The sequence below is a fragment of the Rattus rattus genome, chromosome 11, assembly GCF_011064425.1.
Source record: "Rattus rattus isolate New Zealand chromosome 11, Rrattus_CSIRO_v1, whole genome shotgun sequence".
NCBI classification, from domain to species: domain Eukaryota; kingdom Metazoa; phylum Chordata; class Mammalia; order Rodentia; family Muridae; genus Rattus; species Rattus rattus.
Genome location: NC_046164.1, coordinates 70,753,982 through 70,869,567, shown reverse-complemented (window position 1 = coordinate 70,869,567; position 115,586 = coordinate 70,753,982). Strand labels below are relative to the sequence as shown.

General features: G+C 42.1%; 1 protein-coding gene across 1 annotated transcript; it reads right to left on the bottom strand.

Moving 5' to 3' along the window:
* Nucleotides 1-825: 825 nt before the first annotated feature.
* Poln (DNA polymerase nu) lies at nucleotides 826-114,864 on the bottom strand. Its single transcript, XM_032916412.1, has 22 exons — nucleotides 114,308-114,864; nucleotides 107,935-108,125; nucleotides 104,485-104,597; nucleotides 98,308-98,465; nucleotides 95,941-96,009; nucleotides 94,693-94,753; nucleotides 93,942-94,006; nucleotides 87,629-87,712; nucleotides 87,078-87,173; nucleotides 85,757-85,813; nucleotides 83,871-83,924; nucleotides 82,622-82,687; nucleotides 54,433-54,490; nucleotides 53,434-53,511; nucleotides 52,458-52,572; nucleotides 27,735-27,817; nucleotides 19,899-20,030; nucleotides 7,870-7,980; nucleotides 7,117-7,195; nucleotides 3,236-3,303; nucleotides 2,460-2,521; nucleotides 826-1,158 (listed from the first exon to the last, which is right to left on the bottom strand). Exons 1-22 carry the CDS (start codon nucleotides 114,821-114,823, stop codon nucleotides 1,078-1,080), a joined length of 2,397 nt encoding a protein of 798 aa, XP_032772303.1. The 5' UTR covers nucleotides 114,824-114,864; the 3' UTR covers nucleotides 826-1,077.
* Between the last annotated feature and the right edge of the window lie 722 nt (nucleotides 114,865-115,586).

Genomic DNA, 115,586 nt, shown 5'->3' with positions numbered 1-115,586 from the left:
ACCAGAAGGTTTTACCATATGCTGGTTTCCTATAGTTTTTGGGCAACTGAACTTCAGGTACAGCTGAGACACCTCTGGTCTCAGCCCTACTGTTCTGACCTGGGTCTGGTAGATATTCACCACTGGGCTTATGGGGGTTGGATCCATGAGGAGTTTCACTCTTCTGGACTCTGGTGGTGCTGGCAGCCTCCTGCTGTGTGGCTCCATATAACCCTTGCTGCTGTCTACTTGTCTACCAACATGCATCTTAGGAATGGATCCTCAGATGAGATTTGGATTGTCACAGGTATCAGTGTTGGCCAGGTTGAGGGGTAGACCTCTCAGTGAATGAAGACATGCATTCTTTACACCCGTCAGACCCTGTGCAGCTACCAGCCAGTCTTGTCAGTAGGGAGACCCTTGAAGGCTGGGGGAGGGTTTCCAAAACTCAGACACTAAGCTCAGCCCCTGGACATCTTTCTAGGACTTTCCTCTGGAACAATGTAACCATGGCAGTGGTCAGGAGCTGCCCTTCCCAGAGGTAGAGGGACTCGGTGATCTTTTCTTGGGCTTGGGTGACATAACAAAGCCCATCTTTGAAACCTAAGCAGAAGGCTACCTGTCATGAAGCTGGCCTTTTATCTTAAACCTTGTGGTGCCCTCCCAGTGCTAGACATCAGCTCCCTTACTGGACATGGTCCATACTGGATTATGTTGGCACAAAGAAGAACAGGGCCTGGGTGGACACTCATCAAGGGCCAAATGCTCAGCTTCTTGCCGAGCAGACTGTATGTTGTATACATGGGTGTGTACCCATAGGAAGAAACCACTCGCACATGGATACAGTCAGCTTCTCATTAGACATTTACTTCAGGTACCCTAGTTGTTCCACAAAGGGTTAATGTAGCCTGTATAGTTTAGCCCTCATAGAGTGCAAGCTTGTGACATGGGAAAAGGCTGTAGGATGGATTGGTGGAAACAAACTCTCTCATTCCACTGTTGCCCAGGGATACAGATACGCAGGATGAAAGAAAAAGCCCTTTATGGGGGTAGAAAGCAGGGACCTCACTGGTTGCTGGACTGTTGCTGGGAGATGGGTCAGGCTGAGCCCAGGGTCTCCTGCAGTGGGGTCAGGTGTCCCCATGAGCGGCCAATACTCAAGTTCACCTTTAGGGGCACCTGTGGGGTGACAACCAGAAATGAGCTCCAAGGAGAAACCCAGCCACCTCCCAGGCCCCATGCAGGTTGATGAGGAAGCAGTGCTCAGGGACACACATCCCAGCATACATATGGACACTCAGATGTAAAGTCCCATGTTCCCTGTTGTAAGCTCACATGCATGGACCATGGTGGACCTCCCTATCTACCAGGTCTCAGCCAGTGTGTAGGTCTACAGGGCACCCAGGCATGGTGCTTTAGGGCAGGAATGTCTTAGTACAACATGTGCTCACCCTGTCAGGGGCAGAAGACCCTGACTAAAGGTGGACTTTTTCACAAGGCATTAGACAAAGCCACCTTGTCAGAAGAAAGGGGCTGGCCCTCAGCTGTTTGCCAGTCTTCTGCCTCATGAGGGCCCCCTGATGGCAGCTAAATTTAGTTTCCTTGGCTTCAAGCTCCTCCCTCAGCACCTACTTCTTGGTTCACCACAGGCATTGTAGGTGTTGTAGACTACCTCGGTTAGGAGGAGTCCTGCCACCAACTAGGTAAATATGTCGCTCCTTGACTCTGCCACTTGGCCACCTAGAGGCATGTCATGTCTGGTGTGCTACAGGGTGTCTTTCAATAAAGGGAAAAGTGAGTAGGCAGAGCCTTTTCCAGGAAGATCTCAGAGCCTGTGAGCAGAAGCCAAGGCTGCTCTGAAAGGTGGTCAGCCATCTTCTGTGGCTCTGCTCAGTTCTGAGGGATCCACTGGGCTGGATTCTTTACTAAATGAAAAGATGTGTTTCTGGTACCATCTGGGTGGCTCTACAGGTTTCAAGGCTCCCACCTGTGCTCACTGCCTGGTTATCCATACTGCTCTGGGGAGCCTATGCTGAGATATCCAAAGGTCTTTTCTTGACAAGAACCCAGAACTACCTCTAAGCAGTGTCTAGGCAGGTGAGAGTGGGCTTGTGCTTAGACGTGTCCTGGGGTGCACTTGTGCTTAGACGTGTCCTGGGGTGCACTTGGAGTAGGTGGGCCTGGTGCTCACACCTTCAGTGATGCTGAGTCTCAGGGAAGAGGTTTAGCCAGAGGCTGGTAGGAGAAACAGCAGATACCCATGGTGGTGGCTTCTTACCAGGGAGCAGCCAAGTAGGAAAGGGTTCCTCAGCAGGGCAAGTGTGGGCTGGGAGGGCAGTAATCCTGGTCCATAAGACTGAAATTTGCCTTCCTCCTTGCCCTCCTGGCCTCTGGGGCTGGGATAGTGCCCTCTTGCCCACCCTGAGCTGACTCAGGTGTAAGGGATAGAGCAGCGATGCTGGGCAGATGTGTTTCCTTACCTGCAGCTGCAGTTCCAAGGTCTGTACCTGTTGCAAGGACTCCATGATCCTTCTGACAAGAGCTAGAACAGGAAAGCAGTTGCTTACAGGCTGTGTAGGTCAAGGTCTGGCCAGCCTTCTGGCTTCCAGGCCCCAAGAGTTGAGGACTGAGGAACCTACAGGCTTAATGCTGCTTGAACCAAGTTACCTGATTGCTTCTTGGATCTACAAGTCACTCAAACCCTTGATCCTCTCATGTAAAAGCTTGTTCAACTCCCAGTGTGTGCATCCATGGCTCAGAATGTAGCTTAAAGGACCCTCAGCCCACCGTTCTGGTCACTGTACTGAGTGAGCTGGCCCCACCCTTCTACCCCAGCACTTCACAGAAGTGGCAGGCCAACTGAGACAGGTAGGTGTTGTGGCCACACCAGCAGTTCTGGCTGTGATGGTAGAGTTAGGAGGAGGTACCAGGTTATTCTTCCTAGTCCAAATAGTCTGGGCATGGAAGGCCATTATCTTTGATGCTTTTGGCAAAGGCCTAATGTTCTTGTCATGCCTCTGAAGGTGTCATTGTGGCCCTGACTGTGCGATCTATCGTGGGAGTTTGAGCCGTAGATGTTTGTACACAGAAGCTTCATGGCTGTTCTGGAGCACTAGACATATATCGTCTCTTACTAGGGTCACCAAGTAAGCTGCCAGCTGGGAGAAGCCTTGAGAGACTGAGAGGAGAAGCTTCAAGGAGATAGGAAATTTCCTAACTGTTGGATACACCACCCACTGTGCTCCCCTAGACGCACCTGCAAACTCAGGGATCTGAGTATCTTCTACTTCAAACAGCAGCTCATCATGGATTTGGGCAACTAACCTGGAGAGGAAGGAAGTCACTTGGGAGTGTGGATACCTCCACACCGGACCTAAGGTTGTCCTTCAACGTTCCTTATAGGTTGTTTGGTATTTGGTTTATAAAGAGTGTGGCTCTGTGTGGAATAGGTTATAGTCATCCTGGCACTATGGTCTGGGATTGCTTACCACCAGACAGCTCCAAGATGTAGACAGGAGGGGCCAGGAGAGAAGTAGACACGACTTCTGGAGAGCTGTCCAGCCCCTGACCAGGCTGAGCATTTTATGCTCATGGAAGACTGGTAGAGCAGAAAAAGAACTCCCCAGGGAAAGCAAAACGCATGGGACCTATTCATGTTCCCTAGTTCCCTCCCTACTCTGAATACCTGTGGCTGTCCTGGAACTCACTCTGCAGACCACACTGGCCTTGAACTCAGAGATTCATCTGTCTCTGCCTCCCAAGGACTGGGATAAAAGGCATGAGCCACCACCACCAGCTGCCATGTTCCCCACTTTCCACTGACAGGGATTTGATGATGCACAAAGGGGCAGCAGTGCTGAGGAGGGTTAGGAGAGCTACTCCTGCTGGGAGCAGGGAGACTAAATCTAGAATGTGTTGGGAATGCACCCCCAGCTTAGAGGAAGCGATGGGCACTTTTTTAAAAATTTTTTTTAAAAGTCTTAAAATACTCAACAGAACTTGAAAAACTTTAAAATTTTAAGGTACAAAGCCACATCGGATATGGGTATTGTGGGTGGCCCATACAGTATTGAACATGTACTCTGGGGCACCAAACCACAGCTCTAGTTGAACTTGGCTTTGAGGGCTGCCCAGATTTCCCTTTCTCCACAGTCCTGTATGGCTTCCTTAGCTCCTTCTGGCATCAGTAGGAATCTAGAAAGCAGTGCTTTGTTGAGTAAGCATGTTGGAGGAGCAGGCACAGACTTGCCCAGGATGAGAAGTGAAATGCTGGGAATATCTGGGTACTCAACCCAGACCTAAGTTAGCACATGTACTAGCTTGTTCAAACCTAGGCTCCCTGAAGGCTGGGATCCTAGTGCCCAAGCTTCCCCGGGAGATGACATTTCAGAATCCTGTGAATGTATGCTCCCCCAGGCTTGGTGCTAGCATTTTCGTGGGTACATTCCGCACACTCAGGGCTGGAGTCTGTAGTACATGTGGTAGGGATGGTCACCAGGACCTATAGACCTCAAGGAAGGGTTGAGGGCATAGAAGGATCCCATGTGCTCTGTCCTCTATGGTTCTTGCTCTGTCTCATGGATGGGACTCTGAAGGCAACAATCACATGCCATATGTCTCCCACTGCTGTTTGCCCTGTTCTCCTGTGGCAGCTAGAAGCTGAGGCTTCACAGGGAAGTTGTAGCAATTCCCTTATGACAGCAGTGATATTGGGATCTGATGGTGCTCACTGGCAAGAAGGAAGAAGCAGCCTTTAAATGTCTGAGTAGAGTAGCCATGATGGTACTTGACAGCAGAGTTCTATGCTGAACTGTCCATCTGTCTTCTCTGTTACCCTTTTGCTGATGAATGGGAAAGAGAAAGGGCTACATTCTCAGCATGCATAGCATCTCTTCTATGGTGGGGTGACCCAGAGGTCATCTGTTTTCCCACTCCCAGGAAGACATGTAAAGGGTTGCTTTGACCATTACTACCTTTCTCTTGCCTAGAAGGTGCTATGATCATCAGAGCAGCCACGTCTATCATGACATCAAAGGGAAAGGGCCTGAGCTTCAAAAATAAAGCCAGCAACCTCTGTGCCTTGGACTTCTCAGGCAGGACAACAGTATACCTTTTTGAGCCCAGGCTACTGTAGCCAGGCCATTGTTACTAGAGGCCAACAAATGCACATCCTAAAGAGTGTGCAGGCATGGGCAGACTATGGAATAGTGAAGTATACATTCGCTATTCATCAGAGACATTCTCACAGGGGTATCTGTGTGTCTTATGTACTGCCTCTGGCTAGGGCACCAATACTTCCCCTCCAGAAGTCCGACTGTGGCAGGACAGGACAGGGACTAAACTGTAGTACTGATGTGTTTCGTTAAACTAACATCAAGGTGTTTGGCAGGCCTTGGCTCCCAAGTGGAATACTTTTCAAATGGGCAGAAACTCCAGAAGAGGCACTTGCAACTCTGTCCAGATTTAGCAGAAGTGCCTTCACACTTCCTGAAATCACATCGTGCAATCTGAGCTGCCAGTGTGGCAGGACCTAATAAGTGTGACTGTTAGTCACTCACACATCACCATCACAGACACAGAGACATCACACTTCTCATTGGAAGCTGGGGCACAGGGACGAACAGGAGAAACAGAAGAATGCAGGCTTAGACCGCCCAGGCTCCCAGAAGGAGGGCATGCCTCCATAGCTTATATCTGCTCTACAGAGGGCACAGAGCTACTGTATCTGCATCTGGTTGACCTGACACAGGCAGACAGATCCTGGTTCATTTGAGAGAACTTTCCAGAAGGGACTAATCTCATCCCTTTGACAAGAGCCTGCCAGGAAGCTCCCTCCTATAGCACACTCTAGCCATACTGAGTTCTTTGTGGTTCCCTCCTAGAAGTACATTTGTGTGGTAGTATAAGGGAGGAAACTCTGAGGCCTGGGAGGACACCCAGCCCTAGCTTGGCTCTGCCTGGATTTGGACAAGGTACATGCTGCTTATTGTCTCATTTCCTCTTCTCTGTATTCCTGAGTCAGATTCTCTGTGCTCACATTTTGGAAAGGTATTCCCACCAAGGAGACCCTAAGCCTTAATATGCCAACACCTTTCAACAATTCCAAAATAGCAACAGAAAGGCACCTTGCTAGCCTTGCATGTGGTAGATGCCATGCTATGTGCTGTCAGTACACACACCTCAGGCAAGAACTGAAAGAAGGATGCTTTCTGAATTTAGGAAATTTCGGAATACAACATGCACAGCCCAAGTGAAGCTAGAAGCTAGAGGCTACCTCCAGAACACTGGGAGTGGGTAGATGTACAGACCCTCAGGAATTGCAGGGAATGGGGAGGGAATCACTGAGACTACTAGGCAGAAGACAGGAAGGGTGACAAGAGAAACCAGGTGGGCTCAAACTTTGCATAGTCTGCTCCCAGCTAACTCTTGGCCATGCCTGGAGCAATGCTGTGCTGTAGTGTCTGCACCTTCCTCTGAGACGGTTCCCAGAGGAAGTTTGCAGCTTCCTAACCTCTTTCTTTTTAGTAAAAACATGTCTGGAATAGAGCTGCAAAAGGCAGTGGACAACAGGGCTTGAGGCAAGGCCTCCTGCCTTCAGCTATGTATGGCACCAACCCATAGTGCACACTCCTGTGCCAAGGTGTGAAAATCACCCAAGAACACAGGTACAAGGCCAAAAAGGACAGAGGAAATGTTTGAAGAAATAAAGTTTTGAAAGAAAGATGAGAGAATGCTGATAGGGAAAATTAATGCCTTGAGTATGAAGTATATTTCAGGCCAATAGAAAATGGTGAGCGTGGTGAGGAATGCCCATAGCAAGTAGGTTTCCATGTCCCCAAAGCCCTCTTGGGGCCACTACATAGGGAGGGATCCATGAGACCCTTTTCATATTTCCACCTAGGGAAGCTGTGTTCTTCCTACAGGAGCTTTCCCAGGAGCAAAGGTGCTGACCCACTTAGGCAGTGATATGGGCACCCTGGTGTGCAAAGGCCCATGGGAGGAGCTTGGGGTCCTTAGGGTAAGATGGAGGGTAGATAGTATGGTAGGCAGAAGGAATAATGCCCTTTTGGCGCCCGACAAATCTCTCTGGCAGAAGTTCAAGGCTGGGCCCTGAAAAAGAATGACTACTGCACTGACCTGGCTGTCAGGGTCGGGGACGTGGCCACTGCAGCAAAGATGCGAATCAAGGCTAGCTTACAGAGGTCTGCGGCTGAGCCTGCGGGCACAAAGGGTTCTGTTTTAGAGCCTGAGGTATGCGGCACACAGTGTGAGCTCTTACAGAGACATTTCCCACGGACACTGCTCACTCCCCTGGCTAATGATGAAGGAGTTTTTGCAAGTGGAAGCAAACCGCGTTTCTTCCAGGCAGCAGTTGCTTGCTTCTCAGTGCTGAGAAAACTTGACCCCAGCCAGATTCTCAGGTTCTAGAGGGGTCTCGACCCATGTCAAGTAACCCATTTCTAGGACTGGCTGTATTGCTCATGGAGCTCCTAAAGACTCAGATTTCTGCTTTTAGAGGGGGAACAGAATGGCCTCCATGGGGCACGGGAGGCCATCTCTTTATTTCATTTTTTTCCTATACAGGTCTAGCTATTTATTTAGTTCATGATGGCTTCAATGTTTCTGTTTTAGCTTGCAATCCTAGGGTTAGTGTTAGAGGTGTGCCTCACCAGATCCTTCCAAAACTGTCTTAGACACAAGCACAGCTCTGCCACCCGTCCACAGCTGTGATGACACTTCCTGCCAGGTAGGGCAGGTGAGGGTGGTGAGGCCCATGCAGGAGAGTTTCAGAGTATGAATACCACAGCAAACCTCCAAATACCCGAGGAGCAGGAAACACAGACCTGCAGGAAGGAGCCACACACAGTGGCAGGCTAGGGGCTCTGGTACCTTGTACCACAAAGTTTACTGCTTGTCGCTCTGCTTGTGCCCGAAGCTGCTGGTTCTGTGCACAGATCCTCGGGAGAGGCCTCCTTCTACCCAAGATGGATGCCACATAGCCTAGGGTAAAGGAAGGAAAAGACAAGAGACAGGAAAAGTGGCGTAGCACCAAGAGCACTGTGCCTCCTCCTCTCCCTCTACCACTACAAGGCTGTCCCAAGTATTCCCAGGGCAGATGGCTTCTGTAGGAGAGTAAGACCCACAGTGGGATGGCCTCTGCTGGCCAGTTGTCAGGCTTCTACTCTTTTCTCCTCTGCCACTAAGATCTCACACAAAACCAGAGGGCAGTTTTTGCTTGTTTGGTTGTTTGTTTTTTATTCTATGGAAGTCCAAAGCCATATATAGGGCTTAGGCACAGGAGCCATTCAAGAGTGAATGACAGCTGGAATATAGAGCAAGAAGCAGTGAGTATGACTTCACATGAATGTAGATTGAGGTCTTCTGGGCTAAGTTTACATGGCTTGGGGCTCTTAGGAAATGCAGAAAAGGTAGGGAAGAGCTGGCTTAGTAGTTAAGAGCACTTATTCTTCCAGAAGATCTGGGTTTACTTCCTGGCGTCCACATCACAGCTACCATGTGTAACTCTAGGCCCAGGGGATTTGACATCCTCTTCTGGCCTCTGAGGGTACTGCATGCTTGTGGTTCATAGGCATATATACAAGCACATATATACAGGCAAAACAATTATACACACAAAACAAGAAGGAAGAAATAAATAAATAAATAAATAAATAAATAAATAAATAAATAAATAAATGAGCACATAAAATCCCACTATGTTGGGGTATTAGTTGGGGTTCTCTAGCATAACAGAACTTACAGAATGAATCTCTATTTATAGAGGGGACTTGTTAGAATGACACATATGCTGCAGTCCAACTAATCCAACAATGGCTGACTTTGAACACAAAGTCCAGGAGTCAGTAGTTGCTCAGTCTATGAGACTAGATGTCTCAGTTGGTCTTCAGTAGATGCTGGAATCCCAAGGAGGTAGGTTCTAATGCCAGTAAAGGAATGGAATTACTGGCAAGGCCAGAGCAAGTATGCAAAGAGTAAAACTTTTCTTTTTCTATGTTTTTATGTGGGTTTCCAGAGAAGTTTGGCCCAGATTAGGGGTCCCAGCTCAAATGATCTGAATTAGAGGTGTGTGTGTCTTCATATCTCAAAGATTCAGATTAAACATGGATTGCACTACTTCAAACTAAGCAAAAATATATCTCATAGGTGTACCCTCCATTTTTGGGTTTTAGTTAATCTTAGATGTAGTCAAGGTGACAAAAAAAATGAATAGAATAGTCATTACAAATCTACTCCTTGTCAACCTGACACACAATCATATCTCTTTATATCACGCTTAATTCATTTCCAAATAAAAAATAATCAGGTCATAATAATGCCTAAACACAATATAACTACCCAACATATAATTACAAATGCATTCTATATTTAATGGGTCATAATTACACCTACCATGATATAACCATCCCTTGCACAATCATAAATACAGACTAAATTTAGAATAGGTGGCAATGTCCCTCAAGGGATATTCTTTTACTGTCTCAAACTTAAATATGGCAACCATGATATTCTCTTGATACTACATCATAAGATAAAGAAATTAAGGAAAGAAAACATAAATATCTGTACAAACGCATATTTAACAAAATTCAGCAGAAACACTCATGTCAATTATAATCCTTATTTCTGTAACTAGTCATGTGGACTTAGCTAGTCTTTATAACTACTTCCCTGTGCTACCCATTCTGTATTTCCTCTACCTTCAGGCAAGAACCTGAGCAGGCCTTCAGTTCAGGAAGGAGTTACTCAGACTCCCATTTCTGGCAGGCCTGTGGATTAGGTTATTGTAGTTTCCCACTGACTGTAATCACAGAACCTGGTAACTTCAAGAGACACCCTAAAGGATATCCTGCATTCCAGACGTAATCTTTCTTACCTCCATTGTGGAGAAACAATCCAACGTCCTTATGGTAATCTGGATCAACTATCCCTCTTAACACTGTTATTCTTTTCTTAGCCTGTTGGCTTAAGGGCATTAGAAACACAAACATGGCCAGCGTGAAGTCTGAGCTTCTATTTCAGTAGAATGTTTGTTGTGGGGCTGGAGCACTCCCTATTCAGGAACCATTACTTCTAAGACAACAGAACTTAAGGTTGAGGGAACAAGAAAAAAATTTCCTAGTGGGTCACTCCAGGTTATAGTGAGTAGAACTACTCTCTTTTCTATTCCTTGCTTTCTGGACCCATGAATCTTGGCTATGGGAGATGCTGATTCAAAGCATATACTGCCTTCTAAAGAACTCTGCCCAGCCTTCCACGCTGCTGCCACCTAACTGGTGTTGTAACTGTGTCTTCAAAAGGCCATTCCATCTTTCTTTCAGGTCAGGTGCTTTAGGGTGGTGGGGGGCATGGAAGACCAGTGGATTCCATGATTGCGGGTCACTGTTAACCTTCTCTGGCTGTGAAGTTCCTTGGTCAGAAACAATACAGTGTAGAATATTATGATGGTAAATGAGTCCATTATGAAAGTTTTTACAGTAGAAGCATTATATACAAGAAATGCAAATCAATAATAAGAATAAGTATCCAGTAAGAACAATTGTCCTTTCTACAAAGGAAGTGGTCCAATGTAGTCAGTCTGCCACCAGATTGCTGGCTGCTCATACTGGTGAATGATGCCGTATCTGGGGTTCAGTGTTGGTGTTTACTGTTGGCAGTAGCTGTATCCAAGTCAGCCTTGATGAGTGGAAGTCCATGTTGTTGAGGTCATGCATAACCTCATCTCTGCCACCATGGTCACTTTATTCATGGGCCCATGACAAGAATGGCTGGAGAAAGAGACTGACTATCCACATAACGAGTCATTTTATCTATCTGATTACTGAACTCCTTAGCTGCAGTCACCTTTTGGTGACATGGGACACAAGTATCTTCACATTCTTCACCCATTTGGAGGATCTATCCCATACTTCTTCCTCAGATGCCTTTCTCACCAATTTTCTAACCATGTTCTTTCCAAATCCATTACCATCCAGCCAGTCCACTGGCTATAGCCCATGAATCAAATGCATATATCTGGTCATTTCTACTTCCAAACAAAATATATGATCATGTGTACTGCTCAAAGTTCTGCCTACTATGAAGACTTCCCTTCTGTGGTGTTCTCAGGGTTGTCTTAGAAAGGGGCTGTGATGCTGCAGCTGTCCATGTCTGGATGGTGCCTGTATAGCATGCAGAACCACCAATAAACCAGGCGGCAGTTTTCTCTTCCAATGTCAACTAATCATAGGGAACACCCCATGAAGCTACAGCAGATGGCATTGTAATGGAGTAGAAACCATAGACTTTTGGGCAACTTATTCGAGTAACTTGCTTGTGCCTCCAGGACCTGATCATGAATAGACCTGATCACGAATATTCCACTTCCACTTGATAATAGACTGCTGCTGTGCCCATCCTACTTAATGACTTGGTAGGTCAGATAACACCCAGCTCATGAGGTTGTAGCTCAGGTCACATGGTAACTTGGTGGCGCCTTGTCAAACATTCAGTTTCCAATAAGACCCAATAGCAGGCCAACAGCTTTCCAAGGGAGAACAGTTGTCTACAGATGATAGTATAGCCTTGTTCCAAAATCCCGAAGCACTCTTCTGTGATTCACCTATACAGGCTTGTCAAAGGCTCCAAAGAGCAGCCCTATTTGCCACTGAAACCTCAAGTGTCTTTGGGTCATCTGGATCATATGGTCTAAGTGACAGTGACCCGCAGCCTGGACTTGTTAAAAAGCCTTCTCCTATTCCAGTCCCTGTATAAAGCTAGCAACTTTCTGAGTCACTTGGTATATAGGCCAGAGTAACATATCCAAGTAATGATTGTGAGATCTCTAGAATCCAACAGGCCACTAAACATTGTGGTGGGAGGGGCCAGGTCCAATAAGTGTTCTTCACCATGGAAGGAATAGCTCTACATGGCCCACATCACTGGCCTCCTAAGAATTTCACTGAGGTAGTGAATTTCTAGTTGGATTTACCATCTTCTGATATGCATTTGTAACCAATGAGTTCAAAGTGGTTGCTACCTAATGTTTACTTGATCTAATCAGAATAATGTTGTCAATATAGTGTATCAATGTGATATTTAGGGGAAAAGACAGATGATCAAGATCCCTTCTAACCAGGCTATGACACAGGGTTGGAGAGTTAGTATATTCTTGAGTAAAACTGCAAAGGTTTATTGTTGGACTTGCCAACTGAAAGCGAATTGCTTCTGGTGGTCCTTATGGACAGGTACTGAGAAAAAGGCATTTGCTAGATCAATAGCTACATACCAGGTACTAGATGTGATAATTTGTTCAAGTAAGTAAAGTGGAAACTTAAGGGTTCTTTGGAAAGTCAGTGTATTGGATGCTCTTTGCTGGGGCAAACACGTGAACGAGTGTTTTCCTGAAGTGGACACGGGAAAAGACCAAGGCAGACTTGTGAAGGAATGTTTTGCTGAAGCAGACACAGGAGAGAGGATGTTCTGTTAAAGCAAGCACATGAAAGGACACATGATGAAGGATTCTTCTACAACAGCGTGCATGTGCTGGTCTATCTTACACTGCATAGTTGAGCTGTATTTCTTGGACTCCATAGAGAGGAACACACCACAGACTTCTAGTGATCTGCTGCAGCTTCTTGCTGCTTTAGTGGACTGGAGCCAATTAGCAGAGTGGTGTCAGCTGAGGCAAGACACACGCTGAGGCAAGACACACGCTGAGGCAAGACGCACGCTGAGGCAAGCCTGTGGAGGACGCATGGTCTTTGGAAGATTTAAATAGCACTCGATGGTAGTGATGGAGGCTGAGCTAGGCTTGCTCATAGAGCTAGCTGTGCAATACTTGTGGGGTTCACATCTTATAGAGCTCGCTGTGCAACACTTGTGGGGCTCACATCTTAAATGATTTTGACTTCCCTGAGAGAAGCACAACCAAGAACTTCTCCTGGGATCCCTCTGGGTACCTGCTGTTGACTGGAGCTGGCTGTCTCTGCTAGGTAGCGCCACTGCTGCTGATTCATGTTTGCTGTCCCAACTCTACTGACCTGGACTGCTGGTGCATCCATGAAGTGTTTGCCAGTGGATTGCACTGCTGCTGCTGACCTGTGAACTGAACCGTTGACTTCCAGACAACACAGACGGGAGTTGTTCCAAAGAATTCTTCTAAACAGATCCACTCCCCCCTTTTACCCCCTGTATCCTTTCTTTACCACCACCTCTGGTGAGTGGTGGGCTACAAGGTTAAAGTGTTTAAGGGTCATCATTAAAAGTAGACATTAAACAAATTAAAGTTACAAGTAAGGACACCAACTTTAGAACTGTAGCTGCAATAGGAGTCATTCTGATTTAGTTTTCATAATCAACTGTCATACCCTATGACCTCTGTCTTCTGCACTGGCCAGATAGGTGAGTTAAAGAGAGGTGTGGTGGAAACCACCACCCCTGCATCTTTCAAGTCACTAATTTCTACAGTTCCTCCAAGGACATGATGTTTGTCTTGGTTCGCTATTTTCCTTTGGTGGAGGCAACTCTAAAGGCTTTTTCCATTTAGCCTTTCCAACTATAATAGCCTTTACACCTCAGATCAGGGAGCCAATGTGAGAACTGTGCCAACTTATATCTACCCCAATTATAATTCTTGGACTAGGGAAATTACCACAGGTTGAGTTTGGGGACCCCCTGGATTTACTGAGTGTAGGACTTCAGGCCAAATTCTATTAATCACCTGACTTTCATGAACTCCCACTTTAACTGGATGGCCACAGTGTTTCTTGGGATCTCCTGGAATCAGCATTAATTCAGAACCAATAGACCTGTAAAGTCTGATTGTTTCCCTTCTCCCAGTATACGGTTTCTCTTGTAAAAGGCTGTAGGTTGGGTTGGGGATTTAGCTCAGTGGTAGAGCGCTTGCCTAGCAAGCGCAAGGCCCTGGGTTCGGTCCCCAGCTCCGAAAAAAAGAAAAGAATAAAAAAATCCAAAAGGTTGTAGGTCACTCTAGGGGAAAGACTGGAGATACACAAACAGTAAACTCTTAGGTATTTTATCAGGGTCCTTCCTCAGGGGAACTTTGCCATCCCTTCATTCAAGGGGTTCTGGATCTACAATCTAACCTCAAGTCTGCAAATCAATTCATGGACAGAAATTGCCTTTTACCACAGTCCAATGAAGCCTGTTTCATTTGTTTCAGAATTTTTCCACTTACACAGATCAAATAAAAATCCAGTAGGTTTTTTATCTATTTCATGACTGGAAACATTATGATTGATTAACCATTACCAAAGATCCACATGAGTCATGACATCATATAATTTACTTTGCATGTGCTGACCATTATGGGTCAGGCCGTTATGGATATTACTTTGTCTATGCTGCCCATTACAGTAACCACGATCACCGTGCCTTTGGTGATTCGGTGTTGCCACCCGGCCTGTTACCTCGGGGACCAATTAAATCCATTTCATTGAACTCATGCAACTGACAGCAGCATCTCCGACCCTAAGATCTGGCACAAGAGAAAAGGCAAGAACAAAGCTCGTCGACTGTGCACCTCCACCATTTTGTCTCTGACAGGACTAGTGAAGGCGTGTCTTCTGTGCCTGTCCATTTGGGAGACTGGGTTTTACACACTGTGCCTGCCAACTCGAGCACTGCAGTTTTCCTGAGCCATAAAACCCCTTCGTCCACACTGAGTCAAAGACTGTCAAGCATCCCCAACCCCTTTCCAGTAGGCCATCTTTTGAAAAACGCTCTAATCAACATTCAAATAAACTTCTGACACCTCTTTTTAGAAACTATGCTAGTTTCCATATTAAACAGAATTTCCACGCAGGGGGGCCATATCAATAAACTCAGCCTGATCTAGTTTTATGGTCCTTCCACCATTATTTTGTACCTTTAAAATCCATTCCCACACATATTCCCTAAACTTCTGCTTGAGAGTCGTGTAGTACACCCCTCATGGACTACCCTTCTCCCTCCCCTCTAGGAGTGTCCTAACCAGATGCTTTCCGTCTGGTTATAGGTCTAGAGCAGTGGTTCTCAACCTGTCGGCTACGATCCCTTTGAGAGGAGTGTCCAGCAACCCTTACACAGGGGTTGCCTAGGACCATCAGAAAACACAGATATTTACATTATAATTTATAACAGTAGCAAAATTACATTATGAAGCAGCAACAACATAATTTTATGGTTGGGGTCACTATAACATGAGGAACTGTATTAAAGGGTTGCTTGCACTAGGAAGGTTGAGAACCACTGGTCTAGAAGCAACTATTGTTAGGTTCTGAGGGACATCAGCATTGTCATGCCTGGCATCTCCTTCAGAAAGGCTCTTCTGGTTTAGCAGCAAACAATGAAGGATTAATTTCAAAAGGTCAAAAGGCAATATTTCAATGACTGTGGCTAAGGGTAGAGAGACTACTTCAGGAGAGATAAGCCCTTCAGAATCTGAGGGTTCCAAGTTCTCAGCTTTAATAGCTTCCTTCCATACATCCTTATTCCACATTACAAGATCTCATTCTCTACCTCTGGTGCTAGCACTTGAATTTTCACCGTAAATCAGGCAACCGTATACTGAAGGCATCGATTTGATTTCCCACCACTTGAGCTGTGGCTGTGGAAAGAAGATTCTTTTCTTCCAGGACACACTTAGCAATCTTTCAGATTGTTGATGGGAATCTAGAACTGGTCAGTTTTATCCTAAGTTCACTGTTGTTTTTCACCATATTCTGAGATGCTAGGAGTTAGTTTTATCATGGAGCTCACTCCTATCCTTTGTCATTTCCCAGAGACGCCAGGAGTAACTGCCCATCCTTATGACTGTCCTTATTTTTCCTCCAAACTGTCAAAAGTTTTGTATATAAGGTCACTAAATCCATTGCCACTACAATTGGTGAAACAGGATAATCAATATATTTGTTTCTTTAGGTTTGTAATGTAGTTCACACCATGAGCTTTCAGTACTCTGTGATCTCCCAAGAGAGGCTTCATTAACTAGAGAGATTTGGTAACTGTAGGTTACCAAATTGAAAAGCCTATTCCAGATACTTAAAAGACTCATCTTTATACACAGATTGCTCTAGAATCAATTCTGGTACCAAACTCTGTATTAGTCAGAGTTCTGTAGAGTAACAGAACTTATAGAATGAATCTATCTATCTATCTATCTATCTATCTATCTATCTATCTATCTATCTATCTATCTATCTATAAAGTGGACTTCCCCAGTTAAAATGGTCTGGATTAAAGGTGAGTCTTCATACATCAACGATCTGGATTAAGGTCTTCCTCTCTTCATATATATAGAGAGAGGCAGGGGAGGATTTACTAATGACTTACAGGCTGCAATCCAGCTAATCCAACAATGGCTGGCTATGAACAGAAAGTTTATAATCCAGTAGTTGCTCAATCCATGAAACTGGATGTCTGAGGTGGTTTTCAGTAGACTCTGGAATCTGGAATGGACTTGCTAAAAAAGCAAAAGTAAGCAGGCAAAGAGCAAAAACTTCTTTTTTCCATGTCTTTATATAGGCTTCTAGCAGAGGGTGTGGCCCAGATTAGAGGTGGGAAGCTAAAATGATCTGGATTAAAGGTGAGTTTTCATACCTCAAAGATCTGGATTAGAAATGGATCTTCCTACTTCAATAATTCAAAAATCCTTCACAGCTGTGCCTCCATTTTTGGGTTTTAGTTAATTCCAGATGTAGTCAAATTGACAACCAAGAATAGCCATACAATTGGTTACATAAGTTCCTAAGCAGTGAAGACTTCTGTGGGTCAGAAGCAAATCTTTCACTGGTGGGTTCATAGGTCTAAGAACTGGTAGAACTCTCCACATAAAAGTATCTGTAATCTTTGGTGGTGGTGGTAGGGTGTTAAGTACTGAAATCCAGAGTCTTGCACACATTAGGTAAGCCCCGAGCTGCCCCAGTGTAATCGTCATGAGGTGATGAGGTTCCCTGGGAGATATGTGATACAAGGACAGGGTACTGTGTGTCTAGGTCAGCACATCTGCTTCCCATGCCGTCACACTTACATCGATTCTGATTGGATGTTGGGCATCACAGGTGTCATGTTGTTGGCATAAATATGACTGCTCTCTATCTGCCGCTATCTTGGCAGGTTTACGTCACTTGTGTATCTCCTTGTCTTTGAGACCTATCTTTATGCTGGGGGTAAGGACTTTAGAGCAGCCTTTTTGTAGATATAGTCAGATTGACAACCAAGGTGCAGCCCTTGTGAGGCCTCTACTGGGTGTTGTCCGGTAACCAGTGAGCTTATTCTGGCCTATGAACACTGGGACCATCCTGCTGGCTGTTTCCAGTGGTAACTCTGTGCAAGGCTCCTCCTGACCTGCACTGTGTGCCTCTAGACATAGGCACTTTTATTCAGTTTTTTTTCTCTTGGTAACTACAGCAATAGGCAGAGTGTCTGAAAACTCATGTCCTTTGGCCTGGTTTGTAATTGTCCACGGAGTGACTCCACTGTGGTCAAAAGTAGATATAATCTGACCAAATATGTTTCAAGCCTTGTTTTTACTCTACCCAACATTTCCAGCATTGCTGCTGAGTTCCTATTTATAGTGCAAAAGGACCTGGTGCCCTGCCACTCTATACTGGTACTCAGTGCTGAGGCAGCACTCTCAGTCATTCTCATGTCAGGATACCTGGCAGCCTCCACCATGTACTCAGGAGTAAATGTTAAGCCATGGGAATATTGGTACAGGAATCTACTCCCTCACCCACCCACCCCCAGGTAAATTTTAAAAATGGCTATGGTCACACTAAGGGCACCAGGCACGGGAAGGAGGTAGAGGAACAAAAGCAGCAGCAGTCTCGGTTGACTGCAGTTGAGATATCTTGGTTTGGACAATTTTGAGTCTTGTGTTAAGATACAGCTACATGAACAAGTTGTGGACCTGGCCTCCCTGGGGGACTTAGGAACAGCTGGTGTGGTCAGGATTCTTTTGAACTGGGGAAGATAGAGTGCATGGGCATCTAAAGCCTGAACCCACTTGCACTGTTTGGGTCCCAGCTTCCTGGACTCTCCTTGAGTGGCTCTCCCGTTTTTTCCCTCATTTCCCCTCTGCTCCTGATCTAATACCTTCACTGCTCATAGACTGTCTTCAGGTTATAGCTCTGATACCAGACTCTTCAAATCTCTTGCAACAGTGCTGCTGGACTAAGACGCCTGATGGCATCTGCAGGCAGGGCAAGAACAAGCCTGTGGGTACTGCCCAGAGCCCATGAGCATAAGCTCAGGCTCTAGGCTATAATCTCCTGAGCCCCAGAGAAAATTTGGGACTACAGGTGTTTGCTGCACCGTGGGGCACATTCCAGAGCTCACATTTAGGGGCAGGAAGTCCTGCAGTCCAGTCCGGTTTTCATTTTCATGTCGTTAGCACTGATTTATCAATGCTCTCCCTGCACCGAGTAGTAACCCTCCTGATTGTTGTTCACAGTGACCCCCCATTTGTTCCCTTTCTCTCCTTCTGTGATTTCCGCTGCTGCTCTTTCCTACAGTTTATTCTTTTTTTTTATTTTTTTTTTTTTTGCTGCATGTGTGTTGAATACAACTCATCCACAGTTACAAATCTCTTTCTTTTACAAATACTCTTGGGCTGGAGAGGTGCTCAGTGTTTAAGAGCACTGGCTGTTCTTGCAGAGAACCTGCACTTGGTTCCCAGCACCCACAGTACCTCACAAGCATCTGTAACTCCAGTTTCGGGGATGCACACCACCAGCCACTTATGCGATATATCACACATGTGAGCAAAACACTTATTCTCATAAAAATTAAAATAAATATTAAAAAGTAATGCTCTTTATCCTCTTATTTCCAATTAAAGCATATGTGTCTAAGTCTCACATTTTTGGTGAGACTTGTTTTATTGGGATAGCCTTTTAAAAAATGTACAGTCAATGGGATTGCAGTGCATTTCCAAACAAATATGTAGACAGAGCCATTCTTACAGAGTGCATGCAAAGCTATACCCACACTGTGTGTGTGGGGACATGCTTTACTTGTGGAGATACTATAAAAATATAAACATGTAAAGAATGCCAGAACGTAGGAGTATATGGTCTTCACTCTCAGGTGTAGGGCTTTGTTTGTTTGTTTGTTCTTTGAGACAAGTACTGGCTGTCCAGGAACTCACTCTGAGGACCAGGCTGGCCTTGAACTCACAGAGATCTGACTGCCTCTGCCTAAGTGCTGGGATCAAAGGCATACACCACCACTGCACGGCCTAGGTGTACTGTTTTATCTGTAGTGATAATTTTGGAGTTTTTATTTCTTTAAAAAACACAGAAGTATTATAAGAATATGTTTTCATTTTAACCCCAGGTGTGGGTTATGGGGCTGCTTCAGTGTGTCCACAGTAGCTATGATTTGCCTCATGCTCTAGCAGGGGCAAAGAAGAAACAAGAAAAAATTAGATATCCTGGCAGCCAAGATCAAACTTGCTCCAATTAATTCAACATTGCTAGTCAGCAGGAAGTAGTCTAATGATAATATTGCCCCCTTTCCGACCCCTGACTTATTCAGGGGTATCTTTCCTTTTTTTCTTATCTAGTGTTAGGGAATTGAAAGGGTGAAGAAGTGTGGAAGAAAGAAGAATCCACAAAGTAGCAAAAGATAGCTACAGTTATTTGTCTATTTTTATGCAAGTGTAGTTATCATGTTAATTCAAGCTTATTCTTCTTGTTGCTACAGGTAGAAACCAGTTCTAGCCCCTCCTTTCCACATGTAATCTTTTAGCTCTGTTGATCCAGTAGGGCTGATGGCTCTCTCAGACACCTCCACCCAACTTCACCAAGTCATACACAAACCATACAGACACTCATTTATCTGTCCATCTACTCAGCAACAAAGAGAGGATACCACTGTCTGTTTTAAGAGGAGGGGGCTGGCTGCAGCTGGCTTACCTGCGCTGTGACACTGGCCAATAACTGTCTGGGCAAAGTCCTTGATTTTCTTGTACTTCTGTAGAAATTGCTCCAAAAAGTGGGTGGCTTCCAAAACAGTGACTCCAAGGCAAGCAGCAAGCCGTTCTTTTCCTGTGAGTCAGGAAGACATAGCATCAGGTTTAGGCCTAAACCGTATCAGGTGAAAATATGATGTGTGGAAATGAGCTAACTGTAGGCCAAAGGGACAAAGGGCCCGGTTGTGGTGTGGGCCTTATGTGATTGGTTTGGATAATATTAGCTTTGGGCTTCACACACTGGATATTGGGTGGCCATTGACCTGAACAGGGCCATTTAAAACTTATTTCTCCCAGTAGTCTTGACTGTCTGCCAGGAGCTGCATGTGAAGTTGGGAACAGGCAGACTCATTACTCTCAGTTTAGTCAATAGGAGATCTGATTGTAGGGCTGGGAAAAGCTGTGGGCCCACAGGAACAGGAAGGCAGAGTAGATGGCAAATGGGGAAATATGGTATTTAGGGGCACCCATGCTTACTTAGCATTCTTATTTTAGAATACATGCTTTTGACTTAGATCAATATTTTGCTCCCAAAGAGGCAAAGTTTTTGTGAAGTGGCCACAGTGAAGTAGTAAAAGTCTCTGGTAGAGGTGGCACCAAGTTCTAGCATATGAGCCTCTTGTTTGCTGGGTCCAGATACTGGGATACAAACCTGGGTCTGACTTCATCTCTGCCATCCACAGGAGGTTCTAGTGGTCTTGGAGGAAGTTGCTTAGCTCCCAATAAATCTGTTTCTTCAATCGTGAATTGGGAACAACATTTCTTAGCCTAATCCTTAGCCCTGGTCAGAAATCCTAGGAAACAAACTCTAAGCCAGTGTGATTTCTACTTGAGGTTTAATGTGTAAATGTTCTCTTCTCCTTCAGGAATGGGTACCAGGCCCTTTCCTAACAGCAGTATTAAGGAGAAAGTTCTGTGTTCTTGGAATAACACTGAAGAGTTCTAAGAGCTGACTCTTGGTAGAGTCATACTAGGGCAAGAGGAGGCTCATTGAGCTTTGAACTGGCCAACTCCACTCGCAAAGGGTACCCAAGAAGCCTTCAGGCCTAGCATTTAAACTCCATGTCTGTGAAGATAGGAAGGCCTCCTTAAGAGAGGAGCTATCTGACCTCTCAGAATCACCTTTTGATTCCCCTTTTAGTGAGGCCACCCTGGCCTTCAGCAGCTGAAACGTTCAGGAGTTCTAATGGCACAACACTGAACACTTGGAGCAGTGACAAAGCAGGTTTGCTTGGAAGAGTGGAGAGCTCCGTTTTTTTCTCTTTTCTTTTTCTTTTCTTTTCTTTTCTTTTTCTTTTTTTTTTTTTTTTTTTTTCCGGAGCTGGGGGCCGAACCCAGGGCCTTGCGTTTGCTGGCAAGCGCTCTACCACTGAGCTAAATCCCCAACCCCCGTTTTTTTTCTCAATAGAGAGGGACAAATGCCTGGGTCCTCTGCACATGTCCAAGCCTTCCTGACACAAATTTTGCTGGGGGGTCCTCTTTAAACTCCCTTTAGGGCTTAATGAAGGTAGTGTGGTGTCTCCACAATACAGTTAAGTGCTTTGCTTCATTTTACTGAAAATTTTCATCAAAATCCCTTTCTTCCATCAAATTCTAATCATTACTTTCCACTACAGCACTGGAATAGACAAGTCCATTGGTTTTAAGAAAGGACTCAACAGAGGCTGAGGCCCTCATGCAGTCAGTCAGAGGGACGGGGAATTGTCTTCTTTTCTAATCTCCAATGTGCTGTTAACTAACCGGGACCTTCATTTCAGATGCTGCTAGCTGCGGTTCCATTGGCTCTTATTTGGCAGCTTTTGTTTCCCCGTTTGTTGTGAGCATGTTTGTCTTTATGCCCTGAGCAGCTCTGAAGTCCTTGTCTACAGTTCCGACATCTGGGTCATTCAGGCTAGGCCTGTGGTCAAGGTACCCCATTTCTTTACATGTTAGCATCCTGGACTACATCCCAAGTAAGCAGTTTCCCAGGGTGTTTTATTGCAGCAACGAAAGTGTGACTCAGACAGAAACTATTGCCGTTAGCTGAGTGTTCTATAGCAGACTTGACCACGTAGCTTTTGTGCTTGGACTGTTTTTTATGGACAGAATGTGAAAGCATTTGTTACTTTGGGCTTGAAAATGCCAATCAGTTATCTGGGAAGAACTTAATGAGCCATCTTTTAAAATAATTTTTTGTTTTATTTTAAGTGTGTGACTTTTGCCTTCATGTATGTTTGTGAACCATGTGCATGCTTGGTGCTTGTGGAGAGCAGAGGATCAAGTGAGGGTGGTGGATGTCCTAGATCCTGGACATTAACGGACCATTCTTGTAGGAGTTTCAAAGAGAAGACTGCTGAAAGTAATATAGACAGAAGAGGCCCAGATCATGTTCCAGAGGGAAACGGGGCCTTTGTTATTAACTGGACTCAGGCTATTTGCATAATGTTTTGGCTAAAAAACTGTGTATGCTGATTGTGGGCTGAAGAATCAGCAAATCTTGTGGTTGTCAACAAGATGAGCACCACGAGGGTGAACCTATGACGCACTGGGACAACAGAGGAGTAGGTGAACCTATGACGCACTGGGACAACAGAGGAGTGTTTTCTCAGTGTCAGCAGGTGAGGTCACACCTCAGCAAGACTTAGTAACGTAAGAGTTGTCCAACGTAAGAGTAGTAGTAGTAGTAACGTAAGAGTAGTACTGGTTCTGAAGGCTTTAAAGGGAGAATTTGAGAACAGCTGAGACTTGGCACCTTGTGACAAAGTTGGAGTCCCTGAAGAAGGACCTTGACTGGACATTGCTGACGGTGATGCCTCAGTTGCAATTAACCCTCTCCCCAATATATTGGAGAATCCAGACCTGTGGGCTGTATACCCCCCACAATAGCTGTGGGTACAAAAATGGAGCTGGTTAACAGGGAAACTATGTATGCCGTAGACAGCAGAGCTGGAGAAGTGGGGCTCCCCAGGGCCTTTGGGGCCCAGAAGACTATGAGTGAATCTCAGATGAGTGCTGAACTATAGGATTTGGGTCTATGCTAGATTTTAGTTTTGCTAAAATTTAAATTTTAGCTTTTGTTTATTCATTTATGTCCCAGTGTTTCCTTTTTGGAAGAAAAACATTTAAGGATGAAAATAGATTTTGTCTTTAGAAGAGCCTATAGTTAAGAGAATTTACAAGAGACTTTGGACTTCAGAAGTGCTGAAGTTTTGAAAACATTGAGGTTTTGGAATTGGATTGTATTTTACATTATAAAATTAATATGAGGGGCTGAGAGATGGCTCAGTGGTTGGGAGCACTGGCTGCTTTTCCAGAGAACCTGGCTTCATTTCCCAGCACCCACATGGCACCTCTTGACTGCCTGCGATTCCAGTTTCAAGGGATCTGCTATCCTCTCAGACATATTATGTATGCAAAACACTAATGAATATAAAATAAATATAAGTAAGTCACTTCTTGACTTTGAGGTTATGGAGTGGAAAGTTCCAGTGTTTGCATGTCAAGTAAATGAGCAGATTATTCTCCTTAGTTTTAACTGCTAACTTGACACAAACTGGAATCACCTGGGAAGAGAGTCTCAGTTGAGGAATTATCTAAGATCAGGTTAGTCTGTGAACATGTCTATAGAGAATTATTTTGACTGACAAAGGAAGACCCAGCTCATTGTGGGCAGTACTATTCCCTAGTCAGGGATCTTGGACAGTATAAAAGAAGAGCAAGCAAGGGTTCATGTGTTTCTTCTCTCTCTTCTCTTAACTGTGGATGTGATGCTTATGTCCCTGTCTGAACTTTCCTGCAATAATGGACTGTAGCCTCAAATTGTAAGTATAATAAACCCTTTCTTCCCTAAGTTGATTTCTGTAGGGTACTTTATAACAGCAACACAAGTGTTAACTAGGCCATTTCTGCTTCATGCACTGAGAAAGTGCCTAGCCACAGAGAGCTCCAAGAATGTTGTCTGGTCTACTTGAACAGGCCTCTCCACACAGTCCAGGTATTGCTGCTCTGGGCAGCTTCCCAGGTTCTGAGGCTCCATCATAAGTACAATCCCCAGGGCACTCAGTATGAGACCAGGTCCCTTAGGAGCAGATGAGAGCCCTTATCCTCCTGCTGCAGAGTAGGCCTGGCATTCTGCATGCATCTAGTGAGCTCCTGCTGATTGTACAACAGCTGAATAAGGAGTTCACTGAGGAATCATGGGGAGGACTCAGCATTGGGCCAACACTCAGAAAGCAGGAGCCCAACAAGCCTGGGGATTAGGATGACTTCCTGTAGGGACTAGAGTCCTGCTGAGCTCAGAGATAGTGTCTGAGTTAGGGTTTCTATTGCTATAATAAAGACTATGACCAGAAGCAACTTGGGAAGGAAAGGGCTCATTTAATCTTACACTTCTGGGTAACAGACCTTCACTGAGGGCAGGCACCTGGAGGCAGAAATGGGAGCAGAGGCCCTGGAAGAGTGTGTTTTACTGGCTTGCTTCCATTGTTCTGCTCTGCTTGCTTTCTTATACAATGTAGGACCACCTGCTCATGGGTGGTACCATTCACCGTGGGCTGGAGCCTCCCACATCAATTATTAATCAAGAAAATACCCATAGACTTGGCTTCTGTTTCTTGGAGGCACTTTCTCAGTTTAGATTCCCTTTTCCTGGATATGTCTTAATTTGTATCAAGTTTACAAAAATCCACTAGCACAGATGGCTCTAAGCAGGCCCAGCAAGATGGGGAAGTGCCCAGTGAGTTGGAAGATGCTGGATTTAGCTGGATATGGGAGAGGCAATGCGCTTGTGAGCCAGCTCTGGCTCAAGATCCTAGATAACACAGGGGATACGTACATCTTAGGTGATAGAAGGGGCTGCCATGCATGCTGCAGGGGACTGGGCATGCAGACCCACATCTCTTCCAAGTATCTTCTCTGCTTGTCTCATAGCCCATGGTCTTCCCTTCTGTTCTCATCACAGCTCTAACCATTTTCTAAAGGTGGTGTCAGAGCTATGTTTCTCCCTGGCTAGGCATTACTATCTAAAGCTTCTGGGTTACTCAGAAATGGCTTCTGTGGAAACACTCCTATATGCCATCATAAGCTGTCTGTCCAAGGTTCCTCCACTGGGTTTCCCAAGGCTCTGGAAGCACTAGAGCCTGGTGGTTTTATTATGCCCTAAGGCTGCTCATCAACCAAGTCTGGCTCAAATAAGGGAGGGATAGAGACATCATGAACTGAATAGAAGTACACAGTAATTCCAGCTGTTAGGTGGAGCAGGAACAATGGAGCAACCGAGATAGAAGCTCAGGGTGGGAGCCCCTGTCACCACCAGAGCTAAAAGCAGCAAATTACCCCCTTCACTAGCATCACAGCTACTGACTCACTACTTATTTACAGTCTTCTCCAGAAAACACCACGTGAACGCTCAGAAGGAGCCAGTGGGTGCTGTAAGCCATGTTTCTTTGGGAAACAACTATTGTGAGGCGAGTGCTGACTCTATTACTGGAGAGGCCAAGGCCAAGTAACACTTAGGACAATTACCCATTCACCCTGCGTTCCTCCCTCCTGGGCCAGCTCCAGCCTGGAGGGCCAGGAGACCTCTGGAAACTTAGCCACACAGCTCACACCTGAAATGGGAGCCGGATAAACAAGAAGCAGACGACAGAGATGCAAGTTAACTATAGCAGTTGTAGCTCCAGCAACCCCACGGGAGCCTTTAAAGGAAAAGGGGTGGGCAAAGAGGTACAAGGATTTTTGTGAGGCTACCAGGTCAAGAGGTGAACAGAACTGGGATTTGAGGCCTGGGGTGGGGGGCAACATTGGGGGTGCAGAATCCCAGGTATGGCAGATTTGCAGGAGGATCCAAGATATCAAGTTCTGCTCTGGCAGAATGTTGCTTCCCCCACCCCAGGGCAGAAGCCCCTGAAGCCTCGGGGATAGTAGGGAGGAGTCTGAGGAGGAAATGGGACAGGCAACACTGAGAAAAACCACCAGTATCATAACTGTACTCCTACCCTGAGTTTGATTACTGGCTTACACATTGCTTTCTAGATACTTTATAGGGTCTGATGCTCTCAAAGCACTGTTTCTCGCTCAGTGAGTGCTTTGTCTTCTCTGTGTTAGTTAGTATGCAGAACTGAACTGATGGGCACTCCTGGCCTCTTGGGATCATTCTCAGGATAGGCATTTTATCCTGAACCAGACAAACTGGCACACAGCTGGTACTTGGCAGCCAGCTGGCTTTGAATGTAAAGTGGTCACAGTGCAGGGTGTTCAAGCCAGAGACCCATGGAGCCAGTAGGAAGCATAAGCTTAGGAAAGAAGAATACCAGTGGAGCCTCAGGTGACACCACAGCTCCACTTAGCAGACTGTAGCAGAGTGTGGCCTGCAGGGCAGACACCACATGAACCATGAGATAACAGATGTGCTTTCTGTGGTAGCTACTGCCTTAGGTGGGAGTAACTATTCCAGTGGTGGATGGTGCTGAGAAGGGAGAGGTGGGTGAAGATGGGTGAGTTTTATGCATGTGGCGTCACTCCTGTGACAGGGGGGCAAGGGCAAAGCCCTGAGCACTGGGGAGGTGATGTCTGTGATCCAGAAGAAACATTTGAAGCACACGTCCAAAGCACTGCAGTTAGACTGTGAGGTAACTAGGAGGGCCAAGCATGCACCATGCTGAAGTTTACACTGAGGCTTATGTGGTTTTGTTGGCTTTCCTTGACTGAACATTGGATTTCAGTGGTCAGGAGACTAATCTTCTCAGGGTCTATGTACAAGCTCCAATGTGCTCAAAGCAGTATTGACCAAAGCAAGGTGATCCATGCAGGCCTGGATCTGTGACAGCAGATTGACTGCTCCTCAAAAGTAATGGAGGGCTCTTCTGAGGGGAACTAGTCCTGTGGGTTGCGGGAGAACACATTCAAGGAGTTGGAGAGATGGCTCAGTGGTGACAAACACTGGCTGCTCTTCCAGAGGACTAGAATTTAGTTCCTGAAACACACATGGCAGCTCACAACCTCTTTAATTCCAGCCCTGAAAGATCCTTTGCTCTCTTCTGGCCTCTGGGGGGCGGGGGTGGCAGTGACATACATGGTGCACAGAGTACATGCAGGCAAAACACTCATGCACATAAATAAAATATTTTTTTAAAAACCCACTACTGATGGACTAATCAGGAGAGTGCAAAAGAGAAGAAGAGAGGAGAGTGGATCAAAGTAGGACTACTTTTCCTGGTTCTGGGAAGAGGAGAAAGAGAAGGACAGTTCATTATTGAGTATGTGAGCCCATTTTGGGTGGTGTATGTTTAGGGATGAGAGTTTCTAAGCAGAGAAGATGCCTATCACTGGGGTGAGATGTGGGGTATGGTTTGGTCAGACTGAACCGCTATCGCTGCTCTTAAAGCATTGCTTCTCAGCCTGTGGGTTGTAACCTCTTGGCAGGGGTTGAATGACTCTTTTATAGGGTCACCTAAGACTATCAGAAAACAAATATACCTACATTATGATTCATAATGTTAGAAGAATTACTGTTATAAAGTAACAAGAAGAATAATTTCATGGTTGGGGTCACCACACATAAAAACTGTATTAAAGGGTCACAGCATTAGGAAGGTTGAGAACCACTGTCTTAGAGGGTTGATGGCATTATAAGTCAATGGCATGGAGTGGTTTGACTAATGTCTTATGGCATTACCACTGAGGTGTTTGTGCAAACAGCATACAATGACTCACAGAATGACTTCTCTGAAGCATGGCACACTTGAATACAGGCATTGGCTAATGGATGATACCAAGAACCCAGTCCTTCCCTATAGCTCACCGGCTCCATAGACCACGGAGTACACCACTTTCTTGGTCTGTTCTCTGTCCATGTGTGTCACACGCTCTATGGGAATGTCCTTCCTGTATAGAAAAATGGCATGTTATCTGGCATTGTTGGCACTGTTTGCGGAGGTACAGAATCCTGTCACCTTCCCTGGAGGTCCTCCATTAATTCAAGGCAGGGCTGTCCAGGAGGCAGCAGACACTTGTAATGTGGACAGTATTCAGTTCTCCCTAGGCTCCCAAAGAGACAGTGAGGTCTTGGCCCTCAAATTCTGGGGAAACCATAAATCAAAACTAAATATTGCTTTCACAAAAGGATGTCCATAAAGCTTTAGAGGAACCTGTTAAGTCCTGGGCCACAACTGTGGCCACTGTGGGGCGAGCTAGTTTTAGTCCTATGTAGTCCCTCACAGGACTGAATAAGCAGCTGTTGCTTTGATCTCCCGTAAAGAGCAGGGTGAATCCCGCTCTGCAGTTACAGCATTCAGAGTAAGGACCAGCTCGAGGACCACATGTGGACTGGTATTCCAGAGAAGAAAACTGAAATAGTGGAGAAGCAGAGCCCTAAGAGTTGCTCCTCCCTCATAGGGGAAACTGCCTGTGCCTAAGAAGAGCTCCCCCTGACTGTTGCTCTTGAAAACATTCACAGCATCTACACCCAGTCTGAAAGATAGAGTAAGCACAGAGTCATGCACCAAAGGACAGAAGTATCGTTCAGTCTTTGTGATTGTGGGTTTGTGTTGGGCTCTTGTGATCAAAGTATTCCCAATTCTGTCTTAGCCTTCACTTCCTGTTTACACTGAGCATCAAGGTGAGGGCTCAGGCGTATGTGTGTGTGTGTGTGTGTGTGTGTGTGTGTGTGTGTGTGTGTGTGTGTGTGTGTGGTGTGTTCCTAGTATGTCACCTGGGAGCTCCCAGAGACTAAGCCACCAAGCAAAGAGCATACATAGAGAAGATTTGTGTAATACCTGTAGCAACTTGATGACCCAGGGAGGGGGGGATCCTGGAAGGGGCACCCTCTCAGAGCAGAAGAGGGAGAGGGATGAGGAGAAGAACTCTGTGAGGGGGACCAGGAGGGAAGTAATATTTGGGATGTCAATAGATAAAATAATTAATAATAAAAATTAAGTGCTTTCATTTCAAAATACATTTTAAAAAAGGGCAAGAAAGCCAATCAAAATAATGTGATAGAAAGGTAATGATAAAGACAAGGTACTCCTTAATAAAATAAGGAGCAGAAAACAGAAGGTCAAATTGGAAAGCAGGGTCTTTGTTCTTATAGCAAATAAAAAAAGACAAATTAATTTCATCAAAAAAGGAATAAGCACAAATATACAAAATAAGAAACTACAAAGAAGAGTAATGAAAATCCAGTTATATGGACACTAGCTTAGGAAAATTAGTATATAAACTGGTTGTAGAGTCAGGGGAAGCAGCTTGCTGGCAGAAGCCTTGCCTAGCATTTCCAAGGCCTTGGGTTTCATCCTCAGCATTGAAATAAAAATTAAAATTGACCTTGCACTAAATGTAGTGACATATTCCTATAATCTCAGGATTTAGGAGCTGGAGGCAAGAAGTCTCTGAATTCTAGAACAGCCTAGGGAATATATCAAAACTATTAAAAAAAGAAAAACTGACCTCATTACAGATGAAAGTTAATGAGGTTGGCTCACTAGGAGAACACTTGCCAAGCATGAGGTCTTGGATTCAACATCTAGTTCTTTTAGGAACATGTTAAACAGACCAGTATCTATTGAAGAAATGGAGAAAATGTTTAAGGAACTGTGTCATCAAAACACCATGGGTGCCTAGGTTGGTGGTGGCACATGCCTTTAATCCCCAGGGCTCAGGAGGCACTGAATTACAGAGCAAGTTCCAGGACAACCAGGACTCCACAAAGATAGTCTGTCTCAAAACAAACAAATAAACAAAAAGATATTGTGACAAAAGCAAGCTGCATACATTGCTTGCTTTTCTTATTGTGATAAAATACCTGTGAATAACAACTTAAGGGAGGGTTTATTTAATGTGGTCCTGGTGGGAAGGCATGGCAGCAAGAACTTGAGGCATCGAACACAGTACACCTGCATTCAGGAAGCAGAGAGAAATGAATGCTGTGTCAGTTCACTTTCTCCTTCTTTTCAGTCCAGGACTCTAGTCGACAGAATAGTGTTGACCACATCTATAGTAGGTTTTCCTATGTCAATTAACCCAATCTAGAATGTCCCTCACAGATGTGTGTAGAGGTTTGTCTCTTAGGTGAGTCTAAATCCTGTCCAGTTGGTAATCTATATTAGCCATCACGCTGGGCATGGTGGTGTGCACTCATAATCTTAAGTTACTTGAAGTCTAAGGCTGGAGGATCATCACTTAAGCTCAGCCTGGGCAACACAGTGAGAACCTGCCTGCCCCCAGCATAAAAGGGCGGCATCAAAAAGCCAATAGATTATATGATATAAAATAAAATGTTTGGGTTATAAGTTTTCATTACCCAGCTACTTAGATTGCTCAAGTAGATGGATGGCAACTTCAAGGCCTGTCTAGGCTTTTGCTGTGAGTTTGAGGCCAACCTGGGACAACTTAATGAGACCATGGCAAAAAACAATTCTTTTTAAAGGGCTGGGGAGATAGAACGCTTCCTTAGTATGTGTAAGGCTATGGATTCAATCAAGAACCACTCCCACGGGGTTGGGGATTTAGCTCAGTGGTAGAGTACTTGCCTAGGAAGCACAAGGCCCTGGGTTCGGTCCCCAGCTCCGAAAAAAAAGAACAAAAAAAAAAACAAACAAACAAACAAAAAAAAAGAACCACTCCCACTCCTCAAAAGAGGTGAGTATGAATAAAGGCCAGTAAAAACTGGAGGGAATATTAGCATTGTGTCTGCCAAAGGTTAATGAATCGTAGAAGACACCACAAAAGTAAGAATGACAAAATGAGGGTTGGGGATTTAGCTCAGTGGTAGAGCGCTTGCCAGGAAGCTTAAGGCCCTGGGTTCGGGTCCCCAGCTCCAAGAAAAAAAAAAAAAAAGAACCAAAAAAAAAAAAAAAAAAGAAAAGAGGACAAAATGAGCAATTAACAAAAGAAAAGTAAATGGTCAATAATAAGTAAAAATAAGGCTTGAAACAATCAGGCAAATGCAAATATATGCACTGTCTCATCTACCAAGCTGACAAATACTAAATTAACTTGAAGCATAGAGCAAAAGATAGCATAGAGCAAAGATAGCAATGGTTGGGGCTTTTGATACACTTCTGATACAAAAGCCAAATTAGTAACCTTCTGAGAGAAATCCTTACAGTATATATGGACTCTTTACCTCACAATTCCTCTTCTGTGAATTTTAGTTTCTAGACATAGACTCAATTCATACTGCAGAAAGACATGGTCTTTCTACATTGCAGCCACTGCTTCCCTTTGTCCTTTTTAGCACCCAAACCTCTCAGGCAAGAGTGCTGACAACCCACCTAGCACATCAAGAAAAGCCTTTTTTTTTTTTTCAGAAAACTGCCCGCCATGTCAGCAAAGAGTTGACGACCCCTAAAGCAGTGGTTCACAAACCTTCCTATGTCTGCACCCTACAGTTCCCTCATGTTGTGGTGAACTCCGGCCATAAAATTATTGCATTGCTATTCCGTAACTGTAATTCTGGCTACTGTCATGATGTAAGTATCTGATATGCAACCCACAAGAGGTTGTAAGCCACTGGTTGAGACCCGCTGCCCTACAGCCTTGCCAGTACTCCCTGTACATTTATTTGTCTTGGTCTTATTTCTATTGCCCTTATGCCAAAAAGACCCCAAATCTCTAGTCAACACCTCTCAATCCCTATATAGCTACAGATGTTCACATATAAAAATTCTTATAGATATGTATATTCAGGGGACACACACACACTTACAGAGTTGCAATCAAAGGAACACAGAAACCAGCTGAACAAATCAAACAACAAAACAAAGTATTCCTGTATTATAACCTCAAATAGACTAGTCTTGAACCCAGGCTGACGAATAATTGACTGAATAAATTAATAAATAAACAAGAGCAGACAAATTCCTATGTAGAAAAGGTACACATTTTGTATACACTACGAACTTAAGAAGACAAGGCATCACTGCCTACCCGTTACAGACAGTGCTTCATAATTTTGTCCCGCAGGGTACGGGCACTATTGGAGTCCAGTGACAAAGGTAAACATCAACCTTGATAAAATTCTGTTGAAGAGTATCCTACAGGTGAGGTCGTGAGACTGGTCTTCCTCCATGTTTGGCACCAGAAGGTCACAAAACAAGTGTGAAAGCAGGGGCAGCCTAGATATATCTGGCCAGGACTCACTGCTGGCCAAAACCATCAGAATGAATGATACCTCTAAGGATATTCACACCCAAGTCTCTATGGGCATGCTGCCATTTCCCTCAGGTCACATCTGAGGAGCTTCCAGAATGTCTTGACAGCAATGGCCCACCTATCCACTGGTAGTGGATGAATGTGCTGATTCCATTTTGCAGGAAAGCAAACATGAAGACCCACTTTGAGTTCTCTCAATGCCCACCCCCATCAAATCTAGGTCTGGAGTCCCTAACAAATAATAAAGCTCCCAGAGGGAGCCACACAGGCGACTGTCTCTGTTTCTCTTGTGCAGCTGAGAACTTCACACGGTCACTCCTGCCCCTGAGATCACATGAGCAGAGACAGTTGTATCTGTGGCCATGGGAGGAAGTGACTGATGTGTAGATTATGGTCGTCACTGTCATATCATGTATTTCTCCCAGCTTTTCTCTCTGAGGTATTTCTCTGAGCTTGAGTCTTGTCACCATAACTATCTGTCATTTGAGGATGGAATGGGAATGCTGGTGGGACTCACCTCCCTCACCACTGCTCACTACTAATCCTGCATGACCCCTTCCCTACACTCACACGTCCAGTCTATTACTAGCTCTTGTTGGTTCCATCTTCTAATATCACTGGAGTCTGGACCTTCCCACCATCTCTTCTGATGGCTCCAAATGCTCACTGGATGAGGTCCAGAACTTCTCAGCCTTTCCCATATTATTATACTTCTTTGATAGCAACCACTGAGCAACACAGAGTGCCTCCCTGAAAGACATTTGGTGAACATTTGATTAAAGATGACACATCTTTTCCCTTCGATCACTGAAATAAAGCGAAGGGGAAAAAGTATATCTGAGCATAAGAAGAGAGGAATGTTTAGCAAACAAGAGAGTTCAACACACCTATGGAAATAGCTGTGTGTGCATGAGTACAAAACATGTGTGGGTTCATGTGTGCCTATGCACAAGTGAAGGCATGTGTGCATGCCTTCATGTGGTAGCTATGGGGAGATTTGAACCAGCAGGACTAGGTTCAATCCAAGGCAGAAGATGCAGCTAGAAACAGAGAACGCATGAATTAAACACGTGTATATAGAGTGACTAGCACATGTATATAGTCTTCTAACTACCTGTCACTCTACCTCCCAAATCTAAAACATGAATCTAGTGAGACTTCACCCCATCCCCACAGTGATAATGACAGTCATGAAATGAGCCCAAGTTCCTTCTGATAGTTCGACAAGCTCCCTAGCCAGCTTCGACATGCTAAAACACAACAGTCACCCCGCAGCCCTCTGCCTACACAAGATGTTCACAAGGAGGAAAGCTTTCGCATGCTGCTCACTCATGTGAACAGACACAGCAGGTTTCAGGCCTTCCTTCTTTCTCCTAGCAAGAGTGATCTCTGTGACTTTCCCTTTTGCTTTAATGCTAACTTACAAATTACAGTCTGTTTTCAAAACCAGTCTTAATAGTTTAAGAACATGGAATTTAGGAAAGAAATGAAGGGACTATTCCTCTGGCCTATAGCTGAGAAGGGAAGAGTCCACAGGTCCAGGTTGAGGGATGCTGAGTGAGGAACTGTCATGTGAGACCTTGGTGTGCTGTGCTAGAGTGGAGAGCATCGTACTTGCTGAGGTCTTCTTGTCCCTGTTACACATTTCCTCTTGGAAAAAGACTCCCAGATGTTAAATGTTTCTATGTCCCGTCAAAACTGTCCTGAAAGATTCCTGTAACTCCATTAAAAAAGTTCTTACTTTATCAAAACTTGAGACTTTTCAGTTCAACAAGAAGGCTGTACCTGGTAATTTATTCCTACACTCTAGATGGATCCATCTTGCTGGGTAGAAATCGTGGCTTGCTGGGTAGCACATGCTTGTAATCCCAGCACTTGGGAGGTTGAGGTAGGAGGATCTCCAATTCAAGGCCAGCCTGGGCTACATTATGAGACCCTTCTTGAGAACACAGCACAGCACAGCATGAGTTGCTGTAGCTCAGCAGTAAAGTGCTTGCCTAGCATGGAAAGGTCCTGGGTTAAACTTCCAGTGCAAAACAAACAGAAGAAACGCAGCTTGTTGCTGCCTATCTAACCAATCACTTGAGCTTTCATTAAGTCAGCATCTGCTTTACTGCATACTAAAGTTTAATGGGGATGTGGATCTAGATATAAGTGTTAGTTTTCTAGTGATCATGTTTTTAGCAACCATGCTTTTATATTTTAATATTTGTGGGGTCAGTCTTATTAAACCTTGTTTGTGACTTTCATCATAAGCTGGAGATTAGCTGTAGGTCACTAGAGATAACCGTATCTTTTGGCATGTTTAGTAGCGCATTTCTATGTCAATGTAAAAACAGAGGATGTGTTAATAAAATTCAGGCTTTTCTCTGGAAATTTTTGTGCTTTTCTGATTTTCATTTTTTCCCACAGGAATCTTGCACTTTCAAAATTCATCATACCATAGGCACTTTTACCTTCTTCACTGTATCTTTTCTCCCATTTCATTCTCTACAATGATGACTGTTTATACTTAGGAGCTGGACTCTGTGCACTAATTTATCCTGTTTAGCTTCTGGACCCAAGTGTTGTTAAGGGCTTCCCTTTATTGATTCTTTCAGCTTCCTAGGCAGAAATCACAGTGTTCACAAAATTATAGCTTGTTTCCTACTCTGTAGTGTTTGTTTATGTTATTTTGCTAGAGCAAGCAGGACTCTCACAGTGACAGTGGCTTGTCTGGTTCTGAACTTCATCGAATACCCTGGTATTTTATGCTCAAGTAGGATGCCTGATTTTTGGCTTGTGGCAAAGAAGTCATTTGAGAGCCAAGGGGACTGAGAGTTCAAGAACAGCTTGGGCTACAACTGCAAGGTTCTTTCTACACAAAATAAAACAGTCATACAAGAAGTAAATGTCATAGCTGATCTGGAGCCCAGAGAGAACCATATTTGGAGAGAGGGTCTTCTGGGAGCCACGGAGAAGGAAGAGGGACAGACCATGCACAACCTTGGGGTACCTCACTGTAGGGCAGAGTGATTAGTTTCTAGTTGCTACCCTCAGAGAACAGACTTGGGTGACTAGTTGGGTGAGGGCTGCTACCTGCTCAGTCCCAGCTTGATTCTTCTAGGGCTGCTTGCCTACAGAGGCATTGCTTTCTACTCTGTTCTTCCCCTAGTGTCAGTCCTGCAAGCAGGGCAACCTCTGCAGTAGGGGCTAGGTCCACCTTAAAGGTAACTAGGACAGGCCTATCAGAGTATATGCAAGCCACTCTCCCATGGGCTTCATGGGAGTGGGAGAACCTTCATGGTTCCTGTGTTAATTTCTTTTCTTATTGCTCTGACAAAAGCGACGTAAGGAAAGGTTCATCTTGGCTAATGATTTGAAGGGACGGCATACTGCACAAGTGTGAGGAAACTGATTATATCCTCTCCATGGTCAGGAAGCAGAGAAAGACAAACGCTGGTGTTCACATAGCTTTCTCCTTAGTGGGGACCCCAATCTACACATGCTTCCATTCACATTAGCAGATCCTACTTCTTCAATCAAATACCTCTTTAAGTGACCTCACAAATACACCAGTGATGTACCAGCCAGATTCCATCTTCAGGTAAAAAGCCATTTTGTTATAAGGTCAGAATAAGTTGTTTCTATTTGCTACAAAATTAAAGTTTGACTCACATGTACTCTACCCTAATATGATAGGGTGTTCTGTCAAGGAACCTTGAGATGTTCTGCCAAGATGACCTGTCGAATAATCTAATCTGCTATCCACTTCTGTAAAATTTGGTTGCAAAATCCTCATTACAAAACTCCAGTTTACACTTTCTCCCTATAAAAGGAGGCCTGAAAAGTTAACTCACACAAATGCTGTTTTAGAGAGTCAGTCCTATGCGTAGTACTAAAGCTTAATTGGTTTTCATTTGAATGGTGGGTTTCATTCTTGCCTGGTGAGATTATGTTTCCTGGGTGATTCCAAACCATGGAGATTAGCTTCAAGTCCACTCCTTGTCAACCTGACACCCAAATATATCACTTCTAAACCATACGTTCTATCCCTGGCCCAGTAGATTCATGGTCATCTCATAATGCAAATTTCCCTCTGACCAACTTCAAAAGTCTCTTAACAGTTTCCACATTATTCAAAAGTATACTCTTCTGAAATTCAAGGCAATCTCTTATCTATAAGCCAATAATAATAATAATAATAATAATAACAACAACAACAACAACAACAAACAAGTTATATACTTTCAATATACAAATATCACAGAGTTAACATTCCCATTCCCAGAGGGTAAAACAGGGGTCAGAAGACAAACAGAGAAGATCAGACAAAGGAATACCAGAATCCAGCAAGGCAAACATCGATTCTTATATCTCCATATTCTGTATCTGGACACTTGGTGGCATTATTTGGATTCAATGGGCTTGGGTAGCCCCACCCCTCAGTTTTACCACCTATAGCACTATCCTATCACTCTCCGGCTAGTTCCATTTATACAGCTTTTCTCAGTAGATGTCCTAAGACCTCCAGTATACTTGGGTCTTCACTACAATTTAGGCTTTACTTTTACAGGCTTCCACAGTGGCTTCAGAATCTTCTTGTAGGATCTGACCCTGCTTGATGGAAGCCTCCATGACCCCCTCATCCCAGCATTTTGCTGCTCAAGTTCTTTTGCCAGTTCCAGATGTAGTCTGACTCCCTTCTACCATAGCTGGAGTAGTCTCTGTGTGCCTTGGTGGTTGAATCAGGAAAAAGACTTCCTGGAACTGTTGTTTTCCAGTACAGAAGCCCTTCAGCTGTTCAGTTCACTCTCTCCTTCTGATGAATTTGCGTTTTCAGAGGACACTGATGTCTTTGATCAGTGGAGTCTTGCCCAGGAGCATCTTTCCCATTGTTCCAATGTAGAACCTCAGATTTCTCTTTATCAGCACTCTATCAGTTACAGCTGCTTTCTCCACGTTTGCCTTGTCTGCAACTTTATACTCACTCATTTCTTTGTTCCCCACATTTCCCATTTTCTCTACCTTTCTTCTTTACCCTCATTCGAAACCTCAGCAAGTGGAGAGAACATGGACCATGACTTAACTCAAATACTATGCTTCTCAAAAGTTCCTCCAAGAGACTTAGCCCATTATTTTTGAATTCAGCCTCACTCAAATTTTCAGGACACAGACAAACTGCAGCCAGATCCTTTGCCAGAAATGTAACACTAGTAGCCTCTACCCCAGTTTCCAACAGAGTGCTGTTCACCTCGGAAACCTTAGGAGCCAAGCCTCCACTGCCCATATTTTTTTCAGCTTTCTGGTCTCCTACACAAGCACTAAAATGGACTTGTAAGTTCTTCTTACAGCATTTTAGGGATTTTTCTAGTCTTCATGTCTATATTCTTCCTCATTAATCCTGCCAAACAAAGCTACACACACACACACACACACACACACACACACACACACACACACACACACACACACATATATATATACATACATACATACATGGTCAGGTTTGTCACTCTACCAGCTCCACCTCTTTGTACAAATTTTCTGTAGTATTTTGTTGTGACACTAATACATGACAAAAACAGGTTAAGGGAGGAGCTTAGTTTGGCTTAGGGTTGAGGAGATAGACTCTATCTATCATGGTGGGGACAGCATGGAGGTGAGAGTGTGAAATGTCTAGTCACATTGTGTCCACAGTCAGGATGCAGAAACATACAAATGTTGATTGTTTTAGTGAGAGGTTTCTATTTCTGCAGTGAAACACCATGATCAAAAAGCAAGTTGGGGAGGAAAGGATGTATTTGGCATACACTATTCATCATCAAAGGAAGTAACACAGGAACTCAAGCAGGGCAGGAACCTGGAGGCAGGAGCTGACTGGAGGCCGTGGAGGAGAGCTGCTTACTGGTTGCGCAACATGCTTGTTCAGCCTGCTTTCTTAAAGAGCCCGGGACCAGTCTAGGGATGGTACCAGTCACAATGGGCTTGGCCCTCCCCCATCCATCACTAGTTAAGAAAATGGCCTACAGGACTGTATACAGCCCAGTCTTATGGAAGCATTTCCTTAAATGAGGTTCCCCCCTCTCAGATGACTTCAGCTGTGTCAAGTAGACATAACACCACCCAGCAGACTGATCTTGGCCTGCCTTGTCCTTCCATTCAGTCTGTGATTCCAGCCCACAGGATGGTTTGGCACACTCTTAGAGTAGTCTCCTTTCTCAGTTGTCTAGAAATGCCCTCCTAGACACACTCAAAGGTATGTCTCCTCAGAGATTCTAAAATTCAGTTAGTTGACAATCAACAGTAATCACCAGTTTCTTTTTGAATTCTGTTCCTCTGACTCCTGACCACTTTCTGTTGTGCTATGCACTGCTGTGTCTCTGCACCACTGGATCCTTGCAGAGCACTGTTTCTACAGCACTGACTTCTGAAACTCAGCCAACAATGGAACATCGAAGGGCAGAAAGTGGTAAGCACAAGTCAAATTTCTTGTCCTCCTGTCTGGCTATAGGTTGTGACTAGGTTATGAAGTAAGCTATATATCCCTAGTGTGTGATTGTGGAATTCTTGTTCTACTAAGGTCTTACAGTATGTATGAGAAACAGAGATGAGAATAGACCAAGCAAGGGAAGAAAACCATCAGCCCATGAACAGAGCAACTCTCTAGCTCTGTTGGAAATGAACACTGAAAGAATGTCTCTTTCATCAAACCTGGCTGACACGGAGAATGGGGAATACAGATCCCACATCAGCTGCCACTCTCCTGACAGCTTTCTGGAAAGCAGGGAGGAGTGTACAGCCTATCTGGGGTCTGAGTGCCTCTGTCTATCCAGCAGAAAAGCAACACTGAGCCAACAATACAGTAACCACAAGGTGTTAGGGGAAGGTTTCTTTATCAAGAGAGAGAAATATGTTTTTAGTTGCTGGTGATTTTGAATGCCCCTCCATCCCTACATTTGGGCAGTAAGAAGCATAATATAGTTATGGTTACATAATACATATTTATTTGTGTCTTTTAACTGGAGTTTTTGTCTTATTTATATTTGTTTATTGTTAAACTATTTAATCTTTCCATCTTGATATTTATTTTTTATTTATCCTATCTGCATTTTGTTTTCTGTTTCTCCTTGTTTGAATTATTTTAGGTGAACCACAAGATTTTTTAGTGCCTCATTTTGCTTCTCCCATTAATATTCTAGCTGGCTTTCCTTTAGTACTCACTGTCTTACCTTAGAAATTACACATGCATCTTTAAGACCTGACAGTCTACACCTAAGTACCTCTATACGTCATGGCTGTTGTAAGGTCTTATACCAGCAGAATTCTACCCTTTTTACTTTGGGTGTCTTTATCTTTTACTTTCATCTGTGTTTGAAACTTTAAAAAAGGTATTGCAGAATTCAAGTATTACATGTAAACCACATTAATAGAAACATGAAATATGTAAAATAAAAGTGAGCATGTTCCATCTCTGCTCATTGTAGTATGCTAGTCTTATAGGCTCGGGGCTTGATCTTATTTCTCTTCAGCCTGAAGAACTTTCTTTAAGTCATCCTACTAGTGAAGAAGTACTTAGACAAATTCTTTCACATTTCTGCATATCTGAGGAATGTTTTTGTTTTGCTTTAATTTTTGTAATTTTCTAGATGACAAATCCCAGACAGTTTGGGCACTCTGGGATTATCTTCTACCTCTGTATTTGCTGCGATTATATTGTTCTTCCTTTGCCAATGTATCTTGTCTTGTCTTCTATTGCTGATTTCCATCTTTGGGTTTTACAGTAAAGATTTGGAATGAGTTAAAGCTTTTTGGATATATAGGTTATGTGAACATTTGAAAGTTTTCAGCCATATTTATTATAACTTACCTTCATTCTCTTCTTGCCTTGTGAAAGTTGACTTATTTTATTTTATCCCATGTATGGGTTTTAAGTGATCCATGTTCTTTTTTTCTGTGTCTCATTCTTGTCTCTGTATACTGGTGTAGATTAATGGATTTTTTTCTCAGGTGAATTTTCTCCTCCTCCTTTTTATTCTCGTCTTCCTCTGTCTCCTCCCCCTCTTCCCACTCCTCTTCTTTTTGAAATGGGGTTCTCACTATGTCATCTTGGCTAGTCTGGAATTTACTATGTACATCATACTGGCTTTGAACTCATTGAAATCCACCTGTTGCTGCTTCCCAAGTATTGGGATTAAAGGTATGTATCACCACACTTGGCCCATGCTACATTTTTTGGTTACTGTTCTGATATGGTATTTGTCACTTTAATGATGTTCTCCCTATCTACAGTGTTCATTAGCTCTTCAAGTTCTTCTTAAAGTTCTTAAAGTTAGCACTTAGAGCCCCCTTTTCATCTAAAATATTGTTGGTTTTTTTGGTTTGGTTTTGTCTTTTGAGTGTCACTATGCAGACCAGGCTAACCTTGAACTCACAGAGATCCACCTGCCTCTGCTCCTGAATTCTGTGATTAAAGGCATGAACTACCGTGCCTGATATTTTTTAGCATATGTCAGGCATAGCAGTGTATTATCTAATATATATATATATAAAATCTTATCAAAGTATATATAATTTTTTCCACAGCTGAGGACCAATCCAAGGACCTTGAGATAAATCCTCAATCCCTTTTAATATAATATTTTTATTAATTGAGAATTTCATATAATGTATTTTGATCACATTCATTTCCTATTCCTCCCAAGTTTATCCTCCTACTTTTGTGCCCTTAAAAAATACCACCAAGTCTAATTTGTGCTGCCCATCCCCACCAGAAACCATCAACTGTGAAGAACTACACACTTCAGCATCTTCATTATGGTTTTTAAGCACTCTCTTCCATAGCTTCATACCTGGACTGTTTCTTCGGCTGACTTCTGTTGAATGTTTACTCTCTTGTTTATAGAGCATATTTCTTGTTTCCACTTACCTGAATTACTATATTCTGCACATTTTACAGAAAATAACAGTGGATACTGAAGCAACATTTACTTCCTATAAAAGGCACACTATTCCTGCTGGATCACAAAGTTGGGAGCAAAGTCAATTTGATCTGTGGTGAGGTTGGGCCTTGACTTCCTTGCAATCAGTTTGTGAGTGGGCCCAGAAGCTCTCTTTCTATGGGGTCAGTAGTATGAGAACTATACAGATAAAGAACTTCTTGGAGCTTTCTAAACCAGTGTCAGCTTTTTATATCACAGAAAAGCTCTCTCCTTGTGACAAACCAAGTGCAAATTTTTGAGTTTCTAAAAAGCCACTTTGCCCTCTAGTCCTACCTTGTCTTTCTGCATCTTGAGTTAAATCCCATCAGAACACTTGAGATGGGTAGAGCTCTCTATGATCCAGAAGGTCTTCTGTTGATTTCCTATAGTTGTCAGACTGCTTTCAGCCTTGATTTCTATTCCCAGGAACTCAGACTCGTAGGAGACATAATGAAGAGTGTGCTCTGTGAGGGGGCTCTTTTGAGTTTTAGTATGCCTTGCTAGACTACAAGCTAATTAAAAATTTAGGTGGTGCCTCTTCCCTCCTCTAGGGATTAGAGTCACTCACAATGGGCTCTTTTTTTTTTTAAGGGTTCATCACTTTCTGGAATCCCATTTGGTTGGAGCACTTTTGTTCTTCCTTTTACTCTAAGGTGGTAGGTAGCTTCCTTTAGAACTATGGTTTTAAAAGGTGTTTCTTGTATGCAACAGACAGATGGATTTTGTTTCTGATCCATTCAGTCATTGTTTTATGATTGGAGAATCGAAGCCATTAAGATTTAAAATTACTATTGAGATGTTTATGGTTTACTTAGGATGCTGCTGTGTTCTCAGTGACATTTTGTGTTGAAATAAATATATTTATATTTCTTTCTATAGTCTCTCTCCTACATTCATAGCTCTCTTCAGTCTTAAATACTGCTTCCTGTGTTTTCCTTAGGATTTATTTGCTGGATCTAAGTTTCTTCATGGTGTTTCTGTCATGGGGAACTTTTCTTTCTCCTTCAATCATGGCAGATGGGTTTGATGGATGTATTAGAAATTGGAATACATTGCTCCAGGCTCTTCTGACTTTCAAAGTTCCCACTGAGAAATAGGCTATTATTTTGTTGGATTTTCCTGTATATGTGACTAATCTTTTTTTCTTTTGTAGCTTTCAGTAAGTTTTGTTTTGTCTTTATAGTTTTTTCATATTCCTTGACTATTTGATCTAGAGTCTCTTCTATCTTTGAGACCTTTGATATTCTGTCTTCTGCTTGATTCCTTTGAGTTTTCTAATTGGGCTTCTGGGTTTTTCAATTCCATCTTCAGCCTTCTTCAATGTGTCTATTTCCTGATTGAATTCTATTCTCAAGTCTCACATTGTCTTCACCATTAGCCTAATGCTTGTGTTTTCTTGGGCATCAATCAGGTGTTTATTCTCCTTCAGTTCTTTCTCCTTGATTCATTGAGCTGTTTCTTTGTGCTTCCTCAACACTTGATTTTTTTTGAGATTTGTGATTGTTCCTTTAACTTTTGTGTTTGGAGGCCTAGGTAATTCTCATTGGCAAGAGAAGATACTGGCTTGATCTTTCATATTACTGGTATTCCTTTGATGAGATCTGAGCATGTGGACTCCCTTTGTTAGTTCTGAGTTTGTTATGGCTATATCATGGTGGGAGAGAAAGAATGGGGGACATCTTGAGGTGTCTTGGGTTGTCTTAGGTAGAATACAGTCAGGTGGGCAAAGGGGACTGGGCTGGTTTGCAGGATGTGTTTCCTGTTCTAATTGGGGAGTGTGGGGCTAGATGGGTCTGAGTGGAAAAGCTGGATAGGCATGAGAGAGTTTTGTGTTATGGTGGACAAGTATGGATTATACTGCCCCAAGACAAGAGTTCTTCTGCAGTGGAGTTGAGAAGCCCAGAGTAGGCTTTTTCACTGGTTCCAAGACCCAAGCTAACTCTAGTAAATTAAAAAAAAAGGCATGGATGAGGAGATCAGGGGTACTCACCAGGCTGGACCCTGGAGGGGGAAATGAGAAGTCTGGGTATGAAATGGAGGTAGTGGTCTTGTGGGTGGATACAGATCCTGCCGGAAGCCTAGTGTAGAAGGAGGTGGTGGGACTGGGCAGGGGTATAGGATGTGGACTCAGGCTAGATCTTTCAGGTTGTAGAAAAGCAAGTACTGGGTATGGAGGAGGACTTTGGATGTATAAGTATAGCATGGAATGATGGAGTGCAGCTTGCTTCTTCTCTATAGACAACTAGAAGCCTAGGGATTATGGCTCAAATAATCACAGAATATTTTACTCAGCATTGATGTTTATATATGAAATGCATCTCTCAGAAATGTCATCAGTCCTTCCACTTAACTCCAGTTTGCTCTATCTACCTACAACATACTCACGACCCAAGAGATATGTCCCCTCTCTAGATATTGTGGGTACCACAAGTAGGCATCAAAGGCACACCCTTTACTTGAATATTAGTTCACAGGCCAGATAGAGTGGGTAGAGATGAGGATTATTGCTATATTTAAATTAGCAAGACTCACATTTCTGACTCCCACATTTCTCTTTCATGTCCTCCTGTATACTGGCCACTTGTTTCTTGAGTTGGCTTCTGTCTTAGTTAGGGTTTTGCTGCTGTGGACAGACAAGTCTTAAAAAGGACAACATTTAATTGGGGCTGGTTCACAGGCTCAGTGGTTCAGTCCATTATCAAGGCAGGAACACAGCAATGTCCAGAAAGGCTTGGCACAGAAGGAGCAGAGAGTTGCACATCTTCATCCAAAGGAAACCAAAGAGCAGACTGGCTTCCTGGCAGCAAGGAGGAAGGTCTCCTAAGCCCATCCCCACAATGACACACTTCCTCCAACAAGATCATACCTCCTAATAGTGCCACTCCCTGGGCCAAGCACATTCAAACTACCATAGCATCTTTCTCACAGTACTTTGTCAATAGCAGACAAAGTTATCAAAGCATTTTCTTGACTTCTATTGCCCTGTTTTGCCTGCGTGAAAGTCACAAGTTTATTAGTACAATTATCTTTGTTAGGTCTCATAGGTGATGGTTTTACCCAGTTCCACCTTTCATCTGCAATGGCCAGCTCCTCATTGATGGGCACCTGGCCTAAGCTAAACCCATGTTTTAGGATTTGCTACTATAGCATTTAAGGGACTGAGTCCTGGTATACCAGATAAACAGGATGTCCTACAGACTTCTTGCCTACAGCAAGAACAGTTTGTCTCAGCTTCTTTTTGTCTTTACTACATTCCATCACTGGCTGTGGCCTCACAGATGAGAAAAGGTGAGAACAGGAAGTCCTTCCCGGAACTATTACAAACTAATAAAACACAGAAAAGACGTAATATCCAACACAGACATGAACTTTTCACATCAGCTTTATGTGTGATAAACTTGACACAAGTCTGAAGAGGATAATTTTCTGCCTCACATTAAACCTTTGCCAAAAATCAGTTGAGCACATTTGTGAGGGCCATTATGACACCTCCATGATTTCTTCTAAACTCCATGTCCCAATGTTTGTGTGTAATTATTCAACCTCCAAAGTTTTCCTAGGAAATTGTTATTACTTTGAAAGATATTACTACATATTTTTGATTACTTGCTTTTTTTTTTTGCTTATTGCATTTGGAACAACAGAGCATTTTACAGGGTACAGGCGTTTTTTATGTGATTTTGATCTGCATTTTTACCATGTGCTATTCTGGTCCTCTGTTTAGAACATAAAAATCATTTCCACAGCAACTAATTATAGTATAAGTCACAAATGCCAGATTACTACTGCTGTGGAGGTTGGAAGCAACCATCATGCAAATACTAAAAGCTTCTTATTTTGGAAGTTCTTTCCTGAACTATTACAAGCTAATAAAAATGCAGAAAAGACATATAATATCCAACACAGACATGAACTTTTCACATCAGCTTTACGTGTGATAAACTTGACACAAATCTGAAGAGGATAATTTTCTGCCTCACATTAAACCTTTGCCAAAAGTCAGCTGGGCACATTTGTGAGGGGCTGCTATGGCCTCGTTCCTGCTCTGTTGATCTATGTCTCCAGCCCTCTACAAACTTACGCTCCCTTCATCACTGGATAACACTTCTTACGCAGGGACTGTTTTAGCTGGTCTAGTGTTTTCTCCCCATGATTTCCTTACTTTAGAATAAGCTCCTCCATGTGTATAAACAGACTACTTAGGCTTTAAAAGATTTGATTATGAACATATGGATCTATTTGGTGAGACTGACATGTGTACCCTGAGTTGTCCATACTACAACTACAATACTCTTGATTTATTCGATCTTTTTTTTTTTTTTTTTTTTTTTTTTGGTTCTTTTTCATGCCTTCCTAGGCAAGCACTCTACCACTGAGCTAAATCCCCAACCCGATTTATTCGATCTTTGAGTCTTTTCCTTTGATTAGCATTTCCTAAGTTTAGGCATAAGTGTTTGCTGACTAAATGATTAAGAACAGATATGCCCTGGTTATGAGTGGGTTTTATCCTGGAAAGTCCTTTTAAGACTGAAAAGTATTTGAAGTTGGAAATGAACTTTTTACAGCTAAACTGTTGTACACCCTAGCTTAGCAGCATAGCCCACAGCAGAATGGTGTTTGTCCCTGTGACCGAAGGCCTGTCTGAGGACGGACAACTTCTCACCACCACTGCCTACTGTGGGAGAGAGTAGCAAACTTCATATCACAAGGAAGGAAAGCTATCAAACTCCAAACTCTGATGTCTGCTGTGTCTGTGTGGTTTTCACACCAGAGTAAAGTGGGTGGGGATGCAATCTTTCTACAGAAGATATGGATATATTGTTTTACTTTTACTTTCTACATATTTGTTGTCAGTTTTAAAAAATGTGGTTTGATTTTTGAGTATTGATTTGGAGCCTTATGACTTTGCTGAACTCATATATTAGTTCTAGTAATAAAACAAAACAAACAAACCTGTTTAGAACCTGGTGATAGAGGCATGACTTTAATACCTGCACTTGGGAGGCAGAGGTAAGTAGATCTCTCTGAGTTTGAGGCAGCCTGGCCTACTGAGTGAGTTCCAGGACAGCTAGGGTTGCATAGAGAAACCCTGTTTCAAAAAATCCAAAAAACAAAACAAACAAAAAACCAAAACAAAACAAATCAAAACACCTATTTGTTATAGCCTTTGAATAACAATCATGTTTTCTATAAATCGGGGTGGGGGGTTGTTTCTTCCTTTCCAATCCATCTGCCATTTCTTTACCTTACCATGCAGTTTTCATAAGTGTTTCCCAGGAGAAAGAAAGTGTTCTACCAGACCTGCACTGTCCTGCCCAAGCTCTGCCTTCCTCCCAGAGGAAGCCTGCAGGACCTGGGAACATCCTGGTTAGACCTGCCCCTGCCCCAAATCCCCTGCCTGCCAGGCCCACCTGGGGCACAGCAGATGTGAGCTGCATGCTGTCCTCTGACCTCCACTGTCTAGCCCAAGGTGGCGCTACCTGCCTTCCTAAGAAGGTCTTCAGAGCCCCAGAACATTCAGGTCCACCTGGGGCACAGCCAGTAGCTGTGAGCACTGTACTATTCCCTGAGCTCCACTGTCAGGCCCACAGCTCTGCCTGCCTCCCCAAGGAGTCTTGCAAGTATCAGGAACATCCAGCCAACATCAGGGACAACTAGATGGCTAAAGGCACCACCAAAGCCCAGGTATCATGATACAGCAAGCCCTGGATATCCTACCACAGTGAAAGTACAAGAAGATGACCTAAATTCCAATCTCAGAAAGATAATACAGGCCCTAAAAGAGGAAATGAATAAATCCCTTAAAGAAATACAGTAAAACACAACCAAACAAGTGAAGGAAATGAATAAAACTGTTCAAGACCAGAGAGTATATCCTAGAGATGGAAAACTGAGGACAGAGAACAGGAACTATAAATGTGAGCATCCCCAGCAGAATATAGGAGATAAAAGAGAGAATCTCAGTGTAGAAGATGTGATGGAAGAAACTGATAATCAGTCAAAGAAAATGCTAAGTCTAAAAAGTTCCTGACACAAAACATTCAGGAAATCTGAAAAGAACAAACCTAAGGATAATAAGAATAGAAGAAGGAAAAGACTCCTGGCTCAAAGGCCCAGAAAATATTTAACAGAATCATAGAAGAAAACTTCCTCAACCTAAAGAGATACCTATAATCATACAAGAAGCTTGCACAACACCAAATAGATTATACCATAAAGAAAATCCTCTCACTACATAATAATCAAAGAAAGAACATTAAAAGCTGCAAGGGAAAAAGATCAAATAACATATAAAGGCAGATCTATCAGAATTTCATCCAACTTCTCACCAGAGACTCTAAAAGCCAGAAGGACCTATGCAGATGTCTTGCACAAGAGACCACAGATGTTAGCCCAGACTACTCTACCCAGCAAAACTCTCAATTGCCATTGGAAAAAAAAACAAGATATTCCATGACAAAACCAAATTTAAACAATATCTATCCACAAGTCCCATCCTACAGAAGCTACTAGAAGGAAAATTCCAACCCAAGGAGGTTAACTGCACCTAAGAAAACACAGGAAAAAAAATTACCACCAGCAAACTAAAGGAAGGGAAGTACATGTGTGTGGGTACATGTACACACACCACCACCACAACCACCATTAAAATGGAAGGAATAACAATCTTTGGTCATTAATATCTCTCAACATCAATAGACTCAATTCACCAATAAAAAGACACAGGCTAACAAAATAGATGAGACAACAGGATCCATCATTCTGCTGCAACAAGAAACATACCACAGCAACAAAAATAGATGTTATTTTAGAGTAAAGGGCTGGAAAAGGGTTATCCAATAAAATGGACACCAGCAGCAAGCTGAAATAGCCATTCTAACACCTAATAAAAATAGACTTTCAGCCAAAATTAAGAAAAGCCTGTACTCCACAAAATTGAAAAATCTAAATGAAATGGACAATTTTTGATAGATACCAATTAACAAAGTTAAATCAAGATCATGTAAATAATTTAAACAGTCCTATAACCCCTAAGGAAATAGAAGTAGTCATTAAATGTCTCCCAACCAAACACAGCCAAGGGCCAGATGGTTTTAGCACAGAATCTACCAGTCTTTCAAAGAAGAGCTAATACTAATATTCCTTGAACCATTTCATAAAATATGAACAGAAGGAACAGTGCCAAACTCATTCTATAAGGCCTCAGTCTATAAGGCCTGATACATAACTACACAAAGACTCACCAAAAAGGAGAATTTCAGACCAATTTCCCTTATGAATATTGATGCAAAAATACTCCATAAAATACTCACAAACCAAATACTAGAACACATCAAAAACATCATCCACCATGATCAAGCAGGCTTCATGCCAAGGCTGCAGGGACAGCTCACCAGATGAAAGCTCACCAATGTAAACTACCATATAAACAAAGAAAAAGAATCACATGATTATCTCTTTATATGCTGAAAATGCCTTTGACAAAATCTAGCACTACTTCATGTTAAAAGTCTTGGAGAGATCAGGGATACAATGTGTATACCTAAACACAATAAAGACAATATATGGCAAGCCAATAACCAACATCTAATTAAATGGAGCGAAGCTTAAAGCAATTCCACTAAAATTGTGGATAAGACAAGGCTGTCGATTCCCTCCCTATTTCTTCAAAACAGTACTTGAAATTCTAGGTAAAGCAATAAGACAACTAAAGGAGATCAAGGGAATGCAAATTGGAAATAAAAAAACAAAAGTATTGCTATTTGCAGATGATATGACAGTATAGATGTGACCCCAAAAATTCTACAAGAGAACTTCAACAGCTAATAAACACGTTCAGCAAAGTGACTGGATACAAAATTAACTCAAAAAGGTCAGTATCCCTCCTTTATACAAATGATAATCTGGCTGAAAAAGAAATTAAGGAAACAACACACTTTATAATAGCCACAAATAATATATCTTGGTATAACTCTAACCAAGCAAGTAAAAGACCCGAATGACAAGAACTTCAAGACTCTAAAGAGAGAAACTGAAGATATCAGAAGATGGAAAGAGCTCCCATGCTCATCAGTAGAATTAACATAGTAAAAATGGCCATCTTACCAAAAGCAATCTACAGATTCAATGCAATTCCATTCAAAATTCCAGCACAATTCTTTACAGACCCTGAAAGAGCAATTCTCAGGTTCATATGGGGGAAAAAAACCTAGGATAGCTAAAACAATTATGTGGATAAAAAGAATCCATTCAATGGAGCACTACTCAGATATTAAAAACAAGGCAGGAACTTTGTAAGCCAATGGATGGAACTAGAAAATATCAGTCTGAGTGACACACATGGTATGTACTCATAAGTGGATATTAGTCATAAAGTACTGGATACCCATGCTACGATCCACAGGCCCAAAGAAGCTAAGTAACAAGAAAGGCTAGGGGAGGATGCTTGAATCTCACTCAGAAGGGGAAATAAAATATAGACACTGGAGGTTGATGGAGGGAGGAAACTGGGTAGGAAAGGGGGTTTGGGGGGAGATGTGGGGATCAGATGTGGAGAGGCATAGGGGAGAGGACTCAGAGAGGTGGGGGGAAGTAGTGGGGGAGCATCTCTGAAACTAGATGGAGAAGACCTGGGATGGGGGAGGCTCCTGGGAATCTATGGGGGTGACCATAGCTGAGACTCCTAGCAGTGGATAGGGGATTTAAAGACCAAAGTGGCCACTTCCTATAGCCAGGTGAGGCTTCCAGTGGAGGGAGGGGGACATCAACCCACCCACAAAAGCTTTGACCCCACATTTTTCCTACCTACAAGATGTTCAGGGATAAAAAATGGAGCAGAGATGGAGGGAATGGCCAACCAATGACTGATCAACTTGCAACCCATCCTATGGGAGAGCAACTCCTTATACTATTAATAATACTCTGCTATGCTTGCAGACAGGAGCTAGCATAACGGTCTTCTGAAAGGCTTCATCCCAGTAGCAGACGAAAGCAGGTGAATAAGCCCACAGCCAGACATCAGGTGGAGGTGCTGGGCTGCTAAGCATGGGAGCAGGCCAGTGAGGACCAAATACACATCTGGTGGATTCAGGAAGGCAGTATCTGAGAGAGGGCCCTGGCCCAGTTAGAAGCCACTTGTATTAAAGTGGCAGCACTACAGAATATCAGGGCATAGCTAAGGAGGAGGGCAGAGAATGGGGTCAGAAAGAAAGATAGTCACTGGAAGATGGTAGGTGGCGAGACTCTGAGCTGATAAGCTAGACTTGGCTCCTGATCACATCCTCACTTCCAGCCAGAACCCCTCTTATTGTACTTAGTAAGGATTCTGTTTGTCCTAGTCACTGCTTTATTGCTGTGAAAAGATACTGTGACCACAGCAACCCTTATAAAAGAAAGCATTAGTTGGTGGCTTGTTTATAGTTTCAAATGTTTAGTCTATTATCACAGCAGGGAGCCTGGCCACAGGCATGGCAGGCATAGTACTGGAGAAGTAGTTAAGAGCTACAGCCTGGGGCTAGAGAGATGGCTCAGTGGTTAAGAGCATTGACTGCTCTTCCAGAGGTCCTGAGTTCAAATCCCAGCAACCACATGGTGGTTCACAGGCATCTAGAATGGGATCCAATGCCCTCAGTGTACTTATATATAATAAATAAATAAATTTTTTAAAAAAATCAGGAGCTACATCCTGATTCTCAGAGGGGGGAAGGGAAGGAGGGAGGGAGGTTGGTTGGTGGAGATTGAGAATAACCCTAGCAAGGGCTTTTGAAACCTCCAAGTCTACTCCCAGTGACGCATTTCCTCCTACAAGGCCACACTTCCAATTCCTTCTAAGTGATTAAACATTCAAATATATGAGACTATGGGGTCCATTCTTACTCAAATCCCCATACTGTTCATTCCTTGCATTTGCTTATTTTCCTGTTGCTCCTATCAAGCACAATTTCCATGGGTAGCAAACAGTAGTACTATATTCCCACCCCCAACTCTAGCTCTTTCATGTAGAATATTTCCTAACCTTTATTACTCAAATAAGAGCCTGAAGTGCTGGTGTTCTGGTGAATGCTCAGGGAAGCCTAGACTCTGCTCTCTGCACTTATTCAGCAGATGCTCTGCGAGCTCCAGAGCTTAGTGGGGTGCAGCAGGGAAGAGCGCTGGTGCTGCACTGGACAAGGAGCAACTAAGCTAAGAAAAGTCAAGCTGGTGTGTCAGTCACACAGGGCTCCTGCAGTTATGAGTACAGGGCACGCTGGGATGAGGTTGGGGACAGCCTTCCTGAGTACAAAGTAATGAGAGGCTTGAGTAAAGTGAACACCATTGTGGTGGAGACTAGCCAGAGGAGACCAGTAAGTGGGCCATAGAAGCTGAAGCCTCATCTGAAGTATGCAGTCCTGTCCCCATGATGGTCACACGCCCTGGGGAAGACTTAACAACAAAAGAAATAAGTGCTTGAGAGGCGAGGGCAGGGCCATGTATGGGGGCCAGGATCACACTTTCTGGAAGCTTCCTGACACAAGAAGTTTTCAGGAGGTGAGATAAAAGTGAGGGAGAAGGGTTGGGGATTTAGCTCAGTGGTAGAGCGCTTGCCTAGCAAGCGCAAGGCCCTGGGTTCGGTCCCCAGCTCTGAAAAAAAGAAAAAAAAAAAGTGAGGGAGAAGGAGGAAGTAACAGGGGACAGTCTGATGGAAGACTCCCAGTGAGAGGAAGTCAGCACCTGTGGTTGAAGGGGCAGTGACAGCTGAGGCAGGGACCTTCCACCAGCAGCAACCTGCGCCTTCTCTCCCTTACAGCAGAATCCTGACGCAGTGGCATATCTGGTTAGCTGAGCACCCCAGGTGCAGTGTCTAGTTTTTCCACAGCAGAGCAGAGCCTCCCTTTAAGTGGAGAGTAAGATATAGCAGATGACTGCAGTGGGTTACATGGAGCACTCTGTTACTCCAGAACAGAGAATCTAAGAGAGAATCCTGCTCATGAATGGTGATTCAGAAAAAAAAAAAAAGGTAGACTCCGATATCAGAGAGGCAAACTTCAACAAAACCTGAAGTCCCTGGCTGCTGGGATTCCCAGAGTGAACCATAGAGTTGGGGGCTGCCACCTGAGGCCCATTTGTCCCTGCCCTATGAAAGGCAGGGGTGGGTAGGAGGCCCACAGATCACACGTATAGCAGCAGAGCTCCTTCTCCGCCCGTGACTTCCTACTTTCTATTCCTCTTACCCTTGTTTATGGTGGGACGAGTCATAAGTTCTCTCATAATTAGGAAACTTTTGGCATCCTAGTCATCTACTCTTGTTTTTGAAATGATTAACAATACAGAAAATTTTAATTTTTTTCTAATGAAAATAGCTTTGGAATAACTTTTAAAATCATGTTAGCATTCCTGCCAATCTGATACTATTGTGCCTTGTTATGCTATCTTACCACTGTGAAGTCAGGGTCGAAAATACATCATCTCTTTCAGATTCCTGGAATAACTTCAAAAGCTCTGGATCCCCAGATAAATGTGCAAGAATGCGCAATTCAATCTGTGAAAAGTCTGTAAGACACAGTTCTCAGTTAGTTTATGCTACCCCCATCATTGACTCACTCCAGGCCACTCTCAGTCTGCCTCTCTGTGGGGCTCAAGGTCATCACACCTCTTCCTATCTGCCAGACTCCCTTAGCCTTAGGAATATAGGCTCTTTTCTATGCCAGCAATTCCAAAGACCTGTGCTTCCTCTGGCAAGGTCAACAAAGCCTCCAAAATGGATAGTGTTCACTCATTCTCTACATTTAACACAACTTTATGAAGGGCCTCCTGTGTTCCAGGATCCCCTTGGGATATGTTAGTGAACCCTTTCTCCATGGAATCTAATTAATATCTAGCAGACATTCTGAGTAAATCATTTTGTATGTCAGAAGGAGAGAAATGGAAAACTGGATCAAGGCATCGTTCTGGAGAGAGTGGTGTGGATGTGGAAAGCTGGTGTCATGATGGGGTTGTCAACTCCCTTGCTTCTAGACCTTAAGAAAATTACAATGAACACAGAAGAGGAAGAAAGGAAGGGCTGTAGGGACTTGAAGTACAGGAGAACAGTAGCTAGCAGGGCTGCTTGAGTGGGCAAGGGGAGGGACTAGGGGAAGACAAAGGAGGAGGAAGCAGATTGAATGAGTTACTCAGGAATTATCTGGGATCAAAATACAGCAAAATGAGGGGACCCTGAAAGATAAAGACGAGTTATTACTTAATGTGTATAAGGACTCTTTGTTTCAGATATGTGTTTGCATCAGGATTTATTTGAGTGAATGAGTTCTATATGTATCTTTGCACTATTTGTTGGTAAATATTTGAGCTGCATAAAAATGACAGATCAAGCTACATGGACAGTGGCATCCCTCTACCATCCTATGCATGTACCTGCTGCCAAGAAGGTGTGGCCTTCAGAGGACACAAACAGAGTTCTTGGAGAGATGGTGGCAGTCTCCTCTTCTTTACCTTGAATGGTCATTTTAAGAGCATGTGGTTAGTTTCAGTATCAGCTGACTTGCAGTAATTCTTTATACAGAGATATTTCAATATCATCCATAAATAAAATTTATGTCTAAAATTTTTAATTTTTTACTATTTCTAGTAATTCAGTTAAAAAATAAATACCACTGGAAGATAACAAAATTTTCTATTATCAAAATTCTACGCTCTGTCTACAATTATGATAAAGAAAGTAAAAAGTCAGACACTGACCCCCAAAACCACTCTAGCGAAGCACTGGAAACTAAGCCCCACTGACTGGAAGCTATGTGGTTCCCCCCGGAGAGACCATGAAAGGGCAGCTGCTCAAGGCGATGATGTGCATTTAGAAAGGAGTGCTCTTAGCTTTGGTGGTATTACTGTGACTCCTGGGTCAATGCCCACAGCACAGCAGCAGCACTGACCTGGCCACAGCTCATTGGGAGTGGACATCCTGCCACCCTTTACCAGGTGGGAATTTTCTTAAGGAATGTGACCATCAGCATTACAAGTGGGATAGCTCAAAAGAAAGAAGAGTTTTCATATGCTGTTATAAACATCTCCAGTTAAAAAAAAACCCCTCCGTCTCCATCTTATTAAAAGCCATGCTATTGTGTGTGCGTTTGTTTGTTCTTTATTGGGAAGTTGGTGGGGGAGGGACGGTGGGAAGGGATATATTTCCCTGGTATAATTATCATCTATTTTAATGCATAAACTGCTAAGAGGGAGGTACTATATCACTTCAGCTGCTTTTTAGTTTTTTCAATGTAGGTTTAAATACTGGTCGTGCAAACAAAGAGGAGAACTTCAGAAAAGAGTAACAGTTATATTGTAAGAAAGTGATTGTAAACACTTGTGGGTTTTAAGAAATGTTCTGAAGAGTCTAACAAGTAGGAAATAATGTGTTACCTTTAAAATTCCGAGGCCTAGAAATCTGGATTGGGTGCTTGGAGATACCCTGGATATTCTATAATAAAAATAATAGTTTTAGTTGAAATATGTATTCTTCTTAATCTGTACCATTCAAGGCATTTAAAATATATAGTATTTATTAAATATTTTACTAAATTTATGTCAATATGCCATGCAAAAATATGAAAGTCTTGATGGAGACACCGCCATGGCAATCAGCAGGTATGAGACCTCCCTGGACCTGGCCTGTGTGAGCCTGTGATACATACAGTGACCTGACAGTAACCCAAACTATTAACTTTCTTAACTGTAAAAATCACGACATGCTAAAGATAGATCCTAGGAAAACTGTCCCTTATTCTTTTCATTTAAAAGTACTCATTTTTCATCAATTTATTTATTCACTTTACTCCTGATCACAGCTTCCTTCCCTCTCCCCTGAGTCCAACCATCCCACCCCACTTGCCCCATCCTCTCCCTCCTCCCCCGGGTACCGACCCACACTGGCGTCAACTTGCATCAGGACTAGGTGCATCCTCTCCCCCTGAGGCCAAACAAGGCAGCCCAGTCAGGGAAAGGGATCCAAAGGCAGGCAGCAAAGACCAAGTCAGACACAGCCCCCACTCCACATGAAGACAAAGCCGCACATCTACTACAAACAAAACCCAGTAACACAGAAAAGGGGTTATATATCATAACCAAGACATAACTGTCTTAGGAATGCAAGATTGGTTTAAAAATCCAAAACAATTAATATATAGCATTCATGGAATAAAGGGCTTTAAAACACAGGTTGTACAGAGCAGAAAAAAAGCAATGACAAAATCCAACTTTCATTCGGACTGCATACAGTATATACACTGAAATATCCAACTATGAATGGGGGTTCTTTTTCCAACATAGTAAATAGTATGTAGAAAGCTTACTCATTCTGAGTAATTTCACTGCCTAAAGTTGTCTAAAATTGACCGTGCTCCCCACCTATCAGAATCAGGCTATCATCAAGCCAAACTGTAGTTAACACACACATCTGGCAGCTCTTGGAAAGCACTGTATGGTCAGGAGCAACTAGCAAATAGGGGCTCAGGTCCTAACATTATTTCCCACAGAACACAGCATAGTAGTTTTAATGACAGCTGTTTTACCAAAATAAAGGAAATATATGATTTTTGATAAGTTTATTGTGCTTAGATGAATTGTAAAGGAATATTTTTGATAACTAAGTTTTGTTTTTACAATATATCAAGTAACAGGATGAAAGAAAACTCACTAGATATTTAATTTACACAGCACACTTTAACCATTTCAAGAAAAGTTAAAACATACATCTTATCTTTGGTCATATGAAAGACTATCATCTTAAGAAGAACCTTTTTTTCTTCCTTGAAAGACAAGACTTTAGCTTTTTCCTCTTCCACTTTTGCTACCAGGTACTAAGATAAATTAAGTGGTGCCCTATATTTTGATACCTTGTGATGGATATTTTGTCCAATATGGACTTGCTGAGGCATGAATGGGAGTTTGAGGCCCACTTTCGCCAGTAATCAGTGCCTTTACAGCTGATGGGGCAGGAACAGCAACCACAGCACTGCCATATGGTACCCTCCAACTAATGCTAAAGGAATATAAAATCACTGAACAAGAAGAGGCATTTCAGCCAGAATTGCTTCTATAAAGAGTCCCCAATATGTCTACAGAGCAGAGCTATTAAAACCCAATAAATCAACTCCTAAAATAAAAACAAGTTGGTATTTTTGTTTTGGTTCGGTTTGGTTTCATAAAGAACACCAGGAACATCCATGGAATTGTCTGCTGTATGGAATGGCTTTTAAAGAAAAAATAACCTCTTTGTTTTAGAGCAAAGTTGTAAAGATAGAAGGCCTATCACATGACCCCATCCAGTTTCCCTTGTGAACATCTTAGAGTTGGCCACAGCTAAACCATCCACTAAGCTCTGTGCTTAGCACCTTCCTCTTGGGTAAAACAACCTCTGTTCTCATCGATTTTTTTTTTTAAGCCTAATCTCTTTTTTGTATGACATGTAGTCAACATGTTGGCTGTCAGTGTCTCACTATGCTTTACGATCTTGAGGAATGCTGGTTAGATAGGGAACTCCACCCCAACAAGTTGGGATTTGTCTTGGTGGCAGGGTCGGGTGGAGTTTGTAGAGTGATGTTCTTGGGAAGATCACCGAAGTGAGGTGAGCCTCACACTGCTCTGTCAGGACACAGGCTGTCTGCAGAGCCTTTTTGCTGCTGGCATCCATCTCCACACAGTATTCTAGGCCTCTTTTTACAAAGTTACTTGTTTTTAGGATACATTTTTTATTAATCATTTTGTTTACATTTTCAAATGATATCCCCCTTTCCAGTTACCCCTCCACAAACCTCCCATCCTATCCCTCCTCTTCTGGCTCCCCTTTGCCTCTATGAAGGTGCTCCCGCCTGCCTCACTGCTCTAGCATTCCGCTATGCTGAGGCATCAACCCTCCACAGGGCCAAGGGCCTCCCCTTCCACTGATGTCAGATAAGGCCGTCCTCTGTACATATGTATCTGGAGCCACGGACTCCTCCATGTGTACTCTTTTGTTGGTTGTTTAGTCTCTGGGAGCTCTGGGGATCCAGTTAGTTGATATTGTTCCTCCTATGGGGTTGCAATCCCCTTCAGCTCCTTCAGTCCTTCCCCTAGCCCTTCCACTGAGGTCTTCGGGCTCAGTCTGATGGTTGTCTGTGAGTATCTGCATCTGTATTCCTCAGGTGCTGGCAGAGCCTCTCAGGGAACAGCCATACCAGGCTCCTGTCAGCAAGCACTTCTTGGCATCAGCAATAACATGGAGGTTTGGTGTCTGCAGGTAGGACAGATTCCTAGGTATGGATGGACTTTCCTTCAGTCTCTGTTCCATTTTTTTGTCCCTGTCTTTCCTTTGGACAGGAACATTTCTGGGTTAAAAATTTTGAGATGCTATAAAGTTACTTTTAAAACTTCCTCCTTTTTATACTATACATTTGAAGAGTAGGTCACTAAGCAGAGCCCAAAGTAAAGGCAATCACACTGGGATAGTTACTTCTGTGGCACCGCAAGGCCTGATTTTTAAAAACGTATTTTGGAAAAGATTTATCTTGGCTTCTGATTTCAAAGGGTTCATTGCATCACAGCATCTTGGAAAGAGCGCAGTAGAAGTGAACAGTTTACAGCATGGTCAGGCAGGAAGCTGACAAACAGGATGTCAACACTTGATTAGTTTTTAGTCATTTCCCCTCTTTTACCCTACCTAGGCCTCCAGACTATGACATAGTGTTATCCACACTCAGGGTGGATCCCTACAGTTAATCTCGTGATTCTTCTGGGAAAAGGGCTTGTGAAGAAAGACCACATTGCATCATCTCTCTACCATCATCACTGCAGTAAGCTTAGGCATTTCCTATTCAGGCAGTGTCTCACTGTATAGCCAAGGCTGGCTTTGATTCATCAATTCTCAGGCACCTGTATCCTGATTCAGTCATTTCCCCTTTTAGTTTGTAAGTTCTCTTATTTTACTCTTTGTGTACGAGTGCTTTGCCTGTGAGTGTATACCAGGGGAGGTCAGAAGAGACTTTCAGATTCCCATTCACACATGTTATCTACAGTTGTGAGTCACCATGTGGCTGCTGGGAACTGAATCTGGGTCCTCTGCGAGAACAGTAAAGTCTCTTAACCATTGAGGAAATCTAGTACCTCCGTCCTGTCTTTTTTTGGCTTCATGGCCTACTCCTTTTTATCACTGAAAAGTATTTCTCTGTATGAATATAACATAGTTCACTAATCCATGAAGAAAACCTTGTTTGCGTTCATGTTTTAGCAACAATTAATAAAATTGCCATCATGTGTATTTAGTGCAAGATTTTACATATATAAATTTTCAGATAAATTGATAAGCTTTGGAGTGTGGTGACTGGATGAAATGGTAGTTTATACTAAACTGTTGGATGGGGCTTATACATTGGCTCAGCAAGTAAAGGTGTTTGCTACCAGGCCTCCCTGAAACCAGAGTTCCACCCCCTAGAACTTCATGATAAAAGAGAGAACCAATTCCTACGCTGTCCTCTGATCTGCAGAAGTATGTTGTGGTACATGCACACATATACTTATAAATAAATGTAATAAAAACTACATATTTCCTCCTTTAAATTGATAATTGCAGGTATTTTGACACTGTGATGAAAAACTAAGGTGAAGTGTGTGTTGTTTGAATTACTGGACCAATAGTGACACATAATTATTAAAGTCTACATTTTACTGCCAGCCTTCAGAAATCACTGTATTTTTCACTCTCACAATAAATGAGAATGTCTATTGTTCGATATCCTTACCAGTAAACATTTTTAAACAATTAAAGAACATTTCAGCTACTAGGTGGGCTAGCCAGGTGGCTCAGTGGCTAAAGCACTTGTCATATAAACCTGATGACCTGAATCTGATTCCTGGAGCCCATGTAAAAGTGGAAGGAGAGAACAGATTACACAAAGTTGTTTTCTGACCTCCACACACGTGCTGTGACACATACACATGCAAATATACACTACAACAATACACACAAATAGTAAATTTTAGAAATTTAAATTCAGGTACAAGTGCTGGGGAGTGGCTAGAAGGGGTTGCCATACAACCATGATGACTAGAATTTGAATTCCTAGAATTCCTATGATTAGAACCCACATAAATGTTGGGTGGGCATGGTGGCTCATCTGTAATTTCAGGCTCAGAAAGCTGAGACAAAAGATTCCCACAGCAAACCATATAGGGAGACTAACTAGCTTTACTGGTGAGCTCTCAGTTGAAGTGAAAGATCTTGCCTCAAAGAATAAGGTAGAAGAATGAGGAACTCACACACACACACACACACACACACACACACACACACACACACACACACACACAGTGGCAATGAGGAAGGAGAAGAATGTGCTGGGCCCCTTTCTTCCTGTAGACTGTCTGAAGGTGTTTCCTTCCTAAGACATCTGGCACAGGAAGGTTGAGGAATACCCTTAGCTGTGTAGATCAGCTTGAGTTCACTTTTGTGTTGCTTCAGATGAATGAAGACACAGATCTGCAGCACTTTAAACTCAAGTTAGGGTTTGGGGAACAGCAGACACTTAGTGTGGTTCACCCCACTTCATTATTCTCTCTCTACTTGTGCTCCTCCTTCCCAAAGTGGTATCAATGGTAAGGTGGTGTCAATGGTAAGGTGGTGTCAATGGTAAGGTGGTGTCAATGGTAAGGTGGTGTCAATGGTAAGGTGGTGTCAATGGTAAGGTGGTAATCCAAGACTCCATGACACTAGGAGGAAGCTTCCATGCCACCAGCTTGGGACTACTTCATCTTGCTAGCTTTAATGATTGCTGCCTGGGCCCCACGACCTGTCTACTTCTACAAGAGAAAAGTGTCCACAACAGGACTGCAGTCTGTGAGCTCACTGCAACAAGTACCTGATGTCCCTGTCTGCTATTGTGGTCCTGTACTTAACCCTGGTGATATCACTGTGTTCTGAAACTCAACCGTGCTTTCCGTTTAGAGCCAGCCTTGGACTGTCACAACTGCTTTCCAGGGTGCAGACAAAAGTGGCAAGATGTAGGAGTCTTTATTTTCTACACTAGAGGTATACATGACCCAGGAGCATATTGCTCTGGTGGACACGGTGCAGAAGAACAACTACAGATCTTACTTAAGAAACACGTACTATGTGTTAACTCCATGCTATAAACTGCTTCCTCTGAACTCAGATGCACCATTGTTGGGGCTGTATTCTCTCCTCTGACTCTTCCCCTCATTGGATTCTAACCACACAGGCAGGGTTATATGACCTTTTCAGAGCTCTCCTTCCCCTGCTACCCAGCTCAACTCTGATCTCCACTGTTTCTTCCCACTTGGAACCTCTCCCAAGTCCAAAGGAGCAGCTAACCCTTTCCCAACAAGTGGGAGCTGCAGATTACAATGTATCCTTACGTTAAATCAACAAATGCCAGGCTAAGTTTGGGCACTGCAGGAAAACTTCTGAAATTCAAGGTAGAAATATAGAGTAAAACACTATTAGGTCTTTAGAGCATGATGCTTCTTCTTTCTACTCTCCTCTCTCTCTCTCTCTCTCTCTCTCTCTCTCTCTCTCTCTCTCTCTCTCTCTCTCTCTCTCTCTCTCTCTCTCTCTCATTCTAGTTGAGAGCCAGAGCTGAGCAGAACTCCTTTAGTCTCAACTGTATCACCGCATTCTGTGGAGAGACCAAGGCTCAGGCCCAATGGCTGGCAGCCTCTCAAGAGCAAAAGAGGCAGGAATGAACACATATCAGATGGTATTTCAAAACCATCTTTGTGCTATGAAATATTTTGTTTAAAGCTGCTTCTGTTTCCAGGAAAGTGGCATAAACATATTTTCCTTCTTTCTGTCATTAAGTACAACTAAAACCCTGGACTCTAGGCATCCAGGAAATAGAAAAACCCTGGAAGCTGGATCAAAAGAAGAATGGTTAGGGACTACAAAGTCCATAGAATTACACAGACCTGAGGCCCACAATTCTTCTCAGTCTCAAGCTGGACACTGAAGAAGCCAATATCCACATACAAAACCCAAACAAATAAAGCAAACCAAGACATCTAACAGAAGACCACTGAGATCTGTAGCCTTACAAGACCAAAAACCTTTAGACAAACAGAATTTTTTTTCCTGTCAAACACAAAAGAAAAGATTTGTGACTGAGTTTAGCTTGGCCCCTCCTACCTAGACACCCAGCCAAATTCTTCTTTGTCATTTTTCATCCACTGACCCTCCCCTTGCCTATGTGCTCTAAGTCTCTTGCTGCCCCTGTTTGTATTCAGAGTTGAGTTCAGCCTCCCCATCTTATTGCAATAGTCTTAGATGTAGTCTTCCTGGATGGTCTAACTCTGATTGTTTCAGGTTTTTTCTTTGATAAAATACAATATAGCAAACTGTGTAGGATGTAGTAGCTATAGCAGCACTAAAAGGGAAGTTTGCAGCACACACAAAAAGTCTTCAGTAACAATCTAAGCTCAAGAAATTAGAAGGAAAGGAAAATAAACCCAATCAAGCAGAAGAGTGGAAATAACAGGGAACAGAACTAACCAACTGAAAATGGGGGGGGGTGTCAATAAAGAAAGTACTTGGTTATTTGAAAATATCACTAAAATCAAACAAAACTCCCATTAAACTGACAAAGAAAATGGAAAGAAGAAAACTCATCAATACTGATGGCTCGCTGCTGCACAGAAAGTGCAGAGGATGCTGTCAGCAACGTGTGTGTGAACGTCAGACTAGAGAAAAACACACTATGAAATGGGGAAATGAAAATCCCTGTTAACGGCCAGACCTGGTGTGCTCACCCTTAGTCCCAGCCCTCAGGAGACAGAGGTGGGTAGACCTGCATAAGTTCAAGGCCAGCCAGGCTTACATAGTGACTTCCAGAGCAGCCAGAACTGCGTAGTCAGATCTTACAAGAAAAAACAAAAATTCACTTGTTACAAGGATACTCTTCCTAAGCCAAGGCTATTTCATGAGGAATTTACCAAATGTTCAGACTTACAGTATCGCACATTATTGTCCAGAAATTATAAGAGAAAGAATATTTTCAAATTCATTTTATAACACTAGTATTACCCTGATACCAAAACCAGACACAGATTAATATTCTTCATCAATACACACAAAAATCCTTTAGAATATCAACATACAGACCTCAGGCATATATCTAAAACACGTGATTCAACAACTGCTGTCATAGGTGCTTACTTCAGAGAGATAAAGATGTAAGATAACACGAAAACTTGTGTACCAATGTTTATGGCAGATCTATTTATAATTGCTGAAAACTGGAAAGAATCCAGATGTCCCTCAGATGAAAACTGTCACGTTCAGATTTTCAAGTAGTGATTGAACTGCCCATAGGAACATAATATCTTTTGTCAAAACATCAAGTATTTTAACCATATTGTTTTGAATAAAATAATTATTTCCTTAAAATTATAATATGGTCTTCTCTAAAATGTACATTCACTGTCAAAAATATTCTTAGGACTTTTACCTAGAATTCATTCAATATGTTATCAGACTCCTGCCATATTGGAGCCACAGTGAAAAATGCTAGCTCTTCCTGCATTCAACCTCCAAATAACTAACACTGTTGTAGTACATATGCTGCTGTAAAAAGCTTCCTTCCTTAATAATGAGTATGGGCTATAAGAGCTAATATATTAAATATTCTTCCTTATCATGATTCATCAGCAATATCTAGCATCTTATATTTAAGACCCAAGTTCCCAATACTGTTTTTTCCTTTAGTGACATTTGCAACATCTGACAGACATCATGCCCACTTCTGGGGCTAAAATGCTGCGTGTGAAGGTGAAACTGGGGGAAGGATGAGAGTGTTGAGTCAGGGCTGCATGAAGGAGACACAGGGATAGTCTCTAATGAGACTGTACCAGGTTCAGCGTCAGGAGAGACCAATACACCAAGAGTACAGAACAGAGCCTTGAATCAGACCATTCATGTCGGCACTCTTGTATGAGAAGGGATTACAGTGTGAGTTGTCACGACAGGACTGTTATAACAAGCAGTTATCCAAACGGAAAATGCTCACAGCTCTACACCACACCTGTGATTAAGTGTGATTAAGACACATTGCAAAATATAGAATTTGAGCATCTCTGTAATTGCCATGCAGGTAAAGACTCCTTAAACGGCACAGCACATCATGTATTGTGGTGCTGTCCACTTGTAGTCCCAGCTGCATGGGAGGATGAGGAAGGAGGATCACTTGAGCATGCCTTTGTCTGCCCAAAATAGAAACAAAAAAACCAAGAATATGTAAGCTATAAAAACTTTAAACTTGATATTGAAAAAAAAAATCAAAGACTACACAACAGGAAACTAACTGTAGACTAAAGATATACCTATAAGCAAACAAAGAAAATACCTATAACATATGAAGAACTTTCATAAATTAACAAAAATGATGCAAACTTCCAAACTGAAATTAGATAAAAGACTACATGGGCAAATAACTGAAAAACAATACTGAAAGAAAACAGCACTCATTAAGAGGATAAGTACTATCCGTTACTATTCACATAAAATTTAAAGTAACAAATGCCTCACTATCATGTAGTTTTACATCATTATGAAAATACCTCTTACACTCAAAGAGATTGTAATGTTTATTGCACATCACAGCCAAAGTTAATAGTACAGCCTGGAGGTACTTAGGACTTAAAACTGACATGTTGCAATATACTCAGCCTGTTCATTTAACCCACCTTTAAGAGACTGATGTAACAATCTTACTTGCCTTGGATTTTCCATGTAATCAATTATTACCTAAACTAATGCATAGCTGACATCTTAAGTTATATTCTTTCATGGCACTGAACCATGAGTACACAAGTTTATGTAATACACACACACACACACACACACACACACACACACACACACACACACACACACACACTATAAGTTCTGTTCCTCTAGAGAACTCTGAACTCTGACCTCGGTAAGAAAAGTTGAAACTAGCAAACATGAAAAGCAACCTTATAAAACAAATATCCACCATAAGTCCTGGAAGCAACATAAATATAGACTGATAAGTCCATTTGAATGGAGGTCAGTTGTGTCACTTGGTGTCACTAATATTTCATCCTTGGTAAAACTTTATTAAAGATTACTATAAAGTATCCTTAATCTTTCTCCATGCAATATTTATGTGCTATTCAATAGACACAGAGCAAATACCTTTGTGAGGGACACACAGAGACACAGGGATAGACAAGACATGACAAGATTCAGGCAGGCATGGATTCAGACTCATACAGCAGATAGATTACAGATAGACCAGAAGCAATGTGTTTGAAGACACAGAAGTAGAGATTTAAATCTAGGTGTGCTCTTGGTAAAAGCACTCCAAGAGAAAGTCCTCTGATTTATTTTCCTTAATGTGACACTCATGAATTTTGGATACTCTGAAGTTATTACTAATGTGTTTAAGTGGCACACTACTATTTAGGGGCATATAAGTGGGACAATAAACACTGCATTTGGGATAGAACACTGACTTGGGAAGGAAATATCTAGGAAAGGATAAACAGGATTTCAGTGCCACCAGATGACATTAAGTTTTTAACCTGAATGAGTGACATGATGAACTACAGCAGGCTTTGTTCCTCGTGTACAGGAATAAAGGGGACCGATAAAATGGGATGGAGACCTGAAACAAGGCTCGCTAAGGCAGGTGGTCTGTGTGAGCTCAGAACCACTGACCGGGAAAGAAGACTACTCTGGAGGATATGCTCAGAGACTCAGGGCAGAAAAGGAACAGAAGTAATAGGAGCAGTGGCTGGAGTGCAAAGGTACCATAGGTCTTCTCAGTTGACTCAGTTGCTTCTAGGTTGTAGCAACCTAGTCAGGTACTACAGAGCTGTACAAACATGCCAGTAGGACACTTAAGTAACAAACACTAGGGAAAAAAGTACTCATAAAGAAATGAAAGTAAAACTCCAATTTAATCATACCTGGGATGTTAATATTCCTAATTATTCAGTTATAAACTTAAAAAAAAAAAACAGAAGAAAACCAAGAACTCAGGACACTAAAAAAAAAAAACTCAATGTGAAAGGTCAGAATTTTTGAATTTTGTAACATTGATAAATTCTGAGCCAGCATCACGAGTAGTACTGCAGTGAAATAAGGGCATTGACAAAAACTGGCCCTGATAATGTAGAAATACTAGACAGACATCTAAGCCATGTGTGATAAGAGGTATTGGATGGAATAATGTAGCTCCTGGCAAGCACAGAGAGAGCAAAGGTCCTACTCCTCCCATGAGAAGGCCTCTGGAAAGAAAATAGTGGTTCTGAACAGGACTTAAAAAGAGACTAAAAGGTCTAAGTCCTAAGGCCTGATTTGGGAGAAAAAAAGAACTTAGAAGAAAACTAAAGACCTCCTGGTTCAGGTTTCAGGTGAGGAAGAGACCTAGCCATGTTTTTTACCACTCTGAAATCCTAGTGATGACCCCATGCCAGAGCAACAAAGGCAAGCAACACATTCCATAACAGAGAAGTAGGCTGAAAGGCTTCTATTCACATGGACTTATGAGCTAGCAAGATAAAAACAAGTGTTGGGGCTTCTAGAAATGCTGTGCCATAAGCACTGTGACCAGGGAGACTAAGGACAAAAGACTGACTCTGACAGAGTAAAGGGTGCTTGACAAGCCATTTCAATGCAGAACATGAGATAGAATTTTAGACAAATTAAAATGTCTAAATATTTACACAAATCCATTCCCATAATGAAAAAGTCAGATAATTCAAAAAATCATCACTTTTTGAGCCCACCACCAGCTAACCATTCAGCAGAGAGCTGATCCTTGCTTGCATATGAAGAAATTACCGTCACCTGCAGACAGCCATCCAAAGGACTAGAGAACAAAGTTCAGGTCACAAAGGGCCAGGAATCCTGTCTATTCCTAGCAGGTATTTGTGAGAAGCTTAGAATTCACAGACACTTAGAAGATATTTTAAAAAGTTTTTCCTCAAGGGTAAAGAATAATTAACTATAGTTGGAACACTTATTTTGACCTCCCAGACAACTCATGAAAACAAAATCAGAAAAAGATAAACTATTCACAAATACCTTACCCCAGGGTGGGGGGAAGGGTAACGTAAAGATCTATTACTCATCCATGTCTACTGAGTTTCTTAGGCTTTCTATTGATGTGGCAAAACTCCATGAGCCTGTGCAGCTCCCTGAGGCCATGTTTGTGTCCATGATCCTTGCTGTTGCCAGAAAAGAAGAGGAAGTCCATGACCCATGCTCCTGATGACTGTAAAGGGCAAGGAAACTACTTCTGCAGTGGGATGGATGACTACAAACTCACAGCTAAGAAAGATGGACATACATCTTTTTAAAAATTAGAAAGAGGGCCTTAGAAGGCTTCAGTGACAACCCCCCCCCAAAAAAGTAACAGAATAGACAGGAAACCATCAAAGAGATCCCTTTAAAAAGTGATAAGGGAATCAAGATGGAGATTGAGGATGACCCAGATCTGAGTGGTCCTGAATTGCCAAGGTAGCTGGGATGGATTTCTGTAGGCAAATTTATCTTATCAAGGTGGGCGGTTTATATCCTTATCAATTGTATGTAAGTGTATTGTGTGGTTGTATTGTGGGTTGAGAATTTAACAGGCAAATCTGATTGCTAAATTATATGTTTCTGGAACTTTGATTTTTACCAGGCTAAAGAGGCAGTGTGTGAAAGAAATGGCTGAGAGGCTGTTGGACCGTGCAGATCTGGTTCTGTTGCCCTCGAGGAATGACAGGGTGCAAGGGCCTACAGAACAAGATAAGTGTGTGTGCCAGGCATGGTAACTACCACCTAGGTGACCACATGGTAGAGTAGCAGCCGGAATGAGTGGATCAGGCTTGCGGGAACTGACAGAAAACATTCCATTTTAATCTTACCGCAACAGGTGGTGAACCAACATTATTAGGCAAAAAAAACCTAGAAAGTTAAGATTATCGGCCTAAGAGTTAGAGACAAAGTTTTATTTTCTAAGAGGGGGCCAGTGCCATTTTGAGTCATGTGATGTCTCAAGCTCAGAAACCTTAAACAAAAGAAACACCAGAGAGTTAGAGATAAGAAGCTGCTTGTGTTTTTAACAAAAGTTGTTTGGAAAAAGATTTAATTTAAAATGGTTTAATTGCTTTAAAGAGTAGAAAGAATTAATGCTCTATTTAGTCTTTCAGGATGCCCATATTCTTTGTACGTGGGCTCCATGGGAATTTTGGGTTAAAATCATAGTTAGACAAGCTGCCTGCTTCTTAATGACAGATATTAATGGAATTGTGATTTAGTTTGTTTTTGTAGTTAGAAGAATAGAGTACAGAGTTTACCTGAATCACGTGGGGATTTTCACCTGAGGTTCAGAACTTAGAGAGGGAAAATCAGTCACTGACTCCAAGTAGAGAGTGGTGATAGTTACAAGTTAATAAGGTTATTAAAAATAGAAGTCTGTACACCAGGCAGAGTGAATACAGACATATATTATGGAAGTTATTAATAAATAAAAATCTGACACTCTAGATAGAGATCAATGTATTTTGGGCTGAAGTCCTGGTTTGATAAGTTTCTTACTTCTTATTGGTATTGGAATTGATAGAAGGTGTTTAATTTGTTTTATGAATACCCTGTTAAAGGTCATATGGCTTGACAATGCTGGCTAGTGAGGGTTTGTGGTTATTTTTGGTATTTACTACAACAGGAAGTTCAGGTTCTCTTAATGTGGGCTCCAGGGGAATTTGGGGTTAATTTCCTGATAAGCCAGATTAGAGAAGCCTAAACAGGCTCATACACTATTGTTTAGCTTACTTCTTTTTTAAAAAATTGTTTTAATTTTCATAATGGGTGTGATTTTGAGCCTTGCTATATTATTCCTCTGGGAAAGAGTACAAATACAAGCTTTTCTGGTTACAGACTAAAGAACATGGTATTTTGGAAGAAAGATTTTGTCTTTGTATTTTTAAAAAGGGTGATTAGGCTCTGGACACCTTCCAGAGTTATATGGACCAGATTTGATAGAGGGAGACCACCTGAAAAACTAGATTCAAGAGAATCAAACAAAAAGTTATCTTGACGATGCTAACATTTTGCTTTGAGATTTATATATTGCAGAATGTACAGCTTGGTGAAGCTCATCATCAGAATGCTGAACTGGCCTGCTTGGATTCCTGATCTTAGGGACTTTCACCCAGATCCAGTCAAGGCAGCCATCAGAGGCCACAACAATCATTGGGTGGCCTTCTTAAGGCCAAACAACTCCCCCATTTTCCCTATACTGCCCAAAGATATCTCAATGACCATGTACAGCTTGAAGACGCCATTGAAGAGTCATCACCCCAATGCCCTGGACTGTGGGGGGCTAGAGGTGGTTATCTTAAAGTTGTTTTTATGAGAAATTTAGAAATAGTCATAATTTAATAGGGAGGAATTAGCTAGAATTGATTATACAGCCATAATCTCATTTGGTAGAAATCCTTATATTTGTTACTAAGCTAAAGTTATAATCTTTACATTGGTATAGAATTTTTGATACAAGTTTGTGATTTTCATTGACATAAATTTCCTCTACTGTTACAAAAATTTTAAAGTACAAGGCTTGGGCCTAGTCCTCCTATTAATGCTATTACAAACTGGTCTAAGATGATCAAACAGGAATTAAGGGCCAAATAACAAATTCATGGCTCCTAGTTTGTTGTTAGAGTGCTTTCAAGATAAAATATTAAGATATTTAACAGACAACAGTCCAGATTACCTTATATAGATAGATGGTTTTTAAAAACATCAGAAGTCCACAATATATGACATTTAATGTAATTTATCATTTGTTGAGACATATCTGTTCCTAACAGCTCCCCTTTGGTGGATTCAAAGAAGAAATTGAACAACATCTCCACCTCCAGGTAAGGTGATGCACTGTGTTGAGACAGCTACTAGGCAAGAATTGCCTCAATTCATCTACAGACTAAATACTGTCCAGAAAAGGACACGTTACAGAATAGTTGACTGATAATTTCTGCTAAGCCAGAGTGATCAGCCTTTCAAAATTCTGTATTTCAAAGGTCTGTCAGATGATCCTGGGCCAGAAGGCTGAAGACTTCACGTGTTGCTGACAGGGGACTGTGCAACAGTAGAAAATTGTCTCTATAACCTGTCTCAGTTCTAGAAGCCATGTTAGGTTTCCTATATTTACAGCTATATTGGTCATTCTCAGATTTCTGATGGGGCTGAAGACTGATTATAGTCTCATAACCGACTCAGGCTGTTTAACTTTGAAAATACATATTTAATTAGATAGCTATCAGATAGTATACAAGCTAGCCAGGATATAACATAGATTTTAAGCCTTTCTTAAGCTGGAATAGAGAACTAAATGTTCTGTTTAACTGATAAAATGTTGGTATATTTTATACTTTTAAATTACAAAATGATAATAGTTGTACTCAGTTTATATCTGAGAGAAAAGTCTTTTTTTTTTTCCTTTTCTTTTTTTCGGAGCTGGGGACCGAACCCAGGGCCTTGCGCTTCCTAGGCAAGCGCTCTACCACTGAGCTAAATCCCTAACCCCAAGAAAAGTCTTCTTAATTAGACAGAAAGGGTGGAGTGTAGGTTGATGTCATTATGCCAGTGAGGGCTGGCACAAGTTAGATCAAGGCCATGATAGAACAGTAAAAGAAAAAGGTGGGGATAAAGTTTTTGTAGGGAGGGAGGGAAGGAGAAGGATAGAGAATCAAGATGGAGACTGAGAAGGATGATCCACATCCAGGTGGTCCTGAATTGCCAAGGTAGCTGGGATGGATTTCTGTAGACAAATTTATCTTATCTAGGTGGGTAGTTTATATCCTTATCAACTGGTTGTAAGTTTATTGTGTGGATGTATTGTGGATTGAGAATTTAACATGTAAATCTAATTGCTAAATTACAAAAAAAATGTGATAAGGATACTGAAGTGCTGCTCACCACATTTGAAGGCTTCTGACAGCAGGGTTGGGAAACCCTTAAGGGGATGGCTATTGGAGGTTTGGCTGTGCTCTACTGAATATATAAGCAACACAAATTGGACTTGTGGGGTTTTGGGGGTGGGGTGAATTGGGAATTTCTGGTTTCTTTGGAGACTCAGTTGGGTCATGTGATGTTTTCTGGAAATTGAATTATGAGAGGATGTTTTTGCTGACACTGACATGTGAAAGGATGTTTTGCTGAGAACAGACATGTGGTATTTTTCTAGAAACTGCCTGGAAAAAGGACATGTGATGTTTTGGTAGAGCAGATACTTGAAAGAGCCTGTGATATTTGGAAAGGGTATAAATATAATCCAACAGATAGTGAATGCTGTTGTATGGTACTGGTTCGCCTTGCACTCTCCGCTGGTCGTTGCATGTTGTGACTTCATAGAGAAATGCCACCAAAGAACTTCTGGTGGTGGTCAGGCAGCTTCTTGCCATTTCCATGGACACACGCCAATCTGAAGAGCCTTGCAGTTTCTTCTGGATCAAACTGCAGTTGCTGATTTGTGAATGGTGTTTGAGTAGCTCGAGCTGCTGCTCCTGATCCATGTGAACTGAACTGCTGATATCATGACAATGCAAACTGGATTCACTCCAAAGAACTATTTCTAAACAGGTCCACATTCTTCTTTGCCCTATTACCTTTCCTTTCCAGTACCTCTGGTGGATGGTAGGCTACAAGGGAGGTTAAAACATTTAAGTACCCTTATTAAAAGTAGGTTTTGAAAAACATAAGCCTATGGGGGTAGGTCACAAGGGTTGGGGGACAATCCTGAGAGGACTGGGAAGTGAGTGTGATCAGGGTCCATGATGTGAAATTCCCAAATAGTCAATAAAAATATTATGAAGAAGAAACAAAACAAAACTCCATGACCAAAAGCAGCTTTGGGGGGAAAATGATTTATTTCACTTCCACTTCCACATCCTACCATCAAGGAAGTCAGGGCAGGATCCTGGAGCAGAGGCCATATACTAGTGCTTATATATCATATCACATTTCATACCATATACTAGCTTGTTCTCCATGTCTTGCTTAACCAGCTTTCTTATATATCCCAGAACCATCTGCCAGAGATGGCACCACCCACAGTCAACTGGACCCTCCCATATCAATCACAGTGAACTGAGCCCTCCCATATCAATCACAGTGAACTGAGCCCTCCCATATCAATCACAGTGAACTGAGCCCTCCCATATTAACCATTAATTAAGAAAATGCTCTACAGACTTGCCTACGGCCCAATCTTGTAGAGGCATTTCCTCAGTTGAGAGTTGCTCTTCCCAGATGACTTATGTGTCAAGTTGACATAAAACTGTCAGGACATCTATTCTCTTCTGAGTCAAAATAAATCTTTTCTCTTTTTTAAGTTGTTTATATCAGCGTTTGGTTACAGTGATATAAAACAAACTGAAAACAGGAAATAAATTCAAGGGAAAGTCAAAAGATGAGTCTCAGTGAGCTATGGGAGAAAGTCAAGGGGCCTAATGTAAAGACAAGAAGGAAAGTAGATCTTTAAAAAAAGATTCACTTCCCTCAACTGTGAAAAAAAAAGAAATTATGAAGTTCACAGGAAATGGATAGAAATGGAAATATATGAAGTGAAGTAAATTTTTAGATTTGTGTGTTTAATCTGGAGTGTCTGTAGAGGTCAGGAAACTAGCAAAGGCCATGATGGGGGAAGAGCCTTCGGATGGAGAGCAGGTAGCAGAACATGCATGATATGAAAGCAAACGAGGGGATATCGGGGTTGAAGTGGGGATGACAGTGGGAGAGTGGGGGAGGGGAACTAAAGACATTTGAAAAGCCTTATGGCTACCCACTACTTTGTAAACTAATTTTAAAAAAATGTTTTTAAAAAGGAGTGGCTATATAGCTGGTTCGCAGTTAACAGTATCAGTTGTTCTTCCTGAGGACAGGAGTTTGATTTCTGGAACCACACAGTAGCTGAAAATTGTAACTCCACTCTCAAGGGACCTGACACCCTCTTCTGGCTTCCAGAGACATGTGGTACACAGACATACAAAACAACCATGCATATAAAAATAACTTTTTTTTTTTCAAAAAAGGAATTGCACTCTGGCCAGACATGAATAATCCCTCTAGGGAACAGCTTTGAACTGGATCTCTAGACTTTCACAGCAGAAATGGATTATATTAATACTCCATGTCCTAAGTGATTTTAGGGTTCTCTTTTTAGAAGGGGATGTCACAGGAAAGGATGTAACCCAGTTCTATATGGAAACGTGCCTCCTCCTATAAATCAATCCAGTCAGGCAAGCCAACCACCTGCCCAAGAAGCCACCCACCAGAGAGCCGGTGCTCATCCTTAGCCATACTAAAGAGGAAGGAGAAACAATTACCCTGTAAGAGATAATGTACTTCTCCATGTCAGAATTCTTACCCATTAGCACAGTCACTCTGAATCTGCCAGGAGATCCTGTTGAGTCTTAACGAAGAAAGGCATAACTTCCCTTTCCTTCTCTTCTCTTTTGGATGCTGGCCAGAGCCTAAGTAATGCGTTTTCTCTAGTATTGGGGCTTTCTGACATTTTCTCTAATTCTCTGACTCTGCTTTGTGGCTGCTTGCCTGCCAGCTCACCTCCATACAGGCTTAATTCAAATGGCATGGCTTGTTTCTCAACTATTTTTGGTTTTGAGACAGGCTTCTCTGTGTAACCCTGGCTTGTCCCAGAAATCACTCTGTAGAGCTGGCTAGCCTCAAACTCAGAAATCAGCCCCCCTCTGCCTCTGCGGGGATTAAAGGCGTGCACCACCTTGCCCAGCTCTGCCTGGCTTCTTTCTCATCTCTAGTCTCCTCTCCTGGGCAGCTATTGAGATTTACAACATCCCTGCACTGTTTTCTTTTTCTTTTAAATGGTAATATTTTCCTCAAGCTTAAAAAGGGTGTGTGTGTGTGTGTGTGTGTGTGTGTGTGTGTGTGTGTGTGTGTGTGTGTGAGAGAGAGAGAGAGAGAGAGAGAGAGAGAGAGAGAGAGAGAGAGAGATAGAAGGAGAGGTGTTGTGAGGGCGAGACTGAGAGAAGAGGAAGGATTGAGGACTGTGATTGGGATGTAAAGTGAGTGAATAAATGAATAAATAAATAAGTTTGAATTGCAGTATGTGGTTCCCAGAAGCCATGGATTATTAAATGAAAGCTCCAGTGTCAGCTATAGAATTCCCCTTATGAGCTGTTGGTCAAGGAGATTCTCAAGTCCCCACCCCTCAAACACACAGGCTACTGCTTGTCGCAGTGTGCTCTTGGTTGAGACACTTGGTTTATTCCACCTCACTGGAAGGTGGAATCCTGTTGCTGAAGACACCACATACTTTGGTTGCAGGACATAAAGGAATGCAGTTAAAGCTGACCTGAAAACTTCCTCTCTGCTAGCTAGTATTTATAATGCCTACTACTCAGGAGAAACGTTACTGATCTTGCCAGAGGTAGACCCTGCATGGTACAATGCTGTCTGCCAGGTAAGATGTGTTCCCTGGTGCAACAGTGTAGCCACCTTTGCTTCGTGGTTGGATTTGAGGCCTACTCCACAGAAGGAATTCATGGCTAGTACTAATAATCTGGTCAAAAGCTCCTGGGCTTTAGGTAGGTGCTAGGCCACAGAAGAACCTACTACTGTTTTATTAAACTGTTGTCAACCCATCTTCTAAATATTTGTTTAGTTTTTATCCATGGATTAGTGCTGCTGACAAACTTGATCAGAGAAACTTCTCTTTTACAGTGAGCAGCAGTAATGTCAAGACTCAGAACTGGTCAAAGTGCTAAGAATAGGTGACTATCCTTTCCAGGGTCAGGGACCATCCCAGAAGAAGGTGGGGAGAGAATGTAAAAGATGGAAGATAAGGAGAAGTACTATGAAACATTGCCTTCTGAATATGACATAGTGACTCCACTCGTGAATTCACCAGCTATTGTTATCTGGACAAGACCTACACAATATCTGAACTCATCACCATGGCACGATGGGGAAGGGGCACATGACACCCCCACCCCTTGTTGAGGGGCTGTAGGGATAATGTTTATTTGCACTGTATGAAGATATATTTGTCTTTCCTTGCCCACTTAAGGCACCTTCTGATTGGTTAAAATAAAAAAGCCTATGGCCTATAGCAGAAGGCAAAATAGTAAGATGGGACATCCAGGCTGAGAGAGGAACTCTGGGAAGAAGTCAGGCACTGGAAGATTCGCCAATGAGACTTGAAGGAAATCAGATGTATAAAACTGAGGAGAAGCAACCAGCCACGTGGCAGAACTTAGATTAGTATAAATGGAATAATTCAGTTATGAGTTAGTTGAGAATAAGCCTAGCTTAAGGCCAGAAGCTATTAATAAATAAAAATAAGTCTCTGTCATTATTAAGAGCTAAGGCAGGCATAGAAAGGCCCATGGTAACAGAGCTATGGCAATTAACACCTTCTGAAGGATGGGGGAATCATTCTTCAGGGGTGTAGTTACAGCTAAGTTGCTCATGGTCCAGTTGCTAACCCTGTACTCACACATGTTAGCAACCCTAATTAAAATCAGTGGGTTAGGGAAAGGAGGGAGAGAGAGAAAGATATGAATGTATGGAAGCAGGATAGGTTGGGAGGAAACAGAATTCCAGGGGGATCTGAGGGGGATATGAAAGGGAAATAGGAAGTGAGAACGATAAAAAGTACATCATATAAGGTATGAATTGTCTAACAATAAATAAACAAGAGGCACCACCTGAAGAGCTGATATACAGCTATTGCAGAACTTGTAGAAGTTAGGGAGTAGAGCTTCACTGACAGGTCATTAGGGAGCAATGTGCATGTTCTCTCTCTCTCTCTCTCTCTCTCTCTCTCTCTCTCTCTCTCTCTCTCTCTCTCTCTCTTTCCCCTCCCTCCCTCCCTCCCTCCCTCCCTCCATCCAGGATCAACTGTAGAACTGGCGATGGGGAGTGGAGAATGGGACTCTTCCCCACTGCTGGTAAGAATGTCAAGTGGCAGCACTACCTGTTAGGAAGCAAAGCACAACCACCTGGCTCAGGAGGCAGCTCAGGAGCATTTTAATCCCAGAGGTCAGGAGGCAGAGGCAAGAGAATCGCTGTGAGTTAAGAGTCCAGCCCTTAGCTCAGCTAAGACGTGGTGATTACTGCCTCTCAGAAAAAACAAAAAATGAGAAGAAAGAAATAAAGAGAGAGAGAGAGAAGAAAAAAAGGAAAGCAGCAATACATACCTAGTGTATGACCCAACTATTATTATATTATTATATATGATTTTACATATGTGCATAAAGAACATGCACAAATGCACATGTTTACACTCCAAACAGAACACAATTCCAAATAGATTGATAAAGGAATTCATAAACAAACTCTGGTGCAATTCTGCTCAGCAATAAAAAAGAACAAAGTATCAAAACATATGAAGTTTCTTTAAATTTGCCTCAATAATGCTGTTAAAATGAAAAAAAAACAGGGATTGGGATTTAGCTCAGTGGTAGAGCGCTTGCCTAGCAAGTGCAAGGCCCTGGGTTGGTCCCCAGCTCTGAAAAAAAAAAAAAAAAAAAAAAAAAAGGAAAAAACCAAAGGTGAGATATAGTGAATACATTCCACTGACCACAGCTATGAAAACTTGACAGTATGCACAGGGCAACAATCTGAAGATCTGATAAATAGAGCAGGACACAGACTAGAGAAGCAGACCAGAGCCTGAAACATTACCAGACAGGCAGCAAGTTTATCGTCTGTTCCCCTTAAGCATGGGGTATGCTTGATACTGTACATGTGGTTAGTGGCAGAGAGTGTACAGGAGCCTCAGATTATTAAAGCCTCAGGCTTCTGGTTAGAAGACCCCCCAAAAATGGCAAAGACCCAGAAACAGTGAGAGAAATCATAGAAAGACAGCAGCTCAAAAAAAAAAAAAAAAAAAAAAAAAAAAAATCACTGTACCCATCTAGGCTCATCGAATCCTGCTCAGTTAATTCCTAGATCAACCACTGGGTGGCTGTCATGTGAAACTATCTAAACGGTGCCTCAAAGACTGAAAGCAGGACACAGTGGCACCACAGTCCTAAGAACTTGAAACCTAAGCTTAACCAGGACATTGGAACTAAAACAAAAGCATCACCATTTTAGTGGATTTTCAAGATAAGACTCAAACTTTCAAAATGTCTAGTAAATAACATCAAAATGCCTGGCACAAAGAAGTAGGAAATCTCAAGTCACATGGGGGAAAAAACAACCCAAAGATGTTGTACCAGGAGGATATAAATATTTGTCTTTCTCCTCTTCCTCTATCTCTCCCTCTTTCCATGGCCTCACTACATAGCCCTGGTTGTCCTGGAACTCACTATGTAGACCAGATTGGCCTCAAACTCATATAGAGATCCGCCTGTCTTGGCCTCCCTGTTGCTGGTAGTAAAGGTCTGTGCCACTAGGCCTGGCAGAATTTTCTAACAACACATTTTTAAAGATTTATTTATTTATTATGTGTGAGGACACTGATGCCGTCCTCAGACACACCAGAAGAGGGCATCAGATCACATCACAGATGGTTGTGAGCCACCATGTGGTTGCTGAAATTTGAACTCAGGACCTCTGGAAGAGCAATCAGTGCTCTTTAACCACTGAGTCATCTCTCCAGCCTAACAACACTTTTAAGCAGCTGATGTAAAAAAAAAAAAAAGGTGCCAATGTGATTGTGTTACATAGAATGGTAAAATTCAGCATAATCAATTAAAAATCAATGTTTTTGTAAGTTTGAATGAACCATTACATATTATTCCATTGAAATGTCAAAATATAGAAAAAGATGCAGGGGAACCAAAAGACAAAATACTTTACACTTTCTTGTCATTAGACGCAGAATAACACAGAAATGGGTAGAAATTACTTCAGCTGGTGGTAGAGACTTTCTCTTGGAAGGTGTATTTGGGGGAAAAAAGCCAATTTCCTGAAAGTATTGCAGTTAAAGCTGAGTTTTAAAAAATATTAATCAGTGACTGCAGAGATAGTTCAGCAATTAAGAACAGTTGCTGACTGGCAAGGATCAACAAAATAACTGACAACAAATGCTGGCGAGGATATGGAAGAAAGGGAACATTTGTTCACTGTTGGTGGGATTGAAAATTGGTCCAGCCTCTGGAAATCAATGTAGAGAACCTCCAGAGGCTAAAATCAATCTGTCATATGACTCAGTGATACTAACTCTAGGCATCTGCCCAAGGGACTCAACACCATCCTCCACAGACACCTGCTCAGCCATGTCACTGCTGCTCTCCTCACTCTAACTAGGAAACAATCTAAATGCCATCCAGGCGATAAAGAGACAATAAAACGTGATACACATACACCAGGAAAGAGTTTTCGGCTGTAAAGAAAGTTGAAATCATGAATTTTGCAATTCTGGATGGAACTAGAAAAGATTATACTGAGTGAGGTAATGGAGACTCAAAAGGACAAAGGTCACATATTCTCTCTCTCAGCTGTGACTTCTAGCTCTCGGACTTCAGATGTGAGTGAATAAAGTGGAGTGACTCCAGAAACCAGGAGAGCAAAAGGGAGCCACGGTAGGGGGCGCAGTAGAAAGGGAGAGCAATAGGGTACAAGTGATTCGAATGTGGAAAACGGGGCTATCCGTAAGGAAGGAGATAAATACAAAAGGAAGACAGGGGTAAAACAGCAGTAAGAATGCTTGATATTATCTAAAATTACACATAATGCATATATAAATCAGGGTATGCTTATACATACATAGTTTAAATGAAAATTTCCCATCTGGGCTGGCAATGTGTACACAATCTAACTAAAACTCCGACACTAGCCATGAGAAGCCACAGACTAAATACTGTTGTTACCCTTAATCGATTCCTAGAGATGGAAGTTAAGTTGCTATTGCTGAAGACACCATGTACATTAAACATGTAACCCAGAGAGGACCTGAGATGGATCTTGGAGGAGAACCTATTATTGCCACTTTACTAAACCAGCACAGTCCCTATTTATATGCTAAATGTGTATCCTTAACCCATAGATAAGTGTAGTCCTCACTGCTCATCAAAGAAATTTTTCTTTGCAACTGAGACTATTACAGAAAACCATAACTGGTCAAAATGCAAAGAATAAGAGATTTGTGGTGCCCAGTTCCAACCGACACATCTAAAACACAATTCCTGCAACAAAGGTTCACAGATTATTTCAGAAGAGGGGACAGAAGAATCAGAGGAACAGGAAGTTTGTTGTGAGATCATGTCCCCTAGAAAAGTCACAAAAAATTCCATCTATGAAGTCTAATCAACATGGATGCCTAAACAGAACCTAAACAATGACAACATCAATAGATAGACATGCTAACGTGAAAGGGGGAATTTGTATAGGGCCCCTCTGCTAGACAAAGAATGACAGGCAACTAAGGAATGCAAAGAGCAGAAGAAATAGACTCCCCCAACTGGTTATACAATACCAAGTAACATAATACAGACTGAGCAGGTTGTGTTTACAGATTAGGAAAAATGTGTAACAATAAAGAAAAGAGGCCATGAATTTGAGAGGGAGCAAGAGCAGCTACATGGAGGGAGGGGTACATGGGAAGGAGGAAAGGGAAGTACAAGGAATGGTAATCATATTATAATTTCAAAAAATAAAAAAATTCATAATGCCAGGCATGGTGGCCCACACCTTTAATCCCAACACTCTGAGTCAGGAGTAGATCAACCTGAGTTTGAGGCCAGCTTAGTGTGTTCCAGGATAGCCAGTGCTATATAGTAAAACCTTGTCTTGAAAAAAAAAGTCCTTTTTTTAATAAAAGTCTCATTTGCTGCTCAGCACCCACATGGTAGCACACAACGGTCTGTAACTCTAGTTCTAGGGTATCCACTGTGTTCTGCAGGCACCAAGCACACAAGTGGTACACAATACACATAAATAATAGAGTAAGTAAGTCTAAAAATATTTCTCAAGGATCAGATAAAATTCAGAAGTAGGACATTCTTCTAGCAGTTCATCAATTGAATTTTGTTCAGTTTAAGGAAAACTAATTCAAACTGTAGTCATCTTGGTAATATAATGATCTGGTTAAATAATGTATAGTTGGATTCAATTTTTAAGTGTAAAATTATGAAAATACTAATATTGTGGGAAATTAGAGGCAAACATTTAATTAGTCTTTGCGAAAGGAAAACCTATCAGAAGATCTGAAGACATGACTAATCAGGAACTACAAGCTGGGGAAACCATGGACAGTGGGGAGCACCATCATTCATGAGTCATGGCAGAATTGAGGGCTAAACAAAATCAGGAGATAATCTGAGAAAACTGTGAAAGACAAAACTGAGTATCCTCTGACAGGACACACGCTCAGAATGCCCTTTGTAGTGGGGCCTGAGCTTACGAAGCCCAGAGAGAAGCACATGCTCATGGTTCCCTTTCATAGGCATCTGCACAATCCAAGAGTGACATGATCCCAATCTGTCACAAGCAGATGCTGATAGAGAAAAGCAAGAAACAGAAAAAGAACCTGCCAGAGACACCCTATGGGCGCTACAGAGACACTCTATGAGGGCCTGAACCTGTAGCAGGGTACCCAGGTGGGCCTGCACCACAAAAAGGTTCTAAAAGATTGACAGCCACATGATGAGCTCCTAGATCAAGTGAGAGGACCCTGAGAGACAACTGACCTGAGAATTTATAGTCCCAGAGCAGGGTCCCTGAACCTAAGGCAGCATCCACATAATGCCAGTTTCTTTCTTCTTGCACAGTCACCCCAGTTAGATCAGCAGGTGCCTCTTCTGTGCGTGTCAATGGATACAACTTAACTATATCTGCAATTACCTAGATCTCAAGTGTCTGCGTGCACCTGTGAGGGGTTTCCCTTAATTAAATCATATGAAATGGGAAAACCCACTTCTTTGTTTTGGTTTGGTTTTGGTTTTTGAGACAGGGTTTCTCTGTGTGACCCTAGCTATCCTAAAAGTCACTCTATAGACCAAACTGGCCTCAAACTCAGAAATCCATGTAATGCTAATCTTGGAATTTTAGCTTCTTTAAAAAACCACAGAAATATTATATGACTGTGTTTTTGTTTTAATCCCAGGGGACACAGGGCTGCCTCAGACGGTCCACAGCAGCTGACTATGACTTGCCTAGTGCTCTAGCAGCGGTGTGATTTTTGCCAGCTGCAGATAGTTTCTGCAATGGTGTGATGTCTGGATTCTGGGGACTTTTCAGAGGGTGTATAAATGCTAGAGCCTGAAAAGGCAGGAGGGGTTGTTGGCTGTTCGCTGTTGGTCGGTTTGTTAAGTAGTTGTATGCAAAGAAGAAAGAAGAAGAAATTAGATATGCTGACAGCAAAGATCAAACTTGCCCCAAGGAACTTGATCCCCTAATCAGCAGGAAGTAGAATAACAATAACATCGCCCTCTTTCCTTTTTATCCTTTCTTCTATCTAGTATTAAAAGGTTAAAAGGGTGGGAGAAAAAAGGTGGAGAAGGGTGGAGAAAAGAACCCACAAAGTAACCAAAGGCAAGCCTCAGATCTGCCTACCTCTGCCTCCTGAGTAATTAGGAGTGTGCACCACCACCGCCCAGCTGGGAAGACCCACTTTTAATCTAGATCTTTGGAGGTGGCTAGCTTTAATCTGGCCCACACCTTCTGGTGGCATCCTGCGTACAGGGCATGGAAGAAGGAAGCTTGCTCTTTGCCTGCTTGCACTCATTCTTGCTTGCAAGTCCATTTCTTCACTGCATTAAAGCCTACGTCTTCAGTGTTCTGAAGACTAGTGGAGACATCCAACCTCCTAGACTGAGCAACTACTGAATTTTTAGGCTCTCCATTGGTAGACAATCATTGTTAGACTAGCTGGACTACAGCCTGTAAGCCATTGTAATAAATCAACCTTTCTATATCTATATATAGATTTGCTTTTTCAATTCTGTTCTTTGAGAGCACTAGTTCTCAACCTGTGAGTGGTGACCCAAAGCAGTCACTTTCATAAGGGTCACTTAAGACCATCAGAAAACACAGATATTTAAGATTCGTAACAGTAGCAAAAGTTATGAAGTAGCAATGAAAATAATTTTATGGTTAAGGGTTACCACAACATAAGGAACTGTATTAAGGGGTCACAGAATTAGGAAGATTGAGAACCATTGCTCTAGGTAAAGAACACTAACTAATGTACCTGGTAAAATCCTAACTACTAATTAGGGACTTATGGGAAGAACAAACAGGGAAAGATGACTTATATTTTCTTATTCCTTAAAAGTTCACATTATTTTATGTCAAATATTTCTAACTATATACATTAGTTTATATTTTAATTATTCATATATGTAATTCATGTATTTAAATCTAAGAGAACTCAGATTAAAGTATAATAGCAAGATATGTTAAAATAAAAAATGAGGTCAGGTAGTGGTGGTGCACACGCCTTTAATCCCTGCACTTGGGAAGCAAAAGCAGGTAGATCTCTGAGTTTGAGATTAGCCTGGTCTACAGAGTGAGTTTCATGACAGCCAGGGCTTTACAAAGAAATCCTCTCTCAAAAAAACAAACATAAAAATTTTAAAAATTAAAGATTAATAGTATTTTATAAGTACATGTGTTTAATAGAATGTATGAAGACAGGGGACTCTTCAATTTGAATAAAGGTGTGGTTGTTATTTATTTTCTACACTTGAACTTTTCTATAAGAAATTAACAAATCCGTGTATATAATCATGTTTGTATGGGTGTGTGCATGTGAAAACAAGAAACCAATCTTGGGTAGCATTCCTCAGGAGTCATCCACTTTGTTTTATGAAATGGGGTCTTTTATTGGCCCCAAACTCACCGAATAGGCTAAGCCAGCTGCCCATGAAGTCCAAGGGATCCTGCTGTCCTCATCTCTCCAACACTGAACTTACAAACATACTCTACTACACCCAGCATTTTCATCTGGGTATTAGGTGATTGAACTCAGATCCGCATGCTTGGCTTCAAGTATATTATCCAGTTCAACATCTCCTTTACATCAAAACTATAAAGCCATTTTGAAAACTATCTTGCTGGGAGTGGTGCGCACCTGTGACCCTAGGACTCAGGTGGCTGTACCTAGGCTATAAAGCAAGACCTTATCTTTAAAAATTACCCCAAAAAGTGTTACTATAAATGCAAGGGCATTTATAACTTTCCATTAAAAACAGTCATTAGAGTCAGGTGGTGGTGGCACACACCTTTAGTGCCAGCACTCGGGAGGCAGAGGCAGGCAGATCACTCTGTGAGTTTGAGGCCAAGCAGGGCTATACTCAACAAACAAAACTATCTCAAACGAAACAAAACAACAAAATAAATAAAAAAAGCCAATCTTTAGTAATTATGAGCTGGAGATGGTTTTCATCAGATAGTACCTTTGTAGGAGTCATCTTTCCGAGATACCCTCTGCCCTCATCACCAAAGTGTCTGAGTTTCTGGGTAGAAACAGCCATTCTTGTTCTCAGAGCACATAGTTGATGCCCCAATACCAGAGAAATAAACACATAGAGTAAAACACAATTAGCGCCATAAGGTTCCCTTCTAGGAACAGAATGTGCAGACGCAGACGTACAATGGCATGGAAATGAACAGGTAACTTACAGGATGCTTGGCTGAAAGTCTCCCTGTGACAGTTCCAGTCTGATTCCATGTAGAAGAGATGGAGCCCTTGATCAATTAAGAAGAATCAGTTTAAACCTATGCAATATGGAGTGAGGAAAGACACACAGACCCTTACCACCAACCCTCCTTGTTCCTCTTGAAAGTTACAAAACAGCCTTGGGATCAGGGTCAGCTGAAGGATGTTCCCCTCCAACCCAAACAGAAGCAGCACCAGGACAAGTAGGTCCATGTCAGTTGTTAACTGTACATGTGGGCTAAGGGGCTGCAGAGACAGCATAAACTTAAGTGAGATTACGACACATTCTGCAGCTCCTTGTGCAGTCTTACAAGTCACAGACACCTCTGACTGTAGCTTTACCTGTGATGGATATTATTGGTTGCCAATTTTACTATATCTGCAATTAACTAAAACCCAATTGTCTGGGTACACATGTGAGGGATGTTTTTCTTAATAATTTGAAGTGGGAAAACCTCCCAGTCTTTTGTGGTGGGAAAAAACACTTTTAATCCAGATCTTTGGAAGAAGGAAGATCTACTTTTAACCTTGGCCATACCTTCTGGTGGCAGCCTATCTAAAGGACACAAAAGAAGGAAATTTACTCTCTTTTCCTGTTTACACTCACTAGGAAGTCCATTCCGTCACTGGAATTAGAGCCTACTTCTTTGGATCTAACATATTTTAGACCAACCAAGACACCCAACCTTATGAACTGAAAACTACTGGATGGACTTTTTGTTGTTAGATAGCATTGTTGGACTAGCTGGACCATAGCACATAAGTCACCCTCTTACAACCCGGGGTGTGTGTGTGTGTGTGTGTGTGTGTGTGTGTGTGTGTGTGTACATATGTATGTGTGTATGTATGCATGTATGTATGTATGTATAGTCATCCTATCAGTTTTGTTCCTCTAGAGAACTCGACTAATATATTACCTCACATGGCTCTAGAAAAAGACAGACAGTAGATGTGAAAGCAGGCCAGCTGCTGAACTGCCTTATATGGAGGATCTGATGGCCTAAAACCAGCCTGCACAGAGCTGGAGAGACAGCTCAACTATTAAAGGCTAGGCTCACAACCCAAACCAACGTGCACTGTGTGGAGATTTTACAATACAACCACAATCCACATAGTTCCAAGAACAAGTTCTCCTTTCCTGTAAAACTAGTGTGTGTATCAAAATAAACCTTATTACTAATCCCAACTTCTTTTTTGTTAAGGCTTAGTTACCTTTTTCATATAAGCTAGTAATCCATCTATAAAAGTTGACTTGATCTTGTGAACCTATATCATAAAGACAAGAAGAGTTATGTTATTAAACTTGTGTAAGCATTCAAAGAGGCCAACTCCATAGCAGCAGTTCACATAGGCATGGGCATGTGGTGTAGAATTCACCTTGGACAACCTTAAGTGTGCCAGGATTGAATGACAAGATTGACAAAGGAAGATGCCAGTTTGTCATCCTGCAGGATTTCTAGGCTACAGAGATACTACAAAATTGCACTGCAACTTCTAATTTTTTTAAAATCTTATTTTTAATGATGGTTCTTAAATGCTTTCATCTACCTTGTAGCCCATCACTCACCAGAGGTGGTGATAAAAAGGGACACTGGGGAAGTGGACCAGTTTAGAAAGGTTCTTTGGAGCAATTCCCATCTGTGCTGTCTGGAAACCAGCAGTTCAGTTCACAGGTTCACAGTAGCAGCTGCATCAACTGGCAAGCACTTCACAAACACACCAGCAGTCCAGTCAGTCGAGTCAGGATAGCAAACACAAATCAGCAGCAGTGGCACAGCAAGAGGAACCAGCAGGAACACCAAGAGAAGTTCTCCCATTGCGCCTCTCTCAATGAAGCGAAGATCAACAAAGGTGAGACCAATAAGATATTCACAGCCAGCTCTGTAGGCAAGCCTAGCTCAGCCTCTGTCACTCTCCATCAAGTCCTCTTTATATCCCACCATGTGTCCTCCATGGGTCTTGCCTCAGCACACGAGTCTGACTTGGCAAAACTCCACATGCATCTGTCTTAGCTGACATCACTCTGCCAATCAGTCAAGACCTCAGAAGTGGCAAAAAAGCCTGGGCACACCACCAGGAGTTTTTTGGTGCGTTTCTCTCTATGGAGTCCCAACAAATAGAGCTCAACTACACAATGTAAGGTGGACCAATACACACGTGTTGTTAGTAAAGAATCCTTCATGTGTCCTTTCATGTGTTTGCTTTAGCAGAACATCCTTTTACCTGTGCTTTAGCTAAATGTTTCTTCATAAGTCTGCCTTAGCCTCTGCTCTGTCTCCACCTCAGAAAAACACTCCTTCACGTATTTATCCCAAAACGCCATCCAGCACAACTGGCTTTCCAAAGAACCCTTAAGTTTCCACTTCATTGCACAAATACTCAGTGTCCCCAGCAGTGGGCCTTTTCTAGTTTTTTTCCCCCAACCTCATATCACTTTGGGAAGATCACTAGTTTGGTACCAATGTATTTCTGTGGCTCAGTAAACAAGAGCACTGTTGTTTGGTTTGTAAATGTGGTTAATGGATAACAGAAAACATGAATTAAAGGGCAGGTATATGAACAAAGAAAACGTGATTAACTATGAGAGGAAATGGGGCATGACAGTAAACCCCCAGAAAGTATCACTATCTTGGAACTTGAAAACTCGAGGAATGACAAGACTGTTGTGAGAAATGGTAGATGTCTCATTGTCACTTGAAGAGACTGGGTACAGGTCATCAGTCTCCTTCCCCATATGACTCCTTGGGTTCCCAGTGTTGGGCAGAGTAGACTTGGGCATGGGTAGGAAGACACCCAATGAAGAAGAAGTGGGGCTGACAAGGGCACAGTAAATAATTGCACTGTTGCTTGGTTTATAAATGTGATTAATACAGAAATGAAATAAAGGACAAGTATGTATCAGGAGACATGAAAAAGTTGGTTGAGAACATTTTATTTCCTTAGAACTCTGTTAAAGTGCAACAACAAATATGGCGTTGTAAAGAGACAAGCTGGATAGTTCTTCATCACAAACCATTTAGAGAGAGAGAGAGAGAGAGAGAGAGAGAGAGAGAGAGAGAGAGAGAGAGAGAGAGAGAGAGAGAAGAGAATCAACTTACCTGTCTATATTCCAGAATTATCTTGGGTAATGGGTGAAGGTCTTGTAGAGAATTTAACTAGAAATGAAAATATGTATTACCAATATAATTTCTTCATTTCAATATTCCAAATGTTTACTTTCAATTGGAGAGTGTGCTAGTAATAAATGATGTAATTTAACATATTATAAAAAATAAAGATTCATAGCAAAGTATCTTTTTTTTTTTTTTAAATTCTTTTTTTTTTTTTTTTCGGAGGTGGGGACCGAACCCAGGGCCTTGCACTTCCTTGGCAAGCGCTCTACCCCTGGGCTAAATCCCCCCCCCCTGATAGCAAAGTATCTTAATCCAGTATCAAGTACCTTAATCCCAACCCCTCATAAAATCATTCTGACATTTACCCAGGAGCTAAAATTACTTTATATGAGCTGAGAAGTGAGAGTCAGAAGAAGAGAGTCTTAAAATTACCAAAATCCAAATCTCACATAAAGGAATAAATCAAGTGCCCCAAACATAAAATCCATGCTACAGCAGCACCTAAACATTTGACTGGGTGAGACGTCAGGGAGCTGGCATAGGCTGTGAAACCCTAAAGCCACAGTATTAGTGTTGAACACACAGTGCTACTGATCCGAATCTGTTAATGTGAAGTTCAGAAAGAAGAAAGAGCGGCCAGCATTGTAGAGCTCAGGTCTGAAGAAGGAGCAGGACTACTAGGAAAGTGGGATAGTTATTCCTTGCCATGGAAGCAGGCACATGGTGTTGTCATGGGAAGTGGTTATATGTGCCTGTGAGCACCCACCATTACTAAAGATGCAAACATCAGTCACATCTGAAATCACCGTTGACCTTCTTCCAGCATCACTCACAGCAAGTCCTATGATTTCTCCCTACAAAGTATGTCCAAAGTCTGCCTTTTTTCCTCCCATCTTTGCCTCATCACCTTTGTCCTGTCATTTACTTTCTCTCCTGGCCTCACAGGCAAATATGCTCATATGCCCAGACATACAAATACATAAATACACACATAGGTTTGTTCTCTCTCTCTCTCTCTCTCTCTCTCTCTCTCTCTCTCTCACACACACACACACACACACACACACACACACACACACACACACTTACTTAAAAGCACAACATTGCCCCCAATCATCCTTTTCCAGAAGTATATAGCCAGCTAGATGTTCATGGAGGGCAATACCTGCTCATCTCCTGGTGTACAGCTAGGAGCATAACTTTGAGTGAGAGCACCTTTTCTAAAGAGCCCGCTGCCAGCACAGAAGGCAGCTTATACCTGGAGATACATGGACATGTTAGAAAGACAAGGAAACTAAATTCTTACCATGGCTTCTGATGTAGACAGCTGGTTCTGCAGCCCAGTTCTGGGAAGATGTTTCCTCTGACTCAACAGGTGCAGCTTCAACTTGCCAAAGAGGATCTTTAACAAAAACAATGCATGTGTGTGAAAAAGATCCAGATTTGAAAAAATGAAACATAACCATCACAGTTATAGCCACTACTCTGAAGATACATACACACCTGAACAGATAGTACAACAGGCTTAGCTCCTCATTTATAAAGACTTTGACCTAATGTATCTCATAATGTTCATCACTTGTGAGAACATGAATACCTTCAGACAGTATGATAAATTCAGAACAAACCATCTTTTAAATTCTTGAGAAAGACACAGTTTTTGAAAGGTCAAAATGTAACATTACCAGCCAGGCACAGTAGTGGTCCATGGCTGTAATCTTAGTACTTTGGAAGGTGAGACAGGAGGACTGTCGTGGGTTGGAGTGAGCATACAGCCATGCACTAATGGGGAGTTTAGGCAAGTCTGGGCTATAGAATGAGACATTGTCTCAAAAATAAAATGAAATTGAGCCTTACCTCACGAAGTTGATTATTACTCATTATAAGAAACTGTTCTCCTGCAACAAAATGGGCTTCTTGCTCCAATTCCTTGAGGTGAGCCTGAAAAATTGAAACAGTATTCATAGACTTTATGATTTAAAATAATTTAATCTTCATATCAAGAAACTCTCAACAAAAGCCTTTAGTGGAATAAAAAGTCATCTATAACTTATCAAAATGAACATTTACCTCTTTTTTTTTCAGAGCTGAGGACCGAACCCAGGGCCTTGTGCTTGCTAGGCAAGCGCTCTACCACTGAGCTAAATCCCCAACCCCAAAATGAACATTTAAAAGCATACGTATTGACTTGTAGTAGAACTTTTAGGCCCATATTTTTCCCTAAACCTAGCTAAAACTTAAAGAGGCAAAAATAAAAGTACAGCAAAATTAGAGCAGTACTATTAGAACTAGGAAAGGGATCCATTATTATGCGAAATAAGACAGAAAAAGAAAATGTATGAGTTACAGGTGTACACCCACAATAGATCAAGATGTTCTACAAGTCAGTAAGAGGAAATATAAAAGACTTAGATGAAGGGCTGGCTGTGGGTAAAAGGCACAAACCTGATAACCTGAGGACCTCTACACACACACACACACACACACACACACACACACACACACACACACCATTTTAGAGACTTGGGCAGATTGTTTTCAAAGAGAAACTAGTAGCCAATGATGATAGAAAATAATTCACTTCATCAGTAATAAGGAAAACAGACTGAACTCATGCCTGGTTTATGATACTTGAAACCTGTAGACAACCAGACCTCTTGCCTGGGACAGACATCACCCATGGCAGAGCATGGTAGCACTGAGCAAAATACAGTGGTAGCATCAAGACTAAGATGTGGACAATTGAGAGACTGTATACAAACTAATGATTTATTCATCATTCAACAATAAGCCAAACCATACTGCTTAGACACTGAAATGGAGAACATATGAAGAATAACAAGAATGAAATGCCTTCTAAGGTGGTAGCTACTTTGGGTAGCAGAACACACTTCTGCCAGGAAAAGCACATAAGGCTCTGGATATCCCATGCTTTAACCTGGGTGATGGATACCAGAGTTATCTTTTGGGTAATTTAAATGAAATTAAAAAATATTTCTCTTATTATAGAGGATATTTTTCACTATCCTGGGTTTTTTGTTATTCCAAATGAAATTGCAAATTGCTCTTTCTAATTCTATGAAGAATTGAGTTGGAATTTTGATGGGGACTGCATTCAATCTGTAGATTGCTTTTCGTAAAATGGCCATTTTTGCTATATTAATCCTGCCAACCCATGTGCATGGGAGGTCTTTTGATCTTCTGAGATCTTCAATTTCTTTCTTCAGAGACTTGAAGTTCTTATCATACAGATATTTCATTTGCTTGGTTAGAGTCACACTGAGATATTTTATGTTATTTGTGACTATTATGAAGGGTGTCATTTCCCTAATTTCTTTCTCAGCTTGTTTATCCTTTGAGTAGAAGAAGACTACTGATTTGTTAGAGTTAATTTTATGCCCAGCTACTTTACTGAAGTTGTTTATCAGGCTTAGTAGTTCTCTGGTGGAACTTTTGGGATCACTTAAATATACTATCATATCATCTGCAAATAGTGGTATTTTGACTTCTTCCTTTCCAATTTGTATCCCTTTGACCTCCTTTCATTGTCTGATTGCTCTGGCTAGGACTTTGAGAACTATATTGAATAAGTAGGGAGAGAGTGGGCAGCCTTGTCTAGTCCCTGATTTTAGTGGGATTGCTTCACATTTCTCTCCATTTGGTTTGATGCTGGCTACTGGTTTACTGTATATTGCTTTTACTACGTTTAGGTATGGGCCTTGAATTCCTGATCTTTCCAAGACTTTTAACATGAAGGGGTGTTGAATTTTATCAAATGCTTTCTCAGCATCTAATGAGGTGATCATGTGGGTTTTTTTTTCTTTGAGTTTGTTTACATAGTGGATTATGTTGATGATTTCCATATATTAAACCATCCCTGCATCCCTGGGATGAAGCCTATTGATCATGATGGATGATTGTTTTGATGTATTCTTGGATTCAGTTTGTGAGAATTTTATTGAGTATTTTTGTGATGCTGGCAAGGATGTAAAGAAAGAGGAACACTCCTCCATTGTTGGTGGGATTGCAAGCTAGTACAACCACTCTGGAAATCAGTCTGGAGGTTCCTCAGAAAATTGGACATTGTACTACCTGAGGATCCAGATATACCACTTCTGGGCATATACCCAAATGATTCTCCAACATATAACAAAGACACACGTTCCACCATGTTCATAGCAGCCTTATTTCCAGAAGCTGGAAAGAACCCAGATGCCCTTCAACAGCGGAATGGATACAGAAAATGTGGTACATCTACACAATGAAGTACTACTCAGCTATCAAAAACAATGACTTCATGGAATTCTTAGGCAAATGGATGGAAGTAGAAAATATCATCCTGAGTGAGGTAACCCAATCACAGAAAAACACACATGGTGTACACTCACTGATAAGTGGATATTAGCCTAAAAGCTTGAATTACCCATGATTCAATCCACAGACCACATGAAGCTCAAGAAGGACAACCAAAGTGTGGATGCTTCAGTCCTTTTTAGAAGGGGGAACAAAACATTCATAGGAGGAAATATGGAGACAAAGTTTTGAGCAGAGACTGAAGGAATGGCCATTCAGAGCCTGCCCCACCTAGGGATCCAGCCCATATATATACAGTCACCCAAACTAGACAATATTGATAAAGCCAAGAAGTGTATGCTGATAGGAGTCTGATATAGCCGTCTCCTGAGAGGCTCAGTTAGAGCATGACAAATACAGAGGCGAATGCTCACAGCCAACGCTGTGTCAATGGGGACACAGAACGGGGTCCCCATTGACAGAAGTCAGAGAAAGGATTGAAAGAGCTGAAAGGGCTTGCAACCCCATAAGAACAACAATACCAACCAACCAGAGCTCCAGGGACTAAACCACTACCCAAAGAGTACACATGGACAGACCCATGGATACAGCTGCATATGTAGCACAGGATGGCCTTGTTGGGTACCAGTGGGAGAAGCCCAGGCTGGACCCCCCCAGTGTAGGGAAATGTCAGAGCAGGGAGGTAGGAAGATGGGTAGTTGGCAGGGGGAGGACACCCTTATAGAAGAAGGGGAGGGATATGGGATAGGGAGCTTATGGACGGGAAACCTGGAAAGGGAATAACATTTGAAATGTAAATAAAAATATCCAATAAAAATATATTTAAAAAATCACAAATACTAAAAAATATTTCTCATTCTTTATGTACCTTTCCATATTTTCATTCTTTAGGAAATCTACCAATTCCTTGGATGAACCATAGGAGCAAATATTCTTTTTTTTTTTTTTTTTGGAGCTGGGGACCGAACCCAGGGCCTTGGGCTTGCTAGGCAAGCACTCTACCACTGAGCTAAATCCCCAACCCCAAATATTCTTACAAGAAAAGTCTTAGTCTAGGCCTTGATGGCCCACTGTAGCCACACACACACAACTGCCACACACACACACACACACACACACACACACACTAAGTCAATGATTGTTTTCCCTACATGAGTGTATGTCAGTCACTATTATACTGCTGTAAAGAGCATGACCAATTTATTTATTTATTTTGGTTCTTTTTTTTTGGACTGGGGACCCGAACCCAGGGCCTTGTGCTTCCTTTTTTTTTTTTTTTTTTTTTTTTTTTTTTTTCGAGCTGGGGACCGAACAGGGCCTTGCACTTGCTAGGCAAGTGCTCTACCACTGAGCCAAATCCCCAACCCGGGCCTTGCGCTTCCTAGGCAAGCACTCTACCACTGAGCTAAATCCCCAACCCCCCAAGACCACACTTATAAGATGAAGTATTTAATTTGACTTTTCAAGACAGATTTTCTCTTGTAGTCTTGACTGTCCTGGAACAAACTCTGTAAATCAGGCTGGATTCAAACTCAGAACTTCGCCTGCCTCTGCCTCCAGAGTTCTGAGGCTACAGTCTGTGCCACTATTACCTGACTGAGAGTTCTACTCTTGATCCACAGGCCAAACAGAGGGGGAGGGGCGGAGAGGGAGAGTGAGAAGGAAAGGAGACAGAGATAGAGACAAGGCAGAGACAGACAGACACTGTGCTTGGCGTGGGCTTTTGAAACCTGAAAGCCTACCCCTAAATGATATACTTCTTCCTACAAGGCCATACCTCCAAATTCTTCTAGTCCTTTAAAATAGTGCTACTCTCTAGTGACAAAGGATATGAATATATAAGAGCCTACGGAAGCCATTCTTATACAAACAATAATGTTCTAGTCCCTAGCCCTCATAGGCTTGTAACCATAACATAACACAAAAACGCATTCAGGCTAATTTCAAAAGTGTCTATCAACACTGCCTAACAATCCAAAATTTCTGAAAAATCAAAGTTTCTGAAATTCATGGCAATTTCTAAATTGTAACCCCCTTTAAAATCAAAATTAAAAAGTAGATCACATACTTCCAACATTAAATAGCACAGAATATACATACCACTCCAAAAGGGAGGAAAAGAAGCATAGGTAAGGAAATACTGGACCAGAGCAATACTTAAAACCTGAATCTCCATGCCTGATATCAAAGTGTTCTTTAAAGAGCTGCAACTCCTTTTAGCTTTATTGACTGCAACCCAGTTCTCTCTATTGGACTGGTTCCACATCCAGTGATATTCCATGATTTGGCCATCTCCAACATTTTGGTATTGCCAACACAAACCAGGGTTCATCTTCATAGCTTCAAGAAATGACCTCTCTGGGCCTCCTTGAATTGACACCCCTGACACATGGCTAGCCTCAGTGGCTTTCCTTAGCTGTGGAGAAAGATTCCATAACCCCTTCCATACATGGCTACGGCCAAAGCTGCCAAGTTCTGCTGCTGCTGTGTCTGGAACTGGGCCTCCATGTTCAATTACATTTGCATCAGCTTTCCATTATTGATGGTTTCCTTATGGTTTAAGCTTTTCTTTAATTTCTTTTTATAAATTAGAAGCTTAGCTGGATGAGGTCTTGTCCTGAGGTCACCACTCTCTTTATTTAATTTAGTATCAGGCTTTTCTTTAAGCTTTTGTTTATTGAAAACAGGATTTCTCTATGTAGTCCTGGCCGTTCTGGAACCCACTCTGTAGATCAGGCTAGTCTCAAACTCAGTGATCTGCCTGCCTCTACCTCCCATGTGCTGGGATTAAAAGGTGTGCACCACCACTACCTAGCTTTTTTAAGCTTTTTTAACTCCTTGAGCATAGGACCTGACTCCAACATCACCTTTCCTGGTGCTCTTTTTCTCTTCACAATATGTTTTATATTAGTCTTTGTCCAGCTTACTCCTTTTCAGTATAGATCTACATAGGAGTGATTACTAATAACCACAGGATATAGTGTTAATACTAGCCTATCTTGAAATCTCTTCTGCCAATACCATCAATCCAAAATTCTTCAATTTAGCCTCAGACAGATTTTTTAGGACAAAAGCAAAAAGCAGCCACTTTCTTTGCCAAATTATCACAAGAATGACATATAGGTTAATTGCTAATATTCTTCTCCCTGGTACCAACTTCTGTCTTAGACACTGTTCAATTGCTGTGAAGAGACACTAACCAAGGCAACTATTATCAAAGAAAGCATTTAATTGGAGGCTTGCCTACAATTTCAGAGGTTAGTCCATTATTATCACTATGAGGAGCATGGTGACATATAGGTCATATGCTGAAATAAGATATGGTGCTGAAGAAGCTGAGAGTTCTATATCCTGACCCACAGGCTGGGAGAAAAAGAGAGAGAGAGAGAGAGAGAGAGAGAGAGAGAGAGAGAGAGAGAGAGAGAGAGAGAGAGAGAGAGAGAGAGAGAGACAGACAGAGAGACAGAGAGACAGACAGAGAGGCAGAAAGACAGAGACAGAGGGGCAGAGACAGACAGACACACACTGGGATTAGCATGGGCTCTTGAAACTTCAAAACCTACCCTCAGTGACACACTTCCCCCAACAAGGCCTCTAATCCTTCTAATTCTTCCAAACAGTGCCATTCCTGGTAACTAAGCATTCTAGTATGTAAGTCTTAGTGCTATTCTTATTCAAACCATTCAGTGCAGTAGATGTCAGTGGGGTATAAACACTTCAACATATGATCTTCCCCTCTAGGATTCCAAGAGATGGAGGAACAGTACCAATACTGCTCTAAGGCCAATAGTGAAGGGAAGAAAATCAGAATCTACTGAGAGCAATGACAAGTACAAACTCTGAAATAATAGCTTACCCCAAGGAGTGCCGATGTCCTCTCCATTTCTTCTTTGTCAATTGAAATCTTGTGGTTTTCCATCACTGTGAGTCAGAGTCAAAATCAGATCATATTTTATTGCATTAATCAATCCTTTTTTGGAGACAAAAGAGCCTCACTCTTTGATAACCTAATGATAACAATGCTCATTTACTCAGGTCCCACTGTAAGTCAACCTCTGTTCTGTGAGGAAACAGAAGCATCAAAAGAATTGGATTGCTGGGGATACAGTCTAGTAACAGAACACTCGCCCAATACAAGCCAGGTCCTGGGCTCAGTTCCCAGGTATGAAGGATGCGGGACTATACTAGTCCCAATCTGGTTCTTTGCATACTCTGGATGGAGAGTCACTCCTGGCCCTGAAGCAGATGGGCAAAAGTCTTGTATTATGCTTAAAGAGAGGGTCTTAAGTACTAGAGGAGAAAAGCACAGAACTGTAGGATTAGCCTTAAGTTAAGATAACACAGGTGGGTAAATATCATTGAGACCTCCTTCTGGCTAGAAAGAACAGGGAGGATCTTCATGGCTGAAGCCAGGTCTTCAAGTCCTTCAAGACGAGGAAATGATGCAGCCCAAACCCTCTTGTTGCAGAAGAGAAAACCATTTGCTAGCAACCTCTCTGGATGAACTACAGTGCTCACTCTATTATAGGGTAGATAGAAAATGCATTCCTGAACAATTTAAAGACTCTCCAAAAGGATGACTATACTTTGTGTTTATGGTAACTCACCTGCCAAAATTGGTATCAATGGAAGCTCCAAAGTACAAAATAGCTGCCATAAGCCATAAGCCTGTGTTACAGGAAGAGAGAATATAACTGTGGATTTGAGTTTTTATCTTCATTTTGTTGTAAAGCAACTTGGCGTTGTTGTGTTAGGATTGAAGCGAACTCTCTCTGAAGTGGTTTCTCATCCTATCTTCATTCTTTTTGATAAAACCCTTATTTCCATCACAGAGACTATTTCCTTACCATATGAATACCTGGTAGACATATTCCAAAATTTCACAAGGCCTTTGCTTTCTCACTTTCAGGAGTCTTACATTTTAACTACAGAATGGCTCACTGAGTTCCAATCATTTTACCCAGTCTTCATCAGTCTTGCATTATTGACCCTTCAGGTAGTCAGGAATGTTGGAGTCTTTTATGTTAGGCCACCTGTTTTAAGAACATGAAATCCTTTCTCTTTTATTCATATCACCTTCCATGTTGTTTGTTTATTTATAGGCCCCTATTTTTACACAGGGTGTCATGTAGCCCAGTGTGTCCTCAAACTTCATAGATGAGCCTGCCCTTGAACTTTTTCCTACTCTCACTTTCTAAGTGCTGGGTTCCAGGCATGTCCATCATACCAGATTTTCTGTGATGTTTACTGTAGTCTTTTCTGCTGTTGCCTAAGAGTGCTGGGCCTAATCTTCTAGTTCCCCTCAATTTCTCTGTCTGTTCCTGCATTCTAGGGCAGACTGATCCTCTCTGGGACACATCAAATGAGCTCTTCTTCAACCCTTAGACAGTTTTCCTGTGTGGGCCATTCCTAAAGGCAGGAGAGGAGAGATGCAGCTTGATTTAGAGCCAGGAATGAAAAAGCCTCCAGCTATAATCTGTCCTAGGAAGCTTCTCATCTCTCTAGTATCCATCACCATTGCTTCTGACAGTCTTTCCTTCAGTTTTCCTCAGTTGTCCCTCCAATAAGAATCTAACTGAAGCAGGTTGGGACCATTCTATTACTAACTAAAATAAACCCTTGGCATCAGAAACACATATAAGGCTTTGAAACAATTGTTTTCAATATATAGGACATACTTTAAAACTGCAGAAGTTATCATTTTAGTCTTTCCTTTTCTAAATGAGGCACAGGTGAACTTGGTCTTAGGAAAAACATCTCACTTCATGTTCAAAACACTAAGTGTGAGTGTGGGTAACAAATGAAAACACAGGTCTTACACAGCTAGAAATTACAGTATTAAAAAAAGGACTTGCCTTCAACTTAGAACAAAGATCCATTGTAAGGTCGTAGAGTATCTTCAGGTTCACACATACGTTCTGACTCTTTAAAATGAAGACATTAAAGTTAGATGAACTTAGCAGACATTCTCATCACAGTCTGGGAACTGATATCACTTACAAAAGTATTTGTAGTGACACGGGAAAATGCTCCTGCTAACGTTTGTGCCAATCGCCATAAACAAGGTCCCTATAGAAAAGTACTTCCATTGGGCAAGTCAGGCTGTCCTCAAGGAGACACTTCCCCAGCCCAGTGTTTTCTTCATTGTATAGATAGAAATAGAGCTCCTAATGCCTGGTGTAATGGAGCCAGAAACAGATTTTCAGACCTCACAGCATCTCATTTCTGCTCTACCACACAGCAACCACTTAATGGGTGTGACATTCACACTAACTTATCCATTAACGCCCTAGGACAGGTAAATATAAAACCCCTAAGAAGTCACAAGCAGAGGCTATGTTCAAAGAACAGAGAGGGAAGATAGAACGAGGCAGTCCCTCAACACACAATCTGTGCTCTTCCTAACAGGGTCTTCACAACATTTTATTCAGCATCCCACTCTGCCAAATAGCCCCAAACTCCAGGCTGCTCGGAATTACGTCTCTGCTAAATCCTCACATTAGGAGAAACTCCTAATGTATCTAAAAAGTATGTGGCTCCTAGCTGGATGTATGCTAGCATGGTTCTTCAGTCTTCATGAACTTGGCTTTCCCTTGAACAACTCAGGAGATATGAAGCAGAGGACCACATCTCTGCCACCACCTGGAACAATCATAATGGTGTCCTGCAGCTCTCTCAACTTCAAAGTAATCACAACCTTCCACTTTGAACCACCCTAAGACAGGCCAGTTCCTTGGCATGGTACAGCCCCATGAGAGCTCTGCATGCACCTGAATTCTAGAGTCCCCTTTCTCCTTCCCAAACCGCCCTTGTTGTCCCACTAAGGAGCTAATTTTCTAAGAGGCCTTGTATTCATTTATTCCTATCTGAGCTCCCTTTCATTCTGAGGAACTCAAATCACCTCTTCAGAGTGGCGTATAAGCAGACCCCATAAACTAAAGGTCCAACTTCCATTTCTCATTCTCAAATACTACAAGGCTCTCCCATGACCCCATCAGGCCAACAAACATGATTGGAACTGCATTTAAAGCTTATCCTCATGAGGCAAGAACAAGGTTCCTCAGGAATAGAGAGTGGAAGCTCTAGATCAGGCTTAACAGCATCACTAAGCATCAGTTCCAGTCTGCATTAAAAGAGCATACCCTCTAGAGCTGATTTTTATTCCTTGCAGGCATCTTATCCTTCAATAATATGTGGGAATAATAAATAATTAATAATAATAATAATAATAATAATAATAATAATAATAAACAACTTGGCTTAAAGTCATGAATCCAAACTGAACCATCAAATATACCTTGGTTGAGATGAGGAACAGTAGCATGTGCACATCTAATATCCCCATATGTGAACTGGGACTGATAAATCTGAGGTGGACAATTTCTTACAGTCAGATTGTTTGGGGAATCTTTGCTGTACTGAGAGGATTATAATCACCTGTGAGGGAAGAGGGATACTTTCCAAGTGCTAAAATGGAATCTTGGCTCCTATATGACCACTCCCCAGGCTGCCAGGACCAGATTCCCATTTTTGTAAGAATTTCTTCTCTGATTCTACAATCTATTTCATGATTTTCTGGTATACTTCTTTTTTAAATTCAAGAATACAGTGTTTATGGTATTTACAGCCTATCCATTTATGTGACACAGACCCTCACTCTACACATGGTAGTTATGAGGATGAAGGGCAGGGTGTGCAGGCTCTCACATCTGCTGCTGTATCTTTGGTCATCTGAATGTTCATCTGCAGTGTTCCGCCATGTGGCTGAGTAGTTCACACCATGGCTGCAAATGCACTGCTCCCGAATATATCTCCTTCAGGAGAGGTAGCTTTTGAAGACCAGGGCTATCAGCAGTATAAGAGGGCTTGGGGAAACTCACCATGTCTTCTCTACCTAGACTGAGGAGGCTGTCCCCAAAAAGTCAGCCAACAAGAACTTGTCATTAGTGCTAAAGACTTAGAAAAGGACAGTCGTCTGCTCAGAGGAGGTTCTACTGACACTAGAGAATCCATACAAGAACTACACTATAATGAGATATTCCTAGAAATCTCTCATCTTTATACATTGGCCTCTACCAGAAACCTCAGCAAAAATAATTTGGATAGAACAAATGGCGTAAAAATGGGTGCTGGCAATATTCTTGTAACTATTAGATGATCTATGAAGTAGGAAAAGTCAGGATTGTATTAATGTAGACAGAACCTCGTCTTAAACATCTTACCACAATATTTATTGATGCATCACTGAATGTGCTGCTTGGTTTGACTGTGATGGACTTTTCTAGGTGTTTTGCTACTAAATCTTCAAATGAAGGTGCAGTGTCACTGGGATCTATGAGCCATGCAGCAACTCTGGGATCTAGTCCTACAAAACCAGCAACTGCAGAGAAAAAGGTTATTTAGGATTTATTCAAGTGACAAGCAATTGTTTCCCATCTTTACACTAAGCAGAGAGTTTTCCAAATATGAAATACAAATGGCTGAGAAACATTTAAAGAAATGTACGACATCCTTAGCCATTATGGAAATTAAATTAAAACTACACTGAGATTTCGTCTTACCCCAGTCACATTGCCCAATATCAATAAAACAATTGACAATGCTGACAAGAATTCTGATAAATGAGAACATTTACTCATTGCTGAGGGAGTAAAAATTCAGCCAGTGTGGAAATAAATGTGGAGATTCCTCAGAAGCTGAGAATAGATCTACCTCAAGATCCAGATATCCCACTCTTGGGCATATACCCAAAAATACAGTGAATTTTTGAAATCTGCAGGTGAATGTATGAACCTAGAGAAAAGAAACTTCCTAGTGAGTAAGGCAGACTCAAAATAGACAAATACTACATGCTTCCTCTTGTATGTGGATGTTAAGCTTTTACGCTTTTGACATGTGTACTAAAATTCAAATAACCACAGACATTAGATATCTAGTAAGGGGCAGTGGGATGGAGAGGCTCTTCCAAGAAAGGGGAAATAAAATATAGTGTTGTGGGAAGAAGAGGAGGAACTAGACTAAAGGAATCGAAGGCACAGAGGGAGATCCAAGTCAAGTAGGGACTATGAGAAGAACACCTAACACTAAAGGCATGTGAACACTAAACTAAAGGTTTTCATATGGAAACCCACTATTGTAGAAGCTTCCTAATGTAAATATATATGGAATGAATCTAAACAGAATCACCATACAAGGTGATCCCAAGTAGATATTTTATGCCACCAAGTAAAATTTCCAGTGCCAGGGATTCCAAAGGGGTCCCCTGGAATCCCCCCCAAACATCAGAGGTTGTTACCAAGGTCATGATTGCTTCCATAGTGAGGTGGTAAAGCCCTATTGTTGCAAACATCATCTATTTATTTTACTGAACATGGAGAAGTCTAGCTGGTGCCAAACTAGAAGGTTAACTGCTACTGTGTTCATGGTACTGGAAGGTACTTTGCACTTTACCAAGGGTTAAAGACAATCATCAACATCACCCAGCTATAAACCTGCTATCTACAACAGCAACCTGCCTACACGATACTCTGATACAAGAGTGGCACACAAGTTATGAAAGTACTTTTAGTACTCCATTAAATGGAACCCATACATGACACTGCTAAAGTGCCAACAACCTGAAACTAGACAGGCCACGAGCCCTGCTAAAGGAACATGGCAGTAAAATGATTCCTAATACAAAACAGATATACCCATAGATCAGTACCTCATTCAACCCTAATTAGAGAAGCTTCTCGATGTTGTTGATAGAAATTAACGGAGAGACCCACAACTAGACAATGTGCACAGAGTGAGAGATTTTGGAGTACTCAGTTCTAAATGGGACATTTTCATCAAAACTGTCCCCTCAAGGCTCAGGGGTCCTTGAGTTGGAGAAAGGAAAAATATTCTGAGAATCAGAGATGAGGAATGACTCCAAGGAAACAGTGTATTACAGATACAATGGGCTGACACATGTATGAACTCACAGAGACTGTGGCATTATACACAGGGCCTGTACAAGTTCAAGCCAGACAGGGTTCCACCACTGAGAAGAAGAAGTGGACAGGGGTCTCATCCAGAGCCAAGAAACTGTCTGTGATTGGTGTCTGTAAAATGCACTGTCACTGGGTATATCAACCACTTTCCAGGACAAGCCTCATAGGCAGAAGTACTTTTGTTTTGCTCTGGTTTTTGTGGACTTTTTGCTTCATTTTGTTTTAGAATTTCTTTTTTCTTTTTTCTTTTTTTCGGAGCTGGGGACCGAACCCAGGGCCTTGCGCTTGCGAGGCAAGCGCTCTACCACTGAGCTAAATCCCCAACCCCGATGAATTTTTTTATCTTATAGGTTTTTCTGTTTATTTGTTTTGACTTTCATTTTGTGTTTTTGTGGAAATATTTTTTAAGGAGAGAAGAGAGAGAAAGGGCATAGAATTAGGTGAGTAAGGAGGTGGGGGGAGATTTAGAAGAAGTTGGGGAGGGGAAACATAATCAAAATATACTATATATAAAAATTAAATAAAAAGAAACAAAGATGATTAATTTCCAATGAATAATACTTTGCTATCCTCTCAAATTACAGAATTAAATTTTATATTTAATTTTTATATTTTTGGGTATTTATCTGTGGTGTGTGTGTGTGTGTGTGTGTGTGTGTGTGTGTGTGGTGTGTCTGTGTGTATCTATTTGTATGTGTATAGGTGCATATATGCAGAAGCCCGAGGCTGCTGTCAGGAGTCTTCCTCAGATATTATCCATCTTATTTATTGAGGCAAGGTCCCTCAGTTGAACGTAGAGCTCCTCAGTATTGCTCTCTAGCTAGCCAGTTTGTTCTGGAGGTCCTGTCTCCACCTCCTGAGTGTACTAGGCAGGCATGCCATCACACCTACCCGGCATTTGCATAGGAACTAGGGAGCAGAACTCACATTCACACAGTAAGCACTTTACCCGCTGAGCCATATCTCCTCCCCTCTTTCTTGTGGGAAGGTGGCTGGATACATCCAGGTCCTACATGGCTGGTTAGTGTGAGCTTCATATTAAAGAATAGAACCTAAGCAGCTAAGAAGGGATAGCTGTTCAAGTTCACTTGGAACATGGGTCTCTCAATAATATAAGAGACTGGTGGCTGCATATGGGATGGATCCCCAGGTGGGGCAGTCTCTAGATGTTCTTTCCTTTAGTCTCTGCTGTACTCTTTGTCCCTGTAATTCCTTTAGACGGGAGAAATTCTGGGTTAAAATTTTGAGAAGTGGCTCCATCCCTCAACCAGGATCTGTGCCTAACCTCTGGATATTGTTTTCAGGTTTTCTCTCTCCTTTGTTGGGTATTTCAGCTAATGTCATCCCCATTGGGTCCAGGGAGTCTCTTGTTTTCCTGGCATCTGGGATTTTCCCCATCCCCCATTGCTACACACCTCTGTTCAATTTCCTATACAGCAGCCACCAAACCCAGACACTATTGCTGATGCCAAGAAGTGCTTGCTGACAGGAGGAGCCTGTGATGTCTCCTGAGAGGTTCTGCCAGAGCCTTACCCATACATATGCAGATGCTTGCAGCCAACCATCGGACTGAGGAGGGGGAGCTAATGGAGGATTTAGAGGAGGACTGAAGAAGCTGAAGGGGTTTTCAACTCCATAAGAAGAACAACAATATCAACCAACCAGATACTCCCAAGCTCCTTGGGACTAAACTACCAACCAACAACTACACATGGAGAGACCCATGGCTCCAGCTGCATATGTAGCAGAGGATGGCCTTGTCTGGCATCAAAGAGAGGGAAAGTCCTTAGTCCTGTGAAAGCTTGATACCCAAGCATAGGGGAATACTAGGGAAGTAGGGCAGGAGTGGGGGGTATCCTCATGGAGGGAGGGAAGAGGGCGTGGGGTGGGGGTTTTCGAAGAAGAAAACTGGGAGGGGAATAAACATTTAAAATGTAAATAAAATAGCCAATAATTTTTTTTTTTAAATATGAGACTCTAATCAGAAACCTAGGTCTATGTTCCTGTTTTTCTTGTCCCTCAACTGTTCTCTTGCCACTTGGGTTTTTCAGCCATTATAGTAGATTTTCTCTTCTACTTTCTCCTCTGAATCCTGTCTTCCCAAGCCATTCATAATGCTCCATCATAATCTCAGAATCATGACTCCTGAGTCAAGGGATAATGGTAGGAGCTACCTCAACTCACATAGTGTCCTTGACACTGTGTCTGAGTAAGCAGGCAGTACAGGCAAAGCAGAATGGTATTCCCTGACAGAATACATTCCAGTGAGACAACTAAAAACAAAAGAGGCTGGCTTTTAAATAAAACTATAATTTTGGATCACATCACACTAAATGCCAGATTGTCTAGCATCCTTAAGTTATTACATTAACCAGAGAGATGTATATTTACCATAGCAGCCAGTGTCAACACCTTTCTATATTATGTCCAAGACAACCAATGTTGGCAGATTTGGAACTTTGGCTGCTTGTGCCCCAGGACAGCAATGTTTGACTTCATATGACACTGGTAACACTGGCTGACCTCTGACATTCCAAAGGTAAGAGTTCTACAGAAAGATCTTTTGAAAGGACCTTGGAAATTGGACAGCACCAGAATGTTCTGGGTACTGATCCCTGTAAATGCTTACAAACTGACAAACAGAAGCCTGCCAGGACAAATTCCTACTTTTAGTTTGTTGAGGTCTGTCCATAGAGTTCTCCATAGTGGTCATATAGATTTTTCTTCTGTCTGTTTTATTCTGATGCACATATCTTTGATGGTTTATAAAGGTGAACTTTGACTTGAGGGGCTTTGAGCTGATACATACTCACCCTAAGAATCTGCTGCCTTATATTTCGCCATTTCCCAAGGAACCTCCTATCATAGTAATGTACATATATAAGTATATATTATTTAAATAATACCCACGTGCTCACCATAACCATAGCTTAAAAGTATTTTATATCAAGTTTTGCTGACTCTGTGGAGCAATTCATTATTTTGAAGTAAAGAAAAAACCCTAAATTTCCATACAGGAGTTACCATCTCAAGTTTACCGAGGCAGGTGATGAAGGGACTCTCTCTATAGAACTAGTCTAGTTAATAGATGAAGGAAAGGAACTGGGATGATAGCTCAGTGGTCAAAGTGCTCACCTTACAAGCCTGAGTAGCAGAGTTCAAATTCTCAAACCTATGTAAATGTCAGGTAGGTGTGGCAGCATGCCTGTACTTCCAAGCTTCAGAAGGCAAAGAGCAAGCTGGCTAGTTACATTTGCCAACTCTGGTTGACTGAGACCATACCTCAATGAATAAGGCAGAAGATCAATTAAAGCCTTTCCCAGCATCAACTTCAAGCTTCCACATATATGCATACACCCCCCACATGTTCCTCTAAATAGATAAGCATATATACATGAAAATGAAAAAAGAAAAAAAGTAAAGAAAATATAATGGATTTTTGGATCTTACCAGATTGCAACTAAGGAACCTACACACTGACGGGCAATAGCTTCTAACATCATACAAACAAACAAAAAAACAAAAAAATAACAACATCACAGGACAAGTGTGGGAGGTGAAATACTGTTAGGACAGCTAAATGCAAAGAGATTACTGCTCACTCTGGGGAGTGATGGCATTGCCTTGTTCATGGGATCCTCACACAATAGAAGTGTCAGAGCTTAATCTTACGGTGTTTGAGATTTTGTTACAAAATACTAAGGAGTCTTTGGTTTGAAAAATGGAGAATTATAAAAGAAAATACCAACTGTAAGTCCAATTTGGTCAACCTTAGATAAGTAATTTTGTATATGTTAGAAATTGATTAAAATAAAAAAATTTCTCAACATTTTATTATGAACATTTTGAAATGCAGACAACTTGAGAAAAATGCACAACTAACTCAAGGACCTATCAGTGATCACTTCTTGGCCTTTTGGCTAAGATCAACTGAAGGATCTATCAGTGAATACTTGTACTCCATTTGATTTTATATTCATTCATATTCTCATTCTCTATTCTCTCTCTCTCTCTCTCTCTCTCTCTCTCTCTCTCTCTCTCTCTCTTTCTCTGGTTTTTCCAACCTGGCCTCAGTTAGAGACCCTCTGGCCTCTGCTTACTGAGTACTGGGATTAAAGGCATTCACCAGCTATTCCCTACTCTTTTAAAGATACTACATACCCTGCCTTGTTTGGTGCATTCTGTGTTGTAATTCTTGTGTTGTCTCTGGCCATTGATGGCAATAACAAAGCCCATTGTGACTATGTTTCAGGTCATTCTTTACACTGAAGGAGTATAAACTGGTACAAATATAATAATAACCCAAATACCACAGTAGCAAGTGAAGAAGCAGTGTCTGTGTGACCAGGAACCCTTGGAGCAGGTGACATGGTGGCCTGACCACTTTTCTAAGTCTTAGAGACAATGAGAATGGTGACTTACCATGCTTCCAACTGCCATCCTCACCATAAAGCTGCAGTACTGCTCTCACAAAGTCCTTGGCATTAAAACAAACAACAGGGCATTTACACCTAAGTGTCCAAAACAGTATGTTCCTAGACAAGAGAAAATTCACCATTTAGAAAGTAATATGGGTCTTGGAAACATACTGTAAGATCAAATGGCTAGCTGTCTTTACACAGCACATATATGCCTCGCTTAACTAAAGATCCCCATGAGGTGGGCATTACTTCTTATGCACAGTTCATTCACTAGGAAGCTTTGACTCAGGGCTTAACTCTGAGAAAAGCCTCTACTCCTGAAGCTCCTGTGCAGAATACACACACTGGACCTGGTTCAATCCCCTCCGAGCATTCCATCTCTCAGCATGCCAGGTCTCTCCTTCTGCCATCTCACTGTGCCACTTCTACCCGTACTGCTGGGGATGGCATATGCCCTTGCATGTCTACTCTTCTCCACCCACAACTTGTGCAACCTAACTCGAGAGATGTTCTGGGCAAGCAGCCTACCCACGCACCTTTCGTAGGACCCACATGTGCTGAACTGCAGCTTCTTTCTTCACCTTATGAGCTTCTGAATGTGGAATAACAGTTAACATCTGCCATAGCAGATACCAGGCTACCATTTCACAAGGATGCCACACTGAAACCTACTCACAGTGCTACAGGGCAGTCACTCCATCCAGTATGCAGATGAAAGGACTTGGATTCAGATATGTCACACCAAATAAATGGTAAGGTCGAATTCTGATACTATATTTTGCTACTGCCAGAAAATAAGCCCTAAACCACTAATCCCTAAGTTCCTCTTTGAGGAAAAAGTACAATAATACATTAAAAAGAGCTCTTTGATTGCGTAAGAAAGGAAGAAATAGGAGCCCAGTAGATATGCACACTGAGTGATGTGTCTGCTTGTCCTGCTCCATTGATAGACACTGTATAGTGCTTTGAAAGTTATGTGGCTTGGCCTTGATTTGTTTGAACAGGAGACCAAGATGGTAGAGAGGTCAAAGTGTCAACATCACTGGGTCTTGGCTTAGATAAGACTGGTAAGGGACCCAAGAAAGAGAAGGAAGAAGAATGATAGAAAATGGGGTATGGGGACCTCACTGACACACGCTGAGGCATACATCCAGGATGACATGATCTAATGGCTACACTGTCTTCACCTGGAGAGAAATCCAGGCTGGCTAACGTCTATCTTGGTAAGACAAACAGTAGAAGAGTTTCTTACGGGCTGGGAGGTGGCTCAATGGAAAAAGCACTTACCACACAAACACAAAGACTGGAATTCAGGTTCTGTTCTAATTTGCTTCCTGTTGCTGAGATAAAACACCAGAAGCAACTGGAGAAGAACAGGGTTTATTTAATCTTATGGGGGAGTCAGGGCAGGAACCTGGGGGAGAAACTGGGGCAGGGACCATAAAGGAATGACTGCTGGCTCACTTGCACCAGGCTCATCTTCAGATCCCTTTCTTATACAGCCCAGACCCACCTGTCCGGAGATGGTACCAACCAAGATGGCCTGGCCTCCCTCTCCAATATCAATCAGCAATTTTAAAAGTGCCTCTTAGGCATGGCCATAGTCCAATCTGATCAAGGCAAATACATAGTTGAGGTTACCTTGCTCCCAGGTACTCTAGGTTTGCATCAGGTTGAGAGCTGAAGCTACCTAGGACAGATTCACAGAACCTATGTAAATGCTTTGTGTCCTTCCTGTAATCCAGCACTGGGGAGGCAAGGACCCTACAGCAAGCTGGCTAGCTAGACTAGTTAAATAGATGAGCGCTACATTTAACAAGAGACTCTGCCTCAATAAAATAAGGCATACATACATGTGCATATATATACATGTGCAAACACTTACACACAACGCATACACATGCAAAATTTCTTATTATATATTTATGAATATATATATAATATGGTTAAAATTGATTTTGAATCCTAAATACACAACTGTAGAATTGGGACTATTTTCCCAGGTTTTTTTTTTTTTTTTTTTTTTTTTTGGTTTTTTTTTTTTGGAGCTGGGGACCGAACCCAGGGCCTTGCGCTTCCTAGGCAAGTGCTCTACCACTGAGCTAAATCCCCAACCCCTATTTTCCCAGTTTTATAGTACATGAGGGACTTTCTTTCCTAGAACTTACCATGCTTCAAAATGATACTGTGGCAGTGCTCCTGGGTATAGGATCATGACACTGAAAAAAAATACAAATCCTGCCCTAACCTTCATAGAGCTTAGTAGCTCAATACAATAAACAAAATAAGATGTATAAATGGTGGTTGTGATAGACATTATAGAGAAATGTGGGCTAGAGTAACAGTCTGGCTGTTAAAGGTTAGGCTTTCAAATGAAAACGTACAAGGGAAATGTGAAGATAGTGATTGTATATGTGCTGGGCTAGGGTACTGTTTTATCCAGATGTTTAGAAAAGGCCTAAGTGATAAAATAAGACATAAATGAAGATATGATAAGGTGAACAAAGTTTAGTTGATAAAGAAAAGCTCTTCGCAGAAAGCTTTAATAAATGTAAAGAAAACCAAAGAGCTAGAAAGTCTCTACCATATTTAGACACAATTAAATAAAGTTCATTTGGTTCATAATTACAGCAGCAAAGTCCAAAGAGCATGGCACTGGCTTGGCTCCACCTCATAACAGCCCACCAGTGTGAAAACTCACTCTAGCAAGATAACACTAATTCATTCATGAAGGAGGAGACTCTGTGACCCACCTACTCTCTGCTGAGTTCCTTCTCTTATTGTTCTCTCACCTCAAAACAGCAACCCCGGGGACTGAGACTATACATGTTTGGGTAACCTTTTTTACATTGTGTGAAGATGACTCTGTGTTTTCAATAGTTAATTCTGTACTGGCGGAGAGTAAATGCTGGCAGGATCTTGGTATGGTTATTTCTAAGGTTCAACACTAGTCCCTATTTTGTACATATTTGTCCTTCCTCACTAGCCTAGAGGCAATCTAGAATTCTATGACTGACTGTAAAGATGAGCTGATGACCAATAACTGGGCAAGAAGGGGAGGGTGGAAGTTCAGAGAGAGAGAGAGAGACAGATAGACAGACAGACAGACAGGATAAATAAGACGTGGGGATTCACCAGCAGACAGACCAGAGCGGAGCAGAGAGGTAGAGCTAACCATGTGGCAGAATGTAGCGCCAGAATTAGTTGGGTTAAGCTAGAGGATGAGGCTCCCCCTAGCAGCTCATCGCAAAGCTGCCACAATACTGGAACAGGCTTCCTTGGCATCAGGATGGAGCCTCCATCCCATAAACTCTGAGGGAAGGAACCACTGCTTTCATGGTTGTTCTCCTTTAAAATAATTTTATGTATTCATAAAAAACTAAAAGTTTAAATAATTAAAACTGGAGCTTGGGAGGTTTTACATTTAATGTACTAGATAAAGATTTCTTACCTGACGAATAGTCTATGTGCTTCTTGCTTTGGGTCCCAGAAAGGGGAATGCTCGGTATGTATGTAGATACAGTGATCTGTGGATGTGAAAGCCTTGCCCAGAGCACCACCATGGGCTGGGAGAATCAGAGGGCTGCTGCCTACATGGCTTTTTAGTAACACCACAATTCCTTTAACAGGACGAGTTAAAGCCTGTGAAGACACAGTAATGAATGCAAAGTCACAAATGAGAGCTAGCTATAAGACAAGAGTAAAATCTATGATGATCTTTAAAAATATCTGTGCACGTGCATGTGTAAGTCCAAGTATGGGCACACCATGGCACACACACAGAAGTTAGGAGACAAACTGGGATATTGATCTTCATCTTTCCCTTGTTTAATACAGAGTTTCTTGTTGCTTGTCACTGTGTATGCCAGGCTCGCTACCCTAAGCTTCAGGTGATTCTCTTGTATTTGCCTCCCACTTTACCATAGGAGCCCTAGGATTACAAACACATGCTATGGCATCCAGCTTTTATAGGTTCTGGGGATTCACACTTGGGCCTTCATGCTTGAACAGCAATCACTTTATCCACCGAGCCATCTTCCCATCCTCCGAGTTTTATTTTTAGATAGGGTCACCTACATAGCCTAGGCTGGCCTAGAATGCCTGCTCCTGCAAAGTGTTGGGATTATAGGCATGCGTTATCACATCTTGGTCTCAACTAATATTCTCTACTCTACAAAAAACTTTTCAAAAATAGAAATCAAAGTGTTTCAGGGCTCGGATTCCTCGTCTGGTTAGTAAATGATTTCAGGGTTACCTTTTGGAGAAAGGCATGTCACAACAGCCTTGATCAGGGCTCTGCGGAGGTCCAGAAGGGAAAGCTATTTCTCTGGCTTGGTTGGAGTCCTAACATTCCACGATAGCCAAAACAAGAGAATCAGTGCAACTGGGCCAGAAAATCAACCCCTAGCAAGGGACCATCTCTCAAGAAGGCAGGTTCACCTAAGCCATGCTAAATACATAGAAGAAATAATTATCTTTTTAAAATTTTCTTTGGGCTGGAGAGATGGCTCAGTGGTTAAGAGCACTAACTGCTCTTCCACAGGTCCTGAGTTCAATTCCCAGTAACTACGTGGTGGCTCACAACCATCTGTAATGGGATTTGATGCCCTCTTCTGGTGTGTCTGGAGACAGCTACAGTGTACTCACATAAATAAAATAAATAAAAAAATTTTTTTCTTTATGTTTTTTCTTCATTGGTGGGGATATAAAACTTGGCAACATGCAGTTATTTTTTATAATTTTCAAACTTTAATCATTTATTTGTATTTTTAACTGTTTATTGATTCTTTGTGAATGTCACATCATTTATCCCAGTCCCATGCCCTTCATATCTTCCCTCCCCTTGCCAAAAGAAAAGAAAATAAGATAAAATTTTTTAAAAATCTTGTTATGGAAGTTGCAGTGTGCAGCTTCTGTCCACACATCTTTACTTGTAAATGTTCACTGCAATATGAGTCATTGGTCTGTTTCAAGCCTCTGGCTTCTGTTACACTATCAATACTGGGTCCTCGCGGGGAATTCATAGGATATCCTGTTGTTGCCCTGTGTCATAGAGATCCTGAAGTTTTAGATTTGCAGGGCCAGCCCTTTTATGTGCTCCAGCAGATCACAGATGGGGTAGATATGGGGTGGGCCAACTCAAAGCCCTGTATCTGAGCCTAGGAGGTAGCTGAGTTGGTCAGCCTGCCAGTGATCCTGAGACTGCACCACCAGGGCGAGCTCTCCAGCACTGCCCTGGCTAGCTCCCCAATAATGCAACCAGCAAGGGGCAGGGTCAGCTCTCCTGTTCTCATTTCTTTAGGACCTGCTAATCTGGGCCTTCACCACCAGGCCAGCTTTACTCTGCTGCCCAGGAAAGGTACAGGGCCTGTTTCCTAAGTGCTGCAGCCAATGGAGGGTGGAGCCAGCTCTCCTGCTCTCACAGTTTTGGTGCTAGCTCACCCCATGGTAGATAAGGGGTAGGGATAGCTCTCTCTCCCCTAACCCCCAACCACTGTGCTGCCCAGGTGAGCTGCTGGGCCTGCTCTCTTGGGTGCTGCAGCCAGTGAAGGGCAAAGCCAGCTCTCTCCCACTCTCATGACCTCAGGGCCAGTTATCCTGCCTGCTGCCGGTGGTGAGGGCAAGGGCAGGTGAGAGTATCTCTTCCTTGCCCAAGCCATCCCACAACAAATTAGGGTCAGCCAGCTCTCCTGAACTCATGTCCTAGGAGTCACCTCCCTCATTGCTCCCCAACCCAGGTCAGCTTTTCTGTGCTGCCTAGGCAAGGGGAGGAGCCAGGACATCTGCATGGCCTTTGGTAGTAACACTGGTCTGGGACATCAACACAATCCTGGCTGCCATAAGACTATAGACCCAGACATGGCCCTTGGTGACAGTCTGAGCCAGGACCTCACCAGGCTTCCTCACGTTTGCCTATTCATCACGGCCATCCAGACAGCAGTTTCCCCTTTCTCCACAGTGCGTAAGCCTCCCAGCTTTGTGCTCTCTTCCATCTCTCCGTCACACATCTACCACAGTGGCACCCACAGCAGCGCTTCAGTGTCTTTCTTCCAGCCGTCCCCGCCAGCAGGTCCCAGGCAGGTCAAATAATCATCCTTTTAATGAAATAATGTACTTTCTTTCCCAGAATTCCCTCCTTCTAGCACAGTTGCATACAGAAGAACCAAGCTATACAGCTTTAAGTCTGCCTGCTTTTCTTAAATGATTTTACTAATTCTTTGAGAATTTCATACACAAACACCTTATATTTTGATCATATTCACCCCATTTGTCTTAGTTTGGATTTATTGCTGTGAAGAGACACTATGACCCAGGCAACTCTTATAAAGGAAAATATTTAATTGGTGCTGGCTTACAGTTTCAGAGGTGGTGAGAAATCATGGCATTGTCTAGGCAGGCATGGTGCTGGAGAAGGAGCTGAGAGGTCTACATCTTAATCCAAAGGCAGCAGAAGAAGAATGGATTCCATGCTGGGCAGAACTTGAGCATAGTAGATCTTAAAACCTGATTCCACAGTGACACAAAGCCTGACTTCATAGTGACACACTTCTTCCAAGAAGGCCACTCTCTTAATAGTGCCACTCCCCATGGGCCAATCACTCAAACACATGAGTCTGTGGGGTCCATTCCTATTCAAACACCATACCACCCTTTCCTATAGCTCCTCCCAGATCTAATCCCACTTCCCACTCCATATTGTTCTATTTTTTAATTTTATAACACACTGAGTCTAATTTGTGTTGCCCGTATACTCATGCGTGTAGGCCTCCACTGGAGCATGGTCAACCCTATCAGGTCCACACCTTTACAGAAACCGACTTTCTTTCCCTCACCATTTGTCAACAGTTCCTCACCTAGACGTGGGAACTTGTGAGCTCCTCCGCCTCCATGAGAAATGTTGGCTGCTTGATCCTCCAGGGGTCTTGTGTGGCAACCACAGCTGTTATAGTTCAGGAGGGCTATAATCCAGTTATGTCCAGAAGACACTACTTCAATCCAGTTTTCTCTAAGGTGTAGCTCTTAGCAATCTTTCGGTCCCCTATTCCATAATGGCCCATGAGCCTTGTAGGGGGTGTGATACAGATGTCCCATCTGTGGCTGAGAATCCACAGACTCTTACTCTCTCATATTTTTGGTCAGTTGTGTACTTTTACATTAACCACCATCCAGAAGTCTTCTCTGATAAGATCTGCACTAGTCTGTAGGTTTAGAGATAGACATTTAGAGGGCAGTTCCTCTTTTCTGAACTACTCAAAAAAAGCCCTTTCTTTTTTTTTCTCTGTTCTAAGCACACTTTTCCCATCCTTTTGGATTCCATACCATTTCTCTAAGCACCACGTGGCAGCTTATTCACTATGTGCCTGAGCTCCATACTGGCCCATTCAAATGTCACGACTTTCTCTCTTCCTCTTCTCTTTCTCCATCCTCTGGACAGTTGCCAAGATTTACAGTTTTCTTACCTTCAGGTCTTTCTTTTACACTAAATTGTCCTTGAGATTAAAAAAAAGGCTTATCCACCAAAACAAAACATAAAGATTCAACATAATTTGCATCAAGCCCCTAACTGGATGTTTACAGAAATTACGATGACATAACAAAATAAAGATATTATATGGAAAGGCAAAGGAACCCTGATAGCAAAAATTACCTTGAAAAAGACTAACTCAGTTGGATGATGGAAGCATTTTCCTTCTAATTTCTAAATTTATTACAAACCTCAGTAATCAAGATAGTATGCTTTCTAATATAAGACAGAAACAAAGATTAAAGGAAAGAATCAAACATATGGAGATCAACCCTTAGAGGTAATGTACCATACACTTATAACCCTAGCATTCAGAAAGCTGAGGCAGGAGAATGGTCATGAGTTTAAGGTCAGCTTGGATATATAGTGAAACTTTGTCTCAAACAAAACAAAAGCCCAGGGTAAACAGAAATCAACCCTTAGATTTACAGCCAACTGATTTCCAATGAAAGTGTTATGAAGATTAACTTTATTGTCAACTTGTTCAGACTTAGAGCTACTATGGAAACATACCTCGATAATATGTCTATAAGGATGCTTTTAGAAAGGCTTAATTGAGAGGGAAGACCTACTCTGTTTTCTTTTCTTTTTTTTTTTTTTTTTTGGAGCTGGGGACCGAACCCAGGGCCTTGCGCTTGCTGGGCAAGCGCTCTATCACTGAGCTAAATCCCCAACCCCGGAAGACCTACTCTGAATGTGGGCAACATCATCCCATGGATTTGAGTTCTGGAATGAATATAGTAAAAAGAAGAAAGTCAGACAAGACAAGTGTTCATTTGTCTCTGCTTCCTCAACCGTGAGTGCAATATGACCAACTATCTCAAGCTTCTGTTACCAGGCCTGCTCCACCATGAAGAACTATATTCTTAAATTTTAAGCAAAATAAATCTCCCCTGCCCCCTCCAATCGTTTTTTTTTTTAGAGATTTTCTCACAGTAATGAGAAAAGTAACTAATGAAAGCACTAAAAGATTTAAATGAAAGGCTGGAGAGATGGCTCAGTGATTAAGAGCACTGACTGCTCTTTCAGAGGTAGAGGTCCTGAGTTCAAATCCCAGCAACCACATGGTGGCTCACAACCATCTGTAATGGGATCTGATGCCCTCTTCTGTGTTTGAAGACAGCTAAATGTATTAATATAAACAAAATGAATGTTAAATCTTAAACAAAAAAGATTTAAATGAGAAGAGTATTTTCAACAAATAGAGCTGGGATGACTGGATTGTCACCTGCAAAGGGTGAATTTCCACAGCCTAGAATAAAACCTGGGCAAATCTGCTTGACTTGGGGAAGACAAAGCGGGGGGGGGGAGACAGACAGACACAGACACACAGACAGACATGTGGATATGTGAGTATATGGTGGAAGCCTGAGCAGAAAGTCAGATATCTTCTTCAATTACTCTATGTTTTTGCTTCGAGACAAGGTGTCTCACTGAAAGGACAGCTCAGTCTTTTAGCTAGACTAGCTAGCTAGCAAGTGCACAGGGTCCCCATTCTCAGTCTCCCAATGCTGAGGTTACATGTATGCAAAGCTGTGCCCTGCTTTTTCTGTGACTACTGGGGCTTGGAACTCAGTTCCATATTCAGGCAGAGCAAATGCTCTTACCCACTAAGCCATCTCCCCAAGCCCCAAGCATTCCGAATATGCTAATAAAAGCACAAAATAGGATTTTTAGATTTAAAGTTTTTTCTCAAATTTCTCAAGAAATCCACCTATTGGGAAAAATTGCAAATCACAAATCTTATTAGGAATCAGAATCATATAAAACATATAAAGAATTCTTATATATCCAAAATAGAAAAAATCATAATCTAATTCAAAAATAGGCAAACACCTTGAATTTCACTGAAGATACAAAAAGAACAATAAATACATAAGAATGCTCAGTATCACCATTGTTGAGCAAATGCACTTCAGCAGTACAACAAAGTAACACTTGGCACCAACAAGAATGGTTAAAGTAGAAAATAGAAGAAAATCTCCAGCAGGTGGAAAATTTGAGCCCCTCAGGCATAACTGGTGGAAGGTAGAATGGAGGACTCCTCTAGAAAACAGTCTGTCAGTTGCCCAGAATTGACAGGAACCCTACATTGTCACAATCACTTCCCAAAGTAGAGGAAGTAAGATGCAAAATCTTATTTCTAGCTCTCCTATCAAAAACAAAGAGGATTTGTTTTGAAATGAGGTCTTAACTATGTTTCCCAGGCTGAACCCAAACTCCAGAGTTCAAGTTACCCTCCTGGCCTATGTCTCTCAAGTGCTAGTGTCTCAAGCATGTGGTACAACTGTTTACTAACCTGCTTGGCACTGAGCTGTGTGGAACCGTCCTTGTACATCAATGTCACCACCAGGGCTGCTGCCTGCTTGAGAACATCCATCAGCTGGACTTTTGCCAAATCACCCAAATATCTAACATCACACAGCTGTTTCCCCAAAGCTCTTGTGTCCTCGGAATTTTGCCAGGATTCGGTCCCATCAGTCTCTTTTCCCAGCGCTGTGTGTTTACTTGCTTTTTCTGGGGAATTACTACATGTAATATATTTTCTTTTAAGATTCAAGCTGTCCTTATCTTCTTTGCCTATATTTTCCTTTAGGAAATGCTTTCTCTTATGCTCTATGTTCTGTAAAACTGAAGCTTCCTGATCACACTGTGGAATTAAATAACTGGAAAGGCCTGATGAGCTAATGCTGTTTTGTACTTGACCAGCAGAGACCTTGGTAATGGAGGGTTGAGAAGAGAGCTCAACGGATCCTCTTGGTGTCTGGTTTATTAATGACTTGGGGTTCTGCAGAAAAAGGGAAAAATATTTCATCACAACATGGATTCACAAGACATGTCTAGAAACCAAGTGCATTTCTGATACAGCTTATCACAGATAATGAGAGCACACAAGTCTTAAATTATCTGTGATCCTTCTCTTTTCTTTCTCTGGTGCATACCCAAGCACCATGCTCTAGCCTAGAACCACTCTTTCAACAGAGCTGGACAGTCTTTCTAGACTACATGATCCTGGAGCTAGAGCAGGTACAAGCTCAAAATGTTTCTTCTAAGCCCTACTAGAAGTGATTCATCTCAGAAGATAATGATCAAGTGTGAGGCCTGCAAATGACAGCTCCAAGTAGAGGTCAGTCACAGAGAAAAATGAAATCATAAAAAATACTTGATAATGTTAATTGACCTATTAAATTAAGAAAACTATAGTTCAGCAATGCTTGTCCTCATTCTAGCAGTGTGCAGTCAACGCTGGCAGACCCTTCCACTAGCAGGAGAAAATTATCTCCACCCATTTCAATACAGTTACTTACAATGATACTTTGTGCTTTAGTGTTCATTTCCAAATTGATAATTTACTTCTTGCTATGCACAACTGTACATTAATATTAATTTTAAAGTAATCTTGAGCTGTGTGGTGGTAGAGCATGCCTTTAATCCCAGCACCCAGTAAGCAGAGGCCAGCCTGGTCTACAGAGTGAGTTCCAGGACAGCCAGGGCTCAACCCAATCTCAAAAAAAAAAAAAAAAGAAAAGAAACACAAGAAAGAAAGAAATTTTGAAAGAAAATGTTCTAACACTTGG

What these genes read in the sequence shown, in the direction of transcription:
- Poln (XM_032916412.1), bottom strand. Translation starts at nt 114,823, where the DNA reads ATGAAATATTTTTCCCTTTTTCTGCAGAACCCCAAGTCATTAATAAAC. An exon ending in ATGCATCAATAAATATTGTG is followed by an intron (nt 96,010 to 98,307) that starts GTAAGATGTTTA and finishes TTCATTTTAAAG; the next exon opens with AGTCAGAACGTATGTGTGAA. An exon ending in TAGGCCTCGGAATTTTAAAG is followed by an intron (nt 53,512 to 54,432) that starts GTAACACATTAT and finishes TGACCATTCAAG; the next exon opens with GTAAAGAAGAGGAGACTGCC.